This window comes from Prionailurus bengalensis, chromosome C2 (genome assembly GCF_016509475.1).
Source record: "Prionailurus bengalensis isolate Pbe53 chromosome C2, Fcat_Pben_1.1_paternal_pri, whole genome shotgun sequence".
Taxonomy (NCBI): Eukaryota; Metazoa; Chordata; class Mammalia; order Carnivora; family Felidae; genus Prionailurus; species Prionailurus bengalensis.
In genome coordinates, this window is record NC_057350.1 from 24,397,790 (window position 1) to 24,541,968 (window position 144,179).

The following is a 144,179-nucleotide window of genomic DNA, read 5'->3' on the forward strand; positions in this document are numbered from 1 at the left end:
CAGTTTACAGGCTGTCAGGAGCCCAGCTAAACTGGAAGAGAGAGAACTCTACTTTTAGTTATTAGAGTAACTGATTAAAGCAACAAGCCAAAAATAAAGAGTTAAACCTTTAATCAGTTACTGTCATAGTATAAACAAGAGTCTAAAACCAGAGAAAATGCTGGCTCCGTCTCTCCCAATTTCTTGCATGGAACAGCAGCACTCTGGTTTAAGGTAAGATGGATTAGTATGGATGTGGAGGGTTCTCACTGTTGAGGGAGCCCTGAAGAAAAGTCTCTGGAAGACTTATGGATCCTGAGATGCGATGGAGGGAGGAATACTAAGAATTGAATAGTAGCGAGTATTGAGTCAGAGTAGGGAGAAGTGCTTTCAAGGTTTCCTCCTCTTTTTCCTGTAAGTAGGGTCTCAGTGGAGGTACCTGAAGAGGACCTCCATCCATGGCCTAAAAGGAGACCTTGGACTGAAGATGCCTGGCTAGGAATGTGGATATGGGTAAGAGCATGGCCAGACAGGGCAGCCTGAGTCTTTGACCACAATACCTTTCAAAGACTACAACGCCCTGGCTGTGCACCCATGGTCAGGCCTAAAAAATGACACCTAAGTTTTTAACTAGGAGCTACACTTCTCAGTATCTAAAATCATTTTGACTTCAAGATAATGTTAATTAGCGGTATACACTAATTACCAGGAGAAATATCTGTCCTGTTCCCTCAATTTTAACAATAAAAAATGTTTAGGGCCTTCTGATATTTTCTTACTTCTTTATATTTTGAAGTTCTCGTTTTCTTTTTTCTTGCATGGCATGAACTAAGCCATGTTGTAAAATTTCCATCCATATCTAAGACCAGGTCCAAATGTTATCCACTCTGAGAAGCAATTACTGACCTTAGTGGAAAAAAGTTAAGCATTTTACCATCCCCAACATATCCTATCATGCTTCTAAATTTACTATATGGTGTCTAATTGTAGTTAATATATAAAATTTGAAGTAATTCAGGCAGAGGGGGAAAAACAAAAAGTATAGAATCTGATGGCTGGAAGCAATAGAACATCAAATCATTTCTAGTATAAAATAAGACACATATAAAAGGAACATATAGGGTAGCAGAACATGATGTCCAAAACTGCCACTTTGGTATAAAGATTATTTTGAACTGAAGGCACCAAAAAAAAAAAAAAAAAAAAGCAGACACAGAAAAACTTTATGCTCTCCCCACTGCCTTCTCTACCAGAAAGAGCAGGATACAGGATAATTCTTAAATCACCAGAGACAACTCTATGCATAGCACTAGAGGAAACTATGTAATACTTCACTTAACTAGCTCCTATCTTCCATCAGGTCCCCCTATGTTTGCCTTTGCACAATTTGCTCTCCTAGAAACTCAAAGTCCTTATTTTTGTCTTGTCACTTCTCTGAAGATTTATTATTCTTGGGGTACCTGGGTGGCTCAGGCAGTTGAGCGGTTAAGCATAGGACTCTTGATTTCAGCTCAGATCATGATCCCATGGTTTGTGGGATTGAGCCCCGTGGAGGCTGCTTGGGATTCTCTCCCGGCTCTCTCTACCCCTGCTCCTGTTTGCACATGTGCACGCACTCTCTCTCCCTCTCTCAAAATAAATAAACTTAAATAAAAGATCATTATTTTGTAATTCTAAACACCCCTTTCAGTTACTCATCACTGGGTGTCCCATGTCTATGCAGGATACACATGTTAATAAACTTCTGTTTGTTTTTCTCTTATTGATCTGTCTTCCTCTATCTGATTCATAGTGATCTGACCAATGAGTCTAAGATGAGTAGAGGAAAACAGTTTTTCCTCTCCTACAAATACAATAATATAATTTATAAAAACAAAAAGACTTCTTCTGTATTAGTCAAAAAGTTATGCATCAGTAAAACATTTACCCTGAAATCTCCATGGCATAACACTATTAAGTTCTATTTCTTGCTCATTTTCAGGGTGTACCATAAGTCTCTTGTGCCAATAGAGAGTTTCATAGTTGCTCAGAGCAGGGGAAAAGAAAGTTGGAGGGTCACACACTAGGTCTTAAATGCTTTTGTGTGGGAATAACACATTTACTATCAATCTTGATTGGACAGAACTTTGGTCGGATGACTCTAAAAAAGACTGGAGAATTGGAGAGAGGGAACATATGAACATTTTACAGAAGTAAAAGTTTCTGTCACATATCAGTTTATACTATTCTAAAATTTCTCTAATATTCAGAAATTAAATCATTCACTTACTTATTTTTAATTAAATTTTATAATGCCATTCTTCAAAAGGAAAGGACATTATAGAATTATAAAACCACATGTATTATTTTAGAGTTATAAAATGATTGGGAATCAAAGATATATAAACTGAGAGAGAGTAAGGTTTGGTCACAAAGTTATTTTATGAAGCTATGCAGAGTTTTGTTACACTTGCTATTTAAATTTTTCTAAAATGTCTAAAGCAAAAAAAAAAAAAAAAAGACAGGGTATAAAGCTTCATAATACAGAAAATAATCCACAAATGATACAGTGATAGTTCAGATTACCCAAAGTATGTTGGACAGTATAATTCTAAGAAACTATGAAAGGACATCACACCATAAAAGATGCAAAGGAAAACAGATGTGAATATGAATAGCAACTTTGTTACTTACTAGGGGCATGACCATATAAAGGAAATTAGCTTTTCCTATCTGCATTCTTGCCATGTTAAATCTCATGTAACAGTATATTATCAAACTGTTTCGAGTGTAGAGGTTCCTTTTGAGATACAAATAATATAATGCTTACAACTTATTTTAGCACAACACACAATGCTATTATTTTTTACTACTGATCAACTATTTTGAGGATGAAAATTATCTAAAATTCTATCTTTCATATTTTAAGTAGAATTTATGAAAATAATGAAAGATCTCTATGATCAGCACAAGGTAAAATAAGTAGCTGTTGTATGCCATCAGCCAAATAATAATAAATATATTGAAATTGAAGTTAAAGAGATGAGACTGTCAATAGAAAACAAATTCCAAACTTTCAGAAGAATCCATTTTTAAAACAGTCACTCTTTGGAATACTGATGTAAATTATTTTATTTATTTTTATTTTTGTTTAAAGTTGTATTTATTTAAGTAATCTCTACATCCCATGTGGGACTTAAACCCACAACACTGAGATCAAGAGTCTCATGCTTTCCAGCCAAGCCAGTCAAGCTGATGCTCTTAAAATAAAAATGTGATATTAAAATTTGATGTATCTGGTTTTTTAAATTTTTTATTTATTTATTTTTTACATTTCTATCCAAGTTATTTACCATATAGTACAATAATGATTTCAGGAGTAGATTCCAGTGATTCATCCCCCATGTATAACACCCAGTTCTCATCTCAACAAGTGTCTTCCTTAATTCCCTTTACTCATTTAGCTCATCCTCCCACCCACAACCCCTCCAGCAACCCTCTGTTTGTTCTCTGTATTTGAGTCTCTTATGTTTTGTCCCTGTCCCTGTTTTCATATTATTTTTGCTTCCCTTCCCTTATGTTAGTCTGTTTTGTATCTTAAATTCCACATAGGAGTGAGGTCATATGATATTAGTCTTTCTCTGACTAATATCGCTTAGCACAATACCCTCTAGTTCCATCCACGTTGCTGCAAACGGCAAGGTTTCATTCTTTTTGTTTGCCAAGTAATACTCTATTGTATATACATACCATTTCTTCTTTATCCACTCATCTGTCGATGGACATTTGGGCTCCTTCCGTACTTTGGCTATCATCGACAGGCTGCTATAAACATTGGGTGCTTGTGCCCCTTTGAAACAGCACTCCCATAACCCTTGTTTAAATACCTAGTACTGCAATTGCTGGGTCGCAGGGTAGTTCTATTTTTAGCTTTTTGAGGAACCTCCATACTGTTTTCCAGAGTGGCTACACCAGTTTACATTCACACCAGCAGTGCAAAGTTTCTCTGCATCCTTGCCAACATCTGTTGTTGCCTGAGTTATTTATTTTAGACATTCTGATTAGTGTGAGGTAGTATCTCACTGTGGTGTTACTCTGTATTTCCCTGATAATGAGTGATGTTGAGCACTTTTCATGTGTCTGTTAGTTGCCTGCATGTCTTCTTTGGGAAAGTGTCTATTCATGTCTTTTGCATATTTCTACACTGGATTATTTACTTTTTGGGTGTTGAGTTTGGTAAGTTCTTTATAGATTTTGGATACTAACCTTTATCTGATATGTCATTTGCAAATATCTTCTCCCATTCTGTCAGTTGCCTTTTAGTTTTGCTGATTGTTTCCTTTGCCTTGCAGAAGCTTTTTATTTTGATGAGGTCCCAATAGTTCATTTTTGCTTTTTTTTCCCTTGCCTTCAGAGACGTGTTGAGCTGACAGTTGCTATGGTGAGGTCAAAGATATTTTTGCCTACTTTCTCCTAGGATTTTGATGGCTTCCTGTCTTACATTTAGGTCTTTCATCCATTTTGAGTTTATTTTTGTGTATGGTGTAAGAAAGTGGTCCAGGTTCATTTTTCTGCATGTTGCTGCCCAGTTTTCCCAACACGATTTGCTGAAGAGCCTGTCTTTATTCCATTGGAAATTCTTTCCTGCTTTGTCAAAGATTAGTTGCCCATACGTTTGTGGGTCAATTTCTGGGTTCTCTATTCTTTTCCATTGATCTAAGTGTCTGTTTTTGTGCCAGTACCATACTATTTTGATTACAGCTTTGTAATATATCTGGAAGTCTGGGATTGTGATGCCTCCAGCTTTGGCTTTCTTTTTCAGGATTGCTTTGGCTATTCAGGGTCTTTTCTGGTTCCATAAAAATTTTAGGATTGTTTGTTCTAGCTCTGAGAAGAATGCTGGTATTATTTTTATAGGGATTGCATTGAATATGTAGATTTCTTTGGGTATTATTGGCATTATAACAATATTTGTTTTCCAATCCATAAGCATGGAATCTTTTTTCCATTTTTTTGTGTCTTCTTCAATTTCTTTCATAAGGTTTCTAAAGTTTTCAGTGTATAGATTGTTTATCTCTTTGGTTAGACTTATTCCTAGGTATTTTATGGTTTTTGGTGCAATTGTAAATGGGATTGACTCTGATTTCTCTTTCTGTAGCTTTATTGTTGGTGTACAGGCATGCAACCAATTTCTGTGCATTGATTTTATATCCTGCAACTTTGCTGAATTCATGGATCAGTTCTAGCAGTTTTTTCAGTGGAATCTTTTGGGTTTTCCACATAGAGTATCACGTTGTCTGTGAAGAGTGAAAGTTTAACTTCCTCCTTGCTGATTTCCATGCCTTTCATTTCTTTGTGTTGTCTGATTGCTGAGGCCAGGATTTCCAAAACTATGTTGAATAACAGTGGCAAGAGAGGACATCCCTCTCTTGTTCATGACCTTAGGGGGAAAGCTCTCAGTTTTTCCCCACTGAGGATGATATTAGTGGGGGTCTTTCCTTAATGACCTTTATGATCTTGAGGTATGATCCTTCTATCCCTACTTACTTGAGGGTTTTTATCAAGAAAAGATGCTTTATTTTGTCAAATGTCTCTGCATCTATTGAGAGGATCATGTGGTTCTTGCCCTTTCTTTTATTGATGTGATGTATCACATTGATTGTTTTGCAGATATTGAACCAGACTTGCATCCCAGGTATAAATCCCACTTGGTCATGGTGAATGATTCTTTTAATGTATTGTTGGATCTGCTTGGCTAATATCTTGAGGATTTTTGCATCCACGTTCATCAGGAAAATTGGTCTATAGTTCTTTTTAGTGTGGTCTCTGGTTTTGGAATCAAGGTAATGCTGGCTTCATAATGAGTTTGGAAGTTTTCCGTCCATTTCTATTTTTTGGAACACCTTCAAGAGAACAGGTGTTAACTCTTCTTTAAATGTTTGATAGAATTCCCCTGGAAAGCCATCCAGCTCTGAACTGTTGTTTTTTGGGATATTTTTTATTACTAATTTGATTTCTTTGTTATGGATCTGTTCAAATTTTCTATTTCTTCCTGTTTCAGTTTTGGCAGTTTACATGTTTCTAGGAATTTGTCCATTCCTTCCAGATTGCCCAATTTATTGGCATATAATTCCTCATAATATTCTCTTATTTTTGTTTGTATTTCTGCAGTGTTGGTTGTGATCTCTCCTCTTTCATTCTTGATTTTATTTATTTGGGTTCTTGCCTTTTTCTTTTTGATCAAACTGGCTAGGGATTTATCAATTTTTAAAAATTCTTTCAAAGAACCAGCTCCTGGTTTCATTGATATGTTCTACTGTGTTTTGATTTCGATAGCACTGTTTTATGCTCTAATCTCTATTATTTCCCATATTCTGCTGGTTTGGGGGTTTATTTGCTGTTCTTTTTCCAGCTCTTTAAGGTGTAAAGTTAGGTTGTGTATCTGAGACCTTTCTTCCTTCTTTAGGAAGGCCTGGATTGCCATCTACTTCCCTCTTATGACTACCTTTGCTGTGTCCCAGAGGTTTGGGGCTGTGATGTTATCATTTTCATTGGCTTCCATGTACTTTTTAACTCCCCTTTTAACTTCTTGGTTAGCCCAATCATTCCTTAGTAGGATGTTCTTTTTTTATTATTATTAAATTTATTGACAAATTGGTTTCCATACAACACCCAGTGCTCATCCCAAAAGGTGCCCTCCTCAATACCCATCACCCACCCTCCCCTCCCTCCCACCCCCCATCAACCCTCAGTTTGTTCTCAGTTTTTAACAGTCTCTTATGCTTTGGCTCTCTCCCACTCTAACCTCTTTTTTTTTTTTTCCTTCCCCTCCCCCATGGGTTCCTGTTCAGTTTCTCAGGATCCACATAAGAGTGAAACCATATGGTATCTGTCTTTCTCTGTATGGCTTATTTCACTTAGCATCACACTCTCCAGTTCCATCCACGTTGCTACAAAAGGCCATATTTCATTTTTTCTCATTGCCACGTAGTATTCCATTGTGTATATAAACCACAATTTCTTTATCCATTCATCAGTTGATGGACATTTAGGCTCTTTCCATAATTTGGCTATTGTTGAGAGTGCTGCTATGAACATTGGGGTACAAGTGGCCCTATGCATCAGTACTCCTGTATCCCTTGGATAAATTCCTAGCAGTGCTATTGCTGGGTCATAGGGTAGGTCTATTTTTAATTTTCTGAGGAACCTCCACACTGCTTTCCAGAGCGGCTGCACCAATTTGCATTCCCACCAACAGTGCAAGAGGGTTCCCGTTTCTCCACATCCTCTCCAGCATCTATAGTCTCCTGATTTGTTCATTTTGGCCACTCTGACTGGCGTGAGGTGATACCTGAGTGTGGTTTTGATTTGTATTTCCCTGATAAGGAGCGACGTTGAACATCTTTTCATGTGCCTGTTAGCCATCCGGATATCTTCTTTAGAGAAGTGTCTATTCATGTTTTCTGCCCATTTCTTCACTGGGTTATTTGTTTTTCGGGTGTGGAGTTTGGTGAGCTCTTTATAGATTTTGGATACTAGCTCTTTGTCCGATATGTCATTTGCGAATATCTTTTCCCATTCCGTTGGTTGCCTTTTAGTTTTGTTGGTTGTTTCCTTTGCTGTGCAGAAGCTCTTTATCTTCATAAGGTCCCAGTAATTCACTTTTGCTTTTAATTCCCTTGCCTTTGGGGATGTGTCGAGTAAGAGATTGCTACGGCTGAGGTCAGAGAGGTCTTTTCCTGCTTTCTCCTCTAAGGTTTTGATGGTTTCCTGTCTCACATTTAGGTCCTTTATCCATTTTGAGTTTATTTTTGTGAATGGTGTGAGAAAGTGGTCTAGTTTCAACCTTCTGCACGTTGCTGTCCAGTTCTCCCAGCACCATTTGTTAAAGAGGCTGTCTTTTTTCCATTGGATGTTTTTTCCTGCTTTGTCAAAGATGAGTTGGCCATACGTTTGTGGGTCTAGTTCTGGGGTTTCTATTCTATTCCATTGGTCTATGTGTCTGTTTTGGTGCCAATACCATGCTGTCTTGATGATGACAGCTTTGTAGTAGAGGCTAAAGTCTGGGATTGTGATGCCTCCTGCTTTGGTCTTCTTCTTCAAAATTCCTTTGGCTATTCGGGGCCTTTTGTGGTTCCATATGAATTTTAGGATTGCTTGTTCTAGTTTCGAGAAGAATGCTGGTGCAATTTTGATTGGGATTGCATTGAATGTATAGATAGCTTTGGGTAGTATTGACATTTTGACAATATTTATTTTTCCAATCCATGAGCAGGGAATGTCTTTCCATTTCTTTAAATCTTCTTCAATTTCCTTCATAAGCTTTCTATAATTTTCAGCATACAGATCCTTTACATCTTTGGTTAGATTTATTCCTAGGTATTTTATGCTTCTTGGTGCAATTGTGAATGGGATCAGTTTCTTTATTTGTCTTTCTGTTGCTTCATTGTTAGTGTATAAGAATGCAACTGATTTCTGTACATTGATTTTGTATCCTGCAACTTTGCTGAATTCCTGTATCAGTTCTAGCAGACTTTTGGTGGAGTCTATCGGATTTTCCATGTATAATATCATGTCATCTGCAAAAAGCGAAAGCTTGACTTCATCTTTGCCAATTTGGATGCCTTTGATTTCGTTTTGTTGTCTGATTGCTGATGCTAGAACTTCCAGCACTATGTTAAACAGCAGCGGTGAGAGTGGGCATCCTTGTCGTGTTCCTGATCTCAGGGAAAAAGCTCTTAGTTTTTCCCCGTTGAGGATGATGTTAGCTGTGGGCTTTTCATAAATGGCTTTTATGATCTTTAAGTATGTTCCTTCTATCCCGACTTTCTCAAGGGTTTTTATTAAGAAAGGGTGCTGGATTTTGTCGAAGGCCTTTTCTGCATCGATTGACAGGATCATATGGTTCTTCTCTTTTTTGTTGTTAATGTGATGTATCACATTGATTGATTTGCGAATGTTGAACCAGCCCTGCATCCCAGGAATGAATCCCACTTGATCATGGTGAATAATTCTTTTTATATGCCGTTGAATTCGATTTGCTAGTATCTTATTGAGAATTTTTGCATCCATATTCATCAGGGATATTGGCCTGTAGTTCTCTTTTTTTACTGGGTCTCTGTCTGGTTTAGGAATCAAAGTAATACTGGCTTCATAGAATGAGTCTGGAAGTTTTCCTTCCCTTTCTATTTCTTGGAATAGCTTGAGAAGGATAGGTATTATCTCTGCTTTAAACGTCTGGTAGAACTCCCCTGGGAAGCCATCTGGTCCTGGAATCTTATTTGTTGGGAGTTTTTTGATAACCGATTCCATTTCTTCGATGGTTATGGGTCTGTTCAAGCGTTCTATTTCCTCCTGATTGAGTTTTGGAAGAGTGTGGGTGTTCAGGAATTTGTCCATTTCTTCCAGGTTGTCCAATTTGTTGGCATATAATTTTTCATAGTATTCCTGATAATTGTTTGTATCTCTGAGGGATTGGTTGTAATCATTCCATTTTCATTCATGATTTTATCTATTTGGGTCATCTCCCTTTTCTTTTTGAGAAGCCTGGCTAGAGGTTTGTCAATTTTGTTTATTTTTTCAAAAAACCAACTCTTGGTTTCGTTGATCTGCTCTACAGTTTTTTTAGATTCTATATTGTTTATTTCTGCTCTGATCTTTATTATTTCTCTTCTTCTGCTGGGTTTAGGCTGCCTTTGCTGTTTTGCTTCTAGTTCCTTTAGGTGTGCTGTTAGATTTTGTATTTGGGATTTTTCTTGTTTCTTGAGATAGGCCTGGATTGCAATGTATTTTCCTCTCAGGACTGCCTTTGCTGCGTCCCAAAGCATTTGGATTGTTGTATTTTCATTTTCATTTGTTTCCATATATTTTTGAATTTCTTCTCTAATTGCCTGGTTGACCCACTCATTCGTTAGTAGGGTGTTCTTTAACCTCCATGCTTTTGGAGGTTTTCCAGACTTTTTCCTGTGGTTGATTTCAAGCTTCATAGCATTGTGGTCTGAAAGTATGCATGGTATAATTTCAATTCTTGTAAACTTATGAAGGGCTGTTTTGTGACCCAGTATATGATCTATCTTGGAGAATGTTCCATGTGCACTCGAGAAGAAAGTATATTCTGTTGCTTTGGGATGCAGAGTTCTAAATATATCTGTCAAGTCCATCTGATCCAATGTCTCATTCAGGGCCCTTGTTTCTTTATTGACCGTGTGTCTAGATGATCTATCCATTTCTGTAAGTGGGGTGTTAAAGTCCCCTGCAATTACCACATTCTTCTCAATAAGGTTGCTTATGTTTATGAGTAATTGTTTTATATATTTGGGGCTCCAGTATTCGGCGCATAGACATTTATAATTGTTAGCTCTTCCTGGTGGATAGACCCTGTAATTATTATATAATGTCCTTCTTCATCTCTTGTTACAGCCTTTAATTTAAAGTCTAGTTTGTCTGATATAAGTATGGCTACTCCAGCTTTCTTTTGGCTTCCAGTTGCATGATAAATAGTTCTCCATCCCCTCACTCTCAATCTAAAGGTGTCCTCAGGTCTAAAATGAGTCTCTTGTAGACAGCAAATAGATGGGTCTTGTTTTTTTATCCATTCTGATACCCTATGTCTTTTGGTTGGCGCGTTTAATCCATTTACATTCAGTGTTATTATAGAAAGATACGGGTTTAGAGTCATTGTGATGTCTGTATGTTTTATGCTTGTAGGGATGTCTCTGGGACTTTGTCTCACAGGGTCCCCCTTAGGATCTCTTGTAGGGCTGGTTTAGTGGTGACAAATTCCTTCAGTTTTTGTTTGTTCGGGAAGACCTTTATCTCTCCTTCTATTCTAAATGACAGACTTGCTGGATAAAGGATTCTCGGCTGCATATTTTTTCTGTCTAGCACACTGAAAATCTCGTGCCAATTCTTTCTGGCCTGCCAAGTTTCAAAAGAGAGATCAGTCACGAGTCTTATAGGTCTCCCTTTATATGTGAGGGCAAGTTTACCCCTTGCTGCTTTCAGAATTTTCTCTTTATCCTTGTATTTTGCCAGTTTCACTATGATATGTCGTGCAGAAGATCGATTCAAGTTACGTCTGAAGGGAGTTCTCTGTGCCTCTTGGATTTCAATGCCTTTTTCCTTCCCCAGTTCAGGGAAGTTCTCAGCTATTATTTCTTCAAGTACCCCTTCAGCACCTTTCCCTCTCTCTTCCTCCTCTGGGATACCAATTATGCATATATTATTTCTTTTTAGTGTATCACTTAGTTCTCTAATTTTCCCCTCATACTCCTGGATTTTTTTATCTTTCTCTCAGCTTCCTCTTTTTCCATAACTTTATCTTCTAGTTCACCTATTCTCTCCTCTGCCTCTTCAAGCCAAGCTGTGGTGGTTTCCATTTTGTTATGCATTTCGTTTACAGCGTTTTTCAGCTCCTCGTGACTGTTCCTTAGTCCCTTGATCTCTGTAGCAAGAGATTCTCTGCTGTCCTGTATACTGTTTTCAAGCCCAGCGATTAATTTTATGACTATTATTCTAAATTCACTTTCTGTTATATTATTTAAATCCTTTTTGATCAGCTCATTAGCTGTTGTTATTTCCTGGAGATTCTTCTGAGGGGAATTCTTCCGCTTGGTCATTTTGGACAGTCCCTGGCGTGGTGAGGACCTGCAGGGCACTTCCCCTGTGCTGTGGTGTATAACTGGAGTTGGTGGGCGGGGCCGCAGTCAGACCTGATGTCTGCCCCCAGCCCACCGCTGGGGCCACAGTCAGACTGGTGTGTGCCTTCTCTTCCCCTCTCCTAGGGGCGGGATTCACTGTGGGGTGGTGTGGCTCGTCTGGCTACTTGCACCCTGCCAGGCTTGTGATGCTGGGGATCTGGCGTATTAGCTGGGGTGGGTAGGCAAGGTGCACGGTGGCAGGAGGGGCAGGCTTAGCTCGCTTCTCCTTAGGTGATCCACTTCAGGAGGGGCCCTGTAGCAGCAGGAGGGAGTCAGATCCGCTGCCGGAGGTTTGGCTCCGCAGAAGCGCAGAGTTGGGTGTTTGCGCGGAGCGAGCAAGTTCCCTGGCAGGAACTGGTTCTCTTTGGATTTTGGCTGGGGGATGGGCGGGGGAGATGGTGCTGGCGAGCGCCTTTGTTCCCCACCAAACTGAGCTCTGTTGTCAGGGGGCTCAGCAGCTCTCCCTCCCTTTGTCCTCCAGCCTTCCCGCTTTCCGAGCAGAGCTGTTAGCTCCCAGACGCTAAGTCGCGCTTGTTGTGGGAACACAGTCCGTCAGGCCCCTCCGCTTTTGCGATCCAGACTCGGGGGCTCTGCTTGGCCGGCGAGCCACCCCTCCACCCTGGCTCCCTCCCGCCAGTCCGTGGAGCGCGCACCGCCTCGCCGCCCTTCCTACCCTCTTCCGTGGGCCTCTCGTCTGCGTTTGGCTCCGGCGACTCCGTTCTGCTAATCCTCTGGCGGTTTTCTGGGTTATTTAGGCAGGTGTAGATGGAATCTAAGTGATCAGCAGGACGTGCAGTGAGCCCAGCGTCCTCCTAAGCCGCCATCTTGCAAAACCCTCCCTAGTAGGATGTTCTTTAGTCTCCAAATATTTGTTGTCTGTGCAAATTTTTTCTTATAGTTGATTTTGATTTTCATAGCATTGTGGTTTGAAAATATGCAAGGTATGATCTCTATCTTTTTGTACTTGTTGAGGGTTGATTTGTGTCCCAGTATGTGATCTATTCTGGAGAATGTTCCATGTGCACTCGAGAAGAATGTGTACTCTGTTACTTTAGGATGAAATGTTTTGAATGTGTCTGTTAAGTTTATCCAGCCCAGTGTGTCATACAAAGCCATTGTTTCCTTGTTGAGTTTATGCTTAGATGATCTGTCCATTGTTGTAAGTGGGGTGTTGAAGTCCCCTACTATTATGGTATTATTTTCAATAAGTTTCTTTAGTTTTTGATTAATTGATTTATATATTTGGGTGTTTCCATGTTGGAAGCATAAATGCTTACAACTGTTGTGTCTTCTTTGTGGACAGCCCCCTTAACTATGATACAATGCCTTTCTTCATCTCTTATTACTGTCTTTATATTAAAATCTGCATTGTCTGATGTAAATATGGCTACTCTGGCTTTCTTTTGGTGACCATTAGCATGATAGATGGTTCTCCATCCCCTTATACTTTCAATCTGAAGTTGTCTTTAGGTCTAAAACAGGTCTCTTGTAAACAGTGTATAGATGGATCTTGTTTTATTTTTTTAATGTTTATTATTTTTTCAGAGAGAGAGAGAGTGAGCAAGCATGAGTGGGGAGGGGCAGAGAGAGAGGCAGACACAGAATCCAAAGCAGGCTCCAGGCTCTGAGCTGTCAGCACAGAGCCTGATGCAGGGCTCACACTAATGGACTGAAAGATCATGACCTGAGCCGAATTTGGACGCTTAACCGACTAATCCCCCAAGGTGTCCCAATGGATCTTGTTTTATTATCCATTCTGTTACCCTATGTATTTTGACTGAGCATTTAGTCCATTGACATTTAGAGTGAGTAGCAAAAGATATGAATTTATTGTCATTTTGTTGCCTCTAGAGTTGGAGTTTCTGGTGGTGTTCCTTGGTCCTTTCTAGTTTTTATTGCCTTTGCTTTGCCTAGTTATTGCCTAGTTTTATTGCCTTTTTTGTTTTATTTCGTCTTTTCTCCCCTCAGAGAGTTCCCCTTAAAATTTCTTTCATGATTGGTTTATTGGTCACAAACTCCTTTCGTTTTTGTCTGTCTGGGAAACTCTTTATCTTTCCTTCTATTTTGAATGATAGCCTTGCTGGATAAAGAATTCTTGGCTGCATATTTTTCCAATTCAGCACATTGAATATATCCTGCCACTCCTCTATGGCCTGCCAAGTTTCCGTTGATAGATCTGCTGCAAACCTGACCTGTCTTCCCTTGTAGGTTAAGAACTTTTTTCCCTTGCTGATTTCATGATCCTTTCTTGTCTGTGTATTTTGCAAATTTGACTATGATATGCCTTGTTGATGGTCAATTTTTGTTGAATCTAATGGGAGTTCTCTGTGACTGCAGATTCCCAGAGACTGATGCCGGGTGCCAGTCCGCCCCAGAAAAACTTTGTGCAATCATGTAGCAGCAGCATTTCAGGGATTATGGTAAATCACAACACACATCTGGCACCAGGCTTCACCACCCCCATGTCCTTCTTGCCAACAGCAAACATGGCTGTTCTCTAGGGTCCGCTGGGACCTTTGCCTGTGGGGAGGCCACACAGCCTCTACCAAATGTCCTTTCATCAGGGGAACCACCTCTCCCTGTGTGGCCCGAAGACCCCTCAGTCCTCACCGTCTGCTCCTGGGGATTCGCCCTTCCCACCAGAGCTCCACCAGGTATTGAGCTGCAGAGTTTCAGATTCTGCACTCTTCTGTTTATAGAGTCCTAATGGTATTTAAATACTCTCCTTTCTTTCTTGTTCACTCCCTTATGGGTGTTTCCAGTCTTTCTCTTTCTGTCCAGCTACTTTTGGAGGGAGTGCTTTTCCTGTACTCCTCCCCATCTCCATCCTCTCTTTGCAAGCAAAAACAGCTACCTACCCTCTGCAGCTTCTCTTCCCCAGTTCACCTCTCTGTGACACATACTTGCTGAGTTCTGTGGCTCAAGTTATGCAGATTGTCGTGTTAATGCTCAGATCAATTTTCTAGGTGTGCAAGATGGTTTGGTTTTGATCTAGCTGAATTTCAGGGACAAGAGAAGCAGAAAACTTCCATGCTGCTCCACCTTCTTGACTCCTCCTCCTGAGGTATTTATTTTTATTTCTCAAGTAAAAAAGTGTGATACCATATTTAAGGTTGAAACTATTTTAAACGACTTAACGAAACCATATACTTGAGGTTGAAATAAGACATGAAAAAATCTCAGATTATTTTGGATTCCTTCTTTCAGAGGCTCAGCTACACCAGTCCAGTTACACTAACATAAAAGGTATCATTCTCTAGTCCAAGGATAATAATTCTTTCTTTTAATGGAACATAGAGGTTTTTATAACGAGTAGCAAATAAAAATCACAACTTATGGTGTTAATAGGAAATTAGGTCACATTGAAAAAAAAACTAAATTAGAGTCTGGGCTTTTAACATGCAACAGTATAAATAAAATACTTTTCAATTTTCCTGTGACACATTCTCTGTATGTTTTCTTTGCATTTAATATAAATCTTTATATCTGTGATGCAAAACTTGGTCATTCTTTTATGAGCATGTATCTGCAATAACCATATTTTAGCTTTGCTTTAAAATGAGATCTTAAAAATCACTCTTCAAAAAAAAGTTATTTATTCTTTTAAAGCTTAAACACCTGCAAATATTATGATTCCTTACAAAGAAAAGAAAAAGTTAGAATATGCAGGAAACAAGTTCAGACAGGCTCAAGTGAGTTTCAAGAATTTGGGAGTAGTGTGAGCTAATATAGTCATGATGTTGGGTCAGTGAATCTAATTTAAGACGAACACTTTGCAGCCATATACCAAAGCTGATTTTTGTATTGCCTCCCTAAGCACTGCCAATATATTTTTACTGATATATTTTAAAGAAGAGAGATGGCACTTTATGATAACTATTTAAGATTTGCCTGAATAAGTGAACAGGTAATATTAAAACAGGAATTTATTTGCCTGGTGCTTGGCCAAATTCAAAGATGACTGTCAGGATATGGTGTTAAAGAATACATTCATGAGAATCTTCAAACATAAGTTTTTGAGAGTTACAGAATCTCAGCCTGTTGGCTTCCCTGTCATGACAATACTTGAATAAAGAGTACACAAGATTTTTCAGAGTTAGGAAACCTCTGAGAATACTTTAAGCTGAGGAGTCCTCTAAGGCTACACATTATCAAGAAGGGGTCATGTAGCTATGATTCTGGACACATCAATGTACAGAGGAAAATCCTAATAGATTTAATGCTTCACCAATGATTCACTGCCAACTAGCTGATGGCTGTACAGTCTTATCTAGGGTGGAAATCTGAGGGCCAGAGACAGGTTAGTGTTAGTCTGTTGTTTTAGAAACGAGTGGTCATCTTCATTCACCACCTATGCATGTGACCAAATGAAAAATGGATTTGGGGATCTTGAATTTGATCTTAGGTTAGATACCCTTGTGAAAGAGATATTGAAAGAGATATTAATTTGATCTTTATTGAGCTTTTCTTTGTCAAGGGGTAATAACAATGTGTGTGGTCAAGAGGGATTCTTAAAACAAAAGAAAAACTGTTCAATAGGTAAAGGAATTTGTCTAAATTATATAAATATTGTAAGAATAAATTTCTCTAGCAATAGGAGCTTCATATATATATGTATAACATATAATGGGATATTATTAAAATAACCAATTATGTAAAAAAAATAATTTTCTATAACCAAATTACTTTTGTATATACATATAACTATATAATCTATCAGTTTCACTTAAAAGGATTATTTGAAACTAAGCATTTGATAATAATTTTTAATCTATCAAATATTTCCATCCGACAAAATCAAGCTAGTATTACATTTTAGCATTGAGGTGGGTTAAAATCTCAGGTGGTAAAATTAATATTAGTGTAGTTCAAATCTCATTTCCTATTGAAATTATAAATTATATTTGTTGAGAGTAGAAATATGTTAGTGATTTAAATACATGCTAAACTACGTAAATAATAAGGTAAAGTATATAATTTATTATATTAAAAGTTGTATTCTAAATCTTAACAAAATTTCCCATAGGAATAAGGATAAGTATCAATGCCATAATTAAAATAAAATAGAAATGTTTAATTTACTATACTTTTATAAAGTATCCTATCATAACGTAATGGATCCAACTTCTGTCCAAATTTTTCAAGTACAGCTAAAAATACAATAGCCTTGATAAATTATTCTCTAGGTAGCCATACATTTATTGATTTTGTTAAATGTTTACTGAAATATTGTATTTCTAGGTCAAATATTCAAATGGATTTACAGAGAGTATTTTTAAGACTCAGTTATCCAAAACTTAGAAATATTATATCAGAGGCATTATATTGTAAATGTGAGGAAAAATGAATTTCATGATACATGGCTATAAAATTATTTAGAAAGAAATCTCAAGCTGTAATTATTTCAATAAAATGAAATCAAAAATTTTTTATCGTTGGTCACATTTAAAATAATTCTTATCTTCTATTATTTTTAAACATATTGGAACTATTGGCTTTTCTCAAGGAACGTAAAAGCATGTCTTTGGAATAAGAGTCCAATCTAAGGGAAAAGAGATTAAATGAAGAGTAAACAATTTTGATTTTTAGAATTAAAGTCCTAGTAGTCATTATTTACTCAACAAGCTACTCAAATGTAATTTCTAGCAAATAAACTAGGACTCACCTAATTGAAGCCATACGTTCTAACTAACTTACAGATTTTTAAAATATTCCATACATAAATATTATTATTTCATCACACATGGATAATTGTAAGTATCATATTTCTGTTGGATGGATGGAAGGAGAGTGACAAAAATAGATGACTTAGAAAATAAGAAATCAGAGTAGAGTTTTTAAAGGTAAATATGAGGGTGCTTCAGGAATAGAATAGAAAGTGACATACTAGGTTAAACAAGAAATTCCAACAACAGGGAAAATTCCAACTTAAGATAATAATCCAAGGACACAGGGTAGAGTGTATTAAAGAAAGTTCAAGCAGCTGAAATGAGATGAAGGGGTCCACAGAAGAAACTTCCAGAAAGAGAAGTAGTTTAAATGGGAAATGGTTTGCAACAATTCCAGAAATGTATTACAAATATCAAATGTAATAGCTAAATGAAGATGTTTATGACCCACTCAAGTTCATCAAAGGAACTTGAGAGGGGGCAATGATGGTCACTTGTAGATGTTTCAATGTCTGCAATATAAAAACAAATACTCATAAAAACTAAACTTCCAGTTAAGTAAAACACGAATGTGGTCAAAGCTAATATATACATAAGTTAAATATACATAAATAATAGATAAATATACATAAACATATTAAATTACAATAAATAAGGTTCAAATAGTTTTTTTTAATTAAAGTCTTATTCCATTTCAATAATACACAGATATCACTGCATATTTTTTAACAGAATACAGCTAAAGTGCTTTTGTATTAAACCAGTCATATCTTAACAATAAAGTAAATTTAGGATTAACCTAAATGAAAAGCTTTTATAGAACCAGATAGAATCTATTTAACCTATAATCTAAAGCTTCTAGTTAAAACGTAAGGAATAAATTCAACTTTGAAATATGAAAAAAAAAGACCCACAAAATAAAACACTGGATAGTTCTTTCTATAGAAGAATACTGAAAGTCGACATCATTTGGCTAGTTTCACAGTTTTTCAAAAACTCATAGGTTCTTAATTTATTATAATACGTGAATTAATTTGAAAACACTTTTCTGACATCAAATTTTAAATATAACTTCACAGAAAAATATCTAAATGCCTAATTAAGAAAAATACTAAAACAATAGGAAATTAATTGTTGTCATTTATTTTAAAAATAAGATTAGATTTCTCTTTCAATATTCATGGGCTGCAAAAAAAAAAGTGTGCTTGACAAATTAAATGTGTTTCACTTTTGCTTTCCCTCATGCACTGGTGATTCTGAATAGACACAAAAGGCTCCATATTTATAAGCAGTTTATGACCTCCCCAGACAACTCAATTAAGGAAATAGAGAAACATAAGTATATTAAAATTCATTACAGAAAACATTTGCTGAGGTTGGAAAGTGAAACTCTAGAATTTGAATACACAGTGTATTTTAAGTACCTTTTTAAATGTTTAACAACTGATCCACCATTCCCATCATATTTAGCAGACAGTACTCAAACTATGTTTGTAATGTGATTCCCCAGACTTCATGCACATAATGTTTTCCAGCATTAGCATTCAAAAAATAAATAAATTGAAAACAGAATTTTATGTCTGGATACCTGTGTCACATTTTTGTTGTATAGGCCTTAAATATAAAAGGTTGAGAAGGTATAACCCATTACTAGAAACATTTTAAACTTAATAGAGCATATATGCATGCCAGCCAATGATACAAGAGAGTTACTGGCATCTTTTGTTGTTTCTTTATCAAATATTACCCTGTCAGTCTACATGATTTTCTCCTTAGGTAAGATGATAATGATGATGATGATGATGATATCAGTAATATTAATACAATAATAAACATAACCCCTCACACTGACAAAGAAAACAAGGCACTCCTCTAATGATGGTGTAATATTCAATATTCTGGTTTGGGAGATGTCCTCTACTCTATTTCTTTAGTGAATTAAAATGTTGGCTTGATGTACTATCTTGTAGCTCCACTGTCCTGCAGCAGTTTCTAAACTGGAAGCTGTTCTAATATCTGTTGTCAAATCTTAGGGTCCTTTCCCATTGTCTGCTAGCATAAGTACTCCCAGTTTCATACCAAGCCTTGAATACTCACTTTCCATCCACTCTCTGGGTATCAGAGTATATATTTTTCTATGCATGTGAGCTCCAACAACAACCAATCAGTAAGCCAAATGCAAATCTTCTGTCAGTTTTAGAGAGACTATTCCAACCTGCTCTGCTGTTGCCAACCCAACAGAGAGCCATGTTTCTTTCCTGTATTTCAAGATAAAGAGAAACTATTTCTCTGAAAATGTGGACTAGGCAATCTATTTTCTTTTCTAAACAAAGAGCTCGTGGTGTATCAATAAAATTTTGTTTAATCTCACAGTTTGAGGCCCATGCTGATAATAATCTTAACTTTTGTTAAATTAAGAAGTATTTTTCGTCTTTCAGATTTTCACCAATGGATTCACTCTGTTTTGTAATGAATTGTACAGTGCCTGGGTCATACTATATGGAAACGGCCAATCCACAAAGAGAAAAAAAAAATCACTTACTCCACATAAAAAGCCATTTGATTTTTCACAGGATGTGCATAGCTGTAGCCAAGATATTATTTGATGAACATGTGTATGTTACCTGGTTTGGGACTATATGGTCTAGAAGAGATGCAAATACATGCATGCTATATCTAGGAGGTTCCTGGTCTTATTTGTTGAACATTATTTCCAGTGAATTCATTAAGACTATTTTTTTTTTTACCTCTGCTTAAACATTCATTGCCATTTTAGAGCAGAGAAACCAAGTTTTAAACTTAGAGTGTAGACATTTACAGCTTGCCTAGGATAGCGCTGGTTTATGCCAATTATCCCCACATAATCATAAATAGTACTAACTCATTTCAGTCTCAAAAGTGTAGTAGTTTGAGTGCTAAGTTACCTGTTCACCAAACAGCTCTAAGATCTCCCCCACAAAGCCACAAGTTTCACATATGACCCTCAACAGGACCAACAGCTTACATAGAACTATTATGAGGCAGTGTGGTTCTTTGCACAGACCTTATTAATGACTGCTTACTTCTGTTTATCCAGATGAAGATGTCACACCTATGAGGAAGCCACTTTCTCCTCACCAGAAAAACCACATATGCCTTTCTACTAATCTCTGCAGCTCTAAATCTTTTTTCCTGAGCACTGAGGTGATTCTCTATCTTTAAGAGGAGTCTGTTTGTATAAATCATTGTATCTGTTAAGAGTTCCCAGGAAATAATCTCCAGCTGTCAGACATTTTCCTCCTTGGGAAATTTAGGACCTTCAGGAATGCTCACATCCCCCCGACAGGTTTTTTTTTTTTTAATTTGTGTAATGTTTATTTATTTTTGAAAGAGAAAGGCAGAGCATGTGCAGGGAGGGGCAGAGCCAGATGGAGAGAGAGAATCCCAAGCAAGGTTCAGACTCTGAGCTGTCAGCACAGAGCCTGATGCAGGCCTCAAACTCAGGAGCTGTGAGATCACCACCCGAGCCTAAGTTGGATTCTTAACCAACTGAGCCACCCAGGCACCCCTTCCCTGACAGGTATTATGTTCATGGCTTATTGGTGAGCCCTGTGGTGCATATAAAATGCAACTGTACTACTCATTTATGACTACTATTTTAAAAATCCGCTTTAATCTATTACAGGAGAGCCAACAACTCTCCTGCAATAGTCAAGGATATATGAAGAATGTTGTTCTTTATTTCAAGCTTTTTTCTTTTTAATACAGCTTCTCATTCTGCAAACAACAACAACAACAACAAAAAACCAAAAAACAAACAAACAAAGGCTCAGTTTTGAGCCTCTGGTGGTCTTACTCTGTTTGGGCTGCTATAACAAATTATCATACACTGGGTGGTTTAAACATTTATTTCTCATAGTTCTGGAGGCTTAGAAGTTCAAAATCAATGTGCTGGAAGATCCAGTATTTGGGGAGGCCCGTCTTCCTGACCCGCAGATAGCTATCTTCCCCTTGTGTACTCACATGGCACAGAACACAGAGATCACTAATGCTGTCATGAGGGTTCCACTCTCATGACTTAATTACCCCCCCTAAATTACCTCCTAAAACCTCTTAATATCATCACACTGGGGATTACAGTTTCAACATATGAATTTTGGGGAGTCCTAAACATTCAGTCCGTAACAGGCAGTATTCATATTATTGGTATTCTGTAACTACCATGACTCCTCTTTTAGCAAAATTCCTCTATGCTATTATACAAAACACCATTCCATCTTTTTTTGGTAGATCTGAAATTCTGCGGAAATTGATAGCTTTTTAGTCAAGCTTGAATGCATCTTTACCCTAAAACAGTTATTTTTCTCAGACTTATAAAAAACCATCATTTCCTAATTTTTCCACAGGCCCCATGGAAGATTGGAAATTATTATAATGGGGGCAATAAAGTTATTATTCCATGTTATTAATAGCTTTTTACATAACATTACGTATGGAGAAATCTGTTACCAGGACTTACTTTTTAGACACAAAATTACTTTGAAAAAGAAGTAAATGTTACAAAAATAATCACAAATTAAACAAAATGAATTGTTTATATCAAATTTAGTAGAAATAAAAGACCATATGTTATCAGTAAAAAACCCCAAAAGATAATACAATGTTATGAAAGAGTTAAAAGTAAAAAGTCTTGAAAGAATGTGAGAACATGTAGGTTGCCTGGTGATTAGGGTAGTGTGTTGAGAGCATTCTACATTCATATGGAATTGGATTGTAACAAGCACGAGATTCTCAAAGGGTTAATTCATTATTTTGCATTTTGGACTAAGCATAGGTTAAGACTTACATATTACTTTTACTAATGTTCTTGATAAAGCAAAAGTATTTCATGTGAAAATCAAGAAGTTAATGCCAAGGAAATTGATTATATACTAGAGAACTCCCTCCTGTAATCCATACACAGTTTAAGGAAAATATAAATGGATAAATTATGGAACCCACCTATGACATCAAATGAAAAATTCAGAATACGTTCCATAATGTTGTAAAGAACAGTTGTTCAACATCTCAAAATTGATTCAAAAATCAATTTAAAACACATTCACATCTTGCTGTAGCTTGCACCTGTCTTGATTCAAGAAACTTCCCTACATTCTAGTATGTCTGATTTATAATAAAATAAGAAAATAGCAAGAAAAACAGTATTAACTCAAATGAAAATTCAAGGTGTTAAAGACAAAAATACTGGGACTTCATGTAAAAGGAAGAAGCCTAAATAACCTCAGGGAAATAACTAGGTTTCAGAAATTCTCCTGTGAAAAAGAAAAAATAAATTCATGTCACAGTGGTATTGTATCTATTGACCCGGGCAGGATAAAACATTTCACACAGGGAAATCTGCTTAGCAAAGGGACCCGTAACCACAAAAGGACAGATACAGGCAAGCAACTGTGTCTGTCAACACTTTGTGAAACCTTCTGCAGTGAAGGCAGAAAAACAGGAAACATGTCTAAAAACATATTAATTGCATTTTATTTTCCCTAACTTGACTATCTCTGTTAACTCTTAAGAAACTGAAGAAAAAAAATCCAAGTAAGAAAAGTGACTGTTTCCTTTCAACTAATTCCAATAAGTTAATAATCATGTCTTAAAAGGAACACATGTGATACTTATTTCTTTTACATCATGTGCACTAATCAAGCCCTAATCATAATATAGGACTGCACTGTAAGATTCAATTTACTCTGTTTCACCATGCTACAATAAATATAATAACAAACTAAGCTACACTTTTTTTTTAATTTTATTTTTAACATTTCTTTTTGAAACAGAGAGAGAGAGAGAGAGAGCATGAACAGGGGAGGGTCAGAGGAAGAGGGAGACATAGAATCTGAAACAGGCTCCAGGCTCTGAGCTGTCAGCACAGAGCCCGACGTGGGGCTCGAACCCACAGACCGCGAGATCATGACCTGAGCAGAAGTCGGATGCTTAACCAACTGAGCCACCCAGGCGCCCCTAAACTACACTTTTAAACACATGCATATGGGTAACACAAAATGAATAAATGTTATTTGAAATGTGTGTCAAAATTTAAAATACATGTCTTTCTACTCAATTGTCAAGCCAAACATATGGACACAGTAGAGATTACCCATAATTCAAGTCAGTGTAATCTTAGTAAGAACTCATCGTGTAGCAGACTCTTTTCCAAATGCTTTTAAGAAATATCGATCTTTAATTCTCACAGTTATATGGAGAAAAATACATATGGTTTCAAATGTACATACAGAAGCTCAGAGAAGTGGCATTGGGTATAGATCACATATCTGTCAGATGGCAGAGCTGCAAATCCAATCCAAGGCTTCCGCCTCCAAGTCCAGCACAGGTCCCACTGCAGATGTAACCCCCTCATTCCATAAGCACCACCACCATAGTTTTTAGGCACGTGACACATTTAAAACTATGCTACCTGCTGTTCCTACTGATATTCTTACACTGACAAAGTTTTCACTCAATTAAGATATATAATCCATTTAAAATATCCGGTGAGTTGTTTATTTGGTTTAGTGGTCTTACTTAAGGTCTACATAACATGATAAAATGTTTGTTTGATTTAAATCATTTTGTGTTCATTGGTGTTTGTTAAACACATAGCAAGAACTTAATGTGTTAATTTTTCCCTATACTTACCATAAGGTTAACATATTTTAAGCATCTTTAGCTTTTCTATATAACAGAAGATTTTAAATATGTAGTATCTTATGATTATTTCTGTATTTTGGATTGATATTTCCTTGGTAAAAGGCAAACATATATATCTAACTCTAAATTGATCTCATTCTATTCTGCTCTACTGTATCTTATGCATTTCCTATTGTTTCACTCATCTCTAACAATGAAACACACTTGAAGTTGTGTCTCTCTCCTTTGTTAGCCTCTGAGATCCTTAAGGACAAGGTCTGTTGTTTTAATATCTAGATTCCCAGGACTTCACACTGAAATAACAGTATGTTTAATGGATTAATGACCTATTGTGGTTTATCTTGTTTAAAGCCTAACTATAAGAATTGAATGTGGCTGATATGCAGAAGTTAAATGGAGTTTAAATGTTGCTTGCTGTAGAACCCAAATGGACATTCTAAAGAATTTGCTATCCTTGGCAATCACCTGTCCATCAAGTGAGTGACATTTCACTGACCCATGTATAAAATTAGGAGTGATGATTGTCCAAAACCTTCTCTTCTTTGCTGGTCCTGTTGTTTTCATTATTGCTGCTGTTCAAAAGCTAACTACATAAGATCAGACCGTACCTTTTATATTTGGGACTATTACTAATTTTTATTATATGCATATTTTCAATGATATCCATTTTCATTGATATTTAAGTCAGAAACCTGGGATATGGTTTATGAACAAATAGACTATCTTACCCAAAATATTCCTTTATCAATGTGTTTCAAATATTCAAACTAACTTAGATTATCTTTTTGATTAGTAGGAAACTTTTTTTCAGGTAACTCAATGGGAACTTCACATATAACAGTGAGACTAATCTTTCAGTTGTCATTGAATATAATTATTTGGTTTATTTCTTATATCTAATCAGTTGATAGGAATATGTAAACATTTATAGCAAAATCAAACAACATACTTTATTTTTTTGAATATGGTCTATGAAAACCATTCAAGGGTCACAAAAGAACTGCTGATTATGTTGAATCTAAATTAAAGAATTAATTGATTTTAATTTCTAGAATAATTATTAGGCATTAAAGTATTTTATGAAATTAAAGTTTTCTATTAATATATTTTATAGATATTTTAGGGAAATGTTTCCCTTAAGTAGGTTTGTCTGTTACAAAATAAGTCTACCTTTAGGCAGATGTATAAATTGGGTAAAACTGTATGAGTCCTACCTATGATATACTCTCTTAATAAAATGATCTATTGTTGAATAACTATTTAGCTGATTTTTTTACAAACTGAATTACAATAGCATTGAAATAAACAACAAAAAGTCACCACAAAATGAATGAGAAAACCATAAACAGAAACAAAAGGAGCACTGATAATGTTGTCACTGAATATAAAAGTTTCCTCTTTTTGGAAAAAAAATAGTAAAGCAACCTTTACTATTGCTAGTTAAAATGCTCAAGGAGTGGGTCATATGATTGTTCTATAAAGAAGAAAGAATACAAATAGATCTGTATTCTACCTTGAAGACAGAAATCCCTTAAAAGATAAACTAGGGGCATTACCTGGTTAGAAACTGAATTTGGTGCCTTATTTGCATTCAGGGAGAATACACCTTATTCTTCTAAATAGATCTTTGAGAAAAAAAGCAATGGCCAATAACTGTTAGAATTAAGCAGATACGTAACAACTTCGTTCAGACATAATCATTTTTTACAACTAAGATATTTCAATATATATATTTAAAATCTTTTTTTCATGATCTAAAATATGTAAAAAATTATTTCCTTTTTTGATAGTCCCTACAATATTATATTATGGATATTTAGTTTGTGTCTTATAGGAAGATAAGAATTTTTAAAAATGCACCTTTCTTTGTCTTCCAGTAACTTCATACTATCCAGATAATATCCACTATATTGAAAGCTGAAGTCTCTTAGGAGTTTTACTCTAAGATAAAGAATTATTCCTAAGTATACAAATAAACAAAGTATTGCCAAGTGATAGACCATACTGTGTGATCTTGAAAGGCAAACTTTCACTGAACCATGATTGTACATATTACAAACTTCCATATGGAAATATTTACAAGAACAATAAAATAGATCAGATTTCAGCTATCCTCATTTGACCATATTAATGTTCAAAATGCTCATCTATTCCATATTTACTCTTAAGGAAAAAGGTCAGAATAAAATATGACATTTTAGATAAAACTCTGACCTAAAGTTTGTGTTATCCAGTGTATTAACAGTGATAGTCAGTGAACAAAATTTGGGACATTTAGCATTCATAAAATATATTTTCACTGTGAAGAATTTCAAATGTTCTAAAATGAAGACTAGCTTTTCTTTAATAAACTTTCATAATTTTCAACATTATTGATATATTTTAAAAACATCTGGTTGAAGGGGTGCCTGGGTGGCTCCAGTCTGTTAAGTGTCTGACTTCAGCTCAGGTCATGATCTCCTGGTTCATGGGTTTGAGCTCCGTGTGGGGCTCTGTGCTGACAGCTGGGAGCCTGGAGCCTGCTTCAGATTCTGTCTTCCTCTCTCCTACCTCTCCTGCTCACAGTCTGTCTCTCAAAAATGAAAAAACATTGGGGCGCCTGGGTGGCGCAGTCGGTTAAGCGTCCGACTTCAGCCAGGTCACGATCTCCCCGCGTCAGGCTCTGGGCTGATGGCTCAGAGCCTGGAGCCTGTTTCCGATTCTGTGTCTCCCTCTCTCTCTGCCCCTCCCCCGTTCATGCTCTGTCTCTCTCTGTCCCAAAAATAAATAAACGTTGAAAAAAAATTAAAAATGAATAAACATTAAAAAATTTTTTAAAAATCTGGTTGAAGAATATAGTAGAAATATAGGATTATAAATATGGATCTGATGGAAATTTGGGGAAATTATTTTGACCAGCCCACCATTTTCACTGGTAAGTTATTAATGTGCTAAGGTTATATATGAAGCATCTGAGAGGCTCAGATAACAAAGAAAGTTGGAAGGTAGAAATTCTGCTATATCCTAACAAACTACTCTGTCTTCTATGCCAAACTTTTTCAACATGTGGCCAAATTACTGTGTGTGTGTGTGTGTGTGTGTGTGTGTGTTTACATACACCTATGTGTATGTACATATAAGTTTTACAGCCAAGGAATGTTTTCTCCATTTGAGGTCAACATGAAGATTTGTAATAACTTGGTTGCAAAACTTTTTTTAAATTTTTTTTAATGTTTATTTTTGAAGGAGATAGAGACAGAGTGTGAGTGGGGGAGGGGCCGAGAGAGAGAGAGAGAGACGCACAAAATCCGAAGCAGGCTCCAGGCTCTGAGAGCCCGACATGCGGCTCGAACTCACAAACCACAAGATCATGACCTGAGCCGAAGTTGGACACTCAACTGACTGAGCCACCCAGGTGCACCTTGGTAGCTAAAACTTTAAGTTGTGCTAGAAATTAAGCCCATAAACAGTAATATTTCTTTAGTTTTTTTAAAACTTATTTTTTATGCTGTTCTTCTTTAAGTTAATTAGATACATTTAACTAAGACTGTGAAAAGCTATTTTTCATTTCTACATTACCAGTGAAACACAAAATACTATGACATCATATTTTCCCTTATAACACAGAAATGGTAACACATGGTAAGGTCATGATAGATTACTTTGAAAACAATAAAATCATAGTAAATATTGATGTATTTTTCTTCTCCTAAATCAGAAAGCTTTCCAAAGTTAAAGGTTTTTCTTTTCTGTTCAACATGCTGACATGCCAATTATGTTTGTTTTGCACATGGGATCAATAGATATTTTATGAGTTAATTTAATGTTGACTTCTCATAGTGTCTACTTCAGAAGTCTGGGAATACTTTCCGGCCCCCTACAAAAATCCTTAATATATACTGAGTTATAATCTATGACTACATAATGTGATTTCCTAAATACATATTGGACCTATGTATATATTTTTTAAGTTTATTTATTTATTTTGAGAGAGAGAGCACATACAAGCAGGGAAGGGGCAGAGAATTCCAAGCTGTGCTGATATCACACAACCTGATGCAGGGCTTGATCCCATGACTCTGAGATCATGACCTGAGCCAAAATCCAGAGTCAGATATTTAACCGACTGAGCCACCCAAGCACTCCAGGACCCATATTTTTATAATTGCTTGTGTAAACAACTAGCATTACTGTAAAAGGACCCTTGCTCTGCTAAACACTGTGCAGTTTAGCTTTTCTTTGGTCAAAACAAGATATATTTTAATATGCTCAAGAAACTAATGTACCACATCCTAGAGATGAACCTACTCATAATCAAAACTTCATAACTGAAAAAACATAAAGGACAACAAATCATCTGAAATGCAAACAAAATCCATTTTCATTAGTGAAGTTACATGTTTAAGAAAGCTACTTACCCTGAAATGATAAAGGTTATATGCATTTAAATTGATAACTCTACCAATCACTTACATGATTATCTATGATTTCATGTTTCTGAAGACTGTTGTGACGGAAACATGTAGTCTTCAGTCATTCATATCTTTCATAAGTCATATCACTTCTAACTTTTTAAAAAGTTTGTGATTTTGTTCTTAGACAATGTCTGGAAAGACACACTAACACGCACAGTGTTTCTCAAACTTCAATGTGCCTATGAACCACCTACACATATGAGCCATCCTGGAAATATTCAGGTTCTGATGCAGTACTTCTGGGATGGATCCAGCTAATTCTGCACTTCTAACAGTATCTCCCATGATGCTGATGGTACTAGTCTAACTTAGTGACTACATGTTGAATAGTAAGATTCAGAATGTTATCAGATCATAAGAACTTCTGGTCTACATGGAGACAAAACATGCAATTTTGAAACTGTTGTACCTTTGAGGGACTCTACACTAGTTCTAGAGAAATCAGAGAGACCTAGTAGTTCTGAAGGTTCAAGTACTAGTAGGGTAGCTGGAAACTGCACCCCTAAAATATATGCACATTCTAACCCTGCAAACTATAAATATTACCTCACATGGCATAAAAAGGGGTCTTTGGAGATAGGATTAAGTTAAGAATTTTGAGATGGAGAGATTGTCCTGGATTATCCTAGTGGGATAATCATGCACATTTTTATGAGAGAGAGGCTTAAGAAGGCTTTACACACAGAAAAGTCAATGTCAAGATGGAGCAGGAGAGATTTGAAGAGACTGACCTGAATGTTTAGAGTGACGCAGCCACAAGCCAAGGAATCCCAGCAGACACCAGGAGCCGGGAGAGGTAGGAATGATTCTCCCATACAGCCTCTGAAGGGAGCAAGGTCCAGCTAACATGTTGATTTCCATGCAGTGGTACTGATTTCAGACTCTGAAATTCAGAACCAAGACAAAATTGATTTGTGTAGTATTAAGCCACCAGGTTATTTGTTAAGAACAGCCACAAGAAACTAATGTAGATAGATTTTTGTCAGAAACTTCTTTTTGTTTTTTAAGGATTTCATTTTTAAGTAATCTCTACACCCAACATGGGGCTCAAACTCACAACCCCAAGATGAAGAGTTGTGTGTTGTACCAACTTAGCCAGCTAGGTGGCCCAGAAACTCTTATTAACATGTTAGAGTATCTATAAACATGTTACCCTACAGCTTAAGGAAGATTTTCCTCAAGAATCTGATGCTTATATGAGTATTATTTCATTACATTTCTATTTTAAGTTCTTGGGAGTATGAATATTTTCATATTTTGCATTGGAATCTACAGGTTTTAAAATTGTGAAATAAAAAATTACAATATCTTAGAACACTGCATAAACAGATACAATGCCAAAAAAGCAAACTTTAAAAAATGAGAGCATTAGAAAATATTCTCCAAATAAATCACGGAATTAAATCAGTAGGTATATGGAAATTATGCTCTTTAAATTAATATCACTTAATATTTTTTAGTGATTAGGTTTTCCAAAAATGAAACTCAAGTAATAATTTTAAAAAAAGATTGTCAATTCTAGCCCATCTGCATAAGTTTAGCTGCAATATGATTCTAATCAAATCACGAATAGAAATTAAATTAAGTCAATTTTGATTTATACCTGAGGTGTCTCAATCAGAACATTTCATCAAACTAATCACACTAATTCCCACCTAATGTCATGAGAGTAATCTGTGCAAAGCAATAGAAAAACAAATTTTCAATAAGCACTTCAGCAGCTAATTTCTATTACTATGTACTCAAAATCAATAGAAAGAGAATAGACATTTATATGTACATGTATATGTGTGTGCCCAAATATGTTATATTAACACTCCATAATTCTATGCTATGTTGAGAAAAACAGCAACTATTATTTTAATCCAATTTTAACAATTACTATTTTCTTAAGAAAATCATAGACTCAATTAAATAAGACACTCAAGGCCTGGAAATTTTCTTTTTCTTTTTTTCTCATTTGAATGTCCATCAACAAAGATTAATACAACCTGGAAAACAGTCATGTAAGTTTCTCCATTTCTTATTTTGTAAATAGAGGTATTAATTTCCTTTACCTCCTAAACATATGAAGAATTGAAATGATTACGTGCATATTGTTAAAATAGTAAAAAGATACTATAAGGCTTATTATAGAAATAATAGTTTCCTCTACGTACACATTTATCTATGAATCACCAGATCTGACAAACTTTAAGTTTTGCTTATGCAACTTACTTGCTTTTATTTATTTAATATACATATTGTGTTATCTCTCAATTCTTAACTTTTTAATGCTATACAGTGCCTTAAACTTATAGAAAAAGAAAATTCAGGTATACGTCCCAAAGCACCACACATAATTCTCTATTTCACTAACCTTCCAAGATATTTATACTAGAAACTTCATTTGAAACAATATTCAGTGTTTTATTATTGGAATATAAATATTATTAATAGCTAAGTAATTTATGCAATGTTCTCTTGTACTCAGAATTCATATTTCCCAGTTCTTTCAGGTTTTTTTCCTTGCAGGTAAACCCTCATTAATCTGAAAATTTCTGTTAAGCTGTAAAATTGGAATACTGCTCTCCCTAAAGAAAGAACACATTAAATAATATACTAGTTTTATGTTTCTTCTTAATGATCACTCTTTTATGTGCCTTTATTTTAGACCGGTTGCATTCTTTGCCAATAGATCTCACAAATCTCTGTTTTTGGTGAAGAATATTTTCTTATAGCTTTCTCTATGCCCTTGAATATTTAAAAATACCTTTATTTCCTGTAATGACTGACTAATGTTTGGCCTTCTTTTAGTCAGGGTACACTGTAAGTGGTTGTAATCAATGAGAAAATCTTTTTGGCCTACATGGATATTGATCTATATATACTCATATAAAACCCAAGATTCCAAGAGCAAGATTCCATCCATTCAGGGCTACATCCTTCCTTATGACCTTGAGGTCTTAACCAGTGAGATGGATGAAGGAGAAACAAAAAAGTAAGATTACACAGGGGAAATTTTTTTGTGACTGGCCTGGAAATGTCATTAGCATATTCATAATGTTAACCAGAAATCAACCACATGGCTACAGTGAATACAAGAAAGTCTGGTAAGTGTGGCCTACGTATGTATCCAGGACAGTGAATAATGGGTATGGCAAGCAAATAGAAATCTCTAGCAAAAAGCCAGCTATCACTTTTGTTAAAATGCTTTTATCCCTTTATTAACATAAACTTGGTTTCAAAAAGTAGTGAGGCATACCAAACAGCGGAATGCCATCTCATTTACCTGTGTAATGTACATGTACATCGAATGTACAAAAACGTATTTTAAATAACATAATTTAAAAAGCAATTTTTATTTAAAAATTTTTAGTGTTTATTTTGAGAGACAGAGAGATAGAGCATGAGTAGGGGAAGGGCAGAGAGAGCGAGGGAGATACGAAATCTGAAGCAGGCTCCAGGCTCTGAGTTGTCAGCACAGAGCCCAATGCGGGGCTCAAACTCCTGAACTGCAAGATCATGACCAGAGCCTAAGTCGATGCTTAACCGACTGAGTCACCCAGGTGCCCCATTAATGTAATTGTTAAACATATCATAACTGTCTACAAATAGCAATATATAAATTTTATTTTTCTTATTTCCATTAAAAGTTCTCCATATTATCAATAATATGATTTCTCATTTCTCTTTCTCATTATTAATAAGGGACTCAAAGTAGCTATGAGTAACTATGCCAGCTTTTAAGAAACTACAAATAACTATAGTTAATTTAAAAGTTAGATTAAATGTAGTATTAATTTCATAGCAAATTGTAACCAAAAAAAAATCTAGTTCAATTTATTAAATAATTGTTCAACTGGTCAGAATATTTGCTTTAAAAGAATGACTGAATGATTCTTTTAACACTTGATATATACTCACATTAGGTAACAGAAATTGAAAAAAAAATTATTGTCTGTATCACTTTAGAATATTTAGGTAAGCAATAATGTAGACTTTACTTTTTGACAGTAATATGTATTTTTAAAAATATAATTGTGGTTAGAAATTATACAGCTTAATCACATTCATAAAGCTAAGTAGTTTTATACCGATAATAAATGATCACTTATCTAGTAGCTATTAAGTATAAAACTACAATAGTGAATTTGTAACTTGAACAAACCACTGAATATCTTGTGCCTAAGCCAATTTCTCATCTATAAATGTGGGTACTTTTAGTATCAACATTAACAGGGTAATTGTGAAGATTGAATTATTTAATTGACATTAATTACATAGAAATGTGCCTGACACTTGGTGAGCACTCAATAAATTCCAATTGTTTATACTTGCTCATGTACTTTAAAAAATATATATACAATCCTGGAAATTATACATTCCCTCCATTATGTTACAGATAAGGAAAACAAACCTCAAAGGGTCCTTCAATAAGTCACTTATCACTTTAACAAATAGTAAGCAAAGACTGTATGAAATTAAATTTTAATGATATGAACCAGGATAAAGCTAATTGTATAAAATGGATAATGTATGAAAATACAATAATCTAACAAAATGTTTAGGCTCTTTTGCTAGTAAGATTTTTCAAGTTATTTTTAACTTGTAACCACTATAATAATTTCTAGATAATATTAAATGTATTATACCTACAAGAATTAAACTTATTTCCCCAAATGGTCAAAAACTCAATGTGAGAAGCATTTTTGGTGAATTTAACAATAAAGAGTGATTAACATGCTGAGTATATATTTATCCCTTCTTTACAATGCTGTATGATACTGTCTTGTATGTGCTCTTACATGTACATTTAGGTTTTTTAACTGGTAACTTATAAATCTCTAGTCCTTTTTAAGAAGCTGGTGAAGCTAGTGAAAGATATGCCCCAGTAAAACAGAATGTTAATCAAAAAACCTAAAAATAAGGAATTCATATGACACTGGATCTATGCAGGAGATAGGTGATTGGGAATCCTAAATTATTATATAATTGAATTATATAAGTTGGATGTCCATATTTCAGATCCAAAGAGCATACAATCCAAATAGCATTCACAGCACTGTGGATTCCAGGTGGAGGTCTTTAAAGGAAAAAGAAATAGAACTGATGTGTTTTAATATTTAAATACATCGTTGAAGGCAAGTGGATGAATTACTTGTATAAAATTAGTAACTACATAGAAAATGATGTAAGTGAAAATAATTAGACAATAGTTACATAGTTACACAAAGAAAAATAAAGATATTCAAGAGAAAACAGGAACTATATTACATTAGTTAAACTGAGTATTTTAGTTATTTATTTTGAGAGAGAGAGAGAGCATACCCTTGCACACATGCATGTGTGAGCAACTAAGGGAGGGACAGATGGGGAGAGACAGAGAGGGAGAGGGAGAGGGAGAGGGAGAGGGAGAGGGAGAGGGAGAGGGAGAGGGAGAGGGAGAGGGAGAGGGAGAAAGAGAGAGAGAGAGAGAGAGAGAGAGAGAGAGAGAGAGAGAGAATCCTAAGCAGGTTCCACACTGTCAGTGCAGAGCCCTATACTGGGCTTGATCCCATGACAATGAGATCATGACCAAAGCTGAAATCAAGAGTCAGTTGCTTAACCAACTGAGCCACCAAGTGCCCCTGAGTATTAATTAGTGAGTCTTTGCATAGACAGAGTGCAGATATTATCTATTTAACAAACTATTGCGATTTTACCTGTGAGGGATGACAAGGATGAAAAGGCTGATGGTTTATCTATCTTGCAGCCGTCATGAAATTATGTAAAAAATACATAGATCATAAAAGAGCCTTTCAATTATGTAATTTAGAAATATAGATATAAGTTCTATAAAAAATTACCATATGAGTTGAGGAGGGCTGCTTTGAAAGCAGAGAAGGGATAAGGAATGTGAGTAAAAGTTTTTATTATAGGACTTCTAGACATATGTTTTTAAAGCAATGTGGATATATTACATCAATGAACATTTTTTAAATATTAAAAATTTATTGTTGGAGAATAGATTTTTCTGTTTCATTAAAATGTATGTTTTAAGCAAGCAGCTTTATTTTCAAACATGGACAATTACATTCTATATCAGAGTTGCTTTCCATAACACATATCCCTTCAATTATACACAAAGATTTGTCCATAACACTGTATGTTAATTATACTTAAAAAAATGACAAGAAAAAAATAAAATAAAATTCAGTTGCCTGTTAGAAAAAAAAGAAAAGATCTGTCCAAGTATCCTGTTTCAAAATAGCCTTTTTTTTGTTCATTTATTTTGCAGATCTTTTCGTTTTCTTAAAGTTGTTTATTTATTTTGAGAGAGAGAGAGAGAGAGAGAGAGAGAGAGAGAGAGAATGAGCAGGGCAGGAGCAGAGAGACAGGAAGAGAGAAAATTCCAAGCAGGTTCTGCACTGTTGGTACAGAGCCTGATGCGGGGCTCAAACCCATGAATGGCGAGATCATGACCTAAGATGAAATCAAGAGTCGGATGCTTAACTGACCAAGCCACCCAGGTCCCCCTGCAGATCTTTTTTAAGGAGCATCTATACTTTATGCATACACTGATTGAGAGGAAAGCATTATAAATCCAGAGAATGTTGATCAGATTTACATTTATTTTATAAATATTTGAGACTTTTTAAATATAAATATGTTTGTAGGCAGGCATACATGTCTTGCCTATTTGTTCAGTCTGCAGACAGTTCTAAGAGTACATGTGTATTCTCAAGCTGTAGTTTGGAATTGCTGTCTCAGATCTTACAATTTGGGAGAAAAACCTGCAGTCATCAGAAAACTGTGTATCTCTACACTTGTAGAATTGGACTGTTTTTAACTTCACTTGTTATTTTTCTTCATATGTTCCTTAGCATTTTAGAGTATCCCTTCCATTGTTCCCCGATCCTATGAACATATTGCAAATAATTTTTTTCTTTAAAAGATGCTAGATTTTAATCCCTATTGTTAAATGCCTCCATCAGTATTACTTAAGACAAGTTACTATATCTAAGTAGTGAACATACTAAATTGGTAAGTTTGCCAATGGTAATGAGTCACCACTAAGCAATAGAGGTTTCATTAGAAATGCAAACAGAGAGACCATCAACATCACTTTATACTATCTATGCTCCATCTCTTTTATAGAAACATAACCCTTCAAAAAGGTAATTGGTTAGCAAGTGTCTTCAAAAGCATGTCATCTATCTGTGACCATGTACAAGACCAAATTAAAAAATTCAAATTTATTATGTTACAATACAAAACTCTATTGACAGCAGGCACATAAAAAGTCAATTGTTTTGGGGCGCCTGGGTGGCTCAGTCGGTTGAGTGTCCGACTTCAGCTCAGGTCACGATCTCACCGTCTGTGAGTTCGAGCCCCGCATCGGGCTCTGTGCTGACAGCTCAGAGCCTGAAGCCTGCTTCAGATTCTATGTCTCCCTCTCTCTCTGCCCCTCCCCCACTCACACACTCTGTCTCTCTCTCCTTCAAAACTAAATAAACATTAAAAAAATTTTTAGGGGCGCCTGGGTGGCGCAGTCGGTTAAGCGTCCGACTTCAGCCAGGTAACGATCTCCCGGTCCCTGAGTTCGAGCCCCGCGTCAGGCTCTGGGCTGATGGCTCAGAGCCTGGAGCCTGCTTCCGATTCTGTGTCTCCCTCTCTCTCTGCCCCTCCCCCATTCACGCTCTGTCTCTCTCTGTCCCAAAAATAAATAAACGTTGAAAAAAAAATTAAAAAAAAATTTTTTTAAAAAGTCAATTGTTTTGAAGCAAAATCATGTAAAAAGCATGAGCTTAGGTTTTAAGATTTTAGTGATAAGATTAATATAATATATAAATGCATAATTTATACTAGCTTTATACTTTTCAGTTGATGTATCTGGAAGTGAATGTAACAGAAAATGGAGCATATAATCCATACACACCATTAATAGATTTCTATCCCATATAGATTTTAAGCCATTTCTGTTATTTTCCCCCTTTTGATATGAAGTGTCTTATTAATGCATACATAATTCGGTAACATTTCAGGCTGTTGAACTTTAGGACACAGCAGAGATGTGCAATTATATTTGGGTAATTCGCTTTGAGAAATTGCTGGCATGTACCATAATTCTATCATTTAAACCTTCTCCTTTAATTTTATCTGTTGATAATTTCAATTATTTTATATTGCCAATAAGTCACTGATTACTATACCAGTGAGATTTTGTTATAGATGTTAGAGAAGCAAATTAGCTTAAATTATGTACTGTGCAAAGCCAGCAAATTTTTCAACACTGAGAACTGGCATTTAATATTAACTTTATACATGGATTGTTTGGGTGTACTATTCTTGGAAGATAATTTGTGTCAGGTGCCTGTCCTCAATTTGGAGCACACAAACTTGTACATTCCTGAAAAACAGTTTCAAGCTCTCTTTCTTACTTGCTGGATCACTGGTTTTATTTTGTTTTGCAGGATAAAGGCATTTCTTACACACATATCGCTGTAAGGTTTTGTGTGTGTGTGTGTGTGTGTGTGTGTGATATCTGATCAGTATTTATAAAGCTATCACAGTGCCCTTCCCATAATTTCCTGCTGTTGTATTTTGTGTAGAGAGCACCCTATACTCAATTCCACACTGTCCATCTCTGCAACATTTTCTTCATGATCTGCCCAATGTAGCGTTAAAGATCCCAATTCTTAGAGGATTCTACACATAGCCGTAGAAAAGTTTAGTAAACTATTCTTTATACCTTTTGAAAATGCTGCCTCTTTGTTTTACAAAATTACACCATAATGTATTGCCTTATTTTGAACAGTATAATATAGGAATTTATAGCATCTTTAAGTAACCTTATTCATGATACTTATTAGTGGCTTATGTATTAAAGATTAAAGTCTTCAATGTAATTTAAAAATCATTTGTGGCCATGAGCTATATTTTGTATTTCATTTACACCACATGGTACATACCATAAGGTTAAGTATTTTGGCAAGTCAATCTACCAACCTCATTTAATTGATATTTATAACTTATTTATTGCCTACCTACTATGTGCCAGACACTGTACTGGGTGTTAGGTACATTTGTTTCTATTACCATGAAGCTTTACTCAGGCTCTTAGTAGCATGTAGCAATTTATTAATTTGGTCACTTATGGAAGAGTATATTTAAAAGTGTTATGCTTGGGCACCTGGGTGGCTCCAGTTGGTTAAGTGTCTGACTCTTCATTTTGGCTCAAAGTCCAGAGATTAAGCCCCTTGTTAGGCCCTGCATTGGGTGTGGAGCCTGCTTAAGATTTTCTCCCTCCCTGGAGAGCCTGGGAGGCTCAGTCAGTTAAGCATCCTCTTGATTTCCACCCATGTTATGATCTCATGGTTAGTGAGTTCCAGCCCCACCTTGGGCTCTGTGCTGACAGTGTGGAGACTGCTTAGAATGCTCTCTTACTCTCTGTGCTCCTCCCCTGCTCTCCAGCACTTGTATGCTCACTCTCTCTCTCTCAAAAATAAATAAATAAACATTAAAAAATATTCTTTCCTTCCTATCCATCTGCCCTTCCCCCGCCACTTGTGTGCACATGCACTCTCAAAAGTTTTGTGCCTAATGAAGTCTATGCTTAATGAAAAATTTATGCTGAGTTGATTTCACTTTAGGGTTTTTATAGTTTGTCATGAATAAAAAATGAGATTATTAAACATTTGACAATGTTGGATTTGGGGAATAGATGAACTTTGATACTTCACCAAATAAAACATCATATCTCTGAAATGAGAGAGCCTTTTATGGAGTAGCACTCAACTGACAGCCTGGCTGTCTTCATCCAAAAGCCAGGTGAACTCTAAAAAGATCTCTCCCTGGTTTGCAGAAAAAGGCAGAGCTCTGAAAGTCAGAAAGAAGTAGTGCATAAGGAATCCAATTGTGATGAAAATTGCAGATACAGAGGAAATATCCTAGGGTTGCATTGGATGAAAGACTTCTCCTAAAATCTTTGAAAATACAAAAAAAAAAAGTTTGAAAATATGAATAGACATAGCTGGAGGCAGAAAAATTAAATTGATAAAGTGAAGCAATATGGGCAGCAAAACTAAAAACACAGGTATATATAGACATGCATTCTATGTCAGATTTTAGGTGACTGCAGTGTTTAATTTTATGTGTCAATTTGCCTAGGCCACATCACCCAGATATTTGTTTAAACACCAGTCCGAATGTTTCTGTGAAAGTATTTTTTAGATGAGATTAACATTAAGATTAATAAATTTTTAAAATTTATTTATTTATTTTGAGAGAGAGAGCAAGAGCGAGCAGGGGAGGGTCAGAGAGAGAGGGAGAGAGAGAGAATCCCAAGCAGGCTCCCCACTGTCAGTGCAAGAGACTGACATGGGGCTCAAACTCGGGAACTGTGAGATCATGACCCGAGCTGAAACCAAGAGTCAGAAGCTTAACTCACTGAGCCACCCAGGTGCCTCAAGATTAGTAACTTTGATTAAAGCAGCTTACCATCCATAATGTATATGGGCATCATCTAACCAGTTAAAGACCTGAAGAGAAAGCAATTGAGGCTCCCTAAGGAAGAGGAAATTCTATCTCCAGGCTGTCTTCAGACTCATGCTCCAACATATACTTCTCCAGAACTCTAGCCCGAAGGTGTACCGGCCAGCTTCTGCAATCACATGAGCCAATTCCTTAAATAAATTTCTCCTCTCTTCTTGATATCTGTACCTGTATTTATATCTATCTATATACCTATCTCTATTTGCCTATATACCTATCTATATATTTACATATCGCTATACATTTGCCTATAGATCTATGGATAGAGAGAGATCTATAGCTAGATAGAGAGACAGATGTGAAGGTTCAGAGAGACAGTAATGTCCTCAAGTTGGTCTTCAGGGGAAAGACTTGAAGAACTCTCAGAAACAGTCTCCTAGGGCAAATTTTAGATACTATGAAGCTGCCAGGAGAAACAACTGGACTGAGGATGTGCAATGGAGTATGCAGTTCAGGTTGGTATGGCCTTGGACCATTGTAGATACCAAACCGGGGACCCATGCTTTTGTGCTAGAAGCCTGTAAACCTGTCCCAGGACCTTTGGGGGTACTAAGAAGGTTACAGATTTGCAACCTAGTCAAGCACGCATCACTGCCCCATTTTTTTTTTTTTAAATGTTTATTAATGAGAGAGACAGAGAATGAATGGGGGAGGGGAGGGGGTGGGGAGAGAGGATCCGAATCGAGCTCTGTACGAACAACAGAGAGCCTGAAGAGGGGCTCAAACTCACTAACTGTGAGATCATTACCTAAGCCGAAGTCAGACGCTTAAGACTGAGCCAGTCGGGCACCCCGCCCCCTTTCTGGTTTTGGGTAGGCCCTGCCCTGTGCAGTCTCTGGCCAAGCCCGTTCCCCCATACCTGGGCAAGCCTCTGGGCGAAGCACTCTAGCGTGGTGCCTCTGCATGGGGTGTTTTCGGGCCACCAGGAAAACTGGGGTTTGCAGTATAGGCGTTAGGAACCAGAGCTCCATACTGATAAGACTAGCACCAGGGGCCATCCGGCATCCGAGTCATCCAGGAGTTTCTCACGCCTCCCGCGCAGAACCCTGGAGATCCCGCGAGATCCCAAGATCCCGTGAGATTGGGCTGCCTCAGGGAAGAGCGTTTGGGTCCACAGTGGCTCGGGCCTGTTTCTGCCTTTCTCGGAGCTGCCCCCAATACTCAGCACGTCTCAAAACGTGTCTTTCTGATGCCTGTTCGCAACTCCGACTTTTCCGTTTGAAGTCTGAAGCTGGCCCCCTTACCCGGAGAACAGGGAGAGTGAAGAAACAAGCAGAGCTCCCCATATTGGTAAGTGGCATTTGAATAAGCAAGATGTTAAGTAACAGAAATTCAACTGAGTAAAAGTTAAAGATGTAATTGGTTTTATTAAATGATTCATGAATTGGTCAGTAACCTGTGAAATAGAGGGGCACTCTGAGGTGTTTATAAGAAGTAAGTTTTTATAGAAGGAGGGCGGGGCAAGAAAGTTACTAACAAAAGAAAAGGATTGTTTCCTGCTGTGTGGCTTTCTCTTGGGGGTAAAAGCTGATTAAGAGGTAATCTGCGGAAGACTTTGCAGAATACCTCATCTTTGGGGCATGGAGAGGGCCCGAGTGGCAGACTCACTGGCGCCGATGGAAAAATTCCTGACTGACCGCGTAAGACTCCTTTTCGGGGGGGGGGGGGGGGGGGGACTTTGAAACTGCAGTTAGATGAGGTATCAAGCCCCAGTTTGGGAACTTGGTCCAAGTGACACCATTTTGGGGCCTGTGTTTTTGTTGTTTGTTTGTCTGTTTTAAACAAAGGGAGCTCACCTACGAGGCGTGTCTTGGTGGCTGCAAAATGAGTAAATCTCTGCACCCACACGCTAGAATCTTGAGTTTATATATAAAGAGGCCTCAATGGGGTTCAAATGGTCTCAGTAATACATCACTACCTCAAGGCTGCGGCCTTAAAGTGGCTCTTAGTGTGGGAAAAGTGGGTCCAATGCACCTTCCAAGGATGGGAGTGGGGGGGGGGGGGATGGTAAGGAGCCTCTCCAATTATCTGGCTCCAGGTTGCTGGTCAACTGGTGGTCGGGTCCTCTCAACGGCTTTTTGACCAGCTCATAAAATCCCACACAGCCCATTTTAGACCATGTGACTTAATCGGTCACTAAGGGGCTTTATTAGCATGTGAGTGTCTCATCTGGTGGCTGTCTGGCTGCATCGGAGGCAGATGCCACAGCAACAATAGAGACATATGCAGGAGAAGACACAGATTAAGATAATGATTCCCAAAATAAGTAAGTTTTTTTCCACCAAGAGCCCCATGATCTGAATTACTGATTTATTAAGTCCCCTGAGCTTGGGTCAGACACTCCATGCCTTCACTTGTGTCCTCGTGTGACTTAAGAAAGATGGCATGTTAGCAGAATGATCTGTTGTGAACACACAGTATTCTGTTTGGATAATGGTGCAGGTGCCTCTTTACGAGATAGTAATAATGCCCCAGACCCGTCCTATTGTGGAGGACAGTTTTTCTCATTAGAGACACTGAAATGTTAGGTATAATTTAAGGTGTGCTGGGTGAATTTACTAAGGGCTCTGTATGTGCTGCGATAACCTCTCCGGGCCAGTGAAGGGAACAAAGGTAGTGGCTAAATGATCATACCAGTGGAAAACAGAATGTGCCCATTTGGCCTTGAGAGAGCGCCTGGCAACTTTTCTTACAGTAGGGTAGATTCTGTCCTATGCTCATGGAAAACCCAGGGTGCAGTGGTCCAACCACCCGGGTTGAAGCCAGGGCTAAAGATTTGTGCTGCACAATTATTGGGTCCTGTTGGTGGCTACCCAGTACATACCTGGGCCGTGCTACCAGTCAGCATCAAACCAGTTGCTGTCCTTTAATGCAGCACAATGACTACATAGTTCCAGTGATATCCATCCCACATCACTGGTACAGTTGAGTTGGTTCTGTTTAGATTCTTCTAGTCCCAACACAGGGGTGTGTGAGTGCTCAAATGTCCATAACCAGAGGTAAACAACACGAACCCATCTCAAATTTGAATGTAGCCACCCATGGCTCTGATGATGGTATTTTAGGACCCTTCCAATTAGCTATTTGATTGGTTGCCTGTGTAGCTTGATTAATAGAAAAAAATCACGTCTTCCCTTCTATAAAAATTACATCTGTGGCCCAATCCTTGGATATTAATGTTGCTGCAGCTTTAAGAACTTAACCTAGTTGTGCGTTCCATACATATTGATGGGAGGAAGCAGCACTGTCAGGCGTGAAGAGATGGACTGGGGATCAGGTATGCCAGACTAGAACCCCTCTTTCAATGATGTATGTTCCATTCTGTGTATAGTGCATTACAGCAGGTGCAACTTGCAGGAGGAAAACAGGATTCCAGTGGAGATTGAGTAGTTCCTCCTGACTCAGGTGAACTGTAACTCACCCATTTTGGTGGACACCCCATTGTGAATTCCAATAGATCATGCCTTTCCCAGGTGATGGGGCTTAGGTGTTCTCAGCAGAATAATACGTTGATCCATAGTGAGACAGCAATGGCTGTTTCCCTCCCCTTCCATACCTCTGTGGTGTTGCATGCCTTGGCAGGAGTTCCCATCTGGCATATGGGACAACATGCCCAACTTGCTTCTCATTGAAAAATATTAAAGCTTGGGAGAGTATTTCAGTCCACTAGGCTAACCAAGGTGGTTTTACATGTTAATAATTTAACCTGTGTTAATATTCTATTTTTCCTTTCTACCAACACTGCTAACTTGCAGATTATAGGGGAGGTGGAACCTCCATTCAATGGCATGTTCTTTTGCAGTCTTGCACGTAGTGACCCTTGAAATGTGACCCCTGATGACTGTCTATTCAATAAGGGTATCCGTACATGGTAGTCAGCTTTTCTAATTGCCTAATGGTGGCAGCCCAGTTTGCTTGGCAACAAGAAAGTTTGGGTTAGGCCACACCCAGAGTCCACACAGATTAAGGCATACTTAAAACTTTCACTCAGAGAGTGGGAGCCAATGTAATCAATTTGCCAAGGACTCAGTGGTTGAGAACTATGGTGCATGGTCCCCAACTCTTTTGGCAGTTGCTTTGGATATTGCTTAGAATACACAGGACATATTGCCACTTCATTAATCAAGTCACTGCATCTCAAAGACAATCTGGCATCCTTGGCAATGTACCATCCCACCCAGATACTACAGTAGCAACCCTTTCTAAGCACCCAGTTGGCTCTGTCTACCGAATTGTTGGTTGCCTGGACTTGTACCTGAGGAAGATCATCAACTTCCTGAGTCTCAGTGGTGGCAGCACCTTATGAGCCAGAACAGAGAAAATAGCAAGAACTGCTTCAGGCTCTTGCAAGTGAACCCAAATATCATTCTACATATTCTGGCGTATTCATGACCATCCTAACCATAGGGTTAATCCCTTTAGAACAGTCCAATGTCATTGCAAAAGGTTTATGGCAGGACTCCTTAATGATCATAAGCCAAAGTGCTAACTTCAGTACACTCGCTGCTGTGGTTCGTTCCTGTTTCCATCCAGGTGGTGTCAGTGTTGGGCTGAATAGTGACCATGTTCCAGGTTGGTGGATTGCCCCAACTGGACCCATCTCAGTATTCAGTTCCTATACTATTTCAGTATTTAGTTACTTCTCATTTTTAAATAGATACCACACCATGCAACTCAATATATTATATAACGACAAAAATAATTACAATAATAGAACTACAAGCCTTGTTATTTGTGATTATGAAAACACAGATATTACATGTTTGTTTTCAATGTCAGCCACTAAAATACCAAAAATTGGGGATGTCATTAAATTCAAAAAATATTTAGATTTAAATTACACATTGAGATATTAACAAGCATGTAACATTTTCTATCTGAAGCCTAAACTCTTCCATGTTCTCAATTTAATCTACTTTCTGCCTTCAAAAGAACTTGAGAAATAAATGATAATGAATTTACTTTTATCCTTCATGAATACTTTAATGTGGGGTTGACTTATGAGCAGGAAGATATGCGTTCCACCCTATCATGAATCTCAATCAGTAAAATACTCTGAGAATAAATAGCTTTCCCAGTGAAGCAAATTAATTTCTCCAGGACAGCAGGTAATTTAGTTAATCATCTTTTCTACCTTTGTGTATAATACCCTGCTCTCCTGAAACAGTTACATTTGCCTTGCAGGAGGAGATTGCTCAACTCCAGAAACCTTTGCTTATTTGACTTACTTTATACTTATATCCTGGGCTATTTTGTTTCACAATTTTCCCATCCTAAAAAGCGAATATGTATGCCAGTATGTTTTCAACCTCTCTAAATACTTTTGGCTCAAAACACCTTAGCAATTATCAGGGTGAATCCATTATTGTACTACTATAAATATACAGATACTCACTTTATTTTCAAACTGAATAAGCTATATATTACATTTAGCTGTCAAATTTCCATTTCAGGAGACTCAGTAGGGAGACCAGGAGATATCATTAATGTAATTTAAAGTAAAGACTAAAAACAAAAATTAGTATGAAATACTCTCCTGCCATTGATTTAACAGAAAAGACTTTAAGAGCAAATGAGCAGTAAAAATATGTCGTAACAACAGGCATAAATTGTTCTTTGTTTTATTTAACCCAGCACTACGACCTACCAGTTTATGAAGTACGGTTATACTCTCGACACCACAGTTTGATGTCATTGATTAAATAATATGGCTGTTAACACCTAAAGCAGTGGTAGCTTAAGCAACACTGTAATAAAAAGATTACTATGAGCACATTACATTAGGTAGGCAGTACAATAAAATTTTCTAAGGGTCTCTAAATATTGTAATTTGGAGGAAAATATAAATGATGGTCCATTAATTTCTATATATTTTCTGCTTTATGCAACAGGAATAAAACAAAAGTATCACATAAATAAGTACTTGTGGCAGTAATACATTGAAAAGTATATTGTGAAAAATTTTCATTTTTTCACTAAGAAGATTTTATTTTTAAACTCAGTGGTCTATGCACTTAAATTGCATAGGAATGTAGGGGAATAGAAGAGATAAATAAATAGAAGGAACTGATTCAAAAATAAAACTTGAAGGCTGCATACAAATCACAGTGCGTTTCAGAATGTGACATTTATTGTAAATGGCACTGAAACATTAAGAGTTCTGTTGTAAAATTATTATTTTATCTTCCAATTAAACAGGAGCATTCATCAGAGGTTTAAACAAAGTAGTTCACAGAAAAGAAGTATTTCTGTCAGACCAGACAGGGATTAAGGATTTCCCAGTTCTACATCCATCTCTGAAAGGATTCCACTCTCCAACTTGCATTTCATTATCTACAAAATGGCAAACAATATGACCTATATTTTTATTAACATTGGAAGGGGATGGGCATGCTTCCATTCCTGGCTGTAATCCCATAGTAATCTCTATGCTATCCTAAAATATAAACCTCTGGGTGACTTTACACTTCCCTCTGCCTTTTACATATTAAATCAAAGGCCAGGTCTTGCTTTGTTCCAAAGCATAGTTTTTATCTTATGTTACCTCAAAAGCACAGTATGAAACAGGGTGAGGGTGTAGGCGGTGTGGTATGTGTGGTGTGGGTGAATAGGAGTGACAGAAGGAAAAGTTAGAGGCGGGAGAGGAGGGAGAGATCTGCAAGTGACTTCTCATGCCAGTTGTAAAAGACTCGATTCATCCAGGACAACTGGGAATCATAGATGCCTCCCAGAATTGTCTGTTCAAAGGAAGGTTGTCTGGGACATATATCACTGGGATCCCATCCTTTCAGTGTTCTTGTTGGGAGGGATGAGAGACGTTAACTCACTTCCCAACTGCACTTGTCTATGGTTTCAGTAAAGAATCTGTGGCAGAAAGCAGAAAAATGTATACCGTGCACTTGCGTTGGCATGCTGAAAACAGGTTGGCCTAGAGGTGATATGCAGAAAAACAAAGGATCTGTTACAGAGAGCTCTATCTTTTTAGAAGTCTATATAAGTGAAGATAGATAACATCATCATTATGCTGGTGCACCCTCCCCCACCCTTTATTAAAATATGCCTCACACACAATTTATGTTATATCATGAAATCAGACTTTAAGTTGAAAGGATTCTTACCATCCACACTTAAAACAGCCCCTGGGTTTTTCTCTGTGCATGAGAGGAAGAGAAAGAGGTGACTGAGAACAGTGGGAAATGTTACACTTAAAGAAGTCTTCTGATATGAATAAAAACCTTAAGAAGGAGATTTAGGAATTTCTGGAATTCCTAAGAGACAAAGGAGAGGACATCCTTTGTTTTTTGGTAAAAGTACATGACAAACATTCCATTTACTTTTTAATTAATTATCCCTTTGACTTATGCAAATGCTCCAAAAACTGTTTATAAAAAAGCATACTATCATAGTTCTAAACAAATATATTGCAGATAATGGTGAGAAGTACATCTTTATGAAAAGTCTTTATATTTGATAATGCAAGTCCACCAACTTTTTCCTCTTTCAAAATATCTTTTCTGTTTCCGTCATATTACATTTTAATATACAATTTGTACTTAGTTTGTCATTCACACAGACTGCTGTAATTAATTTAAATCAGTATCGTATTAAATCTATAGATCAATTTTGGGAAGATCAGCATAAAGTATTAGGTTCTCTATTCATGTATATATGGAATATTGAATTTACTTAAATGTTTAAAGTTTTCTTTGAATATCATTGCATATTTATCTATGTGGAGATCTTGCATGTGCTTTGTTGCATGTAATGAGAGGTGTGTGATTTTTAGATTCACACAAAATTTATTGGAAAGTACAGAGAACTTCCTTATCCCTACCGCCCTCACACATGCACATACAATCTCAGTATCAATATCCTATACCACAGTGGTGCTTTTGTTATGAATGATGAAACTACACTGATACATCATTAACACCCAATGCCCAGAGTTTACATCAGAGCTCACTCTTTGTGCTGTATATTCCCTAGATTTTGAAAAATAGATGATGGGCTATATCCATCAGTAAAGTATGATACAGAATGGTTTTGTTGCCCTAAAACCCCTCTATTCTCAGGGCAGCTGGGTGGCCCAGCTGGTTAAGGGTCTGACTCTTAGTTTGGGCTCAGGTCAGGATCTCATGGTTTGTGAGTTTGAGCCCCACATGGGGCTCTGCGCTGACAGTGCACAGCCTGGTTGGGATTCTGTCTCTCCGTGTCTCTCTGTCCCCCACCACCCCACGCCTGCCCGCCACCACTTGCTCTCTCTGTCTCTCTTTCAAAATAAATACATAAGCTTAATTTTTTTAAGTCCTCTATTATCCACCTATTCCTTCCTTCCTTTCCCAAACCCTGTCTACCACTGATCTTTTTACTATCCCTATGGTTTGACTTTTCCAGTATGGCACATAGTTAGAATCATACAGTATGTGGCCTTTTCAGTTTGGTTGCTTTCACTCAGTAGTAAACATTTAAGATTCCTCCATGTTTTTCCATGACTTGATACTACATTTCTTTTTACTTACTGCTGAATAATATTCCATTGTCTGGATATACCATAGTTTATCCATTCACCTGCAGCTTGGTTGCTTCTAAGTTTTGGCAGTTACGAACAAAACTAGTGTAAACATCCAAGTTTGATTTATCATCTAACATCAATTCAACTTTGCAATAAAGTAAACCTTGCCAGCCATTATATGTTTTCTACTTATGTGTTGATGAATTCAATTTAATTTTGCTTAACATATTTGAATTTGTATTTATGCCAGTGATTTGGTTTTTTTTTTTTTTTCTTGCATGGTCTTTGCAAGGTTATGGTACTAATAATATACCAGCTTCATAGTTTCCTTTTTGTACTGTATTTGTAAAGTTTAAATACTATTGATATGTTAGCCACATAGAATATCTTGGAAATATTCCCTTTTTTTTTTCTATTCTCTGAGAGTCTCTATGAAATTGGCATTAATGCTTCTTTAAAATATTTTAAGAATTCTCTAGTCAACCTTTTTTGGCAAGGTTGTAGATTAAACCTTGATTAAAGTATTGCATAAATATAGAACTGTTTATACTTCTAACTCCTATTGAATTAATTTGAAAGTCTATGTTTCTCAAGAAATTCATTTATTTCATATAATTTAAAACATTTATTGGCATAAAATTTTCCTCTCATATCTTAATATCTAACTGATAGAATCCATTTATTTTCATTCTGGTGAACTATAAATTGTAGCTTTTATTTAGTTTTTGATCAGTCTTTCTAGAGATATGGGCATTTTATTAACTTTTCAAAAAACCAGCTTTTAGGGGCGCCTGGGTGGCGCAGTCGGTTAAGCGTCCGACTTCAGCCAGGTCACGATCTCGCGGTCCGTGAGTTCGAGCCCCGCGTCGGGCTCTGGGCTGATGGCTCGGAGCCTGGAGCCTGTTTCCGATTCTGTGTCTCCCTCTCTCTCTGCCCCTCCCCCGTTCATGCTCTGTCTCTCTCTGTCCCAAAAATAAATAAAACGTTGAAAAAAAAAAATCTTTAAAAAAAAAAACAAAACAGCTTTTAGTTTTGTTGGGTTACTCTTTTATATGACCAATTTCTAACTCATTGCTTTTGTTATCACCTTTATTATATCCTTTTTTAAAAAAATTTTTTAATATTTATTTTTGAGAGACAGAGATAGAGCACAAGCGAGGAAGGGGCAGAGAGAGAGGGAGACACAGAATCTGAAGCAGGCTCCAGGCTCTGAGCTCTCAGCACAGAGCCGGACGCAGGGCTCAAACCCACCAACCATGAGATCATGACCTGAGCTGAAGTCAGACACTTAACCGATTGAGCCACCCAGGCACCCCTATTATATCCTTTTTGATGTAGGATATTGATTTTTAGCCTCTTTTTCTTTTTTTCTTTTTTAAAGTTTATTTATTTGGAGGGAGGGAGAAAGAGAGAGAGAGAGAGAGAGAGAGAGAGAGAGCAAGAGAGGAGAGGAGGAGAGACAGGATCCAGAGCAGGCTCTGTAACATCAGCGCAGAGCCTAATGCTGGGCTTGAACTCACGAACTGTGACATGATCTGAGCCGAGATCAGGAGTCCAAAGCTTAACTGACTGAGCCACCCAGGCACCCCCTGCCTCTCTTTATTTCTAATAAATGCATTTCAACTGTAAATTTTCCTATAACAATTGCTTTTAGCACTTCCACAAAATTTTATATCATATTTTCATTATATATCAAGTCTAATTATTTTCAAATTTATATTTAATCTTTTATTATTTGCATATAAGTCAATTCCATAACTTCTAAATATGTAGATGTTTTAGTTATGTTATTGCTAGGTTTGAGTTTAATTCTATGCTGGGACACCACATTCTAAAAAAATTATTATTTAAAAAAATTTTGACACTTGATTTATGGCCTATTGTGGTTTAAATTTGGGCTATGTGTATCCTATTTTGGTGAATGCTCCCTGTGAATTAGACAATAAAATATTCTGCTGTTGCACATATAATGCTTTATATATGAAAATAAAGTACAACTTGTCAATCATATTGTCCAATCCATTATCTACTTACCAATACTGTGATCTTTTTATAATTTACTGATTTTATTTTTGAAATCTGCAGTATAATTAAGAATTTGTTATAATCATCACAATTTATGAATACAGTAAATAAAACATAGTTTTTAAAATATAAACGATCATTTTCTATCTCTAGTAGCATATCTTGCCTAACATTTTATTTTATGCTATATTGGTATAGCTATGCTAGCATTTGTGAGTGTATGTGTGTGCACACATGTGTATGTTAGCATGACATATATTTTTGTCATTCTTTTGCTTTAAGTGCTGTATATCTTTAAAAATACATAGTTCATAAACAGTTAATAGTTGTGGTATACTTGTTGTAGTGTAGTTACATTATGCAGTTGTTGGGTGACAATTTATTCTCTAATATTTCTAATTGGAATATTTCTTTGACTGACATTTAAAGGTACACATACTTTTGAGATTAAGTCTGCTGCCATACTCTTTGTTTGCTATTTTTCCATCTGTTCTTTGTTCTTTTTCTTTACCTTCTTTTAGATGAATCAAATGCTTATTATTATCCTGTGTATCCCTTTATGAATATTGTGATTATAATTTTAATCACTTTTTAATCAGATTCAACTAAAAAGAGTAATGACCATTTGATTAAAAAATAGGCAGAGGTATTTCCGATCCTTAATAGCCACATGTGAAGAGTGGTTATCTTGTTTGAATACTCAGATATAAAATGTTTTTGTCATCAGAGGTGAAACTAATTCATACACTTGCCTTGAGTGACACCAAGCCTAATAACAAATTTTAATTTTTTCAAACTATAAAACACTTACTGAAATTGACCATTGCTAAGTCATTAAAAAAAAAAAATGGGCAGAAGACCTGAATGGACATTTTTCCAAAGAAATGGAACAGTGGCTAACAGACACATGAAAAGATGCTCAACATCACTAATCATTAGGGAAATGCAAATCAAAAGTACAATGAGATATGTCACATCTGTCAGAATGGCTAGAATCAAAAAGACAATAGTAAGTATTGATGAGGATATGAAGTAAAAGGAATCTTCAGACACTATTGGTAGGAACGCAAATTAATACAACTGTGGAAAACAATATGGAAGTTTCTCAAAAAATTAGAAATAGAATACCATATGATCCAGTAATTCAACCAATGAGTATTTTCCCCTTTCCCAAAAAAGAAAATAAAAACACTAATTTGAAAAGATATATGCACTCCTATGTTTATTGCAGCATTATTTACAATAGCCGAGATGTGGAAGCAACCCAAGTATCCATCAATAGATTAATGGATACAAAAGACGTGGTGTGTTTATATGTATATATTTACATACACACATACACACACACACCAGAATATTACTCAGCAATAAAAAAAAAGAAGTCTTGTCATTTGCAACAACATAGATAGACCTAGAGGGTATGTTAAGTGAAGTAAGTCAGAGAGAGAAACACAAATGCCATATAATTTCACTCATATGTGAAATTTGAGAAACAAAACAAAGGAACAAACAATAAAAAGGGACAAATGGTTTAACAAACTCTTAAGTACAGAGAATAAACTTGTGGTTTCCAGAGGGGAGGTGGTTGGGGAGTTGGATGAAATAGATAAATGGGATCAAGAATACAATTATTGTGATGAGCACTGAGAAGTATATAAAGCTATTGAATCATTATAATTATACCTAAAACTAATATAATGCTTTATGTTAATTATACATAAATAGAAATAATTTTAATCATTTTTAAAAATTTACTGTAATGATTATATATCTGTGAGTTGTTACAGTGCATCCAAAATGAATATTTTTATATTTGAAGAATAAGAAGGACCTAAGACACTTTAAAGGAAAACAACTCTTAAATTCCATTTGTTTCTAGAAAGACATTTATGTACACAGATGCATGTATAATATGCAGAGATGCATAGATCTTTAGTATACAAATATAACTTGGGGGTAAGCAGATCTCCAGGGAAAGTTCATACTTAGTTCATACTCAGTCATTTCTAACTTTTTTCTCTGGGATCTTGGCTTTTCAACTCATAACCACTTCTGAAGTCTAAACTTCAATCTCAGTCTTTCCAGTTTACTTAGAATGATAGAAACACCAAGCTGCTACTTCCCAGAAAGTCTTTATTCTCTCCACTTACTGCATTGGTCTTCCTTTCTCTACAGTCTTTTGGCTGACTTGATTGCTCTTTGCAATGAGGAGAGTGGCTTTTTTTGAGGCACTGGGGGTAATTTTTTACTGACTTTTTCTCAGGATTTGGGTAACATCAGCTACTGTCTCATGTTCAGAAACAGATTTGTCATAGTCTCTTTACATGACTTCCTGACTTCCCCTTCAGTACTCAGCACATCGCGTAGCACACATACTTCCTCAATAAATATTAGTTTAATGAAACATTGTACAAGCCACTTTAATGATACAACCTCTTAAAACTACATGGAAATGAGAACCATGAAAAATTCTAAATCTAAGAGTACTTTTGAGAATTACCTGAAATGTGGAGTGAATTCTTTTAAATGAATAATAGTTAAAAGCCTTAACTGTTGTATAAACTACCCACTGTAGAGGACTGACTATAGGATAGATGAGTAAAATAATAAATATAATGTATTACAGTAAATGCATTTATAGATAGAGCAAAGAATCATCTGCGAACAGGGAAGATGAGCATTTGAATCATAATGGAGAGTTTGAGAAGGCTTCCCTGAGGTCAAACTTTGCCTAAAACCTGAAAGCAAATTAATTATCCAGGTAAAGAATAAGGAAAAGGTCATTACAGACAAGAGGAATGGCACAAGTTAAGGCCCAAAGGTACGAGAGTAAATCTAAAACATAAGAAAGGGGCATGCAAATGTAACTAAATGCTTGGGGCATAATTGATTCCATTAAATATTAGTCAAATAAAGAAATGATAGAATTATAAATCCTTGACATTTCTTAATCCCGTAGTAATTAGCCTCTCCATATGAATAGCCTGAAGAATGGTTCTGATAAATTATGAAAGATATCAGGATATAGAGGAAGATGGAGTTATTGAGGAGTGGAACTCTCACCCACATTAGCTCATGTGATAGAGAAAGACTTCTATGTCTTCTACAACATATTCACTTCTGCTGCTCTTGGGGACAGTGTGCTTCATTGATCAATCATGTTTCTGCTCACCGCAGAAAGTATTTTCTTATGTAATAGATATTCTGGATACAAGCCCAACACTGCTTTGGACCGTAGGTATGGTCATATCTCCAGATTTATTAGTGTTACAAGTGGTTTAAGGTACAAATTCCTCTTTACCTTTTTGAAGTAGAAGTGTTAATGTGTTTTATAAAAATACAATGTAAACTAAAGAGTTTTCCCCTGCAGAACATTTTTTTTGATTGAATATATTATGGTCATACTGCTGCCAAATGGTAAGCACTCATTGTATTGTCCTTAAATATATGACAATGAACCTCAGGTGAGTTGTTGAAAATATCCTCATTTGTCAGGCAAAAATCTTACATTTTGCCTCTAGAAAAAGTTCTTGTTCATTTAAATGTATTAAATACAATGTATAAAAATTCTCAGACCCTCATTAAGAGTATCAGACTTCTGAACATCAAGTTTACTTAATACTTCATTGTATTTTGAGTGTACTTGGTACAGTCTACAAGATGGACTGTTACAAATCAAGAAAAGAACATTTTTAACATTTTTATTTATTTATTTTGAGAGAAAGAGTGCAACTGGAGTAGGAGCAGAGGGTGAGGGAACCCCAAGCAGGATCCACAGAACCCAATGCAGGGCTCCAACCCACAAACCATGAGATCATGACCTGAGCCTAAACTGGACGCTTAAACTGACTAAGCCACCCAGGTGCCCTGAAAAGAACATTTTTTTTTTTTTTTAAAGAAATGCATAAGACCTAAAGAAGGAAATAGCTTTTCAGTTGTTAAGAGCAGCACATAAGAACTTAAAGACCTGGAATAAGAAACCTAGTAACTGTCAGCTTAAACTTGTGATTCAAAACTAGCATTAAAGAATTAGGATTGCCTTCTAAGTACAACACAGGGTGTCTAAGGAATAATAAAAGGAATAAGTTTAATTGCCAATATGTTACAAATGGGTTTCATTTTACTACTTTAAAAGTGTTGCCCTATTTTAACATCCTTTTCTAATTAAAAGACACGTTTTAAGAGCTTAATTGTTAATACCACTTCACCCTTTTATTTTAAATTATTGATATGCTTGGGCCTGAAAATACATTTCTCAGGGCACATGCTGCCCCAAATGAATTCAATGGCTAATTTTCTAGGATAAAGACTACTATACAGATCTATAAAAATCAAAGAAGTGGAACACTGCAGACTTTAAACTGTCACCAGTTGTTCAAACTCAGACTATGCTTCATGAAGGCAAATAGGTGTTAAGCCACACATACTGGAGCCTTTTGTAAATGGCCCAGTGATATTTTGTTAAATTTATAAATTACTATAAATTACTTTGATATTGATATCAAGGCATCAATGTGGTTACAGCTATACTTAAGAGAAAATCAGAGAGCCTTGGAAGAAAGAGTCTTTAAGATGATTCCTTTATTCTTTTCAGGAAATATACATTTTATTTTTAAAAAAGCTTACCTTTTCTAATGAAACCTGTAACTCATTTAAATCAGGACTTGCATCTTTTCAAATACTGCATGTTACTAATACATAGCGACTGTGAAATAATTAAAACAATAAAGATGTTAATTATTATCAAAAGAATGAAAACGAAGTAGATGGTACCTTTATTTTTTAAATCTTTTAAAATAGCATTTTCTTCTTCCTATAATTGGATGTTATAGAATTAAGTCAGCAAAATTAATCAAGCACCATACAAGTCTTTTAGCATCATAGCTCCTAAATTCATAATAAAACCTCTATGACTAATATACCTTCATTTTATGTAATTTTGATGTTTCTAAAATAATGCCTTTATTCCACACTTTTTTTTTTGCTAAAAATTATTTTTGTTCTAAAACTCTTGAAGTCAGTATTTATCAAAGTGTGCAGTGTCCGAAGGCAGAGAAGCAGTCCAATCATGTGAACCTGAAAAATTGAGAAGAAAACTGATTTTCTCTGCTCTTCTTGCAATACTGACTTTATTTAGCAAAGTGAAACAATAATAAAATAAAGCATTTGAGCTTCCAGAGTAAAGCTTAATAACTAACAATAAAAATGTTTTAAAATGGATATTTAATAAATTACAGAATGGCAAATAAAAGAAATGTGACAGCTTTTTGGAATTTTCAATTGAACTGTGTGTCTCTCTCCTGCAAATAATATAAAAAAGCACTCCTATAAACTATCAAGTAGTTGTTCAGGCAGTGAAGTATTTTCAGAGCATATCTAATGAAAGTAGAAATGAAAAGCAATGGAAATCATTTGAAGTGTCACTTCGAAAAACTTACTTTAGATATAGTTTGCTTTTATTTTTTTTCTTCTAAAAGAAAGGTATTGAAAAAGAAATCTATGTTCATTCACCTTGATGTGTGAATAAAATAAACAACCAACTTAATTTTAGATGGTGAATTGGTTAAGATTTTATATCTATTGAAGGGTTTCATATGTAGTGGTTTAAGGAGAAACAGTACCTAACTCTGTTTATTATGTGTAATTCTTATTAATTATAATAACCAACATGTAGTTAAAAAAATAAAACAAACAAAAACTAATTTGGTGCAGACCCTGCTAGATATTTTCTTGAATTTTCTTCTTGGGCTCCATAAAAACTCCATAAAATGACTCCTACTAATTATCCTCATGGTATTGATGAGAAAACAAAACCTGAGAGAATGTAAGGAACTTTTCCAATATCAAAGAGCTCAGAGCTGCTGGACTGGAATCTGAACCCAGGTCTGTCAGCTTCCAGAATCTCGTTCTTATTTTTATGCCATATATTTTCTGTCAGTTTTGAAAATGATTTCTGATAACCCTCACTTTTAAGCAGAGAAACTTTGTTAGAAGTTAGTGTTGTAATAGCATCCACCACAGAATTGTTTGTGACTTGATTAAAATATATTTTCACCACCCATATTGACACCTTTGAGGAAGAGGAGAAAACCGATATATGTTTAGAATATAAACTTTACAATGGCTTAGTTATGTAGTATGTTACTTAAGTAATTTTCGTAGTCAAAACCATGTATCCCATTTCCTACCAAATAATATAGGGGTCACAAGTGTTAAACAATTTCCCATTTTTTTAAATGTTCAATCATTTTTGAGAGAGACAGAGCACTAGTGAGGTTGGGGCAGAGAGAGAGAGAGGGAGGCACGGAATCTGAAGCAGGCTCCAGGCTCCGAGCTGTCAGCACAGAGCCTGATGCGGGGCTTGAACTCACGAACTGTGAGATCATAACCTGAGCCAAAGTTGGACGCTTAACCAACTGAGCCACCCAGGCGCCCCAAGTAATTTGCCATTTTTAATAACTTTGTTTTTACACAGTTTCAGGAGTGGTAAAAATAATTTCCTTATACACTTCAGTTTAAAATTTTGTCATTTTTAGTGTCTGTATGCATATATTATGCATACATCGTTTTTATACCATTTCTTACAACATTTTACCGATGAGTGTTAGCATCCATTTACCTGAAACTGTTATTAATATCATGTTTGCTAAATGGAAGTTTTTAAAAATCCTCGTCATTCTATCATTCCCACACATTAAGTGGAATTCAAATCTAAATGCATAACATTCCTTCTCCCTCTTTATATTTTTATTTAAGTATTAATACTTGCATTCTCATTTTATTTATTGGGTTATAATTTGTAGATATTATTAATGCATCAGTCTGTGTTCCTTGGAGTCAGAAAAGCATAAGTTACACAAAAAGGTGGAGGGGAGTCTAGGAACAAGGCTACAGAGGGCTTATTGAGCCAGTTGAGGCTGAACAGCAGGCTATGGGAATCTCCCAGTGTCTGGAGATCAGGCTGGTAGCAAATAGTTTGTGTTGCTGATGTGCTTAATAGTGTTTTGCTGGCTATCATTTGAGATCTAAAATTCATGGAAACCTTGCTTGCTGATGGCTTAGGGCAATTTTAAGGTAAAAATTTGAGTTTCTTTTATTTATTTTCATTAAAAATTTTTTTTATGCTTATTTATTTCTGAGAGAGAGAGAGAGGGAGAGAGAGAGGGAGAGGGGCAGAGAGAGAGAGGGAGAGAGAGTCTGAAGCAGGCTCCAAGCTTTGAGCTATCAGCTCAGAGACTGACCCAGGACATGAACCCATGGACTGCAAGATCATGACCTGAACTGATGTCAAGTGCTTAACCGACTGAGCACCCAGGCATTCCTCTTTTCTGTTTGTTTGTTTAAGTTTATTTATTTACTTAGAACACAAGCAGGGGAGGGGCAGAGAAGTAAAGGAAGAGAGAGTGAATCCCAAGCAGGTTACGCACTGTTAGCACGGATCCCAATGCGGGCTCAGACTCATGAAATGTGAGATCATGACCTGAGCCAAAGTCGGAAGCTTAACCCAATGAGCCACCCATGCACCCCCCCAAATTTGAGAGTTTTAAATGTCACTAAATAATTTGCAGCAGGAATCAGACCAGTTTAATTCTATATCATCTAAGTAGATAAGGAATATGATTTGAATTAAACCAGTTGATATATATGAAAACCTTTAAAAAAAATTTTTTTAATGTTTATTCACCCGTGAGAGACAGAGACAGAGCACGAGCAGGGGAGAGACAGAGAGAGAGGGGGATACAGAATCTGAAGCAGGCTCCAGGCTCTAAGCTGTCAGCGCAGAGCCCGATGCGGGGCTTGAACTCATGGACCATGAGATCATGACCTGAGCTGAAGTCGAACGCTTAACTGACTGAGTCACCCAGGTGCCCCAATACATATGAAAATCTTAAACATGGCCTGACATAAGATAAGCACACAATAATGTAAGTATCTGTTGTTGCTGCTGTTAATGGTGATGTCATTGCTACAGCAGGGACCATTTCCAGATGTAGCCAGAGCTCTGAGATTGCTGAAAATTTGATCCAAATCGTGCTCTTCTGCATCGTGTAACTACACCACCATTTGAATTCTCTACTGCCTTAGGCTTCTCTGTTTGCAGATACAAAGTTCCTAAATATTGAAGTTTAAATACTTGGAGGAATCAAATATTAGGCATTTCTGATAACCTTCTATCCATCTCTTCAAAAATACATCCCATCTTCATTCTGTCTTGATCTTACATGACACCAGAAATATATCTGCTGGTACTGCCATAGCCCCCAAAAAGCACATGTGACAACAAAATGTGAGAGAAATCACCATCCAGAAAAATTGCTAGGCCAAAAAGGAGCATGAAATATTATGTGTACAAACATTTTCTGTGTGATTGATTTAGATGTACAAAGTAAGTAAAATTTCAGGTAGAGATGAATTTAATGGGCTAGCAGATTGCTCTGTTTAATTTAATAATGTGGGCAATTGATGAAAGCACTTTTCAGTTGTTGATTCATTGATATAAATATGGGCCTATATCTGGCAATAAGTGAAATGGGAAGCATTCACTCACTGATGGGGATGATGGGAGAGGAAACTTTGAATACTAATTCTGTTCTTGCTTTCAGGAATGTTTCCTCCCACCTTCGATTCTCTTCCTGGAAAATTATGTCTTTCCTCAAACATCAGTCAAACATGGACACATGAAACTTTTCCTGACTTTCGTGACTACAGTGCCTTTTAAATTTACTTAAAGTGTAACCCATGATAGGTTATTTTAATAGGATAGTTAGCAGTGAGATCAAGGAAGTTAGTTAATTTGAAGGATGCTCTGTTTCCTCATTGTAAAAAAGAGGGGTGATGTTATACATATCTCACAAGCCTGTTCTTAGGGTTTAAAGAGAGCATGTATTGAAACAGTGAGAAGCATCAGAATGGTAGGAGTTATTTCCATGTAGCTAGACCATGTTTATTTTCTCATATATATAAAGAATATTCAAAGCCCATGTAACCAAAATGCAGTAATTTTGTTATATCTACTACATTCTCAGCTACAGCTATTAAAATTAGCAGTGTTTCTCTGTGTTTCATTTATTTATGTATCAAGGAATGCACTTGACAATAGAAATGCAGTGATGAGTGGAAACTTTTACAACTCTGCTTTCAGACAGTTTATAGATGTTGGCCAAGAATTAAGCCAGTAAATAAATAGATAAATAGTAGTTAACTATGTGAAATGTGTGGGAAGAGAAGAAATTTTTCTAAGAAGATAAAAACAATATTTGAAATGACACTTAATAGGCGAGAGAATGGCCCATTCAAGGAGTAGATGCTGCCACTGATGGGGAAGGAGGAAGTCGGGTGAGTAGTAGTGCCAGCAACCAGTGTGGCTGGAGCAGGAAGCAAGGAGTGAAATCATGTCAGATGATGGGATAAAGCCGGAATGGATGGCAGATGCCAGACCGTGCACAGCTTTGCATTTATCAGTATTTTTGTACATATCCTAACAGCAACAAGACAAAACCCAGAAAATACAAATTCGCAGACTGAATGACGACATTTCATGAAGATAAGGAAGATGTATTAATTTCTTAGGGCTGATATAATAAAGTATCACAAACTGGGTGTCTTAGAACAACAGAAATGTAGGGGTGCCTGGGTGGCTCAGTCAGTTAAGCGTCTACCTCTTGATTTTGGCTCATGTCATGATATCATGGTTCACGAGATCGAGCCCCGTGTCTGCTCTGTGCTGACAGCTAGGAGGAGGAACCTGCTTGGGATTCTCTCTCTCTCTCTCTCTCTCTCTCTCTCTCTCTCTCTCTGCCCCTCTCCTGTTCATGCGCACTCTCTCAAAATAAATAAACATTAAACGACACAAAAAAAGAATAACAAATGTATTGTCTCAACAGTTCGGAGGCCAGAAGTCTGAATCAAAATGTAGGAAGGCCCATGCTCCCTTTGAAGATACTAGGGAAGAATCTTTCCAGAACACTTCTCTCCTACCTTTTGGTAGTTCCTTGGCTTGTGCAATATAACTCCAACCTTCACATGGCGTTTTCCCTGTGTGTGTCTATGTTCTGATTTCCTATTTTTATAAGGATACTTGTCATATGGAATTAGGGCCCACCCTAAAAGCTTCGTCTTAACTAATCACATCTGCAGTGATCCAGCTTTCAAATAAGGTCATATTTAAAATACTGGGGGCTAGTAATTCAACACAATTTGGAGGAGTTGCAATTCAGTCGATAAAACGATGTATGTTTTAATGGTGCAAAATTGATCATTGGTATCAAATAAAAAACTTCTCATCAATGTGTATTTTGTTGGTTTTACTGTTTACTACTAAACATCACCCTGTGTTTACAGCTTATAGTCCACCATATTTGAGATAATCTGAAAGATTTAAATTTCTTTAATTTATAGTCTAAATAACAGTTGAGATATACTTATGTACACTGTATGAAATTAATGCTAGGGTAACTGCATATTCATTTTTCATAAATTATGTAGGCTTCAATTTAACAGATATGCTAGGATTGTCATTTATATGTTTTCTGTATAAAATCTAAACAACATTTAGATGACACTCAAAACTCATGTATTCCCCTTACCTTTCATGAGAGAGTAACACTGCAAAAGTGCAAAAAATAAAGGACTTGAAAAAAAATACAGAATTCAGGAGGAACTGAAGCACGAAACATGATTAAAAAATTCTGGAAGAGAGTAGGAAAACAGAATTGGGAGAGCATAAGAAAAGACAGTAGAAATGTGAATGAGTTAGGACCTTAATGTACCCAATGAAAACAACAACAACAACAAGATAAACAGGGCACAAGGGCATAGAGGTAAATCAGAAGAAAAAAAGAAGGTTAAATCAACAACACAATTAATGTTAGTATAAAATATTGAGTACTTAATACATTTAAATAACAGATATGGCATCTGGGCAGCTGAAAATTAAGGAGTCCTGAATATTAGGTATAAGACTGGTGAAAATAAAACTTATATGGAACTTCTGATAGATAAAAATCCTGAAATGTTTCCAAATATAGTGGGGGGGGGGGAATCCCAGAGAATATGAGGGAAAAGACACATATATAAAAGCAATATATAAGAGCAGATGATACATAAATAGAATCTCCCAAAAGAAGGAAACTGGAGAGGAAGGATTATGTACACACACACACACACACACACACACACAACGCCGAGTATACCAACATTGTGAGAACTGAAGTGTAGCCTCAATCTTTAGACTGAAAATGACCAAGTGGCTAGAATAATATCCAAAAAGAAAGGAGGTATTCTTATACAATTATTTGACTCACTAAAAATGCCAAGGGTAAAATAAAAAATGAAGGCATATATTGAAAAATGACTTAGGCATCCTCTAAGATGCTGCTAAGATTTAATATCATAGAACATTTCAAGCCCTTATAAAAATATAAATATAATTTATGGGAAATATAAATAATGAAGCCTTTCTGCAAGCAAAAACTTGCCAGCAGTGTGAACTGTGATTTTATAACACTATGTAAATATGTCCTATGGCCTTTCAGAGGTGCCAACCAGAATGTTCGGTAAGCAAAGTGTTTGTTACAGTTACACATAGATGTTATGTGCCAATAAAAGTCATGTTGCTACACAGATTATATTCTCCAGCTTGTCATCCTTTCAGCATATGTCATTTAAAATGTGTGAGTGGTGACATCAGTCATAGCAGTTCACTTTTTTTTTTAGATTTGCACCACAAACATGAATTGGACATGCTGAGACATATAGTAGATACAGAAATTAAGGAAACTGAAGAAAAAAATTGAATGACAAAGAAAAAGATCTTTGCATTCCTTAATTTAGGGAGACATTTGAATAGCTGCAACCTTCAGTTTATGTTTACTATATGGAGACAGTCTGGGTACATTGCACTGATTGAAAATAAAAGTTCAGACTCATATTTTGGGACAACTGTTTTCAAAGTATTGAAGTTTACATTGCTAAAATAGAACGTAAATTGCAATGGAAGTTATACAACCAAATGAATAGATTACTAAAAATAGAACTTACACTGAGTGAATATGCAGTTCTTTCCTATGGATGACAATATATTGTATCCAATCTAATATAGTCCATAAAAATTAAAATTCCTAGCATTGTGTTTTATAAAGGAAAACATTGATCTTCTATCCCTTTTAATATGTCACTCTGAAAATGCAGAGTTTAAATAAAAAAATGAACTGAACACATGAAATGTAAATTACCGGTTTTCTAATTTATTTGAAGTTTCGTTTACATAATACATTTATTTTACATGCATTCTTGTCCAATGTATGATGTCGATTATAAATGATACTTTAAAAGAATTAAATATATTTCTAAAAAATATGTTAGAAATCAATTGCCAATTGAGAAGGACAGAAATGTCCTTAAAGTGCCTTCAAATTAATTCTTCATGGTCACAAGGTGAATTTTCTATTGAAAGAAAAATGATTAAAATTAAAATTTTTTCTAAAAGTTTAGTATTAGAATTTTGGATTTAATCTAATTGTGGTCATTGTCTTTCAATGGAAAAGAGGGGGGAAAACAACTTTTTTTAAAGAAGTATTAATAAGTTCATAGTTTGACCAATTTTATTCATTAAAAATAACTGCCATATATTACACAGTAAAACATAGAAATTCACTTAACCAGAAGTCTCAATAAATCAAAAGATCAAAAATGCTTATAAATATATATTTAAGGGTGAAAACAAAAATTTTAAATATAAAATATGTTTTGAGAACAGAGAGTAATGTAAATATTATTTGTTACTTAGACTATATGTACCTAAGTCTGACCAGTCTAATTTATTACAAATAAACTGTCAGGGACCTTGTTTTTTTTAAAAAGTCCATGTATATCTAGTATATAATAGTTAAAACAGAAGGACATGTATTTTTACCAACCTATAAAAGTTTTGTTCTTGTTGCTTAGTTTGAGATTCTTTTTTTTTTACTGTTCAACTAAAAATAGCTTATATAAGACATGCCATAAGCAAAATATTGAATATAATATTAATAAATTAATTGAATTTGCATCCAGAACAATACAAATAGGCCATCAGTTATACATACATACACACACACGCGCACGCACACACACACATATATTTACAGCTCACACATCTGTATACACATATATACACAGCTCATAGATATGTACATGCAACTCACATGAAATTATCATATATTTGACGTACTGGAATCTAAGATAATTCATCCATTGAGTAAAAAGATCATTTGAGTGTCAATACACAATACCTCTACTAAATAACGATGCCGAATGACCAAAGTAAAAACAGCATAACAGTCAAGAGGGTAGGTATAAGGGTTGGAGAGAGGATGAACCTTCAACATTGGATAAATCCATTTGACTATATTCATGAATATAAAGTATTGATAAATATTGTTTAAATGTAAGCAGAGTAGAAACAGCTGCAGCTTTGATACCTAAAAGAGAATAGGATGTCTCTGTCTCAGTTGCAATGCTAGAGGACATCTAGCAGAAATTTGGCAGGGAGAGTTGATTGCAGGATTTAAATGTAAAGATATAAAGTGAGGAGTTTAACACCAGGGAAATTAAAAAGATATAGGGAAATTCTCTAAAGAAATTATATATGCTTCAGGGGAGAGCAAATGTTTTTATAGTGTCTGTGGTCATCCAGGGTAAGCATTTATTTATGAAATACCCTGTGTGAGGCAGGTGGCATTAGTTTTCTAGTGAGCAATCTTAAAGTGAAGCTGTTTAGTAAGCATGCAGCTTTCACGGAATAAATGTCCCAATTATTTTTTTAAAGGTGCCTCAGGGGAATAGACTTATATAGACTGAAGCAGAAGTAACACACCTTACTAATTTAAAATAAATAATACAGTACTCCATTCTTAAATATAAATTGACAACCAAGTTGATAGCTTTCAGTATAAAAAGTGAAGATAGCTAGGTAGATAAGATAAACAACAAATTTTTAAAATCTGGTATAAATGTAGAAAAAATACAATTTAAGTTATAGGTGAAAATATATGAAAAAAACTTTCTTAGAGATCAAAGTATATATAAGTGATGAAATATATACTCCTTGGTATAGGGTTATAATAATATAAGAACTATAGAAATATAGGATTAAAAGGATATTATGAAGAAATTAACAAATGTAGAGTTAATGGAAGTAAAAATTATGATTGACAGGAACACCTGGATGGCTTAGTTGGTTAAGTGTCTGATTTCGTCTCAGGTCATGATCTCACAGTTCGAGGGATTGGGCCCCCATTGGGCTCTGTGCTGACAGTGAGAAGCCTGCTTGGGATTCTCTCTACCTCTCTGTCCCTCCCTTGCTCACATGCACGTGCACACTCTGTCTCAGGAAAAAAAATATATGATTGACAAGGAAACCAAAGATTCAAAAGAATAAGAAACTATCTACAGGGGCATCTGCATGGCTCAGTTGGTTGAGCGTCCAACTCTTGATTTCGGTTCAGGTCATGATCACATCATGGGATTAAGCCCGCATTATGTTCCATGGTTTAGGATTCTCTCTCCCTTTGTCTCTCTCCCCCACTCACTCTCTCTCTAAAATAAAAATTTTTTTTAATTTAAAAAATAAAAAATTTAAAAAAGAAACTTTAAATTCCCAGTGTGTGGGAATGGATTTAATTTTTTTTTAATGTTTTTTATTTATTTTTGAGAGAGAGACAGTGTGAGTGGGGGAGGAGCAGAGAGAGAGGGAGACACAGAATCTGAAGCAGGCTCCAGGCTCTGAGCCATCAGCACAGAGCCCGATGCAGGGCTCGAACTCACGAACCGTGAGATCATGACCTGAGCTGAAGTCAGACGCTTACTGACTGAGCCACCCAGGCACCCCCAGAAATGGATATTTAAAGAAAAGGGGTATGGGCAACTAGTCTTTGACAAAGCAGGAAAGAATATCCAATGGAATAAAGATAGTCTCTTCAGCAAGTGGTGCTGGGAAAACTGGACAGCGACATGCAGAAGAATGAACCTGGACCACTTTCTTACACCATAGACACAAACTCAAAGTGGATGAAGACCTCAGTGTAAGACAGGAAGCCATCAAAATCCTCGAGGAGAAAGCAGGCAAAAACCTCTTTGATCTTGCCCGCAGCAACTTCTTACTCAACACTTCTCCAGAGGCAAGGGAAACAAAAGCAAAAATGAACTATTGGGACCTCATCAAACTATTGGGACCTCTGCACAGCAATGGAAACAATCAGGAGAACTAAAAGGCAACTGACAGAGTGGGAGAAGATTTGCAAATGACATATCAGATAAAGGGTTAGTATCCAAAATCTATAAAGAACTTATCAAACTCAACACCCAAAAAATAAATAATCCAGTGAAGAAATGGGCAAATGACATGAATAGACACTTCTCCAAAGAAGACATCCAGATGGCCAACCGACACATGAAAAAATGCTCACCATCACTCATCATCAGGGAAATACAAATCAAAACCACCATGAGATTTCACCTTACACCTGTCAGAATGGCTAACATTAACAACTCAGGCAACAACAGATGTTGGTGAGGATGCGGAGAAAGAGGATCTCTTTGCCATTGTTGGTGGGATTGCAAGCTGGTGCAGCCACTCTGGAAAACAGTATGCAGGTTCCTCAGAAAGTTAAAAATAGAACTACCCCACGACCCAGCAATTGCACTACTAGGCATTTATCCACGGGATACAGGTGTGCTGTTTTGAAGGGACACATGCAATTTTTATAGCAGCACTATCAACAATAGCCAAAGTATGGAAAGAGCCCAAATGTCCTTAGATGGATGAATGGATAAAGAAGATGTGTGGCACAAAAACAGACACATAGACCAATGGAATAGAATAGAAACCCCAGAACTAGACCCACAAACGTATGGCCAACTCATCTTTGACAAAGCAGGAAAGAACATCCAATGGAAAAAAGACAGCCTCTTTAACAAATGGTGCTGGGAGAACTGGACAGCAACATGCAGAAGGTTGAAACTAGACCACTTTCTCACACCATTCCCAAAAATAAACTCAAAATGGATACAGGACCTAAATGTGAGACAGGAAACCGTCAAAACCTTAGAGGAGAAAGCAGGAAAAGACCTCTCTGACCTCAGCCGTAGCAATCTCTTACTCGACACATCCCCAAAGGCAAGGGAATTAAAAGCAAAAGTGAATTCCTGGGACCTGATGAAGATAAAAAGCTTCTGCACAGCAAAGGAAACAACCAACAAAACTAAAAGGCAACCAACGGAATGGGAAAAGATATTCGCAAATGACATATTGGACAAAGGGCTAGTCTCCAAAATCTATAAAGAGCTCACCAAACTCCACACCCGAAAAACAAATAACCCAGTGAAGAAATGGGCAGAAAACATGAATAGACACTTCTCTAAAGAAGACATCCGGATGGCCAACAGGCACATGAAAAGATGTTCAGCGTCGCTCCTTATCAGGGAAATACAAATCAAAACCACACTCAGGTATCACCTCATGCCAGTCAGAGTGGCCAAAATGAACAAATCAGAAGACTATAGATGCTGGAGAGGATGTGGAGAAACGGGAACCCTCTTGCACTGTTGGTGGGAATGCAAATTGGTGCAGCCGCTCTGGAAAGCAGTGTGGAGGTTCCTCAGAAAATTAAAAATAGACCTACCCTGGGGCGCCTGGGTGGCGCAGTCGGTTAAGCGTCCGACTTCAGCCAGGTCACGATCTCGCGGTCCGTGAGTTCGAGCCCCGTGTCAGGCTCTGGGCTGATGGCTCGGAGCCTGGAGCCTGTTTCCGATTCTGTGTCTCCCTCTCTCTCTGCCCCTCCCCCATTCATGCTCTGTCTCTCTCTGTCCCAAAAATAAATAAATGTCGAAAAAAAAATTTAAAAAAATAAAAATAGACCTACCCTATGACCCAGCAATAGCACTGCTAGGAATTTATCCAAGGGATACAGGAGTACTGATGCATAGGGCCACTTGTACCCCAATGTTCATAGCAGCACTCTCAACAATAGCCAAATTATGGAAAGAGCCTAAATGTCCATCAACTGATGAATGGATAAAGAAATTGTGGTTTATATACACAATGGAATACTACATGGCAATGAGAAAAAATGAAATATGGCCTTTTGTAGCAACGTGGATGGAACTGGAGAGTGTGATGCTAAGTGAAATAAGCCATACAGAGAAAGACAGATACCATATGGTTTCACTCTTATGTGGATCCTGAGAAACTTAACAGGAACCCATGGGGGAGGGGAAGGAAAAAAAAAAGAGGTTAGAATGGGAGAGAGCCAAAGCATAAGAGACTGTTAAAAACTGAGAACAAACTGAGGGTTGATGGGGGGTGGGAGGGAGGGGAGGGTGGGTGATGGGTATTGAGGAGGGCACCTTTTGGGATGAGCACTGGGTGTTGTATGGAAACCAATTTGTCAATAAATTTCATAAAAAAAAAAGAAGATGTGGTATATATATATATATACAATGGAGTATTACTTAGCAATCAAAAAGAATGAAATCTTGCCATTTGCAACTACGTGGATGGAACTGGAGGGTATTATGCTAAGTGAAATTAGTCAGAGAAAGAAAAAAATCATATGACTTCACTCATATGAGGACTATAAGGACAAAACAGATGAACGTAAGGGAAGGGAAATAAAAACAATATAAAAACAGGGAGGGGGACAAAACAGAAGAAACTCATGGAGAACAAACTGAGGGTCACTGGAGGGGGTGTGGGAGTGGGGATGGGCTAAGTGGGTAAAGGGCACTAAGGAATCTACTCCTGAAATCATTGTTGCACTATATGCCAACTAATTTGGATGTAAATTTTAAAAAATAAAAAAAAGAGAAAAACAAGAAAAAAGGAAAAGAAACTATCTACAAAGAAATTCTTCTAAAATTATAAGCAATGATACAAATAAGGAAAATATATGAGAAGTGTCAACACCTGAAAGATACAGTACCTGAGAATAAGAATCGAAGAGTATGTAAGAATAGAGGTTATCAATCAGATAATAAAATTTCTAAAAACGTTTGGAAAACACCTTTCTGAGTACTGTATCAAATAATCTGACCCATGCTATTCACATGCTTATAGTCTCATGTCAACAAGAATAAAGAGAACCCAAGTGATACATGTCATTTGCAAAGAAATGCATATCAGATTGGCATAAATCTTGTTATCTGCGGGGCGCCTGGGTGGCTCAGTCAGTTAAGCGTCCGACTTCAGCTCAGGTCACAATCTCGCGGTCCGTGAGTTCGAGCCCCGCATCGGGCTCTGGGCTGCCGGCTCGGAGCCTGGAGGCTGCTTCCGATTCTGTGTCTCCCTCTCTCTCTGCCCCTCCCCCATTCATGCTTTGTCTCTCTCTGTTTCAAAAATAAATAAACGTTAAAAAAAATTATTAAAAAAAAATCTTGTTATCTGCAAGTCCAGATGCCAGAAAACAATGCAAGAGCTCTTCAAACTTTGAGATGAAAATGGATTGCATATGGATTATATCAAAATCCATAAAAAATGAAATAAAGATATCGAGAGAAGAAGTGAGAACAAGGAAATAGTGGCTTCCATGTGGAAAACAATGCAGAGGGTAATTCCAGAGCAATAGCTTTAGTGCAACTCTGGAGAGTAAATAGGTCAAATTAGAGGTGGAAGACAATGGGTACTAGAAGAGAGGTCTACAGGGAAGAAATAATGATTCTGTTAAATATCCTCGATTTTACCAATCTAGATAAGTGCAAAAATAAAGCAAACCTACTTTTTGTAAGAAGAAACATAAAGTTAATTTAGAAATAGCACGTACATTCAGACACACATGCTCAGACAGACAGACACAAACACAAAGGGCATAAAAACACCTGCTAATTCGTATTCAAAGCAAACAATGTGTCAGGGTTTTCAGTAATCAAAGGGTTTTCAGTAACCAGAGTGGTTAAAAAAAGGAAAAAGGAACAGTGAATGTGTCTCAGAGTCCCAGGATTCATGCAACTTTAGCAATAATAAAATAGTAATGTGATCCTGCAATAAAAAGCAATTACAAAATATATAGAAGAACACATTGGTTTCAAATTTACAACATATTTAGAGACAAAGCACTATGACCTTTTATAGATATAGAACCATAATTAACAGACTTTAAAATGTTGAAAATAAATGTAGAACTAATTAAATAAAGGATAAAGATAAGGGTAATAGTAAAAAATAAAGCTTTTTCTATTCCTATACTTCTACAGATTTTAGTTCTATAGATTTTAAGTTCAATAAATTTTAATATATTTTGTTTGGTCATGCTTGACCTCTCAATGTTTTTGTCTTTGAAAACTGTTTTTGGCTGTTCTTTTGTTGCTATTTCAGATGAGTATTAATTACAATAATTGTGTTAGGTTACTACAAATAAAAAATCACTTTGGTGTTTTGATGAAATTGGCTGGATTACATCAATAGTTTGGGAATAGTGTACATTTTATAGCACTGTACCTAAGTCTTTTTTTTTCTTTTCAGTAACTTTTTGTAATATTCTTTAAATAACTCCTGCACTTTTACTGTAACTGCTTACAGGGTAAGTTTTTCTGCAAATATGTAAAAAAAAAAAAAAAAAGTTGTATGTAACTTTGATCACTTTGCTAAACATAATTTCTAGAACTAATTACTTTGGTTGCATTCCTTGTGTTTTATAAGTAAATAATCATAGGATTTATACAAGCAGAATCCTGAAACTTCCTTTCAGTTATGTGTATTTATATATTTATGTTATCTTTTTCCACTGGCTCAAATATTAGGAGTACTAATCATTGATAATATCCATGCCTTTGAATTGACTTTTATCCTAAATTTTATTGTGGATTATCCTGTTTTATACATAAAATATTTTGCAGAGTGTATTTCTATGATTTCATATAAAATATTTTATCATAAACATTTAGTTGAATTTTATAAATTTTAGATTTTTTCAGTATGACTTTAGTGTATTATTTTGATTAAATACATTAATAAGTTATTTTTAATAATTATTCCTATCATAATTAATAAGACATAGGAAATAGTACTCTGCTGGCTTCAGTTTTCTAATGTTTTATTTGGAGCATTTGTGTTAATATTTATTAACATGATTGCAAAAGTTTTCTTGCTTTTAAATAATTTTGGTTATGCATCATACATGATTTATAGCCTGTTAAATATTCATTATTCTCTAAGCTTTGAAATATTTTCATCTGCATTGGATTTCTGCATCTTTTAAAGTTGAAGACTTTGATTCAAATATATAGTTTATATATAGGGACTAGTTTTTGGTATACAGTGATCATTTGAAAACATTGGGTACTGGAGACAAGAAAGAAAGCTTAACTGAAAAGACCACAGACTGGGATCTTGGAGGAATTAAGAGTGATAATGGATCGTAAGTCTGCATAATGCCAAGAGATTTTTAAAGCTAGTTAAGAGGAAGGGAGGCTCTGAAACTAAATAATAATTCATGAAAAAAATGAAGGCAGAAGATATCATAAGTGGAATGTAAATATATAGAAAGTATTAATTATTTTAGTGGATGAAGCTTGCAAGCAACCAACTAATTACATAAAGATTTCTCAGTCAGCAAAGCTTCCTACTGGGAATATAATAGAAGCTGAAGCTATATGTGGTCTAGTAATTCCTGCCAGTAGTTAGTGCCCTGTGGCTGAGAATGCGGGAAACAATATCAGTATATGATAAAATAACCTCCTGGTAGTCGCAGGTCTCCAAACAAAAAATTAGGCCTTTTAAAAATAGTAGGATCTTGTTATAACCATATTCCTTGACAAATTAGAAAAGGTAGTAAATTACAAAGGGCATTTCTATGTAAATAGAAATTTCTTACTCTTTCCTTACTCTTTCTTTCCTTTTTTTTTTTTTTTAAACTTACTGAAGTCTATAAGCAGCTAACTTTTACCAGGCATGGCTGACTAATTTTTAAAATAAAATTAAAAAAAAGAAAAAGGAAATGAAGATCTAAAACAAATTATTAAAATATTATAGGAACTTTAAAAAAAATCAGGCAATATTTATTTCACCCAACTACAGTTGTACATAAAAGCAAGTTAGCAAGAATACTATTTCATTATCGTAGTACTAGAATTGAATATTAAGCAGAAATAAAAAATAAAGAATGAGTCTGTATTCATTTTCTTTTCCCAAGTTCTAATGAGAACAGTGTCTTTACATTATAACTTACTACTTTGTTAGTTTGTTTCATCTTACTTTATGTTTTAAAAAATATTTAGTTATTTATTTTGAAAGAGAGAGTGTGCAAGAGAGGCAGAGAGAGAGGGAGAGAGAGAGAGAATCCCAAGCAGGCTCCACACTATGTGCAGAGCCCTACACAGGGCTCGACCTCATGATCCCTGAGATCATGACCTGAGTCGAAATCAAGAGGTGGACACTTAACAAACTGAGCCACCCAGGCATCCCTCAAATTGTTTTAAAGTAGAATTGGGCATTATGGTTTATTCTATCTGACTAATGTATCTTCCCTTGTTTTAGCCAAATGTTGAAGCTTATTTTTATGATAAATATAATGCAAATAAAAATGGCTTCTCTGTTAAAACTAAAAGTTTTACTTAAGTTTGTTTCTTAGAATATTTTTATTTTACTAGTTTCTTGTATTTCTGGTGCTCTCCATCAACTTATCTTGAAAAGGAATAGCAAAGTAGGATTTTATTTTACCATAAAATGAAAAGAAAGTATGGCGTAAAAGGTGGCTTACACCATCTCAGATTTTCCTGGTTCGTTTTACAAATGATCAATAACTATCAAACCTAAATGAAAATATATTTATTAGAATTCATGTAGTTTCTATATAATGTGCTTCAAAGATTGAAAACAAATTTTTTAAAGGTATGCATATTTTATATTGTTTAACACTTCCCAAAATAAGTCATAACCCATCAAATATTTTAAATACGGTTATAATTTCAGGCTATCATAGATCTTAAAATGCTAATATCATTATATTAGCATTTTATAACCTTGTTGATTACATTTTTATATTCATGATAGCTTGAGTCATATTTTTTCATTTATGTCATTCAATTTTTAAAAATAAATATTTGACAAATTTTATAAAAAATTTATAGCAATTTATCATACCTTTTTCATTTTTTTTTACAGCATACACTCTGATGTGGGAACATTATAGCAGCAAAACTTTGAATTTGGGTACATTGTTATTCAGAAACTGGTTAGATTCATTATATGTAAATAACATGACACATAGAAAAACCTAAATACATAGAAATTGGTGGTATTATTATTAATTTAACCTCTTAGGCCAGCCATGGAAATCAACCCCTGAACTTTTAAGTAATTTGACCAAGTGTAAATATATGTTGAGGAGTAAATTTCCTGGTTTTATATTTTAATTCTCTTAAGTCATCACAAGTTTGGGTAAATTTAATTTTAACATGGGGAACTTCTTATTAAATAAAAGTAAAATGGTGTAAAATTGCAAACTATACGCAAAGACTCTTTTTAGACAGAATAATAATATGTTCCCTTTAGTATGAATAGATTTTTGAAACTCTGCCATTTTGATAGTTTACTGTATTTTCATCTCTGCTCAAGTAATTAGTGAATGCTCTAATTTTAACAAATAGAATTATTTTATAACTAATAATATTTTTCTTTTAAAGTGTAGACCCAAGACAGAATCCAACTCTTTGTTTCTCACTCCAGTGAACTTTTTACAATTTATGGTCTTGAGCAGGAGTAGTCTTGAGCATTATTGGATATAAGAACATGTCATAGAATTAAGAATATTAAGCGACAAGGATATCAGGAAACTAATCTGCAACATTCAATGTTTGTATTACTGACATAATTTCTCATAAAAAATGGTAAGCAGTGTGCCCGATAGGAGTAAAGAATTTAACTTAACCATCACAAATTTACTTGGTCAATATCAAATGGGTAAAACAGGATAAGACAGGAGAGTGCAATGTAATTTAGGCTAGAGCCACACATAAATAAATGACAGTACTGCTCTTCCTAGCGGACTTTTTGTATTTGAGTAGAATCGATATACGATGTTACATTAGTTTCTGGTGTACAACACAGTGATTCAACTTCTCTATAGGTTATGCTATGCTTACCACAAGTCACCATACAACAGTATTACAATATCATTAATTATATTCCTTATGCTGTGTCTTTAATTCTCATGATTTATTTGTTCCATAACTGGAAGCCTGTATCTCCCACTCCCTTTCAGCCATTTTGCCTAATTCTGCCTCGCTCTCCTCTGGCAACCATCAGTTTGTTCTCTGTTATTCATAGGTCTGATTCTGCCTTTTGTTTGTGTGTTTATTCATTTGTTACTTAAATTTGATGTATAAGTGGTATTTGTCTTTCTCCATTTTAGCAAGTATTTTTAACATCAATATCATTACTTAAAATTGGAAGAATAATTATTTATTTAAAAAAAATTTTTTTACATTTATTTACTTTTGAGAGACAGAGACAGAGCACAAGTGGGGGGAGGGGCAGAGAGCGAATGAGGCACAGAATTCCAAGCAGGGTTCAGGCTCTGAACTGTCAGCACGTAGCCCGACGCAGGGCTCAAACTCACAAACCTTGAGATCATGACCTGAGCCAGAGTCAGACGCTCAACCAGTTCAGCCACCCAGGTTATTTCTTTGTAAATAACCACATTATACATCTCACCAGTGGTTCAACAATAAAATAGTCAACAAATTTTGTATTTGGATTTTGCTTTTCCCTAATCTCTATGGATATTAGTTTTCAATGTTCATGTACTCATCTAGTGAGTGATACAGTACTTTATAATATTTTGATGTGATTCGAAATGTATTTTCAACTACCACAGTAATTTCTCTTACAGTGTAAAGAAACTAAATTATGCTTACATATAATGGGAAAAAGTTGTGAGATTACAAAACATTCAAATATGCAAAAATATCGGCTTCTCTAGATCATGTCAATAAGAATTTTATCAGTTTTTTATTTAAAAAAATTTTTTTTTCAACGTTTATTTATTTTTGGGACAGAGAGAGACAGAGCATGAACGGGGGAGGGGCAGAGAGAGAGGGAGACACAGAATCGGAAACAGGCTCCAGGCTCCGAGCCATCAGCCCAGAGCCCGACGCGGGGCTCGAACTCACGGACCGCGAGATCGTGACCTGGCTGAAGTCGGACGCTTAACCGACTGCGCCACCCAGGCGCCCCTTGAATTTTATCAGTTTTGTTCACTGTTTTACTTCAGTGCCTGGAATTATGCCTGGCACATACTAGGCACTCCATAAATATTTGCTACATGAATAAAAAAATCAACGTGAAATTCTTTCAAACTGATTACCTCTCTTCCATCATTGCAAATAGTCAATGCATCTTTACTAGCACAATTTAATGTTACTATGGTACACATTTGCATATGCCAAATTCTGACAACTGATTTAAACTATTAACATACATAGGAAATAAGAAAAAATTTTATGCCCTGTGCTATTAAAAATTAATTTATATACTGAGCATATAACTAATTTGTAAGTTACAACATAGAAGATGTGAGTTTTAGAAAGAGAAACAAAACATAATTATTGCCTATTGAACATGGACATGAAATGATTCCACAGTACTCTATACAGTATTTTCTCTCAATCTGTCTGTCCTTCTGCTTCCCCCTCTTCTCCTCTATCTCACACACATACTCACCCAAAGAAACTGTCATATATTATGTGTGAGCCATTGTGCTAAACATTTAGAATAAGACAGTAAAAATAAAGGCTTTGTCCTTATAGAGTTTACATTCTAGTGATTGAGGCAGATAATCCAACAATTACATAAATTACCACTTGTAGGATGGGCTGACGGTAAGGCAGAACAATGGCAGATAGGAAGCTCACTAGTACGAAGGTGTAGACTCGAAAGAAATGTATATGACTCCAGAGGTTAACTCAAGATTTTTGGAAACCCATCCATGTTAACAGTTTATTTTTAGTGTGGAACTTCTTAGATTATTGCAAAGATAACCTGTTTTGTAAATCTGCAGGAGAAAGCCTTAGTAAATAGCATTTACCAAATTAAATAAAGCCATAAATGGGAATGTTTGGGATTTAGAGGAAAGTCAAGAAGACTAAGAATATTAAAGAAAAGGGGAGGAAGAATAGAAGCTTGGTTTGAAGCAATAATATTTTTGGGTTTTTTTGAAGAGGTAATAATGTATTTATTACATTTAATACATGGTATTAAAATTGTATAACTAGATGAGGTCATTCAAGTAGTGGGTAGACAGAGAAGCCATAAAATGTGAACACAGATTCCTAGAGCACTCCATTAATTAGAGTCAGAAAGAGGAGGAAATTCAGCAAACACGATTGGTAAGTAGTCCTTACCATGGTGTAATGGGACCGTGGTGTCTGTGAAACCAGGCAAAAGTATTTCAAGGAGTCCTCAATAGTTTCAAATGTGTTGAGAGTTTGTTAGAGTATCCAAGAATGTATAAACCAATATCATATTCATAATCTCATTGGATAACCAAATAAATATTATGCAATATTTATTTTTATTTTCATTGTATAGATAAAAAATTAAAGTCTAAAGAAGGCACATAGCTAAGCTACCAAGTGACAGAAGGAAGGAATACAACCCAGATTTTCTGATGCCCTTAGTGCCCATCCCCCCAAATGAGAGATGCTACTGCTGCTATCTCCCATTATGTACAACTTAAAATGCCATCTTTGTATTGGTATTAAGTTTAAAGTGTTCTGGAACAATGACATTCACATGCAAAAAAAAAAATATATAGCAGATTTTACCTGTTTCATAAATTAGCTCAAAATTAACTCAAAATGTATCACAGACTTAGATATAAAATTCAAAACTACAAAACTCCTAGATGACAACATAGCAAAATAGGAGAAAACTTGCATGACTTTGATTATAACAGGCACTTTTTACATATAACACCAGAGATACAATGCACAAACAGAATAATTGATAAACTTTATTGAAATTAAAAACTCCTGCCTAGTGCAAAACAATGTCAGGAGAATAAGAACCGAAGCCCTAGATTGGGAGAAAATATTTGAAAAAGACATATCTGGTAAAGGACTATTACCCAAATTCCACAGAGCTCTGAACAACTCAACAGTAAGAAAATAGACAACCCTATTAAAACATGGGCCTGGGGCACCTGGGTGGCTTACTTAGTTAAGCATCTGACTTCAGCTCACGGTTTGTGAGTTCCAGCCCCACATTGGGCTCTCTGCTGTCAGCATGGAGCCCATATCAGATCCTCTGTCTCCCTCTCTCTTTCTTTCCCTCCCTGCTCCATGGCAGAATCTTCACCACAAAAGATATGCACGTGGCAAAGAAGCATATGAAAAAATGTTCCGTATTGTATGTCACCAGGGAAATGCCAATTAAATTAACAATGAGATACTACTACATACCTATTATTATGTCCAAAATCCAGAAGACTGACAACACCAAATGCTTACAAGGTACTGGAAGCAACAAGAACACTTATTCATTGCTGGTGGGAATCTAAAATAGTATAGCCACTTTGGAAAACAGTCTGATGATTTCTTACAAAACTAAACATATCCTTACCATATGATCTAGCAATTTCATTCCTTGGTATTTACACAAAGAGTTGAAAAATTATGTCCATACAAACACCTTAACTTGAAAGTTTAAGGCAGCTTCATTCGTAATGGCCAAAAAATTTCTAAGTTTAAACTAACTCTTGTAAAATATATGGTTAAACATAAAGTACATGTACAAGAGTTAAAGCTTTATATAGCATAGAAAATTTTTCAAATGCTTGGTATATATTTTTAAACACAAAGTTGTTTACCTGATAATTTTAATATCCATTTAGAGTAATTAATTAGTGCTGTCTCTAATCATATGTAATCTACACTCATATACACATTTTTAAGTACATGTGTATATAATACTTATGAAATCTTATTGGCATGTGATATAATATATTTCTGTCATTTTCAAGCTTCTATTTTGATTTAAATTTAAGCTCATATTCAAAAGCTTAATTTCCTGCTTATCTCACAAGCAAAGAATATTAATCTTGAAGGAGCTAACACACTGGAATATAATTTTATATTGACTCAGAATCTTAAAATCACTAACCCTCTGCATTTTTGTGGATTAAAGCTTTTTCTGGCACAACTCTGGGCCTTTCTTGTTCTCTCTCCATTTAATTTGGTGCATTCTTGGTTCACTTTTACAAACCCACTATATATTTTTTTTTCGTGATCATAAGCCCACATACCTAATTGTCTGTACCCCTTATGGAAGTTATCCAAAAGCAGCTGTCTTGCTTTAAAATAAGAAGAAAAAGGCTTAGGTTTTGTGGTTATAAGACTCAGGAGATAGGAAACCATCCCCCAGAAAAGCACTTTCTGTCACATCTTATTGCTTCATACCCTTTTGATTGCATTGGGAGAAATGAAATGATATAGAACTTGCTGAAGCTAGATTACACAGGAAACAATAGGTATATTAGAAAGCTATTACAACTAAAATAGTTTTTGGAAATGTTACTGAAAGTATTTGAGTAAAGAATAATTGAGCTTATCCATATTAGAAAATAACTTTTAAATATATTTGAAAGGAAAATGTAAGTGCTTGTTTTAATAATGAAAGTAGATAAATATGAAACTAGAGTTTTGTGTTCTAATATGTGCCAACTAAATTCTCAAGGTATTTACAGAACTGAGCACATTGCTTTCATAGTAATTTAATATTAATAACATCTATACCATGTTAGTTTATTATACACATTTCTATTTGCGATCAGCTGTTTCTCCTGGATGTGGAAGGTTTTGTATCATTTTAGTATTGTAAACATGCCCCAAAGACAGTTAATTGAAACCTCTTAAATAATAGTAACTGAGAATGGTGTCTAACACGTGACACAATATCTCCTAACACTTGTACTAAGGCAAAGCTGAGTGATGTACACTTCTTGCACTCCCTCTTGTATATGACGTCATCAGTGATGCTAAGTGAGGATGGACTAGACAGTGTCTAAGCCCTAAATTTTCTTGTTCTCATAATGTAATGGATCAAAGTAAAATCACACAAGACTGATCATACTGGACCAAGGAAAATATGTCAGATCTCTATCTTAATTTGTTCTACCCACACATGCTTGAAATAAATTATACAAAAAGAAAAAATAAATTGATGCATGTGACAGCCTGCTTAATTAAATTTAAGGAAAATTTAACTACTCTTCTGTGAAAGGACAGCTACATTCCCAAATTGAACCAAAAGACAGACAATGCATACATATTATTTTCCAGACCAACTAACCAAACAGAAGTACCTTTGTCATAAGAAATTTTCCAGTGAGAAGCACTTGGGTGGCTCAGTTGGTTAAGCGTCCAACTTCAGCTCAGGTCATGATCTCATGGTTTGTGAGTTTGAGCCCCGCATTGGGCTCTGGGCTGACAGCTTGGAGCTGAGAGCCTGGAGCCTGCTTTGGATTCTGTGTCTCCCTCAGTGTCTGCCCCTCCTCTGCTCACACTCTGTCTCTCTCTCTCTCAGAAATAAAATAAAATAAAATAAATAAATAAATAAATAAATAAATACCTACCTACATACATACATACATACATACATACATACAAGTTATCCGCTGAAGCACAATTAAACAAACACAAGAGAATTGAAGAATACTCACTATAGATTAAGCAGATTATTTTAGGCCTAAATATGCTTGTATTCCTGAGAGAATATTTTCCTCTAAATTATGTACATTCCCTAATTCCTGTTGTTCCAGGTCTTTGTAAGTACAGCCAACAATTAGAATAACAACAAAGGAAACAAACTGAAACAAAATTACGCCAGAATATTTTTGTGTGATAACTCCTATAGTGCCCTATTTTTCTTTTAACTATTCAAAGAAGGAAAAACCACAGCATAAGGAAAAAACTCATCGCTCATATTTATTTAAAAATGCATAAAATAAAATATAAATAAAATAAAATAAAATAAATAAAATAAAAGACTGCGGAAAGCATGGCCAAAGGGAAAGGAGGAGAAATGAATTAGGTCAAGATAATGTAAGTTTGGCCACTCCAGATACTACATGAATTCTGGGATCCTATCACACAAAGCGTGATTAACTCTGAAGCTCTTGAGAGAGTTTGATGTTCTTTGTTTTTTCCAACAGCAGATCTCTTTATTCAGGTAGAATTGCGTGTAACAGCTAATACAGACAATAAACCAAGACTGCTTAGCTTGAAGCAGGTTGGTGGATGAGACCCCATAAATCATACCTCCATGACTGCTAAGGCTCCATGTATTCTGGAAGAGCCCACTTTGCTTATGATTTCTTTTGATCAGGAATATCACCCATACTTTGTATATTTTTAAAACATTAGTCTTTCACTTCTTATTTCTTTAAAAAATAGAATGTGACAAAAAATTATAGATGTAAGGAAAAGTAAAAAATATTTTTCTGTGATAAAAAAATTGACCTCCAAGGCCAGGAATTTTGATTTGCTTTAATACTTAGTTTTATGTAATCAGAATGCTAATAATACTGGGAATGATTGTCAGCTTTAGAATATTCCCTCCTGGGGCTATTAGACATAACGCTTTTTGCATGTTGCTATTTTGTAAGATGACTAAAAATTAACACTAAGAAACAGTTATTTTTCAACCATTTTTTGGAAAGCAACAACAAATTCTAAATTTAAGAACAAAATACAGTAGGGGCACCTGGGCAGCTCAGTTGGGTAAGTATCAGACTCTTGCTTTCAGCTCAGGTCATGACCTCACAGTTCATGAGATCATGCCCCACATCAGGCTCTGTGCTGGCAATGCAGAGCCTGCTTGGGATTCTCTCTCTATCTCTCTCTACCCCTTCCCTGCTGTCTCAAAATCAAATGCTCTTCCTCATGCTCTCTCAAAAACAAATAAATACATTTAAAGAAAAACACACAGTAGTATATTTAAAGTAATATTTAAAACAAATTCATGTTCTGTTAGTTGCAAACAGATAAAATGTCAGCAGCTTATTTATTTAGTAATGGCTTATAGAATTAGAAAAATATTTTTTGAAGACATGAAGTTTATTTTCATGAATTCTCTATAATATACTGAGGTATTTTCCTTTAGTTTTTCTCTGGGTAGTTTTTGTTTTGTCACTTAATTTTCATATAGGTGCCTTATAGTACTAATTAAGGCCATACCTAATTAAACTTATATTGTTTTCAGGGGCGCCTGGGTGGCTCAGTTGGTTGAGCGTCCGACTTTGGATCAAGTCATGATCTCACAGTTCGTGGGTTTGAGCCCCGCATCAGGCTCTGTGCTGACCTCTTTCTTGCTCAGAGCCTGGAGCCTGCTTTGGATTCTGTGTCTCCTTCTCTCTCTGACCTTCCCCCACTCATGCTTTGTCTCGTTCTGTTTCTCAAAAAAAATTTTTTTAAATATTGTTTTCAAAAATATATACATATAAAAATTTACTGTGGACAAGACTCAAATGATAAATAGTAGTAGGTTTAGCAAGACTTTAAAAAAATGTTTATTAACAATGAAATGGGAAAATTACTTTTAATTTACTTAGAAATGATAGAAAATATAATACTGTTAATATGAATTGTACTTATAAACAAGTCATTTTTTTTTGTCAATGAAAAGCATGTCCTTATAACTGTTCAGTTATCCTTTAAAAAAAATGCTCATTGGCAAACATTAGAAATAGACATTAGCAAATATTAATCTTAGAACTTTAAGACTAATATATCTACTGTTGAATAAGGAGTGATAATGTGGAAAGTATGAAGATCCAAAATTCCCCCCCAAATTATTTTATTTTTATTTTTTTATTTTTATTTTTTTTTTTAATTTTTTTTTCAACGTTTATTTATTTTTGGGACAGAGAGAGACAGAGCATGAACGGGGGAGGGGCAGAGAGAGAGGGAGACACAGAATCGGAAACAGGCTCCAGGCTCTGAGCCATCAGCCCAGAGCCTGACGCGGGGCTCGAACTCCCGGACCACGAGATCGTGACCTGGCTGAAGTCGGACGCTTAACCGACTGCGCCACCCAGGCGCCCCTATTTTTTTTATTTTTTAACATTTATTTATTTTTGGGAGAGAGTGAGAGCGGGGGAGGGGCAGAGAGAGAGAGAGAGACAGAGGATCCAAAGCAGGCTCCGTGCTGACAGCAGAGAGCCCCATGAGGGGCGTGAGCTCAAGAATCGTGAGATCATGACCTGAGCCAAATTCAGACACTTAACTGACTGAGACACCCAGGCCTCCCCCAAAATTATTTTAAATAAAAAATTCTATAAATTTGATCAATTAACAAGTAGTATTGAAAGGATGAAAATATTAGAGTGTTGGTGTTTATACCTTTCCTCTGCACTCCTACCAGAGCATTTGAACATCACTATTAGGCTGCTTTTATCACTTCTCTATGGAGAAAAGAACCAATAGAAGTTGGGCAGAATCCCGAGCAAGTGGACTGAGAAGAAACACTAGATTTCTAGGGATAGAAGTAACAGAAAAAAAGGCAATAGGAAGAAAAGTTCCCAGGATTTGGGAGTACCAGAGTCAGGGCAAAGAAATTTTCCATAAAACTCTTAATACATTTCCTTGTTAATCCTTTCAGTTTTTTGGAAAAATATTAATTGATGAAATTTCTATTGTGGCCACATTAAAAAAAGAAAAAAGACACTATTCCTTAAATGAACTTTGGCAGTTTTAGCTTTATATGCCAAACATAAGTCAAACATGCAATAACTTTGGAAATATTTAGAACTTAATATTCCATTAATTATTTTCAAACTCGATCCCAGTGCCTTCTCCATCACTCAAGATAGCTGTCTGAATCCCTACTGGGTTACAGGACAGTGCTAGCATAGTCCATGTTCTTGGCTTCCCTGTGTAACAGCTCCCACCTACCCACCTACCTTCTTTTTTCTTAAACATTTTTAAAGGTGAGTCTGAGACAATTCTACTGAGTTCTCTAAAATGCCAAGAAACTATCAAATGTTCTTGGTGAAGCTCCATTTCTTAGGCTTGAGGTGAGGCACAAGTACCTCCCAACCTTTATTTTTGGCACTGAGAAGTGATGAGAATGGAATGAAAACACAATAAATGGTTATATTTTATTACTACCAACTTTTCAGAGAATTAAAGGCAGGTATCAGGAGAATCATTGTCACCACAAATATCCCCTTCTTCGCTACACCAATAGTCCTTTTGAATTTTAGAGTTTTTTTGGTAACTTTTCATTTTGAAAAGGACTCCCAAGAGACTGTACAGGTAATGCAGAGAGTTTTTCTCTATCCTTTACCCAGATTCCTTCAATGATAATATCTTACATAATCATGGTACAGTATCCTGATTTGTTCATTTTGGCCACTCTGACTGGCGTGAGGTGATACCTGAGTGTGGTTTTGATTTGTATTTCCCTGATAAGGAGCAACGCTGAACATCTTTTCATGTGCCTGTTGGCCATCTGGATGTCTTCTTTAGAGAAGTGTCTATTCATGTTTTCTGCCCATTTCTTCACTGGGTTATTTGTTTTTCGGGTGTGGAGTTTGGTAGCAACGTGGATGGAACTGGAGAGTGTGATGCTAAGTGAAATAAGCCATACAGAGAAAGACAGATACCATATGGTTTCACTCTTATGTGGATCCTGAGAAACTTAACAGGAACCCATGGGGGAGGGGAAGGAGAAAGAAAAAAAAAAAAAGAGGTTAGAGTGGGAGAGAGCCAAAGCATAAGAGACTGTTAAAAACTGAGAACAAACTGAGGGTTGATGGGGGGTGGGAGGGAGGGGAGGGTGGGTGATGGGTATTGAGGAGGGCACCTTTTGGGATGAGCACTGGGTGTTGTATGGAAACCAATTTGTCAATAAATTTCATATATAAAAAAAAAAATCATGGTACAGTATCAAAACCAGGAAACTGACTTTGGCACAGTACTAACACAGTTACAGACCTTATTCAGGTTCACTTATTTTACATGGAGATATATATTTTGGTGTATAAGTCTATGTAATCTCATCACGTGTGTAGATTTGTATCAGCATAATCACCATTAGAAAACCAAAATGGTCTCATCACCCAAAGAAGCTCTTTGTGTTATAGCCTTCCTCAAGACCTTAATCCATGAAAAACACTAATTTGTTCTCCATTACAATAATTGTGTAACTTGAAGAAAGTTGTGTAAAAGGAATTACACATTATGTAACCTTTTGAGATTGGCTTTTTTTGCTGAGCATAATAATTTTGAAATCCATCAAAACTGTTGTGTAAATCAGTAGTCAATTCCTTTTTACTGCTGAGTAATATTCAGTTGCATGGGTATACTACCCTTCGTTTTCCCATTTACTCATTGAAGAACATTTGGATTGTTTCCAGTTTTGGGCTTGTATAAGCCCAATGTTTCTATGACTATGGATGAATAGGTTTTTTTATGAAGATAATTTTTTCATTATTCTAGGATAAGTATCCAACAGTGTGATTTTTCGACTGTATGGCAAATGCATGTTGTATTTTTATAAAAAGCTGCCAAACTGTTTTCGAGAAAGACTATCATTTTACTTGCCACTGGAAATGTATGTATGAGAGATTCAACTTTTCCACATTCTCACCACCACTTGGAATAATTAGTATTTTTTTATTCTAGCCATTCTAATAGGTGTATCGTACTCTCTTATCATAGATTGAATTTTCATTTCCCTAATGACTAATGATGTTAAACATCTTTTCATGTACTTATTTTCCAAATTCTGTCATTTTTAATGAAGGTCACTGTGTAACTCCTTTGCGCATTTTCTAATTGGATCATTTGCTTTCTTACTGTTGAGTATAAGGACCTTTTTATATAGTCTGGGTAAAAATCCTTTGTAAGACATGTGATGTGCAAATATTTTCTCCCATTCTATGGCCTTTCTTTTCATCTAATTAATAAGGTCTTTTGCAGAGCAGAAGTTTCTAATTTGGATGACATACAATTTATTGATTTTTCTTTCAGTGAACCTATTTCTATTTTAATCTCCAGTCCTGACCATTTAGTGTACTGATGTGGGTGATGTTGAAGGAGTCACAGACGTTTCAGGGTACTTATTTGCTTCTCTTGCAGAATAGATGTACGTAACTTCAATATATGAGTAGTTGATATTTTCTTATCTTGGATTTTGCATCATATATGAAATTTAAATAACCTGTTCTAACAGTCATTAATTCCTATAATTTCCATCAGTGACTGATGACAGCACTATATTTTAAGGGCAAGGTAGAGAATTTATGCATATTATGATAAGTTAAAATGATAGAGCACAGACGCCCCATCCCATTCCAAGTATTTCATATATATATATATATACATATATATATATATACACACACACACACACACACACACACATATACAAAAGAAAGGATTTAAAGGAACTACACATATATAACATATATATGATCATACGCTACCAGAAGTTTATCTTAAGGAATTACAGAAATTAAATCACTCCATATTTTAATTGCAAAATATATTGCTAAGATCATTACATGTATGTCATTAACTCCATCACACAGTTAAGTCTGACAGTTTGCCAAAATAATTCCTAAAATTATGTATTATCAATGGATGATGGGAATCCTAAACTTCTATTAGAACTTTTATGATATACTCATATTTTTCAATTAATAGCTTTTCATCATCCATAATGGATACTAATTCATACAAAGTCTATGAGGTCAGATACTTTGAGCCTTTTTAATTATGGTCTGATAAAGCTATAGTTTAAGCTCTTCTGTTTACAACTCAGAAATTTAGTGAGCATCATGAAGAAATTATATACTGTTGGAGATCATCTTGATGTTTATATCCTATTTTATGAAAGCATAAAGGCTAAAAATTAGATTGGGTATAGAAAGAAAACAGTTCTATTTCAAGCACATATTTAATTGACTTTAATAAAAAGGGTAGTGACCAAAAACAATGATTAGTTATATATAATGGTCACTTATTCAAGAAGTATTTGTGCAATGACAACAGAGCAGTTTGTCTTCATCGTGAAACATGAGAATAGATTTTTATTTTTTAACAGATTGATGTGTGACTTTTGACCCGGCACTTAACCTCTGTTGTTCAGATGACCTTCTGTGTAAAATGCCTGATGATTGGTACTAGTTTACCAGTGTATCTTCCAGTAGCTTTTGATGATTAATTAGCTACATGGGCACATATATACACTTACTAAGATAATGGGTAATAATGAGAGGTTTCCACGTCCTGTTTGTTAGAGTAGGCAATTCAGACTACTGCCAGCATTAAAATTGGGTAATTTATATAGTTTTTATTATGTCCAAATTGGAATATTCTGGTGAATGATTGAAATTATATCCTGACTTTGTTTTTTTCCCCCATTTCTTTCCCCATTTATTTAAGATAAGTTAACTTAAATGACAAAGGAACAGAAGTGCAATTGACTTTGTTGTATTAGAATTTTGGCTGAGTGCATTTGATAATTCAATCAAGTCCTTCTGTCAGTGCCAATTTGTTATAACATTTGATATTCTAGTAACAATAAGAATTTTGCCATAATACTCTTACCTTCCACAAGCTGGGAATAAACTTTCAGTGCATCAGTTCTAAGGAAACAAGTGACACTCTAGATTGGTTAGTAATTTTCCATTTGACTTTGGCAATTTTATAAGGAAAAAAAATCACAGTTTAGATTTAATTAGACACAGTCAGTAATAAGTGGTACTCTTCTTTCTTTTTTTTTTAATCTGCAATTCCACATCTATTTTGTATTAATTTTATATATGCATAGTTATGTTTCTGGCCTCTGTTCTCTTCTTTTAATATAAATATATCTCCTTTCTAATACATCATTTCCTAAAAACAATGATTTTTAGTTATGTATTGCTGCATTAAAATTATACCCAAGCTTGGAATAATAACAAGCCCTTATTATCTCACACTTTTTTTGGATCAGCTATCCAAACATGACTTCATCGTGTGGCTCTGGGTCAAGGTCTCTTATGAGGTTGTAATCCAACTATTGGCTGGGCGGCAGTGTCAACTTGGGGGAAGATCTACCAAATTTGATCAGTCTTGGTACCTTACCACTTAGAGCTTTCCACAAGGCTGCTTCATGACATGGTAACTGGATTCCTGTCCTACAGAGAGAGCAATCTGAGGAAGAGTGAGAAAGAGTACACTCAAGACAAAAGCCACAATCTTTTTACTTTTTTTACCTATTATATAAGTTGGTATTACATAATATCTGCCCCATGCTATTTGTTACATATAAGTCAGTAAATCCAGGGATCACTTAATGTGGGAGGATTACAGTGTGTGGAGACCGGGAAGGGCAAAGTATCGAACACCATCCTTGAAGCTGCCTACCACAAGGTGTATTTATAATTCGAATTTCTATCTGACAGGGAAGTGCCACCAATGTATCCTTCTTTAGGAGTATCTTGACTATCCTTGAGCCTTTATTATTTTATATAACATTAATAAGCTTTAAAAGTTTCCAGAAGAATAATATTTGTATTACTACTTTGATTTAAATTGCATTGAATCTGGTAACCTATTTGAAGATTGATAAATTGGTAATGTTGATCATTCTTATCTTTGAAAATGGGTTAAATGTTGATTTATGTATCTTTTAAAGACATGCCATGAAGTTTATTTTTTTCTCCTTTAAAGTTCTCACACTGGGTGTTAGATTTATTCATTAATTGTTCATTTATGTATTTATTTATGTATTTATTTAACATCTAGTATTTCCATCTTTTCTAGTAAGCTCATGGACAAAGAATTGAACAAAACAGATAAAAATCCCTACAATTGTATAATTTTTGTTTATTTAGAAAAGAGAAAAAGAACAAGTGTGTAAATAAGTAAAGTTTACAGTAAGTTAGATAGCAGGAAGTGCTATAAAATAAGACAGGAAAGGGAAAGGAAGAATGAGAAGAGAGGGTGAATTTAATTTTATACATAGTGGTTAGATGTCTCCCACTGAGAAGTCAGCATTTGAGAAAAGACTTGAAATTGATGAGTGAGCAAGCCAGGCGATTACCAGAGGAGAGAATATTTAAGGCAAAGAGCCAAGGAAATGACAAATCCCAGAGGCTGGTGTAGGCTTAGTTTGATTTAAAAGATCAGTGAGGTCTTTGTGACAAGATCAGAGAGAATAAGTGGAGGATGACACCCGATCTGAGTGGGAAGCCAGAATCTCTCATGCCTGTTATCCATTTTAATAGCCATTCATTCTTCTCTGAGTGATGTAGAAAGTCCATGGATGGTTTTAGAGCAGAAGAGAAATATAATATGACTGACTTTTGTTAAGATCCATGTGGAGGCTGTTGCAGGTAGCCATATGGAATGGCGATTTAATCCAAAATGTAGTAATGACTGTGTTGATAAGTGATCAAACTCTTGATATATTAAAAAAGTATAACCAAAAAATCAGACAGATAAGACATAGTTTATGAAAGAAAGATAGTTGTCAAAGATGATCTGTAGGGAATTTTACAGGAGCAATTAGAAGGATGTATTAGCCATCAATTGATAAGCAAATAGGAGACATGTTTGACATGGTGGCAAAAATCAGTAATTCGCTATAAAACATCCAAGTGAGTTTATAGTTGAAAATTAAGTCTAAAGTCTAGGCTTCTGCATTAATCTTTTACACCTTCTGTTCAGTGTGACTCCAGGATTCTCCTCTTGTTCTTTGCCTATATTTTGGGTCTTATATTTTCTTTTCAGATTTATTTCATTTTTATATATGCCATTTTTTGGTCAGAAGCCAGAAATTAATTTAAAAATCAACGAAATAAATGAAAATTTATATTAGAAAGTGAGTAGAGTTCTGCAGATAAATAGAATGATGTGATGATGTATTACTAAGTCTCTGGTTAAGGAAAGGCCACTCTGCAATGGGGCATTAAGGCTAAGATATAAAAAGATAAGATGTCGGCTATATGAAAACCAAGGAAAAACATATCTCAAGAAAAGTAACCAACTATTGCAAAGATCCTGGGACAGGAACAGTCTGGACTTTTTAAAAAGCCAGTGCCATTGAAAGAATGTGGGAGTGGAGGTAGTTAAGGGAGATACTGGTAGAATCATTCATGTAGGTTTTGTAATCCAGTTTAAAGTGGTGGGGTTTTATTCTTACTGCTTTGGGAAACCACTGAAACAACTGAAGCAATGAAATTCCATAAATAATTTTGTCTGGAATAACTGGCTGTGTGAAGAAAGAACTGTAAAGGCCTTATTAGAAGCAGAGTGCAGGGGCACCTGGGTGGCTCAGTCGGTTAAGCCTCTGACTTCAGCTCAGGTCATGATCTCATGGTCCGTGAGTTCGAGCCCCGCATCGGGCTCTGTGCTGACAGCTCAGAGCCTGGAGCCTGTTTCCGATTCTGTGTCTCCCTCTCTCTCAGACCCTCCCCCGTTCATGCTCTGTCTCTCTCTGTCTCAAAAATAAATAAACGTTAAAAAAAAAATTTAAGAAGCAGAGTGCATATTATAGTAGCTTAGGAGACAGTTAATGGTGATGTGGATGGTTGTCGTAGAGATGGAATATGTGAGGGAATTTGATATACATCTTAAATTGAAGAGTTTGATGATGGATGAGTTAGGGGTTTGGGAAAGGAAATATGTCCTTGATTTTTATGTTGGGTAAATGTGATAGGTAAACAGAATTGGGAAAAACTGCAGAGGCACAAATCACTGGGGAGGGTAGGAATCAATCATTCTGTTTGTGTCCATGTTAACATTAATACGTTTTAGATTTTCAAGTGGAGATTTCAAGGAAATTTATACATGCAAGGTCTGTGGAGATGATGGAGCTAAAAATCATAGATTTGGGAGTCAGCAGTATGTATGGTATTTACATACATGGGGAAATGTGATCAGAGAGAGAGAAGCAAAGGCAGATTTTTGTTTAAAAAATTATTGTTTAAAAATCATAAAGCTTAACTATTGAGTTAATTGGAAATGAAAATACTTGAAAGTACTCTAGTAGTTGTATCAAAGACAGCATTTTTACCCTTTTATGCATTTTAAGAACTTATAAATATACTTACTTAAATCTGCAATCATAATACAGCTAATACTTAGAGAGTTCCTACCACATTTTCAACTTCTGTTTCTTCAGTCTTTCAAGCTACATTTTCTATTACAGCCTGTCTCTAATATTGAGTGACCTTTTTTCTATAACAAACTGGTCTGAAATACTAACATGGTATAATGTCAAAGATCTTACGCCATCTGTCTTTGTACGTACTTTGTATTAATCATTCACCCAAAAGGTTTTCATATATTCTTTAAAAGGCCATTGGCCTTTAGATCCATTATTATTGTTCCCAGCATCATTGCAATGTAATAAATCATTAGACTATTTATCTATTTAAAAAACGCTATCAAAAACCTTAAATAAAACTAACCTATACAATTGAATCAGTGTTGAACATGTTTAAATGAGAGTGCATTTATTACTAAAGGAAAACATTAGGGGTTAGAATAAAGTTAGTCAGAAATGGAAAGGAAATCAATTTAGGATTTCAGATAATACAGAATATATGTAGGTAAATTATTTAGTGAGCCATCTGAAAACAGAAGACTCTGATTCTTAACAATATCAAGAAGTTTCAGCTGCTTCTTCTTAAATTCCTTTAGCACAATCATATTGAAAAGTAGAATTGGCTAATTTGACTTTTCTACAGAACCAAGGCTAATCTCTTTAATGTTGGTGATACAGGTTACAGCACTTTACACTTCTCATTCTTTCCATTACTGAAGATATTAGACAAGAAGCTCTTTATTATGCTTTTACTTCTCTAAAAGGAGCTTTTGATGTAAAAATGTTATTTTATAATTATAGTCATAGCAATGGAATATTTAACTCCTTTCCACTTCTAATAATTCATATACCCAACCATCTGACGCCACAGACTGGTACTGCATTTAAAATATATTGCAGAATGTACAGGGCAAAAATTCAATGTGAGTTTAGTAGAGTGTCACATTTAAAATATTTGCTTTCTAAAACTAAGTTTAAAGAAGAAAAAATATCACATTTTGTAAAACTCCTTCTGTCACATCAAAATATTGTCTAAAATGTTGTGAATGAAAAGATACATGAAATTCATGCATCCTCTAAAATCTCTGTGTTTTCTTAGGGATGATTATGCAAAGAAAAAGGTATATAGGATCCTCTGTTACTCTGCTGCAGATTATGGGGACTTAAAAAAATCAATGCTGAATTACTAAAAGCATTAGGAGAAATGATGCAAGTAAATAAATTAGTCAATTATTAAAACTGAATCAGTGGAACAGCAACAAAAATGTATATAGGAATGTGGACATCTATGAATGGCATTTCAGAGGTCATGATACTAATTCAATAAATTATAATGAAATCCTGCTTATAAAATGGGTAGAACAGATATGTGTGTGTATGTTTATTAGAGTATTGTGCATTATGTATGATGTGTGTGTGTAAATATTGAATGTGGTAGTGTAATGCAAGTAACCTAATTGTCAGCTTCAGAAGAAAGTCAGTAATTAATGCCTAAATAATTTTTAAAGGATTTAAAAGAACAAAGAACAGAAGTGTGTTACTTTTAAATGTTTGCCTAAATACCAAGTATGTTATTTAAAAATATTTTGTTAAACTGGGGCACCTAGTGGTTCAGTTGGTTTAGTGACTCCTTGATTTTGACTCAGGTCATGATCCCAGAGTCATGGTATCGAGGCCTGCATCAAGCTCTGTGCTGAGTGTGGAGCCTCCTTAAGATTTTCTGTCTCTCTGTCTCTGTGTCTATCTCTCTTCCCCCCACCTCCTCCCTCCCCCGCTTGTGCACACTCTGTCTCTTTCTCTCTCAAATTAAAAAAATATATATATTTTGTTAAACACTGGAAGAAAAAGCGAAAAAGAGCTGAAAGTTTTTCCTTTACGAGGTAAGAATCAAGGGGGCAGAAGTGTATGGGGAAGAAGACTGCTGTTCTGTTTGCTTTAGTTTTTGGTAGAAATTTGTCTAAGCCACTTCATTTACACTGTTTCATAAATTTGTGGTTTATATATGGAGCTCTTTCAAACTTGTTTTTTGCCGACTAACCTTACAACAACCTCTGTTTTGGCTCAACCAAGCTTAGCCCAAGTAGCTGGCACAACCCAGTGTAACTTTACCTATGTCTACAGCAAGCATTTCTCACCTCCCCCTAAGTTTTTATCCTGTGACCTCCAGACATGCAAATCCATGGGACATGCATATCCCTGTCACATGTCGCACTCTAAAGAGACATCAAAGCAGTTTTGACCAATGAGAGAGAGAAGTGAGCAGATAAATGCTTATTCTTCCACCCAGGCCTGGGTTATTGACAGGCAAAGTAACATACTGTTTTCAGAAAAATTGTGTCACTTGGTACAAACTTAGTGGTAACCACCCTGGTAACATCGGGTTTTATTTTCTCTCTGACATTGCTTGCCTTGGTCACATTTTCTCTCCTCTGATTTCTTTTGGATTATACTTCCTTATCAAGTAGTATCCAAATGTGTTTGCCTCAAGGTCTCCTTTCTGAAGTGCCCACAAAAAAGGGCTGATACCAGAAATAAAAATGTGATAAAATACGGCATGCATTCACTTCACAGGTGTTAAGGGTATCACATTTGATTAATTGGGACAAGGTGTAAGTGGATGGAGCAGTGTTGGATATATGGGGCCTGTGGCTCCTGAATAGTATGAGGGCAACGATAATGATAATGACTGAAGAGTGGATAGGCTTCTGTTAATGACATTGGAAGGCCTGCAGAAAGAAAATTATAGGCTCAGGGCAGCCAACTAGAAATTGAAAGTGTACGTAAGACTGTAAAAGTGAAGAGCTGCTGTGGCAGCTTTGGGTAGACTCATCTCTTACAGGCTTAGGACAGCTTTTAAGCTTTTATTGAAAATTAAGCCACAGACATAATTGTAAAAGTAGCCAAAGCTGACAATTAAAATTAATAGCCAGCCTTGACAGTGTTCCTATATTCTAGCAAGGCTCTGATAAGTAAATACTGGGAACTTTCAACCTGGCAAGGAGATTCAGGAAATTGAACCTGAAGATATTTGAATGCTTATATTCCTTTGAAGCCTCTGGGCCAACATAAACAGAACACCCTTTCTAGTGTCACATGTGAAAAATGTCCTCATGCCTAAACATGTACAGTGATCTCTCAAGAAGCAAGTTCCCCACAATGAGATGGGCTTTCTCCTCATTGTCTATCTGTATCACTTCTCATTGCCTGTAGGCCATTAATCGGGATAATTTCTTAGAAGAGCCTAGGAAGGGCAGTGTGGTTCATCCGTCAAAAAGAAATAGTTTATTTGCCATGAAGAGTCTAGTACCTGTTAAATAACTCCTGCAAAAACTGGGGGAACACTTTGTAAGTAGACCAGAAATGTGTTAGAAATAGAGTAAGTGAAATATAGAGAATGTATTGATGTGGCCACACTGTAGCTCACAATTCTAGGTACTGGAAGGAAAATTGGACCTGGTACTCATAGTTTTCTTTAATGTCTCCTTGAAAGTTGAGCATGATGATTAGCCTAGAATAAATGAGGTGAAAATGACAGTACCAACCTTATTGGAGTATTGACTATCCTGAATATTTTGAATTTTTTTCTCCTATTAATATCTGGTTATTTTAATTATTGGAGGATATGTTTAATGACTTAGTAGGAAGACAGAAAGGGAGTTATTTAACTCTATTTTCTTAAATTACCCAATATGTCTGTATTTACACCAATAGATGTTTCTATTAGTTTCAGGTGTATAATACACTAATTCAACACTGCCATACAATACCTGGTGTTCATCAAAACAAGTGCACTCCTTAATCCTCATTACCTGTTTAACCCATCCCCCCACCCACCTCCATTTTGGTAAGCATCAGTTTGCTCTTTATAGTTAAGAGCCAGTTTCTTGCTTTGCCTCTCTCTTTTTTTCCCCCTTGCTTCTTTGTTTTGTTTCTTAAACTCCACACAGAAGTGAAATTATATGGTATTTGTCTTTCTCTGACTGACTTATTTCACTTAGCATAATACTTCCTATCTCAACCCATACGTGTATTGCAAATAGCAAGATTTCAGTCTTTTTTTTATGGCTGAGTAATTTTCCATTGTGTGTGTGTGCATGTGTGTGTGTGTGTGTGCACGTGTGTGTGTTTATATCTTCTTTATTCATCATTTGGTGAATACTTGGGCTGTTTCCATAATTTGGTAGATAATGCTGCTATAAACATTGGGGTGCATGAATTCCTTTGAAATCGTGTTTTTGTATTCTTTGGGTAAATACCTACTACTGCAATTGCTGGATCATAGGGTAGTTCTAACAATAATATTTTTGACACTAATTACTGTTCAGGACTGATAACATTGACTAAGGATAAGTTCAGTATCAAGACCCCAAGCAGAAATAGAGTGTCCACTTGCCCGCTGATGTTTCACGGGAATCTATGACCATAGTAGATAATATGTAACAAGTTCATAGATCCAGTAGGAGAAAATGGAAAGTAACATCTTGGGTATATAACTATTAAATAGTACTTTAACAATAATCAGGCCAGATTATGTAGTTTTTACACATCTTTTTTCTCTAGCCTAGATATTTGCTTCTCTTTTCATAAAACTCACATTTTAAAGAGAAGATATGTTTAAAAAATGAGAAGAAATGCAAGCATCAGTTATTATTTTTAATTTTTTTAATGTTTATTTATTTTTGAGAAAGAGAGGAAGAGAGAGAAAGAGACAGAGCATGAGTGGGCGAGGTACAGAGAGAGAGGGAGACAGATTCTGAAGCAGGCTCCAGGCTCCAAGCTGTCAGCATAGAGCCCAACGCAGGGCTCGAACCCATGAGCAGTGAGATAACCTGAGCTGAAGTGGGACACTCAACCAACTGAGTCACCCAGGCGCCCACTTATTTTTATGTTTTTGAGAGAGAGAGCATACATATGCACTCATGCAGGTGCACATGCAAGTGGGGGAGGAGCAGGGGAGAGAGAGAGTCTCAAGCAGGCTCCATACTGGGCATGGAGCCCAACATGTGGTTCAATCCCAGGACCATTTGTAAGATTATGACCTGAGCTGAAGTCAAGAGTCAAATGCTCAACTGACTGAGCCACCCAAACACCCCAGTTACCATTTTTAGCATTTACTCTATACTTGATGAAAAGCTAACAGTGAAAATATGTACAATTGGCTAATGTGTGGGATTATTTGAATTAACTTTTCGCTTACCTACACTTAACCATGACATATTTGCTCCACTGGTATACTAATCAGATAATTTCAATGTGTACATTTAATCTCACTAAATATGTGTGTGTGTATAAAGAGAAAGAGAGAATTTTCTTTAAAATAATAAAATACTAAAAGAATTTGTCTTTAAAAAACTAGAGAAAAGGTGGCCAGAAACACACACACACACACACACACACACACACACACACACACACATTTTCTAAAGTGTGACTAATTTAAAATGACTAAAAGAGTATGAAGAATATGAATATTATTCAAATACTAAGAACTAATTCATTTATTTTAAAAAGTCAAATAAAATATTTTCCCCTAAAGGGATGATAGGTACAGATGTAGATCTATGTTAAATTATATAGCAGTAGTTTATAAAGATATGTTGAAACAAGTTATTGACCCAACAATGTTTTATGTTTTGTAATAGTAAGAATATTTCCCTTAGTTTAATGAAAATCTTATTTAAATAGAAATAATCCTTGAGAAACTAATCATTTATATATTTTCATTCAAATCCAAACGTTCATTATATAATTCTATTTAAGCCATGCTTTAAGTTGAATTTTTTAAAAGTCCGTGAGATATTTTTAATAGGAAAACTAGCGCTCTCCCAATAAAATCTAAAGAATAATTTTAATTTTTATAATCTCCATGAACAGGTCATTTCAGTGCAATGAATATACCAGCAGTGGTTGTGTGTAAGTTATTTTGGTGAAAGTCTTCAGCCAGAATAGTCGGTTTTATGTTAATAAAGTACTTTCTTGAGCAGAACCCCAAAAGGCTTCACAAATATTGTTTCATTAATCCCCCAACACTTAAGTGGCAGGTATGTGGCACAAATTACCCTCCCACTTTTTTATATAAATGAGCCAAAGATGGCCTCTGTGTAGGTTGTTTGGTTTCTTACTGCAGGCTAAAACCCATTAGTTTGAAAGCCCACCAACACCAGACTCCAACTTTCACACATCCAATTATTTAAAAAATAGCCTTGAAAAGCATATTTTTAGCCATTTAGAGCCTGCCTACTTTGCATACCTGTGAAACTTCACCCAGCATGTGCTGTCCATTGTTAAAACAGGACCTTAGAGTCCTAGGACCTTGGAGTTCTAAGGCCCCAGACTTCTAAGGCTCTTTGTAGCTCTCTGACTCAGAGACTCTCTGGCATGCTCCTGAGCAACTTCATTTACACATATAAGTGCTCTCTCCTATCCCTGTCTTCCCTGGGAGTTCCACTGCCTGTGTCTCCTTCTGGATGGTGGTCCCATCTTAAGTCTCTGAATGGTCTCATGGTCTCAGGGACTTCCCTTCTTACACAAACCTGCCTGAGTATTCCCCAGTAAAACTCATTGTGAGTTACTATCTCTTGTGGTCATACCTTTTTCCTTGATCAACCCCCAAGTCCCTTGAACCACTTACATACCTTTAGATGGAAATCAGGCATGGAAATCAGGTGGTTGTATAGTGAGCTGATAGCAGGCAATGAGTAACTTAGCCCTGAAACTATCCAGGCGTATTTCTCTTTTTAGGTTATTATTTTCCCTAATCTGCTTTATGATAATATATATCATCCTTGGAGTATGCTTGTCTAACATGTACTTTCACTGTTTCTACAGAGGTTTAATGGGTGGATACAGGATGTAACAAAGCATAGAAGACTACTTTTGACACTGGGATTTAGTTAATATTTATAATGGTGAATTTTTAAGAAGCAGTAAAATTAAGGTATGAGTTTGAATATCATACCAGAATAACCACAATGGTTATGGTTATACATGTAAATTTTCTTTATTTTCCCATGTCATTAGCACTGTATCTATAAAGAATAATTAGTAACATGAGGGAACTGGCATGGTGATTTTCCAAAATATACATTTTTCCATTTGTGGGCTAGTTTTATGTATGGGAATATCTCATAATAATAGAAGCGTAATTTGAGAGAAGTGGTTCTGGTTTGAGGGATTAAAGACAAATTGCAGAGAAAAGGACACACAGAATACAGTATATTCTGTAAACATTCTCGAGTCTGTAAGTCATAATTGTAGCAGCAGAGGTACAATCTTTATACCTTGATATAATCTTGGTATAATCTTTATATCTTGATATAATCTTTATATCATTGAAGAGTTGGGATCAAATATAAACTCTTGGCTCATTGAGTCCACAAATCATACCACAAATGAATGAGTAATGTGAAGAAAATAGGGAAGAAAAAAATAAGGACACTGGAGGAAAGTGAAGCCTCTAGCACTACAGCTACAACAAACATTAAACCCAGCACAGCCTAGCTAGATTAACATAAACCTCACACTAAAGACCTATTTATCTCAGTTCCTATTATGTCATATAGTATGCCTTCATTTCAATAACAACAACTACAAAATACAAAGGATACTAAAGACAAGAAGAAAAAACACTAAAGTCTAAAAAGATGAAAAGATAAACCCTGCATCAGAACCAAACTTGGAAATGACACAGATTTTGGAATTATCAGTTAGGGGATTTAAAATAACCTTGATGAATACACTAAGAGCCTTAACAGAAAGAATGAACAACATTCAAGAACCAACATGTGATATAAGAAGTGGAAACTTTAAGAAAGAATTAAAAGGAATTATTAGAAATCAACAACACTGTCATAGAAATACCAGGGCACCTGGGTGGCTCAGTAGGTTAAGCATCTGATTCTTGATTTGGGCTCAGGTCATGATCTCACAGTTCCTGAGTTGGAGCCCCGTGTTGGACTCTGCTGACAGTCCAGAGCCTGCTTGGGATTCTCTGTCTCCCTCTCTCTCTCTCTGCCCCTCCCCTGCTCATTCTCTCTCTCTTTCTCTGTCTCTCAAAAATAGATACATAAACATTTAAAAAGAGAAAAGAAATGCAACATATCTTTGATATACTCATCAGTAGGGTGAACATGGACAAAGAAAGAGTAATTTTGCTTCAAAAGTAGGTCAGTAGAAATATTCCCAAGCTGACATACAAAGAGAAAAATTAATGAATAACAGAAAAGAACAAGAACTGTGGCACCTTTAACAAAATGTAGCATATGCATAATTGGAATACCAGAAGAAAAAGAGAGACAAAACAGAAAAGATATTTGAAGTAATAATGGCTGAGGATTTTGAAAAAATAATGACAGAAGCCAAATCACTGATCCAAGAAGCTCTGAGAACAACAAACAGAATAAATGCTAATAAAACCCAACCAACTAATCAAATAACAACAAACTGCACTTAGGCATATCACATTAAAATGGTAGGAAACCATGGGGTGCCTGGGTGGCGCAGTCGGTTAAGCTTCCGACTTCAGCCAGGTTACGATCTCGCAGGTCACGATCTCGCAGTCCGTGAGTTCGAGCCCCGCGTCAGGCTCTGGGCTGATGGCTCAGAGCCTGGAGCCTGTTTCCAATTCTGTGTCTCCCTCTCTCTCTGCCCCTCCCCGTTCATGCTCTGTCTCTCTCTGTCCCAAAAATAAATAAACGTTGAAAAAAAAAATTTAAAAAAAAATGGTAGGAAACCAAAAACAAAAAGGGAAAATCTTTAAAGAAGCCAAACGATAAATAATACATTCCTTATAGAGAAACAAAGATAAAATTATGAGAGATTTTTTTATTAGAAACCATGCAAGAAAGAATAAAATGGACTGAAACATTTAAAGTATTCAAAAACCAAAAAAAAAAAACAAACAAAATCCACCAACTAAGAGTTCTGTATCCAGCAAAATTATTCTTCAAATGTAAAGTAGAAAAATGACTTTCTCAGCTAAACAGAAATAGAAGGAATTAAGAAATGTTAGACTTTTGGGGGAGCCTGGGTGGCTCAGTTGGTTAAGCATCTGACTTCTGCTCAGGTCATGATCTCACAGTTCAAGCCCCACATTGGGCTCTGTGCTGACAGCTCAGAGCCTAGAGCCTGCTTCAGATTGTGTGTCTCCCTCTCTCTCTGCCCCTCCCCTCCTCACGCTCTATCTCTCTGTCTCTGTGTGTCTCTCTCTTTCAAAATAAATAAACATTAAAAAAAATTAGAAAAAGAAATGTTAGATTTTTTTTATTTTTTAGAGAGGCGGAACAGGTTAATAACACATCTATCTTAAAGAAAGTTAAAATGTCCCAGAAGGGATATTAAAGATTAAATTAAGGTTTAATAGATGACTAGAATGTGATAACGGTGGGGAAGGAATTGGGAAAACTGTATTATAAAGTAACTGCACTACTCATGAATTTGGAATTGGACTTATTTGAAAGTGGACCTAGATTAATTTTAAACAGATCTTGCAAATGGTAAAGCAATCTGTAAAAAGAATTAAAAATAAAGGATACTTGATATGTTCTGGTTGATAAAGTTACTTTCCATGGGATTATAGTTTAAAAATTCTGATACAACCATAAATCTGTTCTGAAATTTAAGAATTAAATAAATCATGGTGGATGGTGAGCCAAGTTTCTCACTGTTGGAATGGGAATTTACAGTAGAGGAAGCTAGAGTGGTCCATGTCGTTATGTGAATAGAATACAAGTTGATGATAGTTGTTAGAATTTATGTTTAGTTTAATAAAAATACAGATGGTTATATAAAGAATACTTACAGATCTGTGTGTATATCCAGAGGTTAGCATATACACACATATTTCCATTCTTTATCAGCTAAGAGATCCTAAATGAAATTACCTCACAGTTGCAAAGAGCACACCTTGCACCCAAATATTAGTTTCTGAAATCATTCTGCAATAAAATGAAGTAGAACTCCTTGGAGAAATAGCTTATTCTAGGACTGGAACAGGAAATATAAAATCTGGACCTGGAGCATCTTTTAGTACCAGAAAAATAAAGAAAGAAGTGCTCAAACAAAACAAAACAAAACAAAAACAAAAATAAAAAAACTTTCACATTGATGAAGGGCACAAGACCCAACTGAAAGAAGTCCCAGTGGCCAAAGTGGGAACAATTTGAGCAAAAAATAAGTAAGGTAATATTGGATTATAAGTCAAACTATACAAGAAATACCCATGAGTCTATACTGATCAAGTAATCAAGTAATAGTAAATACTATTTACTAGTAATCAAGTAATAGTAAAGTAATAGTAAATGGAAAAGAAAAGACAAATAATAGTGATCAAGTAATAGTAAATGGAAAAGAAAAGACAAATCATCCATGCAGCATTCTAAATAATTTCTGCAGAAACTCTACTCTTAGGGAGAACATGATTCTCCATATCAGTGTGGGCTGTGCACAATGACTTCCTTTCAAAGAGTACAGTGTGGGAATGGAGAAAAATAACAGTAACTCTCTAGTGGGAAACTTGACAGACTGTCAAACCTTCATCCAGATGACAAACCTTCATCCAGTGGGAAACATGACAAACTGTCAAACCTTCATCCATATGACAAACCTTCATCCAGATCAAGGTCTATATCAACAGTCATAAAACTTGATAGTATGTGCTCTTTGTATGATGTGATGGAAGTAGCACTAGCTATGATCTTCCTCCCAAAACCCATACCCCCAGTATACTCCTGAGAAAAAATTCAGACTAATTTTAATGGAAGGACATCCTACAATATGCCTGACCAGTATTCCTCAAAACAATAATCTCCAAAAAGTGCTCAAAATCACGGCAAGTCTGAGTAACTATCACAGCCAAGAGGGTGATATGACAACTAAATGTAATGTGGTGTGTTAGAGGAATTCAGGAACAAAAATAAGATATTAGGTAAAAACTAAGGAAATCTGGTAAATCCAGAACTTTAGTTAATAATAACCTGTCAGGGGGCGCCTGGGTGGCGCAGTCGGTTAAGCATCCGATTTCAGCCAGGTCACGATCTCGCGGTCCGTGAGTTCGAGCCCCGCGTCGGGCTGTGAGCTGATGGCTCAGAGCCTGGAGCCTGTTTCCGATTCTGTGTCTCCCTCTCTCTCTGCCCCTCCCCCGTTCATGCTCTGTCTCTCTCTGTCCCCAAAGTAAATAAACGTTGAAAAAAAATTAAAAAAAAAATAATAATAATAATAACCTGTCAGTATCAGTCATCTAATTATGACAAATATATTCCAACGTAAGATGTTAAAAATAGAAAAACTGCATGGGGTGGGGAGGTATATGGGAACTCTCTGTACTAACTTCTCATTTCTTTAATTCTAAAATTGTTCTAAGAATAATGTAGAAAATGGATATGTGCACTAAAGTTGTAATTAGGAAATTTGTGTATGTTTGTATTAGGATTCTCCAGAGAAACAGAATTGATAGGATTTATAGAGAGAGACAGAGACAGAGACAGAGACAGAGACTGAGTTATAGGAATTAGATCATGTTGTTAAAGAGGCTAAGTCCCATGATCTGCCATCATGTGCAAGCTAGAGACCCAGGAAAGCTGGTGGTATAATTCATTCAGTCTGAGATTGAAGGCCCAGGAGTGTGGATATGGAGGACAGAGGAAAATGGATATCGTAGTTCAAGCAGACAGAACAAATTTACCCATCCTCTGCTTTTTTTGTTCTATTCAGCGCCTCAATGGATTCCCACTTGCATTGGAAAGAGCAGTCTTCCTTGCTCAGTCTACAGATTCAAATGCTAGTCTCTTCCAGAAACACACTCACAGACAGAAATAATGTTTTAGCAGTTATCTGGGCATTTTTAACCCATTCAAGTTGACATGTAAATTTAACTACTACACTTGTGGCCAAGAAAGACTATAATAAAAACACTAGAATGTTTTAATAGAAAAAATTGTTAAACGAATTAAGGGTTGAAAGTAAAAATTACAGATTTTTTTTATTTTTAGATTTTTTAATACTGTTGTCATCTTCAATTTTCAATTGAAATTATGCATAAAAATAATAATATCTCTGATAAGATAATGGAATTATCTAATGGGTTGCCATAACAAGTGTTATAAGTAGCAGACAGAGTTAGATACTTTTTCAGAGCCATGCTTATTAAACAATATTGGAATCAATAGGACTGAAACTTTCATATTTTCTATAAAAATAATACATTTGGACAAAGATTTATGACACCCATTACATGAATTACCCATTACTAACCATGTTTCTCCAATTCACTGTGTACCTGTAGATGCATTCAAATATATTGAAAGAGAATTCCAATTTCAACCCACTGTTTTGAGGAATGCAGATAATTCTCATATGCAATTATTTCATGAACAATTATAAGTTCCGTTCAACATGATGAACTCGCCTCTTAAAAGAAAAGCTTATTGTAAATTGGTCCCTTAGATCTCCACTTAATTATTAGCAGGCTTTTAAAATAACTGTATTTTCTCTTCGTGCATAAAATGAGTGAAAATACCTGACTTTTTCACAAATGCTCATAGGTATTTCTTTAAAGTAAAGAATAGGCTTTGTTAGAGACCATGACCCCACTGGGAGGCTGTTCAAAGATATTCAGAATAGATAAAATTATGATTGTGTTCAGTAGATATGGCTTTAGTTATTTCAAAACAGTTATTTCTGTCACATAACAGTAGGAAAAGAGATACAAAAGTGGTTGGTTATGAACCTGATTTGCATGACTGTTCTTGCTATTACTTTTTATAAAGGTAAAGAAGTCAGTGGCTCATAATTAAAGAGATTTTTTTTAATTCTGTATTTCTTTCTAATACATTTTACATAGTGAAATAAAATTCATGTATTGAATGATTCAAGAGAAACCAAAATACTAGTGTTATTTCTTTGCAAATATGTTGTTTTGGTATCCTGTAAAGAGCCAAAGATGTATTTGAATTCCTTTCATTTTGTGGGGTGGGAAGCTTTAATTAGCAGGGGTTTGGTACAGGAGGGAGTGTTTGACTGAAGAACTTGGAGTTGTGAATAATTCCTACTTGGGACAGTGAAACTCATCTGAATTGCAGTTTGTAATTAGGACAATTAGCGCTTCTGAATACAAGTTAACATGGTAGAAACTACATACTACACTTGAGCAAGAAAGTTCCAAAGAATGGTATGAGTCTTGAGTCTGAGTCATTTTTCAGGGCTACTGAGGGTTCTAGCCTCTTTATACTTGAGATAGAGGGAAGGTCTATTTCAACCTTGAGTGAATGACAAGTTCTTAAAAGCTCCTAAATGATCAGGACAGAACCTATGGACGGTTAGCTATTGCCCTGCTAATCCAATGTGTCTTATTCTCTGCCCAGGATCTTCAGAGCCATGAAAAATGTGTATACTGAATACTTAGGCTTGGGATAATTACAATTTGAATGTAATCTTTTGATTCAGATCAGACCAGCCATATTGCACCCTCCGATGAAAAATATCCCTTCCTCTGTAACTGTTAAGGCACTTTTCTGTGGGAACAAGAAATTAACATTATGGTGAAATGTTGTTAAATATTTAAAGTAGCACAAAATTTAGAACTGAAATTTTGTAGTTTATATTTTTATGTGCTGTCATATTATAGTCTGGTGTTACAGTTTATTTGATCAAGAAAGATAAGTATAATTCTAGTTGGTTAGAATAATGAAGACTAACTTAACTTGGATTTTTCAATATTAAGCCCTGTACTGTCAATTCAAAGGTTTCTGAGAAGCAACATTAGAAAGTATTAATACAGGCTTAAAGGACCTGGAAGTACCATATCATGGGTGTCATGTTGTCACTTTTGGAGTAGGGACAAGAATGAAGGAAATGGAACTATGTCTAAATTCTTGGTTTGGAATTTTATTATCTTGACACTGTTTTTTCAGGAAGGACTTCTATAATCCTATATCCTTGAATCTGTAAGATTTTCATTCCTTTCTTCCTTCCTCTTCCTCTTCCCCTTCCCTTCCCTTCCCTTCCTTTCCCTTCCCTTCCCTTCCCTTCCCTTCCCTTCCCTTTTTTTCATTCCCTTCCCTCCCGTCCTCTTTTCCTTCCTTCTTTCCTTTGTATTACTTTTATACATGAATAATTTTTTAGAGTAAATAATTTTGTCATGTACATCTCCCAGGCCTGCCATGACAGAAGTCCTCTTATACAAAGAAGTTTATTGGAATTTACATGTACTTTCAGTATATGGCTCAGAGAGAATCTTTCCTCCAACCTTGCCTATGTAAAGTGACTTTCAGTTTTATATAGCTTTCATTTATTTCTTTTAGATAATTTCATCAGTGGAATTGATGTTTCAAAAAACATTCTCCTGTTTACCAAATTGCTCTGAAAAGTTGTATTGAAGTAAAGTTTCACAGTTACAAGTGAAGCTGTCTACTGCCACTTTTATTAACTGAAGAAAGTAAAATTTTAGTAAGTTAGGTGGGAGAATTACTTGATTTTTAATGAAGTATTCTTATTTCTGGGGTGCTGGGTGGTTCAGTTGTTTAAGCATCTGGCTTCAGCTCAGGTCATGATCTCACAGTTTGTGAGTTGGAGCCCCATGTCTGGCTTTGTGCTGACAGCTCAGAGCCTGGACCCTGCCTTGGATTTTCTCTCTCTCTTTCTCTCTCTCTCTCTGCCCCTCCCCCTCTCTCACTCTCTCTCTGTCTCTCTCAAAATAAATAAAACACTAAAAAATTTAAAAATAGGAAATATTATTTCTAGCAAAGGTAAATACTGAGTTACATTTTAACTGAATTTGTATTTCTTCTTTTGTGAATTACTTTTGCCCATTTCTGTATTGAAGTCAGCCATACATACTATGCCTGAATGGTCTGCTTCTGGGTTTTAGGAAGAATGATAGCAGTTTTTCAAAAATGTGTAAATTCTGAAATAGTTTAATGTGAAAGTGAAGAAAATTTATGGCTTTGTATATAGGATTACCAATATCCTTTGCTAAAATATTTATATATATCTGGTAAATAAATATAATTTGCTAAGTATAAATATTTTCTGCATTTAGTCTTTGTTGTATGAGAGTCTAAAATAGAGAATCTTTATGAGTAGTGACAAGTGTAGAATTGTCAAGCCTAGACTATTACATCCAGATCTCAGCTGTTCACTGGTAATGGTTCAAAACTACCCCATATTTTCAGAGAATTACCCTTGACTGATAGAGGCCATCTCACTAGGAAACTTACACCACCACCTCTTCCCTAGGGACTGGCCTTCAGTCCATGATTTAAAAAAAAGAAATTTTAAGAGCAGGGGCGCCTGGGTGGCGCAGTCGGTTAAGCGTCCGACTCAGCCAGGTCACGATTTCGCGGTCCGTGAGTTCCAGCCCCGCGTCGGGCTCTGGGCTGATGGCTCAGAGCCTGGAGCCTGTTTCCGATTCTGTGTCTCCCTCTCTCTCTGCCCCTCGCCCGTTCATGCTCTGTCTCTCTCTGTCCCCAAAATAAATAAACGTTGAAAAAAAATTTTTTTTTAAAAATAAAAAAAAAGAGTTCCACCCTCTGACTTAAGGGAGGGACAGTCTTGTGGAATAACAAATAGTCCAGAGGCTTTCCCCTGTAGATAAGAACATCTTTGTTCTTCTTTGACCCTTCCCTATCCTGCTTCAATTCTTTCGTTAGAGAGCACTTCCCTCCTCCCCCAATTCAAGCACCCCTTGACCTGTCTCAGGTCCTGCTTCTAGTGAACTTGTTCTAAGAGTCCAGCTTACTATATATTTTCTGAATAAAATAAAATAAACAACAATAAAAACAAACAAAACTTAGAGACACTTAGAGAGGGTATTATTAATAGTGTTAAAATATGGCTTTAAAAAAGAGTAAAATCATGACTCTCATACTGGTACAACATTGAAACTGTTAGAGATTTTATTAACTCATGAGGGATCCTCACTGATAATGTAACTGATTCAAAAAGGAATGCAAAGAAGAGACACATTTACAAATCAGGAATGTTGAATATGTAAAAGAAGGCAATTTTTTTCTTTGGAGAGTAAGAAGTTAGTTAATTGAAAATCTACTGGTCGTAACGGAATTTGAATGTCATAGGAACAATTTTGCTTGGCTGTCTCTTGCCACTACAGAGTTAATTATAAAATAGAGCAAAGGCAATGGAAGACTAGAATCAGATACATAGCCTGGAAGAATGTCCTCTAGTAACTTCCAAGGGAGTCAATAAATCACATATCTTTATAAGAGCAAATAATTAGTGACTAGGCTCACATGTATACATTTATTTATTCAAGATTTATAGCTAGTACTCTTATTCTTAATGCTTTTTTTCTATTCTTCCATTTTCTTTTCAGTTTTCATCAATATATTGTAGGGAAGACTCACATCAAGGAAAAGCTTATCATCTGACTAGACATCTGCCTAAGAGTAAAATTGTACTGGGGAAAGTTGGTTTATACATACAGTAAATAGAGTATAGACATCATTTGAATAGAAATTAAGTGACTTAACTATGAGTCTTTTTTTTTTTTAACTATGAGTTTCTTGAGGAATAGCTTTATACAGTTAAGTAATCTCAGACGTGTATAGTAATCAGAATACAGCATCATCAATATTTATTAAAATAAATTGAATTTGGAAAATGATGAGGGCATTCAGTGAAACAGTGGGTTTCTGACTTCTCCAGTTTCACCTTTGCCATTTTCAAAGCACCCATGACTTTTTAGTGAGTTTATCTGATAACAAGCTTCTCTCTTTCAGTGTGCTATAAATGCCTCCATTGCAGGAGCTTGATTTATTTATCACAGTAGTTCTAATGACTAGTACTGAGTCTGTCACAAGACTTTCTATATAGAAATATATATATATATATTGATTGAAATTTTGCCTGTTTGGCAGTTCTACATAGGAGTGGATGTGCTTAGATTTAAACTATACATTAAATATTAATAACTGCCCTTTTTACTCTTGCCCTTTTGTACTTAGAGAAGCATTTTAAATGTGATCTCCCTCTGCCTTTCCTCTTTCTCTCTCTCTGTCTCTGTCTCTGTCTCTCTCTCTCTCATACACACACACACACACACACACACACACATATCCAGGGAAGTACACATTCAGTCCTATTGATAGTTATCCTAGATACTTAATATAATAGTCAAAACTGAGATGGAGCACCTGGGTAGCTCAATCGGTTAAGCTTCTGACTTCAGCTCAGGTCATGATCTCACAGTTTATGAGTTAGAGCAGGCTCTGTGCTGACAGTTCTGAGCCTGGAACCTGCTTTGGATTCTGTGTCTCTCTCTCTCTCTCTCTCTCTCTCTCTCTCTCTCTCTCTCTCTATTCCCCTGCCTGTGCTCTGTCTCTCTCTCCCTCTTTAAAATTAATAAACATTAAAAAATTTTAAAAAGATAAAAGTTTCCCATTGTTCTGAAGATAAGTCAATAATATTTATGTCACAATCTACAAAGAGTTTCCTTTTCTTTTGTGTGCTATACATGTAAATCTGGAAGTACTTTATGTTAATTCCAAAGAGAAAGCAAGTTTTATAATGCATGAAAGGTAAAGTAAGTTACATATTGCATTTGTGGAAATGTAATGATAAATGTGACAAACACTATTAATTACCCTCATACAAATATGTGCTCAATTTGATTTTATGTAACACTGGTAAATTAGATTAAACAAATGAAAATATTTAGGGATTTTTGACACCAATCCATGAACTTCAACTAAAAATTATCATCTTTTAAATTTACAGCTACCACAAAAACCGAGTGAACTATTCAACACTGTATATCTAATTATATCAATCTCTTCCCAGTGATGTTTGTGTGTCACAGAATTATTGTGGTTATTTTAAATCATGTTTTTAAATGATAATATTTTAAGGTATAATTTTCATACAGCATGCTTAATCCTTTCTTAGTGTAAAGTTTTGTGAGTATTGATAAATGCATACAGTTCTGTAACCACTACAACAATCAAAATAAAGGAAAACCCACCAACCCAACAAATTCCACTGTGCTCCTTTGTATAATTACTTAACCTCATGAATGTTCATGAGAATATAAGGGAATTGGAACCGTTACACATTTCCTCCCAGCAATTCCATTCCTAGGTAAATTCCCAAGGGAATTAAAAATATATGTTAACACCAAAATATTATACATGAATGCTCTTAATAGCATTATTCGTTATACCCCCAAAATAAAAACAACCCAATGCATATTAAGTGATGAATGGATAAACAAGGTGTGATATATCCATACAATGAAATATTATTCAGCCATAAAAGGGAATGTAGTATTGATAAATATGTCAAACAGATGAACCTTGAAAACATTATGCTAAATTAAAGAAGCTAGATGAAAGAAAAAAATTCACATATTTTATGATTTCATTTATACAAAATGTCTGTAATAAGCAAATCCTTAGGGACAGAAAGTGATGGCCAATTGCTAACTGGAGAGAAGATTGTGGAATGGTGCTGATATGGGGCTTCTTTAAGGCGTGATAAAAATGTTCTAGAATTAGATATTAGTAAATATTGCACAACCTTGTGAGTATAACTACTGAGTTGTACACTTTAAAAAAGTTGATTGTATGGTTGTGTGAATTATATCACAAAAAAGAAAAAACAGCTATAGAGACTAGGAAAAGGTCAATGTTTTCCAGTTTTTGGTGGGTGGAAAGTGGTTAACTGCAGAAGAACAATGGAGACATTTTAGGGCAAAGGGAGAATTATCTATAGTTTTGGGGTGGTAAATACATGACTATGCATTTGTTGGAAACTCATAGAAGCATGCATCACAAATAGTGAAATTTAATGTGTACAAACAACAGTAACAAAATCAACCAGGAGGTTGGGGATCCTATGATAGGATGTATACTATGAGAAATGAATTTCACTACATTATAAGCACATGGACATAACCACCCTTAAATAGTTCAAGGGGGAAAAAAAGGAGCTGGCCTAAGTAATATTACAAAATAAATTGTTTTGAATGGAATCTGTAAGACTGAAGACAAAGTGAATTGTGCATAATAAACACTGTACTCATATTGTAAATTAGTTTCCTATAGCCATACAGTTTTAACATCCTGAAACTCCTTTCCTTGTGTATTTGATTGAACAAATGTGTAAATATATGGTTTATGATGGGAGCAAGCTTCTCACTGTTAGCATGGAAGTTGCAGATAAGCAAGAAGGGAAGGCTAGAATAAACTATTAATTAGAATTGAAGACAATATGAATTTATGGTTAGTTTAATATAAATGCAATTATAGATATGCATGGATTGACCTATGTAAATATATTACTAACTCTGTCTGCTAAGAAGACCTTGAATCAATTACATGCCAGTAACAAAGGCATACCTTGTCCCCACATCTAGGCACTAAATACCATTCTTCATTTACTAGAACCAGGACATCTGTGAGAAATGGTTGACTATACAGCAGGGACAGGGCAAATACAAAATGGATCTGGAGTATCTTGCATTATGCTGGAACATAAGGAAGTGATCAAAAAGCAAAAGGATGAGAGTGTGTTAAGGGACAAAGGAGCCAACTTAAAATAGTTGACATAAAATGGATGGCCAAATCTGGAGCAAAAAAAGAACATATCGTTAAGTTACAAACCCACGTATAAAATAAATACAAATTGATATAAATTATTGAATAAATAAACAGTAAGGAAGAAACATATTTCTTACAGGGGAATTCCAAATAATATAAGTAAGGTAATCCCCCTCCCAAAGGAGCTTAAAATCTCACTCTTCAGACTGTGACTTGCTTCCAAATCATAAGAGTATTGAAAGGGCACTCTATAGGACTCTAAAGAGAAGTCTTGAAAGAGCTGGCAAACACTACTTTAGCCAAGTGATGAATGTTAACATAACAAATGATGTCATGTGGATATCCTATAACTCCTAATTCAGTGTGATGAGAAGATGACTTTGGGTAGAGTTCTTTTCAGAAAACATGACCACACCTTAATCATGAGAAAAACACCAAACATACGCAACTTGAGAGATACACTACAAAAGATCTGAATCTGAGTCATCAAAATTGTTAAGGTCATGAAGAACAAGGAAAGTTGGAGAAACTATCACAGACTGGAGGAGACTAAAGACATGACAAGTAAATGCAATGCGGTAATCTGTACTGTAATCTCAGAGCAGAAAAGAGCATTACTGTACTGTAATCTCAGAACAGAAAAGAGCATTAATGTAATAACTCATTAAGATTTGAAAACAATTTGGAGTTTTAGTTCATTTTTAAAAAGTGCAATCAAAATAAGAATTTAGACTTGAGTTTGGTGTCTTGCCTTTAAAAATGTACAAACAGACAATACTTTTAGTCCAAAAAACATTTTTGTGTTAAAGTGGTTAATTCTCACATAATGACAGTTATTACCCAGAAGACAAAGTTAATCATATGTTTTATCAAATCTGTTATTTTCTTGACGTGTTCATCTCTAATGGTAATTAAATAATACTTCATTGAAATGGTGAAATGCATCAACTTGAAGAAATGCAAAAAAAATTTATAGTGAATTCACTTAAAAATAATTAGCAGATGAGTTACCTCAAATATATTTATGTCACTATCTATATCTGTTTGTTTAAAACCTGTCCTTTTTTCCAATCTAAAAGACTTGAAATTTCAAAGAAGTATACATGTTAAATCCTAGGCATTAATTTTAAGTCAAAATCAATCTTCTTATTGTAAGAGGGTTAATAGCACAATGTGAATGTTTTTGTATTGAAAAATCCCATAGAATTACAGAATTTTAAAATACATTAAAATGAGCACAATTGCAAAATGCCAGTTAATAGTGAAGAATAGTAATGCAATATTGTACACATAAAATTTAATTCTTTACAAATATGTTTTTTCACCTTTTATCAATATAAATTTATTTAGTTATGATTGCTCAGTATGAAAGACCAGTTTTTTTTTTCTTTTTTTGGAAAAAACCAATACTCTCACTTTTATCTGTAAATAGTAGAAGATTATTGTTGGTTGATTTTACTTCTTTCAATACTATGAAGAATAATTATGGAATTCAATATGTTGAACTCAAAATTAATACTCCCACCTAAGGTGGAAGCCATCACCACCATTAATAGAAGTTTTAAAATGCAGGTTTAACCTTTACTGAATGTCCAAGTCAAGAAGCTATTGAAGAAGTACATTGAATGTTGTCTGAAAAAGTAAAACAAAAGAAAGGTAAGGTTTTTGCAAAAATAAGTTTTCCAATGACTTCTTGCTTCTCTTAATATGGATAGGACTAATCACTCTCCCATTTTTGATTGTCCATGTCAATCCAAGCAATCTTCAGTTTCCCAATTCTCACTTCTCTGTGTCTCTGTTAACCTCTTTGTTGGCATTTTGGTTTGCTTGTTTTATAATAAAAAGTATAATACCTTTAGAATTAATCTTAACAGCCAGGCAACTCTATTTTAACTTTTACCATGGGATCCGACTGCTTGTATTTTAAATTTTCTACTTATGAAATGAAATTAAAAAATTATGGAAAATTATATGCATGACCAAAGAATCTATATATCAAGTAATTTTTCACTAGTAATATTTTTGTAGGATGCTTCTCAACCCATTAAATCAATTTAAAATGTAGCATTAATAGAATAACTTGTTTTCTAAAATTGTACCTATTCTCAAGGATTGTAGAATTTTCAAACATTAAACTACTTGATAATTGAATAGAATGTACTAGTTACAATTAACTGTGATGTCTTTTCATTGAATAACTTTTGACAAATGTTATAAATACATTGCATTCCCTTTTGCTTCTAGTCTCCATATTTTTTGTTGCCCACTAGTTATTATTATAACTGTCAAAGCAATTATTTTCACTGCTTTTATCCCTAGAACAACAACAAAAAAGGTAGGATTAAATACATCTATGTGTTTGACAAGTCCTTTACAGAGTGTATTCTTTTTAATAATTTGCTCTTATATATACATATATATGTATGGATATACAAATATATAATCATATACCTATCATTTTGTTTTTAATAATATGTGGTTTTTATAATGTCAGTAAATTAATTAGCTTAATCTGTGTTTCCTATGCCAAAAAATGCTCAACCCTTTCCTAAATAAACAGTTTTAGATACCTTATATCATAATTAATTTTTACATATTAATTATTTGCACACTTAAACACTTAATCACTTAATTTTTTTTTCAAATTTTTTTTTCAACGTTTATTTATTTTTGGGACAGAAAGAGACAGAGCATGAACGGGGGAGGGGCAGAGAGAGAGGGAGACACAGAATCGGAAACAGGCTCCAGGCTCTGAGCCATCAGCCCAGAGCCCGACGCGGGGCTCGAACTCATGGACCGCGAGATCGTGACCTGGCTGAAGTCAGACGCTTAACCGACTGCGCCACCCAGGCGCCCCTTAATTTTTTTTTTTTTCAATAAACCTACTGGTTTTAATTGATTGTCCTTTTATCATTGTGGAATTCTAATTTCATTTTCCTTAAAAAATCTCTAGAAATTTTCTTTTAAAGTTTAAAATTTCCTAAGGTAGTACTTTTACCTTATATCTGGGGATAATAAAGAGATACATGCCCAGATTTAAGTTATTCCTCAGTTTTCCTTTTGAACTATTTACATAAATAGGGATGCTCATTTATATACTAACAAAAATAACACAAAAACATACACAAACACAAATATGTATGGCATTTATTTCTGTAACATATGTTCATTCTCCATGGTTTATCTGTTTGGAGTTTAAGCGCTTAATATCATCTATTGAGAAGATACTAATATGTTAGCTTGGAAGATGAAGTTTCCCAGGAGCATGTGCCATGTAAAATAATCTCGAATTTGTGTAAAAGCTAAGGTGACTATGAAAGAAAAGAGATAGTGTAAACCAAAGTACAGAGAGCATATTCAGAGAACAAAGTAATTCAATTTTAAACAAACAAAAGAATTGAAAAGGTAAATAATTTAAGAGTAAGTTGGCATGAAGAAGAAAAGCATGATGAACTGAACAGAATCTTACTTCTTTCTTCTTGTGTTTGCATTAAATCATAGTAATAGTGTCAAAAACATAAATTCATAGGAGAGGAATAAAATATTTTTGGAAACTGGGAATATGGTATTTCAACTGACTTAATGGAGTAGAAGTAGCTGAAAGCTAAGTCTCAGCATAGGAAATAAACAAAGCCAACAGCAGGAACTTGAACTTTGTCACATAACCCAGAAAAAGAGCAGGCATTCTGAACGTAGAAGTGCTAACTGGTATTAAACAGACATATTGTGTAAAGTAACTATTTCAATGATATTCTCTTGCTTAGCCAGGAAGCAGTTCTGGCAAAGACCAGATTTTATCTGTAAAGGTCTAACCAGAGAGAGGGACTCAACTCTGGGACATTGGAAACTATGACTGTTTGGATATTGAACTTTGTATGGACTGAGAGATCCCAAGTCCTTTTCCTCTTTCTTGTGTAATAGGATACCTAAAATTCATAGAAAGATTTTTTAAAGTATAATAGTAGAGTAAGAAATTAGATTAGAAAAATGATTGTTATTGTAACATTTATAATTGATACAAAATGTGTTTAGCCCAGCAAATCCAGGAAGAAACTAAGGTGTCTATGGGGAGAGGAAAACAACAAATCAAAAACTAGAGGCCAATATCTCTGATGAACATAGAGCAAAACTCCTCAACAAAATATAAGTAAAATGAATACAATAATACATTAAAAAATCATTTACCACTATCTAGTGGGATTTATTCCTGGATGCAAAGATGGTTCATTATTTGCAAATCAATCAGTGTAATGCATCACATAAATAAGAGAAAGTATAAAAACCATATGATCATTTCAATAGATGCAAAAAATGCATTTGAAAAGTATAGCATCCATTCATGATAAAAACCCTCAATGAATTAAGTTAGAAGGAACATACTGCAACATAATAAAGGCCATATATGAAAACCCCACAGCTAGCATCATGCTCAAAAGCTCTCAGGTGTTTTCTGTAAGAACAGGAACAAGGCAGGGATGTCCACTCTCATCACCTTTATGCACATAGTACTGGAAGTACTAGCCACTGAAATCAGGCAAGAAAAAAAATAAATCCATCTAAATTGGTAAGGAAGAAGTAAAACCTTCACTATTTGCTGATGACATGATACTATATATATATAGAAAACCCTAAATATATCACCAAAAACTACTAGACCGGAAAAATGAAGTCCATAAAGTCACAGGACACAAAATCAACGTAAGAAATCTGTCACATTTCTATACACTAATAATGAAGCAGAAGAAAGAAAAATTAAGAAAACAATCCCATTAACAATTGCATCAAAAATAATACAATACCTAGGAATAAACTTAACCAAGGAGGTGAAAGACCTGTACTCTGAAAACTATAAGACACTGATGAAAGTGCAGATGACACAAATGGGAAGATATTCTACACTCATGGATTGGGAGAACAAATATTGTTAAAATCTCCATACTACGCAAAACATCTACAGATATAATGCAATCCATATCTAAATACCACCAGCATTTTTCACAGAACTAGAACAAATTATCCTAAAATTTGTATGGAACCACAAAATACCCTGAATAGCCAAAGCAATCTTGAGAAGGAATAAAACTGGAGGTATCACAGTCCCAGATATCAAGCTATCCTACAAAGCTGTAGTAAGCAAAACAGTGGGGTACTTGTACAAAAGTAGACACATAGATCAAGGGAACAGAATAGTGAGCCCAGAAATAAGCCCATGATTATATGGTTAATTAATCTATGACAAAGGAGGCAAGAATATGGAATGGGACAAAATCTCTTCAACAAATGGTGTTGGGAAAACTGGACAGCTATATGCAAAAAAACCAAAATAGATAATTTTCTCATACCACATGCAAAAATAAAATTAAATGTATTAAAGACATAAATGTGGCCTGAAACTCTAAAATTCCTAGAAGAAAACATAGGCAGTAATCTCTTTGACATTGCCATAGAAATTTTTCCAGATATGTCTTCTGAGACAAGGGAAATTGAAACAAAAAATATGCCATTGAGACTACAACAAATACAAAGCTTCTGCACAGGGAGAAAAATCAACAAAATTAAAAGGTGACCCACCAATGGGAAAAGATATTTGCAAATTATATGTCTCATAAGGGGTTAATATTCAAAATATATAGAGAATTATATAACTCAACAGCAAAAAACCCCAAATAATCCAATTAAAAATGGACAGAAGACATAAACAGACATTTCCTCAAAGAAGACATACAGGCGTCCAACAGACACATGAAAAGATGCTCAATCACTCATCAGCATGGAAATGTAAATAAAAAATGAGTTATCACTTTACCCATGTCAGAATGGCTAACATAAAAAAAAAAAACCCAAGAAATAACAAGTGTTGTCAAGGATGTGGAGAAAAAAGCACCCTACTGCACTCTTGGTGGGAATACAAATGGGAAAACAGTGTGAAGGTTTCTCAAAAAAAATAAAAATAGAAATACTGTATGATCCAGTAATTCTACTACTGGATATTTACTCAAAGAAAATTAAAACACGAGTTTAAAAAGATACGGGTGCTTCTAGATTTATTGCTGCATTACCTACAATAGTCAAGATATAGAAGCAGCCCAAGTGTCCGTCGATAGATGAATGGATAAAGAACTGGTACACACACACACACACACACACTCACACACTGAAATACTACTCAGCCAGCTGTTAAAAATGAATGAAACATTGCCATTTGTAACAACGTGGATGGATTTAGATGCTATAATAATAAATGAAATAAGTCACAGAAAGATAAATACAATATGATTTTCCTCGTGTGGAATATAAGAAGCAAAACAAAGAAACAAAAGAGACAACCAAAAAACAGACTCCTAAATATAGAGAACTAGTGGTTGCCAGAATGGAGGTGGGTAGAGAGATAGGTTTGAAAAGAAAACAAACAACAACAAAAAAAAGAATTGGGACTTTTGGGGAAGATATCATTCTCCAAAACTCAGTTCTGGAAACACTTCTTATCCCTGTATACTCTGGTCAAGAGTGACTTCCTCATGATTTAAAAATGTAAATTTTCATCTATTAATGGCCTTCTCTCTAAAGGTCCAGAAACACAAAAAATGTTTAAAAATTTTCACCATTTTAAGTGTTTTAAACTTTATAGTGCAATGATATTGAATACATTAATATTGCTGTGCAACCCTAACTACCATCATTCTCCGGAACTCTTTCTTCTTCTTAAAGTGAACCTCTCTACCCCTTAAACAAAACAACTTCACAGTTTCCCCTCTTCTTGGACACAAGCAGCCACCATTCTACTTTCTGTGTCTAAAAATTTGACTATTTTAGGTACTTCATATAAGTTAGAATCATCAATATTTGTCATTTTGTGACATTTTGTGGCCTTTTGTTTACTTATTCTGTTTTGTTTTAGTTGTATGTTACGAGAATGTAAAATACAATATTCAATCATTTATTCATTCATTCAACAAATATTTATTTAATGACCATTCTGTATTGAGCCCTGTTCTGAGTGCTGGTGATACAGCTTGAATGGCACTTATAGATAAATACATACATATATATTCAGTATGAATAAACATATATTCAATGATCAGTATGAGTTCTGTGAAGAAAAAAAAGATGAAATCAAGGAACAAACAAATGTTACTTAACAAGGGTTATATACCCACCTGAGAAAATGTATTACTTATTATTATCTCTCAACTCATTTTAAAATATAGGACCCTAAAACAACAATGACATATTTTACTTAAAATTTTTTGGTTTGATAATTTGATTGAGGATTAGCTGGGTGTTTTTCTAATCTCAGCCTCACTGATGCATCTGTGATCAGTTGCTAAAGTGACTGGTTTGGGATGATCTCAGTTGGGATGGCTTTTCTTTGTTCCATGTCACCTCTTATTCTCAAAGAGAGAAATCTGAACTTCTTTACATGAAAGAACCCTTTTAAGAAACTGAGCCACAGTGCTCTAAACCTTTTAAATCTTAGTCTAGGAAGAGGCATAAATGTCACTTTTGCTGCATTCTATTAGTCAAAACAAGTCACAGGACCAGCCCTCTTAAAATGGCTGCAAAAGCATATCATAAAGCAGCAGGGTTTTATAGGAAAGAGAATAATTGATGCCATTTTAAAACAACATTCGAGCAGAGAGTTGAATAGAGTGAAGGATAAAGATAAAGGAAAATATCATTGGAGATGTGTTTCTAGTAGAGGAAGTAAGTGGCACAAATTCTGAACGTATAAGAAGGCTTGGTATGTTCTAGAAACAGAAAAACAGTCTAATACTCAATATTCCAGCTGGAGCTAGAACATGAGGAAAATAATTGCAGGAGATAAAGTCAAAAGTCAAAGAAGTAGCCATGGAGATACCTTGGTAGGACCATTTAGGTTATGTTGAAAAATTTGGAATTTAAATTTTACTAAACATTTCTGAGGTCCTCTTGTTTTCAGAGTTGATACCATTTTTATTAATATACTCTATTTAGCCTATGTTTTAACATTATGTTAAAAATGAGCTATATTGGGGCACCTGGGTGGCTCGGTTGAGTGGTCAAATCTTGATTTCAATTCAGGTCATGATCCCAGGATTGAGGGATTGAGCCCTGTGTCGGGCTCCACGCTGAGCATGGAGCCTGCTTAAGATTCTCTCTCTCCCTCTTTGGCTTCCCCACTCACATGCATGCTCGCTCTCTCTCTCTCTCTCTCTCTCTCTCTCTCTCTCTCTCAAATAAAAAAAAGAGCTATACTACTTTGATATAATATAAACCATAAGATGTTCACTTTGAATGACGTTTTAAATATTATAGTTTAACTAGAAATATAAAGTCATGTCTTTCGATTACAATCATGGTTTACTTATATAAAATACACTTTTATAGTATAGATTTCCAAATTTATAATCATTACAGATCTAAATATAGAGTTGAATAGCCTGCATTTTTAAGTTTCTACTTGTTAAAAGGCTAGGAAAACTCTAGAGTGTGAACCAGAATTGACTAAGTTGAACTACACAGTCTCCACACAGTACAGATGAAAGAAGGCTTCAATGATGCTCCCTTTCTTCCCCTATTTTAATGTGTTTCTCATGCTATCCCATCCCTGAGCTACGTGTGAAGTTTGGGTAGCTACTCTGTTTCTTATAGGCATTAATCATAGTCTCACATATCATCCATATATTTTAAACACAAAAATTTGTGTGAATAGAGGGTCATTGTGGTGTAAGGCAGAGTGGCATCACAGAAAAGAAATGCAGATTTTGTTAGACAATCTAAGATTTAATCCCAAAATAATATACCACTGGGTTAAATTCACTGCATGCTTAAATTCACAAGGTCATATTATGTCACAGTAGTCAGAGCCTCTTCTCTTCCACCCTTTCTATCACTTTCTCTGCATTTCTCCAGAGATTGCTGTCTGCTTGATACTCCGCATTGATGAGGTCTGTTAAAATGATAAAATTTCACGTTTTTGACTTTTATGTATAGGAAATGAAAAAACTGTTTAACAGTTCCCATCAAAGAAAACCTGGTGTAATGCCTACTTTGTTTTTCTGATGGCCAGTACTATGAAAACTACAAAGTTGCCAGCATAACATATAAATTGGAATTGAAGGAAATGGTCAGTAATTATATATTCAAGTATTATTCAGTCAAGATAACTGTCAATGCAAGTGCTATATACCTGAGAATTCTTTTATTAATATGCTCTTTGGAAATAAGTGAACGTCACCCAAATGAAGACAGCCTGTTCAGAGGTTGCTATGATCAACTCAGTTTGGCAGAGACTCAAAGATGAGCAGTGCAGTGGGAATGTCTTATAGTGAAACAATGGAAGTCTCCATGAATACGCTAATTGGAAGTCATTTTCATGAGGTTGCTTGAGGTTTAGCTAACTAACAGGGCATTTTATGTAATTGTTTTGGGGAACATATTTGATATTCTCTGGTTGGTCCTAAGTCAGAGGTAGAGACAAAAGTAGATACGTTGGTAGTCATAACCAAGCCCTACACATTCTGGGCCAATTGATGCAGAGGTTGTAGATTGGCTTCATGGACTTTTGTAGGTTAGAGTTCTCTTGCCGTATGTGGTCTGGCCATTGTCTATCCATATAGTCATTCTCTCAGTTCTGTAGCCTATTATTTCAAATTCAAGTTACAATTGAGCTAAAGTAATGATATAATGTAACATAATGTAATATAAAGTAATATTATTGGTCACTTTCTAAGTTTTAAATGAAATACTTTTTAGAACACTTAAATAAAAATTACATCTTAAGATTGATTGCATCAGAAGTTTGTTATCTTTTTTTTTTAATTTTTTTTCAATGTTTTTTATTTATTTTTGGGACAGAGAGAGACAGAGCATGAACGGGGGAGGGGCAGAGAGAGAGGGAGACACAGAATCGGAAACAGGCTCCAGGCTCCGAGCCATCCACCCAGAGCCTGACGCGGGGCTCGAACTCAGGGACCGCGAGATCGTGACCTGCCTGAAGTCGGACGCTTAACCGACTGCGCCACCCAGGCGCCCCCAGAAGTTTGTTATCTTAATGGAAATCATACTCCCTTCATATATATTTCTAAATAATTTTCTTAGGTCTCTATTCACCATATGGTCAAAATAATTCGAGAGAAATGATATCAGCAAGATGTCAGAATAGAAAGCCACAGATTCTCTCCATTTCCTGTGCCCCCTGACTCTGGGACACTGACTCAACAACAATACGTAGACCAATTCCCTTTGTGAGAAATCCAGAAACTAGAGAAGAGGCTCCCGTACCCCAGGAATTAACCACATTAAAGCTAGTAGGAAAATTCATGACCCTCACCATAGTCCATCCCTCTTAGCTCAGTGCAGTGCCATAGGCAGGAAACCCTCAGCTCCTGGCTTCTTTTCAGGAAGGGAAAGAGAAAACTGAACTATACGTTCAATATTTTGACTTTCCCCAAGTTTCTCAAAGGACTTGCTTATATCTTGCCTGAATGAAAGTGCTGAAAAGAAAGCGCTAAATTGGGGTCTGCTGAGAACCAGCATTTAGACTATCATGTAGTCACTTTCCAAAGCCCCTCCTCTTTGCTTAGTGTGAAACGAGTGGGAGAGGTTTTCTCCCAGGTCTCCCTAAAGGGGGGAAAAGTTGGAGCACACATCCAGTGTTTTAGCTCTTCAGGGAATAATTTATCTTGCTCATCTTGGAGCACCAAGGGGATTTAACTTATTCTACATACCTGGGAGGCACTGAGAACAAAAGAGAGCTGGGTGGCTTGCTGCTGCTCCAGAAGACTCGCAGTACAGCAGACACAGGCCAGTACAGATCAACAGCCTCTCCCTTGAGAGAGGGCAAGGGTAGGAAAGAATAGAAAAGCATGTGTCTAATGTTCCAGCTTTTCGGGGGCTGCTCAAGGGACTGGTTTCTGTCTTACTCAACTTGGAGTGATGATGAGACTGGAATACTATAGAAGCCGGGGGGCTGTTGAAAGGAGAGCTGAGTGCCTGCAGCAGCTCCAGAGAACCTGCATACTGCTTACACCGTTGGAAGCAAGAGATTATAAACTCCTTAAAAAGAAAATTTTAATCACTCTAATTGGAAATTTGCATTTACAAATCCAGAGGAGATGCAGCCACAGAAAAGGTTTTAGAGGGCCCCTGAATCTCTAGCCAAACTGACTAGTAAAGGTCTTTCCTTTGTATGAAGTTAGTTCATAAAGACTGGGAGAGTTTGTTTTTTGTTTTTGTTTTTTTCTAAATTCACTGATTCCCCCCCCCCCACCCCAAAGTTAAAAGCCACAAAGAAATAGAGACACACGGCCCAGTTAAAGGAACAAAATAAATCTCCGGAAACAAATGGAAGTATATGACTTACCTAACAAAGAACCACCATATAGGTACAAGTTCAGGAAAATAATGTATGAACAAAATGAGACCATTAACAAAGAAACGGAAAACATTAAAAAGAAGGAAACAAATTCTAGAGCTAAAAATTATAGTAGCTGAATTGAAAAATTTACTAGAGGTGTTCAATAGTGGATTTGGTGGAGAAGAAGAAAGAATCGGTGAAATTAAATAACATTTGGAGTTATCTAGTCAGAGAAACAGAAGAACAAGAAATGAAAAAAGAATGAAGAAATCCTACAGGATTTGTGGGATACCATTAACTACAGGAGTCCTAGAAGAAGAGAGAGACAAAGGAGCAGAAAGCTTATTTAAAAAATAATAGAGATCAAAGACCACAAAGAAAATATGTATAGAAGGTAGATAAAATAAAATGAGAAATGAATGTAAGCATGTCACTCTAAAAAAAACCAACAAACCAAAAAGGAAGACAGCAAAAAGAAAGAGTGACCAAATGCTGTAAGAAAGACAGAAAACAACATGGCAATAGTATTTCCTTCCCAATCAGTAATTGCTTTAAATGTATTGGATTAAACTCCCTAGTCAAGAGTAATTTAGCTTTTGGGTGTCAGGAAATGGGTTTTCTCAAAGTTCATTGTTGACAAAGGGTAGGCCTAGTAAATAGAATATTAACTGCACACATTATTAACTGTAAGTGAATACTTTGGGGAGGGGTTGTTATCTTTGTTGGTTATTGTTTGTTTAATTTTAATTTCAGTATAGTTAAAATATAGTGTTATATTAGTCCCAGATGTACAATATAGTGATTCAGTAATTCTATACATTACTCAGTGCTCATCATGGTAAGTATACTCTTAATCGCCTTCACCTATTTCACTCATCCCCCCACACATGTCCCATCTGGTAACTGTCAGTTTGTTCTCTATAGTTAAGAGTTTGTTTCTTGGTTTGCTTCTCTCTCACTTTTTTCCCCCTTTGCTTATTTGTTTTGTTTTTTAAATTCCACATCCAAGTGAAATCATATGGTATTTATCTTTCTCTGACTGTTTCACTTAACATTATACTTCTATTCTCACCATGTTATTGCAAATGGCAAGATTTCATTCTTTTTTATGGCTGAATAATATTCCATTGTATATATATACATCTTCTTTATCCATTCATCTATTGATAGACACTTGAGCTGCTTCAATAAATTGGCTATTATAAATAATGCTGCAATAAACATAGGAGTGCATATATGTTTTTGAAATAGTTTTTGTACTCTTTAAGTAAATACTCAGTAGTGGAATTACTGGGTCATATGGTATTTCTAGTTTTAATTTTTTGAGGAATTTCCACACTGTTTTCCCCAGTGGCTGCACCAGTTTGCATTTTTACCAACAGTGCATGAGGGTTCTTTTTCCTGCACATGCTTGCCAACACTTGTTGTTTCTTATGTTTTTTATTTTAGCAATTCTGTCAGGGGTGAGTTGATACCTCATTGTGGTTTTGATTTGCATGTCCTTAATGATTACAAAGTTTGAGCATTTTTTCACATATCTGTTGGCCATCTGTATGTCTTCTTTGGGGAAATGTCTATTCATGCCTCCTCCCATTTTTACTTAGATGATGATGATGATGATGATGATGATGATGATGATTTTGGTGTTGAGTTGTTTAAGGTCTTTATATATTTTGGATACTGGATTTTATCAAATACACATTTGCAAATGTCTTCTCCCATTCAGAAGGTTGTCTTTTAGTTTTGTTTCTTTTACTGTGCAGAAGCTTTTTGTTTTCATATAGCCCCAATAGTATATTTTTTGCTTTAATTTTCCTTGCATCAGGAGACAGCTAGAAGAAAGTTGCTATGGCTGATGTCAAAGAAATTACTACCTGTGCTCTCTTCTAGGATTTTTATGGTTTCATATTTCACATTTTGTTCCTTAATCCATTTTAAGTTTATTTTTGTGTAGAGTGGGAGAAAGTAGTCTGGGTTTATTCTTTTGCATGTAGCTGTCCGGTTTTGCCAACACCATTTGTTGAAGAGACTGTCTTTTTCCCATTGAATCTCCTTGCCTCCTTTGTCATAGATTAATTAACCATATAATCATGGACTTATTTCTGGGCTCACTATTCTGTTCCCTGATCTATGTGTCTATTTTTGTGCCAGTACCATACTGTTTTGGTTACTACAATTTTATAATATATCTTGATATCTGGGACTGTCATACCTCCAGTTTTTTTATTCTTTTTTCAAGAGTGCTTGGCTATTCAGGGTCTTTTGTGGTTCCATACAAATTTTAGGATTATTTGTTCTAGTTCTGTAAAAAATGCTGGTGGTATTTTGATATGGATTGCATTATATCTGTAGATGGTTTTGAGTCGTATGGGAATTTTAACAATATTTTACTCCCAATCTGTGAGTGTAGAATATCTTCCCATTTGTGTCATCTGCACTTTCTTTCATCAGTGTCTTATAGTTTTCAGAGTACAGGTCTTTCACCTCCTTGGTTAAGTTTATTCCTAGGTATTATATTATTTTTGATGCATTGTTAATGGGATTGTTTTCTTGATTTTTCTTTCTTCTGGTAGATTTTGGTGGTATCTTTAGGGTTATGGGGAGAGAGAGAGAAAGAGAGAGAGAGAGAGAGAGAGAGAGAGAGAGAGAATCATGTCATTTGCAAATAGTGAAAGTTTTACTTTTACTTTACCAATTTGGATGCATTTTTTTTTCTTGTCTGATTTCAGTGGCTAGTACTTCCAGTACTATGTTGCATAAAAGTGATGAGAATGGATATCCTCGTCTTGTTCCTGACCCTAGCAGAAAAGTCTCAGTTTTCTCTTATTTCGTATGATGTTAGTTGTAATTTTTCATATATGGCCTTTATTATGTTGTATTATTTTCCCTCTAAACCTACTTTATTGAGGGTTTTTATCATAAATGGGTTTTGTGCTAAATCAAATGCTTTTTTGTGCACCTATTGAAATTATATTATTTTTATCCTTTCTCTTGATGTGATGTATCACATTGATTGATTTGTGAATATATGAATCACCTTTGCATCCTAGGAATAAGTTTCACCTGCTCTTAGTGAATGATTTTTGTTACTGTATTGTTGGATTTGGTTTTCTAATACCAATTTTTAAAAATTTTTTTTAATCTATGTTCATCAGAGATATTGGCATGTAGTTCTCTTTTTTGTAGGGTCTTTATCTGGTGTTGGTATTAAAGTAATGCTTGCCTCATAGAATGAATTTGGAAGTTTTCTTTTCTCTTCTATTTTTTTGAAATAATTAAGAAAAATAGGCATTAGCTTTTCTTTAAATGTTTGGTGGAATTCACCTGTGAAGCCATCTGGTCCTGGACTTTTGTTTGTTGGGAGGTCTTTTATTACTGGTTCAATTTCATTGCTGGTAATTGATCTGTTCAAATTTTCTATTTTTCCTGATTCAGTTTTGGAAAGTTACATGTTTCTAGGAATTATCTATTACATTCGTGTTGTTCAATTTTTGGCATGTAATTTTTCATAATATACTCCTATATTTTGTATTTCTGTGCTGTCAGTTATATTTCTCCTCTTGCATTTCTTATATACTTGAGTGCTTTCTCTCTTTCTCTTTTGATAAGTCTGGCTAAATGTTTATTGATATTGTTGATCTTTTCAAAGAATCAGCTCTTAGTTTCATTGATCTGTTGTACTGTTTTGTTGTTGTTGTTTCTATTTTATTTCTGCTCTAATCTTCTTTTTTTTCTTCCTTCCTCTGGTTTTGGATTTTGTTTGTTCTTTTTTTAGCTCCTTTAGGTGTAAGTTTAGGTTGTGTTATAGAAATTTTTCTTGCTTACTTTTTTTTAAGTCTATTTATTTATTTTGAGAGAGACAGAGACAGCATGAGCTGCCAGCACAGAGCCCAACATGGGGCTCAAACTCACAAAACTATGAGATCATGACCTGAGCCAAAACCAAGAATTGGATCCTTAACCACCTGAGCCACCCAGCTCTCCCGAGATTTTTTTGCTTCTTGAAGTAGGCCTATATTGCTATAAACTTCCCTCTTAACAACAGTTTTTGATGTATCCCAAAGATTTGGGAACATTATGTATTCATTTTCATTTGTCTCCATGTATTTTTATTTATCATTAGTATTAGTATTAGTATTAGTATTAGTATTAGTATTAGCATTAGTATTAATTATTTCTTAAGTAGGCTTCATGCTCAGTGCAGAGCCCAATGCAGGGCTTAAACTCACAACCCTAAGATCAAGATCTGAGCTAAGATCAAGAATCAGATGCTTAACTGACTGAGCCATCCAACTATTTATTTCTTCTTTGGTTTCTTGGTTGACCTATTCATTGTTTAGTGGCATATTTCTTAACCTCCATGTATTTGTGCTCCTTCCAGATTTTTTCTTGTGATCAATTTCTAGTTTCATAGTGTTGTGGTCAGAAAAGATGCATGGTATGACTTTGATTGTTTTGAATTTGTTGAGACTTGTTTTGTGGCCTAACATGTGAACTATTCTGGAAAATGTTCCACTTGAAAAGAATGTGTATTCTGATGCTTTAGGACTGAGTATTCTGAATATATCTGTGAAATCCATCTTGTTTAATGTGGCATTCAAAGCCACTCTTTGCTTACTGATATTCTGTTCGGATGATCTATTCATTGATGTAAGTTAGGTTTAAACTCTCTTGCTATTATTGTATTATACTTTCTTTAGTTTGCTATTCGTTGTTTTATGTATTTGGGTACTCCCATTTTGGGTGCATAAATATTTACAAGTTTTATATCATCTTAGATTGTTCCCTTTATGATTATGTACTGTCATTCTTTGTCTCTTGTTACAGTTTTTGTTTTAATGCCTATTTTGTCTGATTTTGTTTTCACTTCTATTTGCATGATAAATGCTTTTTTATCCCTTTACTTTTAATCTGCATGTGTCCTTAGGTCTGAAATGAGTCTCTTGTAGGTGGCATACAGATGGATCTTGCTTTTATATCCATTCCTTCACCCTGTGTCTTTTGACCAGAGCATTTAGTCCATTTCAAAGTAATTATTGATAGGTATGTATTTATTGCCATTTTGTTACTTGTTTTATGATTATTTTTGTAGTTAGTTCTTTGTTCCTTCCTTCTCTTTCATAGTTTGCTTTCTTTTGTGATATACTTTTGTGATTTCTTGCTCTTTATTTTTTCGTATCTATTACTGGTTTTTGATTTGTGGTTACCATTAGGTTTATAGAAAACATCTTCTGCATACACCAGTCTATATTAAGTTGGTAGTCCCTTAAGTTTGAACCCATTCTTTACTCCTCACCAGTACTTCCAGCAAATAAGCTTTATGTTTCTGTATTTTATGTTTGTACTCCCTTCCACTGGCCCAGAGGCTGGTATTAAAACTGCTTGGTTTCACTGGACCAACTGGGTGGGATAAAATTGTAGTTACCTTAGTTAACTGAGTATTTTTTCTGCAGTAATAGTAATTGAAATATGGCAACATCAGTTTTGAATTGATCAGGTTTCCTTTTAACTTCAGATTGCAGTGAGCTGAGCAGCTGCAAACTGTAAATTGTGTAAGCTACAAGATGTAGCAAAAATTAAACTATGTATTTTAATATTTTGGTGACCTAGACATTTCATATACTAATCATATAAAATGTTTTTTGGTTGTATATAAACTATTTTAAATAGCAACAAATCTTATTTTGGATGCAATGCTTCCTGATTAAGATTATAAACTTTCAGATAGTAATAGAAATAATTAGTGCATAAATAACAACAATAATGTATAACTTTCTAAGTTTTCCTTATATGTGGAATATTATTTTATTCTATGGTTAGAAGAAACACTGCATTGTCATTGTTACAATAATAATGGAGATGATTATCAGGTTATTTAAGTGAAAGAACATTATTCAAAATATTTCAAGAATTTGGGATAAATAATTTTAAGAATGCAAATGTGCATCTACATAGATGGCATTGCATCAACTCAACTATATTTAGAGAAATAACATTTTATTTGTAACAACTTTTTTTGTGATTAGCAAATAGAAAATGCTTTCTACTCCTGTAGAAACACAATTTTTAAGTAAATTTATGATTTTGAGTATGTCTTTCACAATTAAAGTATAATTATATCATTTATATTTTTCAAATTTAAGATATTTCTGATTTGTTATTGTTACTATATTATTAAGCCTTGCATCTTTTGGGATGAGCACTGGGTGTTATATGGAAACCAATTTGACAATACATTTCACATATTAAAAAAAAATTCTGAAAAAAAAAGAAAATATCCTTTAAAAAGGGGACTGTATCATTTGTTACTACTGTAAGTATAATTTTTATTAAATACATTTATTAGCAAAAAAAAAGCCTTGTATGAAACATTACTGTAACAAAGTCATAATTATATAAATTAAAACACTTGATAGAATTATTTCAGTAAGCATTATTGAGTGTATTAAACTAACTTTTTATCATGTATATAAGGCATTGCATTAGACTCTCTGGGGATTACAAGAGAGTAATCCTTGTAATTGGGATTACAAGCATGAATTTATCACAAATCATCACTGTTTAAAATCCTACACTCATGTAAAAGCAGTAAATTCTCTGTGGTGGAATTTAATGCCACATTCACTAACTCCTAAATATGAATTATTGATTACGAATTTCAAATAAACAGAGTTTCTTAATCTGATTAATATATTTCTTATCCCAAAGCAGAGCTCAAGGCAACACTTCTATGTGAGAAGTGTATTTTGAGTGATAATGATGTGATACCAGAGAACAGAAATGAGAGACATTAACAGTGAAACAGGGAAGGGGGAAGAGCCGTGTAAAGATTCATTGTGAGCCACAAGAATCTCCCATCTATGAGATGGCTACATTAGTGAGATAATAGCACAGCTACAGGGGCAGTTGCACTAATTACTAGTACATTTAAAAAATGTTTATTTAAAGCAATGGAAAATCTAATTTTTAACAAAAGAAATCAGCAGAAGTATACACTCATATCCACAGATAGATTTAAAAGTTAATCTAAATACAAATGCAAGTGTGATGTGCAGGTATTATAGACAGAAAAAGATGGTTTTGGTGTATTAATAAAACAAATATTTGTTGAACATCCACTATGTATCTAAACAATCTCAGAGTACTAGAGCTCCAGGAAATTCCCTCCTTAGCTAATACATTGATATTCATTTATATATTTTTAAAAAAAATTTTTTTTCAACGTTTATTTATTTTTGGGACAGAGAGAGACAGAGCATGAATGGGGGAGGGGCAGAGAGAGGGAGACACAGAATCAGAAACAGGCTCCAGGCTCTGAGTCATCAGCCCAGAGCCTGACGCGGGGCTCGAACTCAGGGACCGTGAGATCGTGACCTGGCTGAAGTCGGACGCCCAACCGACTGTGCCACTCAGGCGCCCCGATATTTATTTATATATTAATAGAAAGTTTATTTTGTTTGTATTCTACAGGCAGTTATTAAAGCAGTGGAATCAACATTGTGGCTTTTGCATTTAAAAGATTCTTGAATTTAACCTCATAATTGACAGATTTTCTGGGACACATCTGGAAATATCAATTTTCTTTTATTAAACATTTATCTTTTCAGTGGTATCTGTTAGGCTATGATTCATTCCTGACAAGCAGTGCTCTTGGGTGAAACGTGTTTGCTTCTCATGTCACAGAGGTTTGACAGGTTATATACTGTATTCTTGGTGGTTTATATATTATTATTTAATGTGACTTCTACATTTTAAAAATCCCTATTTTAAAAAAGACAAGCTCCTTAAAGATACCATAAAATATCTTTTTAACATTAAAGTTTCAGGGCTACATATATTTAAGTTTTATATGACTATAATGCCACGTGTTTTTAGGTATTTGATTAAAATAATGAAATATAAACTTTCACTGTTTCACAACTAGTAAAAAGTTTCACTTTCTATGTTGCTTACATCACTATAAATATAAATACCCTGTATTTAAAAGAAGAAAAATAATATACATTTTTGAAAAACTTCTCCTAAGATATTTTCAAATGAATAAAATGATTTATTTAATTTTAAATTGTTTGGATAATCTTCCAAAAGTACTTTCTACATATTTGATTAGGAACACTACGATTCATAGTTTACTGATTTTGTGATTTTAATATTTGAGAGTTTACTATCAAACCTGCAAATAATAAGTACCATTTGTTATCACTTTCCTATGTGCAGCTTAGACACTCTAAAACCTGTCAAATATGTGACTTTATGAAAAGTATTCAAACTCTAAATATCTCAGTTTCTTTATTTGTAATATGATAATAATTTTTTTGTCAACATTATCAGAGATAGTATATATAATTTGTCAGAATACCCTCTCATAATTTTGCAGCAAAGAACAACTACTATGTTTATATGTTGGAGATAACACTTTGCCTCATACTTCACTTTCATTATCACTACTTCTTAAAACTCAAGTACTTTTCACTTTAGACTGTCTTAAAAGACCCAGTAATGTTTCCCTTTCTAATTTCGTATACCACTTTCACTTTAAAAAAAATTATAGTCACTGCTAAAAAGCAATGTCTCACTTTAAATGTCTTTTTAATGATAAAACACCACAATGTACTGAATCAGTGGTACTAAATTTTATGCAAGCTTTTTGGGTTGTCTATTTGATGAAAAGATTTTTTGGCTTATATGTCTCTTTCAGATTTAATGCTGCAAACCATCTGGACTGTTTGATTTAAGCTTTACTTTTTTGCTTCCTAAGTTCTTAACATCTCTGGTTCTTGTCTGTGTGAAATATATCTCTTGACTTTTACCTGTAAGCATGCTACCCAACAGATTGGTCTTTCTGAATTACTATACGTCCTTTACAAATTGAATCTCTTGATCTGTCATCTTATACAAACATATCCACCTTCATAGAGCTTTGGCATAATATATTTCTTACCTCAGGTTACTCATAACCCAAATATATTCTAATATGGAAGTCAAAATTGAAGGAATATTGTGTATATATGACTATGAAGATGAGAAAGAAAAGGGGAAAGAGTTGCAGGAAAAAAAGGAGACATCATAGAGCTATTCTCCAAATTCTTCTTGTAAAAATTAGCAACAAACTTGATCACATGGAACATACTAGAATGTAAGACCACTTTGAATTAGGAAAAATTCTTTGAATTATTGCTAAGTTACAAAAAAACATTTAGAAATGGAAGTAAGTTTACTTTTGAGAAAATCTATCATTATTAGTTTCTAAATAAATATGTTGTCTAAAATTTTTAAGAGAAATTCTTCATGATAGTGACTTCATGAAAATATATTTTTAAAATTATTTATGTAAATTTCAAGATGAAAGAATTACTTTCTAACTAACTTGAATACCTGACAAATTGCCTTATAGTGTTTCTTGAGAAAGCTCAGAATAGAAAGACCTATCTAGGTAGGAGTAGACAAATTGCAATTCTATTTGAGAACTCTAAGTCATAGTCTCTTTATTTAATATTTATAGATTCTGCCAAGAAATGAAATAATTTTCATTTTTATTACTGTACTTAAACTTAGAATCTTCAGTAATAAAAGCTTGTAAATGTTTAAAAGTACATTCTGTGGCTCAGTGTCACTGCCCTTAATTTTCTATATGTCTTCTTGAAGTTCTTTTAAAGATCTTGCTAAAGAAAAGTGGGATTCCCCCCCCCAATAGTTCCAAGTATTTGATACTGAAAAACATCATATTTCCTCTGTTGAAGTGTCTTTGTATTAATTAAAGCTTTAATTATGTAATGTGGGAGACTGTATTTTAAAACAGTGTTAACTGGACTAAGATTCACTCTTTCACTCTTAAACTCCTTAAACTTGAAAGTACTCTTAAATTATTGAAGGATGTTGCTAAATAAATACATGAACTTATTGTAATTTATTATTGTTATTGATGGTATTTGAAGAAATGTTAATGTTTCATTTGACATCAAGTAAAAATTATTTGTAAAACAAGCCAAATAGAATGAAAATAACATACATTGTTGATAGTGACTATTATATTAGTTTTAAATGACAGTTCTAACTTAAAATCATCAAGTGAGATAATTTTAACTACAGAGTTTTCTCATATGTACATGTAAATGTCTTATTTATAATTGTAAAAAAATGTTAAAAAATATTTACAAATAAGAATTACACATTTGGGTCATGACTGAATAGTTTTTGTAAAAATAAGCTTTCTGCCAAAAACAACAATAAAAGCTAGAAAATAACACAAAAATTCTCTGAAAGAATATAAGCCATGTTTTAAAATACAAAATGTGTGGCATCAACAGAAAAGGGAAGTGCACTGAGATAAGCCATTTTTTTTCTCTAAGAAATTTTTTTAATTTTCAGCAAAGAAAATAGAATCTAAGAAGAAAGATACTCCCTTGGGTTTTCACTAGTCTCATCTGATACTGTAGACAGGTTGAAACTGAGACTTACCAAGGCAGCTGGGTCTTAAAGAAAAAAAAAAAAATGTGGTGGTCAAGAATTCTCCATGCATACAGCCTTCCTGAGTCATTTGTCAGCTTCTAAGCTAGGCATGTATAGTCTGGTTCTGAGAGGCAGAGATTAAAGTATGGGACATGCCATAGTAAAGTGATGGCTTTTTAGGAGGGTCCATGAGTTCTAAACTTTAATAATAAAGGCTATGTTCCAGGAGTAAAATCTGTATCCATGGACTAGGGTGAAACCATAAATAAACTAGACACAAATGAATCAAATATATTTCCCCTATTAGGGGAAATTAAGCCCTTCTAAGGAAGAGTATATCAACCAATGACTGAATTTTTTAAAAATTGAAGAGCTTTCAGTAAAAAATTTCCAGACATGCCAAACAAACAAAAAACAAAAACAAAAAAAACTCTACAAAAACTCCTCACCAGGTTCAAAGTGTTAAAATGTAAAGAGGAAAAAACTTTAAAAAAGAAAATAATATAGGAATGGATTATAAACACACCCAGCTATAGTTTTGAATCTTTTCTCTCTCCATATTCCAAACTGGATGCTTTCTACTTCTTTTCCAATTTCAAGCATGAAAGAAAAAAGGGTTTAAAATGTATTTTAGGGGTGCCTGGGTGGCTCAGTCAGTTGAGTAGCTGACTTCGGCTCAGGACATGATCTCACTGCCTGTGAGTTCAAGTCCTGCATCTGGCTCTGTGCTGACAGCTCAGAGCCTGGATCCTGTTTCAGATTTTTTGTCTCCCTCTCCCTCTGCCCCTCCAACACTCATGCTCTGTCTCTGTCTCTGTCTCTGTCTCTGTCTCTGTCTCTGTCAAAAAGAAGTAGGATAATTACAAAGAAAAGAAAGCCGCAGAATAGCACTATAAAGCTTCTTATTTTCTTTTTTATGTTTTTATTTATTTTTGAGAGAGAGAAAGATTATGAGCAGGGAAGGGGCACAGAGAGGGAGACACAGAAGCCAAAGTAGGCTCCAGGCTCTGAGCTGTCAGCACAGAGCCCGACGCAGGGCTCAAACTCATGAACCGCAACGTCATGACCCGAGCCTAAGTTGGATGCTTAACCCACTGAGCCACCCAGGCACTCCCAAAGTAAAGCTTCTGAATGTCAACCCTGAGGGAAAATCTAAAATCTTAAAGTGGCCAGATGGATGAGATATATTCTCTTCAAGGAGCAAAACAAGGATAGACAGATGATCTTTCAACTTAGAGTGTGGAAGTAAGGAGACAAACAACATTTTAATGTTTGGAGGGGGAAAAAAGAAATCTAAAATTCTATACTGTGAAAAATTATCTTTTGAAAATTAAGGTGAAGTGGATACTCCTAGACACCAAACAAACAAAAACCCCTGAGATTACATTAAATAAAAGTATTGCATCAGTGTTAACTTTTCTGATTTTGAACATTGTGTTGTATCTGTATTATGGTGACATAGGGAATTAATTTTTTTAGGAAATACACACTGAACTTTATGCAGTTAAGGGTATGATATAAGCAGGCTACTCTCAAGTGGTTTCAAAAAAATATACATGTTTATTTTACAAAGGGTAGAAAACCAGAAAGACATGTAATGGATGCTATCAATGTTCTAACAAATACATTACACCCTACCCTGGAGGGCACTTTTCAGACGAAGTCTTCCTGAACCTTTGCCCACAAAAGAGTTTTCTAGCTACAGGATTGCACTAGGTTTCAAGGGGGAAGGTTGGAGAAAGGAAATATCCCAGATATGACCCTTAACAAATGAGGAATGAATTGATGGACACATTCCCTGTAGTAGTTTCTATTAATCTGTAACACTTTACCATAAATTTCATTGTTTAAAATGAAAGAAGTTTATTATCTTACAGTTCTGTAGGTCATAAGTGCAAAACGCATCTTGCTAGACTAATATTCTTTCTGGAAGTTCTGTAGCACGATCCATTTCCTTGCCTTTTCCAGATTCTAGACCTGCCTACATATCTTAGTTTGTGTCTCCTTTCATTCTTCATAGCGAGCAACGGCTGGTTGACACATTCTCACGATGCTTTCTTTGATTCTAATACTTCCACCTGTCGAGTGCTCATTTAATGACCCCTATGATTTTGTTGGGCCCACCTGGATAATCTAATCTCCTTATTTTTAGGTCAGTTGATTTATAATTCTATCTGTAATCTTAATTCTCCCTTGTCAGATAACCAAAAATAGTTGCAGATTCTGGGAATTGGAACATAGATGCTTTGAGGGAACATCTTTTGCCCACTTCATACCCCAATGTATTTGGCCCTAAGTGTGAAATTTTTAAGTGTGTTCACTTCTAAAGTGGATTCATTTCTATTTTCTCACAACAATTAGCATTCACTTACACAGGCTTTAGTAGCTTTCCTTTATCCCTCTTTACCATTTCTCTATAGGCCTTTCCTTGGATCACTTTCCAGATAACTGCTTGAACTCATCTCAGGCCCTGCTTTTGTTGGAAATCAAATTTGATATTTGATAAGTGCTTAACAAAATGGAATAACATAATATTCAGGTAACTTATTAAAATGTACTTAACATTATTGAAATGAAATCAATTAAAACCACAATGACATAATGCAATACACTGACCAGAATGGATTACAAGACACATACATAGGCTCTCACACTCATATACCCTGAAAACAACAATAAGAAGGAATTCTCATGATGGAAATATATATTCAATATCTATTCAGAAAACTTCTGGGTAATATCTTACTAATACTTCAGAAATTACACTCCTTAATATATGTTCTTAAGAAATAAACACTAATGTATGATGTAAGTAATCTACTCTCAAATGGTTTATAAAAAAATAATATTTATGTTTAAAAAATAATCAGAAGACTTTACTATGTATGTAGCAGTTGCTTTTATTAACCCTTGCATTCCCTCTAGCTTATTCTGGAAGTCACATGAGGCATATGTGTAGCTAAAGCATATAATTATAGTAGATTTGTTTACAGTGTACTAAATTGGAAGCAATTGCAATATTCATCAAAAGAAAGGTGCAAATTACTGTCTACTTATAAATTAAAATATAATAGCAATAAGAAATTACAAATTAAAATTACCATACCAACTAATATTTCCAGTGCATCCCATTTTCATGTTACCATCAGAATTAGATATATCCAGACTCTTGTTTGTATGTCAGACTCAAAGATTCTTACATAATATTCTGACCACTTGTGCTCTGGATTAGCCCTAACATTTTCCTTACTTTATACTGAATGTGTGTAACTGTGGTAAGGTTCAACTGCAGTAGCTTGCTTCTCCCAAATTTCTCCTTATGAAAGACTTAACCTATCTTTACCTCTTCCTCCTTTAAAACCAGCCCTACAAAGTCTCTGACTGCTGAATCCTCATTCACTTTTCTTTCCTCACAATTCATACAATACTTATAGTCTGAAGAGCCTTATTTTTAGACAAACATCCCCAATGATTAAAGCTCTATTAAATTTTTTGCATTCCTCAGAGTGCCAAAATAAGGAAATAATTAAAGACAGCTATTCTTTATAGGGGAATATATAAAAAGTATACTTCACATTTGGCAGTGGTTTGGTTATGTGAGCCTATGATGAATGCTTAAAATTAATTTTATTGATGTTGCTAGAGCATTTCTATTGGCTTATCATGTCGTCATTTTGTAAGACAAATGTTCTTGTTTTATTTATCCTGTTATATTTAGTATTTTAACTTTAGCCTGTAAAACATTTCTCAAGTCTTTTTTTTATGACACATACGTTATTGTAGTTATATACAAAGAATCTGACTTATTGAAACATCCCTAAAATGAATTGAACATCCAGAAGAATCACACAATACTTCTATTACTTAATTATTCAGACTAGGTTTCTTTTAGTATGTCTGACTTTTTTCTTTTTTTATTATCTGTAGAAGTCATAATTAGTTCTTGTTCCTGGGTCAATGTTTAATCACTATCACTATGTGATCAGTTTATCGTATATTATCTGTATATATATATATATGATTAGATATTAGAATTGAGCATTTTTTTCTGAGCATAGCAAAAAGTTTAGCAACTTGTCTCAAAAATATATGTAAGTTCCCTTTGAAAATCATCTACTACCATATGAGTATCCCTGCAAATTGTTATAGATGAATTTATGTCTTAATGCTAAAGAAAGGAATAACACATTTAAAAATTACACCTTTAATAGAGCTGATGGAAAAGTGATGCTATTTGATGAGAAACCAAATGCTGTTATGAAAAGATATGAAACAAAAATGGAAGTACAGTTAAGAATATTTAGTGGAGGAAAATATAAGTAGTGCTGTTGTTAACATATAGTACCCTCTAAAATATAGATATGATGCTTTAAAATGAAAATTAAAATAGTAAAAAACAATATGGTGAGACAAAATAACAAGCCACAGGTTTTTGGATTATTGTCATAAGTACATAGGAACAAGGTATCTGATGAATATTTTACTACTTTATTTTTCATTAAGAAAGCATACATACAGTGGTAAAGATTTGAGAATGAAAATAATAAAAGTGAATGTAATAAAACATATACTACCAAATCATAAATACTATTAATACTTTGTGTATTTTTCCAGACATTTTCTACATCATGCTAAAGATACATATTTGTAATACGTCTATTCACTGTATCTTTAACATTTTCCCAGCTCAATACATTTTCATCTATAGTTTTTCTTTAAATAATGAAACCATCCAAGAATTCCCTAACATCCTTTTACAGAATCTACACAAATCACTTCTGTTTGGGAAACATCGGTGTGAGTTGCTTATGGAAATTCATCCTACCCTCCTAGTGCCTTGTTCATCACGAATTCTTAATCTTAGTGAAGAATCCTACCATAAACCCAGTAGTAACTCATGTTGAAACCTGGAAGGTGAACTTGACCCTTTCCCCTCCTTTAATGAGCAAAGGACTTGAATTTAATTGCCTTCTTAACCCACAATGGCATTAATGTTTTGAAAAATGACTTTCATCTAAAATTACTACGTCAACTTAATTGGGTGCCATCCCACTACCCTTCAATTGATGCTTCCCTGTGCCACTAGAGAAATTCTTCTAAAAACGGATCGTGACTCTTTTTGTTTGTTTGTTTGACATGCTTTATTGTTTCTCTTTGATTTTAGAATAAAATTCAAACCCCTGAAATATGGATTCCAAGTGTCTTAGTCCATTTGGGCTGCTATAACACATACCACAGACTGGGTAGCTTATAAACTGCAGAAATCTATTGTTCACAGTTCTGGAGGCTGGATGTCTGGGATCAGGGCGCCAGCAAGGTCAGGTGAGAAACTTCTTGTCACAGACTTCTTGTATCCTTACAGAATGGAAGTGGTGAGGGAGCTCTCTCAGATCTCTTTTCTAGGGGCACTAATCTCATTCTTGAAAGCTCTACCAGAGTGACATAAGCACCAAGTACCATCATCATTAGAAGTTAGGATTTCAATATATTAGTTTTGGGAACACAAACATTTGGGGTATAGCACCAAGATTAATTAGGACCTATAGACCTAAGGTTCTTTATGACCTCAGACACACTAAAATTTCCTAAGCATCTCTTCCCTGGCTGGGAGCTTCATACTTTTTATTCTATTAGACTGAAACTTTTCTTTCCACTCTCACATGAGTTTCACACCTACTGAAAAATATCCTCTGAATCCAATTAGCTTAGGTTAGGTGATCCAATTGCATTTAATGGAAATCGTGTGATTGTGTCTTCTGTGCTAGATTGTCAGCCCGGTGAAGACAGACTTCACATGAATGTATCTCAGAGCTTATCAGACAGCCAGGCACATAAGCACTCAATAAACCTCCCATTATTCAAACGCCTTTTTAAAGGACATTATAGTTATTTTTATTTTTTACAGTTATAAACTATTATTAGTAGTGTTATATATGCATATCTGATAAATTATTTATTATTTTCTAGAACTTAATATTGACCAAAAAAAAATTGATGTTTGATATTTTTTAGGTAGCAAGCTCAGAGTGTGCTTAAATTATCACAGGAATCATACCAAGGTATATATAGAGCATGGGGTGGACTCTAAAAAATACAACACTAATATAATATTACATTTTATACCATTAGTGTTCCAAATTCCAGCAGCTTTTCAAAAGGATATTGAGTACCTTTATGTTATAATAAAAAAGAGAATGACAATTTTATATGGAGGAGAGAACAGAGGTCTTGGAATTAGGAGATTCTGATTTATCCTACTTTTAATATGTATATTAGCAAAGTAACAATTTACAGGTCCCTTTCCAAGACAGGTCCCAGTTTCCACCTCTAGTAATTAGGAAGTTGCATTAAGTGAACTATTAAATTCAGTATCTATGATAAAAGTTCTCAAAAGAGTAGAATAAGATTGAAATGGATATTTAAGTAGGAATATTCTATTATGAGCGTGTAGTTCTAACTGCAAGTGATTTGAACAATTTATCTCTCTATTACTGAAATTAAATGTCAGTCTAATTTCCCTAGTCGTATGGTGGAGTAAATGTATATGTATATATGTATAGTATATACATATACACACAGCTTTAAAAATAGCACATTAGAGTTTAACATTTGTTTTTTTTTTTAGTTTTCAGAAATTGCTGACTACAATTACATTAATAAATATAATTATCCATAACAAGATAAAGATATGTTAGCTATTCCTTACTAAACTTCTGTTTGTTTTATAAATACGATGGGTACTCAGTAGAATATGATGCATAACTAGTATTTTAAATCATAATAACTTTATATTTTCTGATACATTATACCATTAGTATGAAGTAACTAGAATAAGAATATAGAAATAATTCTTAAATAATTTTAAAAGTCTAGGGGCACCTGGGTGGCTTAGTTGGTTAAGTGTTGACTTCGGCTCAAGTAATGATTGTATGGTTCATGAGTTCAAGACCTGTGTTGGGCTCTGTGTTGACAGCTCAGAACCTGGAGCCTACTTCAGATTTGGTGTCTCCCTCTTTTTCTCTCTGCCCCTCCCCTCTCGTGCTCTCTCTCTCTCTCTCTCTCTCTCTTTCTCTCAAAAACAAATAATCATTAAAAATAAATTTAAAAGGATAGAGTCTAAATCACTTTCCATATATGTCATATATACATATATACACACACGTATATCTTCACAGAGACACATATATGCTTGTGCCGTGTGCATGTATATATCATAAATATGGAACTGTAGATATTTTCTAATTACAATTTATTTCATTAAATAAAGCAATAAAATACGTAAACATCTTATTAAAAATATGTCTCTGTTAAAAAGGGAGGTGGAAAACAGCGGTATATATATTAATATATAGTATTTCCCTGAAAGATACATCTGTTACACGTTTTACAAAATCAGTGAATTATTTACTTTGTTATAATTATTAGTGAGGGTGGTTCCACATATTAATACTACATAAATCCAACTTTAATGTTTAGTATTCATTGAAATTTCCCTCATCCTTTTTTTTATAAGTTTATAACTTATAAAAGTATGGGTGGGAAAGTTAGTATGGGTAAGTATAGGTGGGAAAATTAGCCAAGAAAATAATGAGAAGGGAAAAATATGAACCTTAAATTTCTGTGTGTGTGTCTATGACAGGGAATCAGTTTATATGTATATTTCCTCCCTCAGTGTTTATATTAAAACTTGGATCATAAAGTAGTAAGGTTAGAAGTTTGTTTGAAATGTATATAGGTAGGTATATGTATTGAACACAGTCTGAGAGAACATGCAACAACATAGTACAGTAATCATGGTTATCTCTTGTTCGTAGTTTAATGTTGGAAATAGTTTTCCCTTCTGTTTATTTTCGTCTTCAAGTTTGTCCATACTGAAAATAGAATAGTTATCTGATTATAAGTTACAATAAGAGAACAAAACTGTATGCAAATGAAAATTTTACTCCTCCAATATTGTATCCTACCTTTGTTGAGAGTTTGCTAGGGAAGAATCTGTGGCAGTGCTTCATTTACACTGTTTTATTTTATCCTAACAGAATTTACATAATCATTATTTCAATAATACACATAAGATGTTAAGTGTCTCATAATGTAAGATGAATATGAAATCCAAAACAAATGTAAGGGAAAGCCACGTGACTTTAAAATGCATGAACTATTCATTATTGTATTGAACCTTCCAACAAAAACTTAAATTCATGAGTTTCCCCCAAATTTGTGAAAAGTAGTACTTGTTTCTGTTTTAAAGTAAAGTATGGTACTCAGACATCCAGATTATATTTTATTGTGTTTTCTGATATTAATTTTTTTGCTTATTTTTAAAAATATTTTTGAATTATTTTTCTGATTTTTATGTCAAATATTCCCTTGCTAAGATTATTAGTTTCTAAGTTAATAAATCCACTTTCCTTCTCTTAGTTTCTTATCTGTGTGAATTGCATTTCCAGTGTTCTATCAATGAGTCTCCAATTTGGAAGTAGAAAGGCAGCTTATTTGGTCATTATTACAAAGGAGAATCCATCTAGTTTAGTGAGGGCTTAATATAATTAAAAAGTACACTGCTGGAATATGTTATGTATTTTTGTGTGTTGAAGGTTCAATTTGTGTTTCTGAGATCAAAAGGAATTTTCTTCCACATTCATTGTACTAAGCTGAGTTTAATATGTTTGCCACAAAATAAAAATTGTAAAGTGAAAGTGAGCTTTATAACTTGAAGTGAATAGCTACAAATAAGTAACAAAGAAAAATGGAAAATATAAATAGATTCTCAACTTTAAAATTGAGACTATAAGGTACATCTTACATGCTTATTATTACTTATCATCTTGACTTCTATAAATATTTCACTTGTCTTTAAAAAAATTGTTTCAATGAGTAGCATGGAGCTCATCATTAATATATATATATATATTCAGCAAAACAAAACAAAAAAAATATATATATATATATTCAGCAAAACAAAATGAAGAACTTAGAATAAAACATATTGGTCATTTTTTTAAATAAAGCCCCTTGTACATGAACATGGGAAAATTATATGAAGAGTTTAGACGCTTGTAAAGCCACTCCCTCATTTATAATCTCTGCAGTAGGCAGCTTCTGGAATGGATCCCAGTGTTCCCCACCCGCCTGATATTTACACCCTTGTGTAAATCCCTCCATTTGAATATAGACAGGAACAGGTGACTTGCTTCTAATAAATGTTAAATGGCAAAAGGTATATTGTGATATGCTACTTCCAAGATTAGGCTTTAACAAATTGTGATTTCCATTGTGTTTTCTCTCTCTCTCTCTCCCTCTCTCTTCCCTTTTTGTTTGCTCACTCCGAAGAAACCAGCAGCCATGTTGTAATTTCCTGTGAAAATGTCCACATAGCAAGGAGATAAAGGATGATTTTGGCCAATAGTGTGCAAAGAACCGAATCCTGCCAACAACCACATGAGTGAGCTGGAAAGGGTTCTTTCTCTATAAATGTCTTGAAATGACTACTGTTTTCAGCTGCCTTGAAAGCAGCTGTTTGGGTAACCAAAGCCATCAGACACAGCCAAGCAGCGTCTCGCACCCTGACCCACAGAAACTGAGATAATACATCTTGTTGCTAAAAGCCACAGAGGTCAAGGATAATTTGTTATACAGCAATTGATAATTAACGCAATTTTATATAAATTATGTTCTGAATTTCTATAATGACAGATTTCAACAGATGGTAATTTCCCAGCAACTACACATACAATGGAACTAATTCAGGCAAATAATGTACTTAGTTGCTCTTTTCCTGTAATCAATGGGAGTGAATAAAAGAAGGAATTTAGAAAAATGGGATGAAGTACATATGCATTTTCTACCAAATTAATAGGATAAAATTTTCCAATAATGTACAATTTTCATCAAAATATTTATGTACTATATTATTTTTTCTAAAGAAATTAATAGAAGTTTAAGAGTTGTATATTTTGCAGGATGATTTGGCATTCTAGATGGATCGCTTTAATGTCACCATTATAACTTAGTTCTGATCAATAGTCTGCTTATAATTAGCTGGGCTTTATGTAACTAGTATTTGTCTTGTGATGAAGGTGATCGATGAGATGATCTTTAAGATACATTCAATTATAAAATTCTGTGATTATAATTTCTGACTTCTTACCCTTTTATACTTTTAACGCTCGTAAAATTGTGTGAACTGAAGTATAAATTAACCTTGGAAATACAGATTAAATATAGATTAGGACAAATTTAAAACAAAACAAAACAATACAACTGGACTTTCAAAGAAACATAAGGCAATTTTTATATAAAATATTTTATAATTAAAATAAGATTGATTAAACTATAGCTACTATTTTGACTCATTATAATATTTCAGGCTCTGTGTTAATTTATATATTTACCTTATTATTCCCAATTATAGATAAAAAATGATATTAGGTGACAAGCCTGTAGGCACATATTTATAAAAGAATGGAGATAAGGTTTAAATTCCATTTCCAAATCTTATAATGACAATGGGCACTTAATATGTGTATGTAATGTTAAAACGTTTTATTTTGTTTTAATTTATTAAAAACACTTTAAATTTTGTTAGGGAATGAAATATGATTCAAAAACTTAATTCACTACATTAAAATTAATTAAGAACAACCAGACAAATCTTCATCAAGTAAAGATTAAAATAAATTCTTATAGTTATAGTAATAAAAGTTAGTGTTTACATTGGAAATGAATGCAGAGATTTGATAAAAGATGTATAAATAGCTTGTAAAAGAGTTGCCAAAATATTGACATATTTCTTACTAATAAGTAAAAGTAAAATTGGATCATCTCTGAAATAGTGGGCACAATTAAAGCTATTTCCCTCTAGTCATAGTGAAGGATCATTGCTTTTCCTCTTAAAGTACAAATTTAATTAAGGTTGTGTTTAATTTAAATATCAAAGTTTTTTTTAAGCCAAATAAATCCAATTCATTTTAAAGAGCAATTTATGGGCTGGGTAATAAGCGTGACACACTGGCTCCTCAGGTGAAGCAGAAAGATAAAGATGGCTATATTTAATTTTTAAGAGATGTGACACATAACATAATAACTGACCTCAAATAGGAAATCTCTATGATTATATAAATCAGAGAGCTTCTCTGCTATGAAATAAAGCCTCCTGGGTAACTAATATTCTGAGAGTTAGACTGCTGAAATGGAAAAAGCAAAGCTGACAGGCAATGAGATTAAGCAAAGGGCATAAAGGTGCATATCCTAATGCTTAACTTCAATACCGATACAGTGTAACAGAGGCGCCTTCTGTTTTAATGAACTTTCACTTACTATGTTACCATTTCCAAGTATTGTTTCATAAATGGAAATAAGTTTTCATAACATATATTAACGTGTTTGAAATTCACCAAGAAAAACCCAGGTTTTAAAAATCATATGTTCATTACGTTCTTTCAAAAAACATTGAAATAGGTATGACATAATAACTATTTTCATATTTTACTCTGTACCATTTTACTGGCAGTTAAAATGACATCCTGTATCTTGTGCAAGGGTAAATGGTAGCATGTGCATAGTTAATTGAACCAGTACAAAAATTGATTGGTCTTATCAGTTCGGTCATCATAATTTTTATCTGATCTTTTGAGAGGAGGATGGTCAGAAACAGTGGAGCAAACACTTTAAACCCAAAGCTCATTTCACTGAATTAAGAAGCAAAGCTGACTGTGAGAGAGCTCATACTTTGAAGAAATTAAGCACATAATTATTAAGTGAATATATTAAATCTAAAGCATCTACAATCTTTGAAATGTTAAAATATGTAACCATTTACAAAACTCTCAGAGAGATATAGTCAAATCACACTGGGGTTCTTGATGGTGTGGTATATTGTGATTGATGACACTTTCGTATTAACTAAATATGTACCACAAAGTAAACAAAAAGATCTTCCAGGTGTATTTTCAACTTTTTGTTCTTTCATTTTCATTTTTAATATTATTTGTTGAAAATTTTAAAGCCCATTTCCTCAGATTTTTTTAAGAAATGCAAATGCACATTTCCATTGAGAATTTTAGAACGCCTTATTATAATTTTTCCATAATTCACTGCTATTCTGTCCTATAATTCAATAATAGATCCTGCCACTTTTAGTACTAACAAATGTGTCTACCTATGCTATCAAGTATTAAAATTATCTCCTTAAGGTTGTGCTTTAATAGCTGTAAATCTCACCAATTATCCTATTAAATTGCTAACTTAAGACAGACAAGGCATATAATTCAGGAACTACAGTGGCTCTTGGTTAGACTGACATTTTGGCTCATTACGTGTATAAATTGAATTTATCTGATAGTTCAAGCATTCTACCTTCTCAATAGTCGACAATTTTGGCCTATGATTTTCTGATAATTCACCTGTAAATATACCTATTGATGGCTTTATACTTTAGCAGCTTCTTTGCCATCATGACTTTTTATGCTTTTAAAATTGTCACTTATCATCTAGCAAATTTGTTTTTTTTTGTAAAAGGTGAAAACCAGTGAATCAAAATCTTTCTACTATGTATGCAATGCTTTAAGAAAATGAAGACAGTTTAACCTGTGGAATGGTACAAAAAATTGATTTAAAAAATCTCCCAAAGAAATAGAAATATGATGTTTTTTTTGAGGGAGATACTTAAAGGCTAACATGGAATTCTGCTATTAAGTCAATTTGAACATCAGACTCTGTCTGAAAATACATTTTCCTTATATTGGGCAGAATATTAAGATGGCCCTTGTTCAGTGCTATGCCCATCAAAAACCCAATAGCATTTATAGAGAAACAGAGAAAACAATCCTAAAATTCATATGGAATCACAAAGTATCTAGAATAGCTTAAAAAAAACCCAAACCAAAAAACAACAATAAAATCTTTAAAAAACATTGGCCTTCCTTGGTGATGATTTCTTGAATATGAAAGCAAAAGCACTGATAATGAACACAAAGACAGACAAGTGGAGCTACATTAAGCTGCAAAGCTTCTGTACAGCAAAGGAAATGACAAATGAAAAGACAACCCATGGAATGGGAGAAAATATTTGCAAACTACATATCCAATAATTGTTTAATCTCCAAAACATATAAGGAACCCCTACACTCAATAGCTAAGAAACAAATCACTCAATTAAAAAATGGGCAAGAATTGGAATAGACATTTTAATAAAAGAAGGCTTAGTAATGGCCAACAAGGACATTAAGAGGTGCTCAACATCACTAGTCATAGGGACATGCAAATCAAAATCACAATGAGACATCACCTCACACTTGTTAAGGTGGCTATTTTATTTAAAAAATATATACATGACAGCAAATGTTTGTGAGGACATGGAGAAACTGGAATCTTTGTACACTGTTGGTAGGAATGTGAAATGGTATATCCACTATGGAAAACACTATGGAGGTGCCTCAAAAATTAAAAATAGAACTACCTTCTAATCAAATAATCCCATTTCTGGGTATATTCCAATGAAAATCAGGATCTTGAAGAGATCTGAATGCCCATGTTCATTGTAGCATTATTCATAGTAGCCAAGATATGGAAATAACCTAAATGTTCATCTGTGGATGAATGAATAAAGAAAATGTGGTACATATATTCAATGGAGTATTATTCAGCTTTAAAAAATAAAATCCTATCATATGCAGTAACATGGATGAACTTGGAGGACTTTATGCTAAGTGAAATAAACCAGTCACAGAAGGACAAATACTACGTGAATCCACTTACATGAGGTATCTAGAAGAGTCAAATTCAAATAGAATGATGGTTGCCAGGAGAAATGGGAATTTATTACTCAACAGGCATAAAATTTCACTTTTGCAAGATGAATTAATTCTAGAGATCTGCTTACAACATTGTGCCTATAGTTAACAATACTGTATTTTGTGCTTAAATGTTCATTAAGAGTGTAGATCTCATGTTAAGTGTTCTTACCACAATTTAATAAAAAAGATAGCCTTTGTAACCTTTGCCTCTGGTGTTACACCAATGATTATTTTATATTACATGGCAAAAGGGAATTTTGAAGATGTAGTTAAAGTTACTAATTTGTGACTTCACATAGAGACATCGTCTGAGTGGGTGTAATTTAATCCCATGCATCTTTACAAAGCGGAGAGTTTTCTCAGGCTGGTGGCAGAAGAAGAAGTAAAAGATTTGAAGCATGAAGAGGATTTAATCCGCCATTGTTGGCTGGAAAATGGACCAGGAATTCCTATAAAATCTGAG